This window comes from Phyllobates terribilis, unplaced genomic scaffold, assembly GCF_046119375.1.
Source record: "Phyllobates terribilis strain yellow unplaced genomic scaffold, ASM4611937v1 Scaffold_98__1_contigs__length_5973952, whole genome shotgun sequence".
In the NCBI taxonomy this organism is placed as follows: Eukaryota; Metazoa; Chordata; class Amphibia; order Anura; family Dendrobatidae; genus Phyllobates; species Phyllobates terribilis.
In genome coordinates, this window is record NW_027362858.1 from 476,180 (window position 1) to 620,358 (window position 144,179).

At 45.1% G+C, this 144,179-nt stretch overlaps 4 protein-coding genes, 1 long non-coding RNA gene, 1 other non-coding gene and 1 pseudogene across 6 annotated transcripts; 5 read left to right on the forward strand and 2 right to left on the reverse strand.

Moving 5' to 3' along the window:
* Positions 1 to 5,618: 5,618 nt before the first annotated feature.
* On the reverse strand, positions 5,619 to 7,454 carry LOC141198568 (general transcription factor II-I repeat domain-containing protein 2-like). The gene has a single exon (XM_073662995.1). The coding sequence runs from the start codon at positions 7,452 to 7,454 to the stop codon at positions 5,619 to 5,621; it is 1,836 nt and encodes a 611-aa protein (XP_073519096.1).
* A 304-nt stretch (positions 7,455 to 7,758) lies between these two features.
* LOC141198570 (uncharacterized) lies at positions 7,759 to 43,514 on the forward strand. Its single transcript, XM_073662996.1, has 7 exons — positions 7,759 to 7,797; positions 23,185 to 23,334; positions 23,464 to 23,643; positions 23,726 to 23,849; positions 23,932 to 24,029; positions 24,228 to 24,318; positions 41,699 to 43,514. Exons 1-7 carry the CDS (start codon positions 7,759 to 7,761, stop codon positions 43,369 to 43,371), a joined length of 2,355 nt encoding a protein of 784 aa, XP_073519097.1. The 3' UTR covers positions 43,372 to 43,514.
* A 19,154-nt stretch (positions 43,515 to 62,668) lies between these two features.
* Positions 62,669 to 72,448, forward strand: LOC141198571 (gastrula zinc finger protein XlCGF66.1-like). The gene is made up of 4 exons (XM_073662997.1): positions 62,669 to 63,040; positions 71,767 to 71,916; positions 72,046 to 72,225; positions 72,308 to 72,448. The coding sequence occupies exons 1-4, from the start codon at positions 62,957 to 62,959 to the stop codon at positions 72,446 to 72,448; spliced, it is 555 nt and encodes a 184-aa protein (XP_073519098.1). The 5' UTR covers positions 62,669 to 62,956.
* Positions 72,449 to 72,518: 70 nt separating this feature from the next.
* On the forward strand, positions 72,519 to 117,187 carry LOC141198589 (uncharacterized). The gene is made up of 10 exons (XM_073663012.1): positions 72,519 to 72,614; positions 72,813 to 72,903; positions 86,179 to 86,336; positions 88,113 to 88,262; positions 88,392 to 88,568; positions 88,651 to 88,774; positions 88,858 to 88,955; positions 89,153 to 89,243; positions 92,651 to 94,046; positions 115,729 to 117,187. The coding sequence occupies exons 4-10, from the start codon at positions 88,170 to 88,172 to the stop codon at positions 116,591 to 116,593; spliced, it is 2,844 nt and encodes a 947-aa protein (XP_073519113.1). The 5' UTR covers positions 72,519 to 72,614; positions 72,813 to 72,903; positions 86,179 to 86,336; positions 88,113 to 88,169; the 3' UTR covers positions 116,594 to 117,187.
* Positions 74,980 to 102,916, reverse strand: LOC141198590 (uncharacterized). Its single transcript, XR_012270492.1, has 3 exons — positions 102,797 to 102,916; positions 84,022 to 84,145; positions 74,980 to 76,141 (listed from the first exon to the last, which is right to left on the reverse strand). It is a non-coding gene; the product is annotated as an uncharacterized lncRNA (long non-coding RNA).
* LOC141198667 (U5 spliceosomal RNA) lies at positions 90,218 to 90,335 on the forward strand. Its single transcript, XR_012270519.1, has one exon. It is a non-coding gene; the product is annotated as a U5 spliceosomal RNA (small nuclear RNA).
* LOC141198588 (uncharacterized) lies at positions 103,173 to 115,731 on the forward strand (annotated as a pseudogene).
* Positions 117,188 to 144,179: the final 26,992 nt, after the last annotated feature.

A 144,179-nucleotide genomic window follows, 5' to 3' on the forward strand; every position in this document is an offset into this window, starting at 1 on the left:
CTGTTAGAATTTGTATTATGGCAAGAAAGAAGCAGCTAAGTGTAGAAAAAGGAGTGGCCATCATTACTTTAAGAAATGAAGATCAGTCAGTGCAAAAAATTGGGCAAACTTTGAAAGTGTCCCCAAGTGCAGTTGCAAAAACCATCAAGCGCTACAAAGAAACTGGCTCACATGAGGACCGCCCCAGAAAAGGAAGACTAAGAGTCACCTCTGCTTCTGAGGATAAGTTTATCCGAGTCACCAGCCTCAGAAATCGCAGGTTAAGCGCAGCTCAGATTAGAGACCAGGTCAATGTCACACAGAGTTCTAGCAGCAGACACATCTCTACACCAACTGTTAAGAGGAGACTTTGTGCAGCTGGCCTTCATGGTAATATAGCTGCTAGGAAACCACTGCTAAGGACAGGCAACAAGCAGAAGAGACTTGTTTGGGCTAAAGAGCACAAGGAATGGACAGTAGACCAGTGGAAATCTGTGCTTTGGTACAAATTTGAGATCTTTGGTTCCAACCACCGTGTCTTTGTGCGACGCAGAAAAGGTGAACGGATGGACTCTACATGCCTGGTTCCCACCGTGAAGCATGGAGGAGGAGGTGTGATGGTGTGGGGGTGCTTTGCTGGTGACACTGTTGGGGATTTATTCAAAATTGAAGGCATACTGAACCAGCATGGCTACCACAGCATCTTGCAGTGGCATGCTATTCCATCCGGTTTGCTTTTAGTTGGACCATCATTTATTTTTCAACAGGACAATGACCCCAAACACACCTCCAGGCTGTGTTAGGGCTATTTGACCAAGAAGGAGAGTGATGGGGTGCTACGCCAGATGACCTGGCCTCCACAATCACCAGACCTGAACCCATTCGAGATGGTTTGGGGTGAGCAGAACCGCAGAGTGAAGACAAAAGGACTTACAAGTGCTAAGCATCTCTGGGAACTCCTTCAAGTTTGTTGGAAGACCATTTCTGGTGACTACCTCTTGAAGCTCATCAAGAGAATGCCAAGAGTGTGCAAAGCAGTCATCAAAGCAAAAGGTGGCTACTTTGAAGAACCCAGAATATAAGACTTATTTTCAGTTGTTTCACACTTTTTTGTTAAGTATATGATTCCACATGTGTTAATTCATAGTTTTGATGCCTTCAGTGTGAATGTACAATTTTCATAGTTATGAAAATACAGAAAAATCTTTAAATGAGAAGGTGTGTCCAAACTTTTGGTCTGTACTGTACATATACATGGTGGTAAAAATAGTATTTGATACACTGACGATTTTGCAAGTTTTCCCACCTACATAGAATGGAGAGGTGTGTAATTTTTATCGTATATCCACTTCAACTGTGAGATACAGAATCTAAAAATGAAAACCAGAAAACCACATTGTTTGATTTTCAAATCATTAAATTACATTTTATTGCATGGAATTAGTATTTGATTTCCTACCAACCAGCAAGAATTCTGGCTCTTACAGACCTGTTAGTGTTTCTTTAAGAAGCCCTCCTACTCTGCACTCATTACCTTTTATTAATTGCACCATATAAACCTATATAAAAGACACCTGTCCACATGCTCAATCAATCACACTCCAACCTCTCCACCATGGCCAAGATCAAAGAGCTGTCTAAGGACACCAGGGACAAAATTGTAGACCTGCACAAAGCTGGCATGGGCTACAAGGCAGTAGACAAGGAGCTTGGTGAGAAGTCAACAACTGTTGGCACAATTATTAGAAAATGGAAGAAACACAAGATGACTGTCAATTCTCCTCGGTGTAAGGCTCCATGCAAGATCTCGCCTTGTGGGGTAAGCATGATTCTGAGAAAGGTCAGGAATCAACCCATCACTACACAGGAAGACCTGGTCAATAACCTGAAGAGAGCTGTGACCACAGTCTCAAACAACAGCACATGTTCAGGCCCATTTCAAGTTTGCCAATGACCATCTGGCATGGGAGAAGGTCTTGTGGTCAGATGAGACCAAAATAGAACTTTTTGGTATCAACTCCACTCGCCGTGAGAAAGAAGGAGGATGAGTACAACCCCAAGAACACTGTCCCATCCGTGAAGCATGGTGAGGAAAATGTCATACTTTGGGGGTGCTTTTCTGCAAAGGGGACAGGATGACTGCACCATATTGAAGGGAGGATGAATGGGGTCATGTATCGCGAGATTTTGTCCAACAACTTCTATCCCGCAGTAAGAGCATTGAAGATGGGACGTGCCTGGGTCTTCCACCATGACAATGACCCGAAACACATAGCCAAGGAAACTAAGGAGTGTCTCTGTTAGAAGCATTTCAAGGTCCTGGAGTAGCCTAACCAGTCTCCAGACCTGAACCCAGTAGAAAATCTTTAGAGGGAGCTGAAACTCCAATGTTGCCCAGCGACAGCCCCGAAACCTGAAAGATCTGAAGAAGATCTGTATGGAGGAGTGGGCCAAAGTCCCTGCTGCGGTGTGTGCAAACTTGGTCAAGAACTACAGGAAACTTCTGACCTCTGTAATTGCAAACAAAGGTTTCTGTACCAAATATTACGTTCTGTTTTTCTATTGTATCACATACTTATTTCAATCAATAAAATGCTAATTAATTATGTAAAAATCATACAATGTGATTTTCTGGATTCTTCTTCTGTCTCTCACAGTTGAAGTATACCTACGATAAAAAAAAAAATACAGACCTCTCCATTCTTTGTAGGTGGGAAAACTTGCAAAATCGGCAGTGTATCAAATACTTATTTTCCCCACTGGATATACACAGCGGGTGAAATACTCACACTTCACCAATTTTCTAAGTAACTATGTTACTAAAGGTGCTATAGGCATGAAATTCTCCCCAGATATCAGTAACAGACCATCCAATCCACATAGGCAAAGAAATCAAACAATAGATGTCCATAGATTAAGTTATGTGTAATAATGAGAAATTACACGGGGAAAAAGTATTGACTATGCTTACTGAAATGTATTTAATACTTCGTACACAAGCCTTTGTTGGTGATGACAGCTTCAAGATTCATCCTGTATGGAGAAACTAGTCGCATGCATTGCTCACGTGTGATTTTGTCCCATTCTTCCACACAAACACGCTACAAATCCTGAAGATCCCTTGGGCTCCTTCTATGAACTCTGAGCTTCAGTTCCTTCTATAAATATTCTGTTGGATTCAGGTCAGGTGATTGGGTGGGCCATTTTAGCAGGTTTAATTATCTCTCTCTGAAAACAATTGAGCGTTTCCTTGGCTGTGTGTTTGGGATCATTGTCTTGCTGAAATGTCCACCCTTGTTTCATCATCATCCTGGTAGATTGCAGCCGATTTTTATCAAGAATGTCTCGTACATTTATCCATTCCTTCTTCCTTCATTAATATGAAGATTGCCGTACGCTGAAAAACAGCCCAACACCATGATGTTCCCACCTCCAAACTTCACTGTTAGTATGGTGTTTTGGGGGTGATATGCAGTGTCTTTTGGCCTCCAAACATGGTGTGTATTATGACATCCAAAGAGTTCAATTTTGGTCTCATCTGACCAGACTATATTCTCCCAGTATTTCACAGGCTTGTCTAAATATTGTTGAGCAAATGTTAAACACGCGTCAACATGCTTTTTGTTCAGCAATGGAGTCTTGCGTGCTAAGCGTGCATACAGACCATGGAGGTTGAGTGCATCACTTACAGTTTTCTTTGAAACAATTGCTGATTCCTGGTCTTTCTGTAACTCTCCACAGGTGGTCCTTGGTCATGGACAACTCTTTTGATAATTAATTTCACTCCTCTGTTTGAAATCTTGCGGGGAGCACCTGGTCGTGGCCGGTTTATTATGAAATTATGTTCTTTACATTTCTGGATTATGGCGCCAGCAGTGCTCACTGGAGCCTTCAGTAATTTAGAAATTCTTCTGTAACCAATACCGTCAGTATGTTTTGCAACAATTAGGTTGCGGAGGTCTTGAGACCGCTCACTGGTTTTACCCATCATGAGATGTTTCTTGTGTGGCATCATGCTAACGAGACACCTTTTTATAGGCCATCAGTTGAACCACCTAATATTATTTTTCACTAAGTGGCAGGATGGGTTTCTAATTACTGATAGATTTCAGCTGGTGTCATGACTTTCCATGGCTTTTTGCCTCTCTCTCTCTTCATGTGTTCAGTACCTTTTTCCTGTGTCATTTCTCATTATTACACATAATTCATGGACATCTATGATTTGATTTCTTTGCCTGTGTGGACTGGATGGGTTGTTACCGACATCTGGTGAGAATTTCATGTCAATAGCACCTTATGTCAATATGTCTTATGTCACCTTATGTCACCTTTCATGTCAATAGCACGTAGTAGAGAACATAGAGGCGTCATGGCTTCTCACATTAAAGATCAGAGAACCAGATGGCATGCATGGTGGAACTGATTTAATGGATATTAACTAAATAAATAATTGATTGGAGAAACAAATGTCTATATATTCAGTTCAGAGAACTAATGATCTGTCTACATCATATCCTATACCTTCATTATTTAACCACGACCTAGCGCTGGAGAACTACGCCATACTAGGATTAAGAGCGCAGAGTTTGAAGTGCGTCAGTTTTAAAAACTTTTCAATAAATGGTTGTTTTTACAATGATTTTCTTCCGATCTGGTGCTGGATACAGCCCTCTTGTATTGTATGTCCTCCTGTGTTATCTCAGTATGACTGGCAGTCACTGATGCACCTATAGTGCACCTATACAACGACTGCACGAAGAAGCCTAGGAAAGACAAAGATAGTGACTGACACTGGCTCCATGGCCCAAGGTGGCATTGTAATTGCTCTCTAGATCATATTGTGCATCTGTGCAGAGCCGAGTCCTGTCATGTTTCACTTATGTCTCTAGAAGCCATTCACATCACTGACGATTTGTCTCCTATCTCTCAGTGCTGCCACAGTAGAGAAGCTGCAACAGTCCATATCCCTGCACAGCCAGGACCATGCACCGCTATAGGTATAATAATATACCGCCATGTTGTCTGCATGTACATATACACCATCCATACTATGCACCGCTATAGGTACGATAATATACCGCCATGTTGTCTGCATGTTCATATACACCATCCATACTATGCACCGCTATAGGTGCGATAATATACCGCCATGTTGTCTGCATGTTCATATACACCATCCATACCATGCACCGCTATAGGTACGATAATATACCGCCATGTTGTCTGCATGTTCATATACACCATCCATACTGTGCACAGCTATAGGTACGATAATATACCGCCATGTTGTCTGCATGTTCATATACACCATCCATACTATGCACCGCTATAGCTACGATAATATACCGCCATGTTGTCTGCATGTTCATATACACCATCCATACTATGCACCGCTATAGGTACGATAATATACCGCCATGTTGTCTGCATGTTCATATACACCAGGGGTCTCAAACTCAATTTACCTGGGGGCCGCTGGAGGTAGATTCTGGGTAAGGCTGGGCCGCATCAAGTTTTCCACAAAAAATGCGCTTACAAAATATCATTATTCAGATTCAAATGTCTTTATTAACAGTTCTTTAACATTTAACTTTTAGAACATGAATGGACATAAACTGTTTGAACATGGCTTTATCTGCCTACTTCTTGCTGCTAGAGATCTGACAGCGCTTACTCTTGCATAGCCGAGCCACATTTGGCGTAAGTGAGGAAGCAGTTGAGACCCTCAGCACAGCTTGAAGATGAGCATCAGTAATTCTAGACCTGTACTTTGACTTATTGAAGTTCAAGGTAGAGAAGAGCTTTTCGCACAAGTATGTGCTCCCAAATAGACACATGGTCTGCTTGAACATTCGGGAAAGCTCAGGGAAGCTGGGGGGCAATTCTCTTAAAAATTGCCCAAGTTTGTCTGCTTTTCCACTCACATCCCTAAACTTGGCTTTGAGATCAGAGTTACACTGCAGGTCAATGAGCTCTATTTGAAACACTGGAGGGGCATCTTGCACATCAAAGGAGAAGGGGTCTGCAAAAATTTGAAATGTGGCTCTGTGTCTCTTGAAGTCTGCAAATCTATGATCAAATTCCTCCTGTAGCCTCAAAATGACATCCACATACTCCTCATGACTGAATAGTGTGCCTGAATCAATGAGTGACTTGCATGCTGGGAAATGGCAAAGGTTTGTTTGAGAAAGCTGGTCTTTCCACAATATAAGTTTTGTAGAGAACGCTCTCACGCTGTCATAGGCAGCACTGACAAGTTGCCCCTGGCCTTGTAACCTCTTATTCAGTACATTAAGCTCATGTGCGATATCAACCAAAAAAGCTAAGTCCATGAGCCATTTTGGATCACTTAGCAAAGGAACAGAAGCCCCATCTTTCTCCATAAAAGCTTTCACTTCCGCTCTCAACCCAAAAAATCTCTTCAATACGTTTCCCCTGCTGAGCCAACGCACCTCGGTAAAGTAGAGCACATCCCCATATTCTGACTCTATTTCCTCTAAAAAAGCACGAAACATTCTGTGTTTTAAGCCCCTGGATCTGATTTGGTTGATGCATTTCACAACGAAAGACATCACGTTGTCAAACTTCAGGCATTTGCTGCAAAGGGCCTGCTGATGGATAATGCAGTGCAGAGCAATGACCTCCTCTAAACCTTCCTCTTCCTTTTTTTTATTAACAAGTGCCACCAGTCCTTTTTTCCTCCCGATCATTGATGGCGCTCCATCAGTTGTTATTCCGACAAACTTCCTCCAAGGCAAACCAGCATTCTGAAAAGCATCACACAGCTGGTGAAATATCTCTTGGGCGGTGGTCTGGCCATGCATTGGAACTAGTGAGAGCAACTCCTCTGTGACTTCAAAATTGTCATCAACACCCCGGACATAGATTGCAAGCTGGGCAGTGTCGGTGATGTCTGTGGTCTCATCAAGAGCGACTGAGTATACACTGAAACATTTTATTTTCTCACACAGTTGATCATAAATGTCACTTGAAAGGTCAGAAATGCGCTCTGCCACGGTGTTGGAAGAAAGGCTGACGTTGCTAAACTGACCTTTCTTTTCTGGAGAGATAATACTTGCAGCCTGTAACATGCACTTTTTTATAAATTCCCCTTCTTTAAATGACTTTCCTGCTTTAGCAATCATCATACTAACTACGTAGCTGGCTTCGACTGCTGCATCATTCTCTTTGGTTGCTTTCTTAAAGAAATCTTGTTGCCTCAGCAGACATGTCTTAAGTTTAGCAACCTGGTTGGCTCTCTCATCTTCCTGGTACTTTGCATACTCCTCAGCATGTCTAGTTGTGTAATGACGCTTCAAATTGTATTCTTTGGGCACTGCAACTTTCTCTGTGCAAATAAGACAAGTTGGGATGCCCTTGTGCTCAATAAAGAAATATTGCTTTTCCCACTTTTCCTGAAATTGTCTGTGCTCATCATCAACCTTTCTCTTCACTGCAGGCTTTGAGCAAGACATATTTGGGGCTGCGTAGCAAAAACTTAGGCCTATGGTGCCCTGAGATACCCACTTCAGCACAAGGTGCTCTGGATGAGCGGAAATAGAGTTTCCCAGTCCCCCTAGCTGCCTAGCATGACCTTCGGCAACATTAAAGAGGACCTGATTTTTACTCACAGGAGTAGCCAAATACCTTTAGGGTGGGCACGCACCTGGTCTGGTTTATAAAAATAGCACTCCTCCACTCTGCTGTGCCCCCCTGTATATTTCTTGCCCTGTATGCTAATACTGAGCATCAAGGAGGAAGAGACGCCGGGGTTTCTCAATGGGCGTCTCCTTCTCCATGTGCCTCAATCCAATCACAGTGAGAGTCACAGCCAGGAAGAAAAAAACTCCTTGTCTGTGACACTCTTTGATGTGATTGGATCACAACACAGCCAGGGAGAAGGAGACGCCCATTGAGAAACCCCTGCGTCTCCTCCTCCCATGCAGGGCCTCCAATGGCAGAACGTCCTGTCGCCTGACTGGGAAGAAGAAGAAAAAAAGTGGGGCGTGGAGAGCGTGACTGACAGGCTGGAGAGCCTGTCAGTCACGCTCTCCACGCCCCACTTTTTTTTTCTTCCAAGCCTGCACTAGATTGAAAACAAAAGAAGAAGCTGCTGTCATGGCGTCTCCCAGCGCAAGGGAAGCCCCGAGCTGGGAGACGTGTCTTCTCTATGAACGCGCCCTGTGCACCGAGGGGTCCCAAGCTCCTACCCCCCCCCCCCCCGGTACTTGCCTCTCCGTGTCCCTCCCATCGAAGAAGATGAAGTCGCCGCTCTGAACGCACTTGGTGCAGGTCAGCCTCCGGCGGTGTTACACAGCGGGCAGCGCTCCACCGCCACTTACTCCCCCTGGTGAGACGCCGAGGTACTGTACTTGGCGGTGGAGCGCTGCCCGCTGTGTAACACCGCCGGAGGCTGACCTGCACCAAGTGCGTTCAGAGCGGCGACTTCATCTTCTTCAAGTACCGGAGGGAAGGGGACTAAGGTGGCTAAGTGCTTTTCCAGGCGGGGGGCCGCAAAATATTGTCCCGCGGGCCGCAGTTGGCCCGCGGGCCGCGAGTTTGAGACCCCTGAATTAGAATATAGCAAATAACTTTTATAAACTTTTCTAAACTCTTGTAAGTAAATAGGCAATAAACACTGTTATGCAGTTAATAAGATTAATAAGAAGAAATCTATAAATTTGTCCTCAGAAAAAGTATTACCTCTGTCAGATCCTCCTTCATGGATGCCCTCAAATCTGATCTAATTATTTTGAGAGCAGAGAACAACCTCTCTACACTAACTTGGGTTGGTGGCAAAGCAGTAACCACTCAGGCAACATCTCTGACAATGTCAGGATACAGAGGAATCGCTTGTTGCACTGTTATTTTTGATGAACGGTCAAATTTCTCAATTTCTTTTAGTGCACATGAAAAATTCTGCTGAAATGTACTGGCTGTGTTCTTTGATGGGGATGACTCTTCTTCTATGCGGGAACGCTTTGCACGGTCCTTGTGATCCAAATATTTTTCTAAATTAAATTCTTCATCAGTTGATGATGAGGGTGAAGATGTGGCAGGACGACCAAATTCTTCTTGTTCCTCCTGACTGTTCTGCAACCCTTTCATCCTTACTGCTATTTCAAACAGAGCTTCTTTTCCTTTAGTTAGCTGTTGATCATCTAGAAGAATCTGATGCATTGGGTCTACATAAACAGCTGCCAAAAGAATGTTATTTTGTAAGGCTGTGTGCACACGATGCGTTTTTAATGCGGTTCCGCAGCGTTTTTGCAGCTGCGGAAACGCATTAAAAACACATGATAGAAGGGCAGCTATGGTCCCCAATGATAATCCGCATGTGCTGTGCCCATGCTGCAGATTTTTCCGCAGCATTTATGCTGCGCTCAAAAATCTGCAGCATGTCCATTAATTTTACGGAAAACGCGGTGTTTTCGCCACCATTGACTTGCATTAGACCGCATGGATTACGCATCACTGTATATGTAGATGCGTAATCCATGCGTTCTAATGTGCGGATGGTACCCGGGTGTGGAGGAGAGGAGAGTCTCATCCACACCCAGGTACCATTAAAAAATCTGTAGAAAAAGAATAAAATAAAAAATAAATGTATATTTACCTTCTGTCGGCCCGCGCACCGCTCCTGCTTGGTTCCCGGCACTTTGCAATGAGTTGAAGGACCTGCGCTGACGTCAGAGTCATGTGACGGGTCACGTGACGCTGACGTCGGCAGGTCTTTCAATTCAATGTTGCCGGCGAGGGAGAACGTAGTGAGCGGGACACTGGGGGCCATCGGAGGGTAAGTATACATTATTTTTTATTTTTACCACTCTCGGGTCACACTATATAAATCCATGCTGTTTGCATGGATTTATATAGTGTGACCTAGTTGTCACAAGCACTTTCCAAGTGATGCTAATCGCTTGGAAAGCGCTTGTCAATCCGCATGCGGAAATGTCAGTAGGTAACCGCTCTATTTCCACATGTCCCTGGCAGGAAAACGCATGTACAATCCGCATGCGTTTTTTTCTGCCAGGGAGATGCAGAAACGCTCAGGAAAAAATCCTGAGCATTTCTGCATCGTGTGCACATAGCCTAATAGTAGCTCCTCTCTCCGTTTCATTGATGTAGCAATGCCACTTGCAATTAACCCTCCTCTTTGGGACAGGCGAAACATCAGGTTCTTCCACTCCTTTAAGAAAATACCTGGAGTTAAGTCCTCTGCTTGTAATTTTTTAGTCACCATAAATGGGTGCCCTAGCAATTTTTCCAGCTCAGTCACCTGATTCCACTGACTTTCATTTAGCGTCAGTTGAGGGTTAGCCATGTCTACAAGAAAGGTTTTCAGTTCAACCAAGCGCTGAATCATTAAGTACTGCCCCATCGTGTGGCTTGATCAATAATTGCCCCTTTTCCAGCACGTCTCTTCAAAATTGAGTCAACTTTAGGGGTTCTGGCAACAGTAGCCAATTTTCTCACCTTGCCAATCAGTGCAGCAGCATGTCCTTCTTGCAGACTGTCTCTTATAGCCAGCTGTAGCGTATGCACAACACAGCGCATGTGATGAATGAAAGAACGTATTGACACAGTTTCAACAAGATCATCTAAACTATCATGTTGCTGTTCATCTGAAGCAACTTCAGTTTGCTCCTCAGTTACAATACTGTGTTCCTCTATTTCAAACATTTCTGTGTCTGTGGACCCAGAATGTTCTTCTAGCTGCTGGTCACAATCATTACTCTCATTCTTTAGCTTAATAGTACTTATCATATTTGAAGCATTGTCAGTTACGACAGAAAAAACTTGCTCTTTTTTAAGTTCATAGTCTTGCAGAACCTTTTCCACCAAGACCTGGAGAAACTCACTGGTGTGATGAGCTTTGGTGTCTTTTACTGCCAATGTCTTGGTAACTATTTCATTTTTGTCACAAACAAATCGGACATTGATGGCAAAATAGTTCACTCTGTGACGTGTGCAGGCATCCATTTTAAGAAACAGAAAGCGTCCCTTGAGAGTTTTTTTAAGTTCTTCCTTTTGTTTAAAAGCTTCTTCGATTACTAATTTTCTAATACTCTCTCTCTCCAGAGAAACACCAAGCTTGCGGGCTATTTCCCCATTCAGACACATAACAGCTGTTTGTGAAAATAATGAAATAGGCACACTATCCTTTACAACAAGCTCTATGATCTGTTTTTTAAATGTATCTGCTGTCATTGTAACAGTAACTTTGTCACTGACAAAATATCTTGCAACTGATGGCTCCAAAGTTCTCTGCTTCTTTTGTTTGGCTGGAAGAGCTGGGCACTGGTTCATTGGTTTGGATGCAGTCTTTCTCATCCACTGCTTTCAGTACTTCTGGATGAAAGCGCTGTAAATGTCTCTTTAGATTAGAAGCTCTGGTAGGAGCATTTTTATCTTTGCCTGAATATGCACTGATCTTGACTTCACAGCATTGGTTTTCGTCTGGATCATTTGTCATGCACTGACAGACATAATGTTTTCTATCTTGAGTGATGGTGAAATGTTCAAATACAGCTGATTTAATGTGACGCTTCTTTGACATTCTCAGGTTTTTAATTGTGCATTCACAATCCAAATGACAATTGTTTTTCCTAAAAACAATTGTACAAAATTATTGCCAGGTCGTACAACTGATATAGTGGTCAGTAATACTGTTATTCCTCATGTACTCACAGTTAACTGATGCAAAGTTTGTTGAAAGGATAATACTTCTTACAGTCTTCCTCTTTTGAGTAGCAGCTGTGAGATGCTTGGAAGACGCACACCTAGTAAACATCTAGTCTAGAGGAAGAGGAGCTTTACTACTAAGAATTTGCAACACATTTTCACTTTCAGTTTCATACATTGTAAGTAGGGGGGTTGGGGCAGCATGAGGTTAACCAAGTATAAGATTAGATAAGGGCAGTGGAGAACAGTGACACACAAGAAGTAAGAAATGTCTCTATCTCCAGCAGAACTGCTTATCACTGTTGTTCATAGTTTGATAGAACATATATATTTGAGTAACATTTATAAAATTCATATGAAAGTTCAATTATGAAATATTAATACATTTTTTTTAAAGCTGGAGTCGGAGTCAGTACATTTTTACCGACTCCGACCAAAACTAACTCCGACTCCACGACTCCGACTCCACAGCCCTGCTTCTGATGCAGCAGATCCAACAGCAGCAAAGACAAATGAAAATCTTGGCAGAGCAGATCCGTGGCAGGACGACCGCCACATCCTCAGATCCAGGTGATGCCACATACGTCAGGAAGACGGTAAGAAGAGCTTTACAAAAGATGACCCCGGGTGATGACGTTGAGGCGTTCCTGACTGTCTTTGAGAGGGTGGCAGAGCGGGAAAAATTGTCTCCGGAGCAGTAGGCGGAGGTGCTGGCGCCATATTTGACAGGCGAGCCGCAGAAGGCATATTATGACTTGGCCTTGCAGGATGCGAAAGAGTACGCTAAGTTGAAAACTGAGATTCTGGCATGCTTAGGAGTGACTCTGACTGTCAGGGCGCAACGGGTGCATCACTGGGCCTTTTGCAGTGACAAACCTCCCCAGTCCCAGATGTTCGACCTCCTACACCTGGTCCAAAAGTGGTTGCAACCTGAATCTTCTTCCTCAGCACAGATGGTGGAGAAGGTCATTATAGACAGGTTTATACACTCTCTTCAGAAGTCGGTGAAATCCTGGGTTGCCCAGGGAGATCCCCGTAATGCCGATGACTTGGTGGGGTTGGTAGAAAGATACCAGGTGGTTGAGAGTCCATTGGGAAAACAAGGGGTCGTAGCCTCTCAATACTGGGGTACTCAAAAGGCAGCGGACACCCAAAAGAAGGGAGCTAGCGCCACAACTGGGGGGCGTCATAGAGTTCAGGAGGGGTCTGAGTTGTTGCCCAAGGTCCCACCCGATAATATAGTGTGTTGGAGATGTCATACCCCTGGCCATACTGCCGCCCGGTGTCCCATAAACTCTGAGTCAATGAACTGCAACATGGGCCGATGTTGCTCTTATTTTGCCTACCCCTCCTGCAGCGTGGTTTCTCAACATGGCAAGGGCCCTCAGGCATGCTCAGTGTCAGTAAACGGGGCACAAGTCTCTGGACTATTGGACTCAGGAAGTTTGGTGACCTTGATAAGGGCCACACTCCCTCATTGACTGATTCCTGGGAAGGTGGTGGGTTTCCGGTGTATCCATGGGGACGCTAAGAACTATCCTGTGGCCCCGGTGGATGTAAACACGGACTGTGGCACCACATCTCATGAAGTGGCGGTCGTTAAGGACCTATTTCATCCCATAATAATTGGACGTGACTTTGCATTATTCTAGGAAATGTGGGGGAAAGCGGGGACACACGTGGCTCTGCTCCATACACCTCATACACACACACGGCTTCGCTCTGCACGCCTCGTACACACGCAGTTTCGCTCCGTACGCCTGGTACACGCGCGGCTCCGCTCCGTACGCCTCGTACACGCGCGGCTCCGCTCCGTACGCCTCATACACACACACGGCTCCGCTCTGTACGCCTCGTACACGCGCGATTTCGCTCCGTACACTTCATACACACACATGGCTCCGCTCCGTACGCCTCGTACACACGCAGGTTCGCTCCGTACGCCTCGTACACGCGCGCTCGGCTCCGTACGCCTCGTACACGCGCAGCTCGGCTCCGTACGCCTCTTACACGCGCGGCTCGGCTCCGTACGCCTCTTACACGCGCGGCTCGGCTCCGTACACCTCGTACACGCGCGGCTCTGCTCCGCACGCCTCGTACACGCGCGACTCCGCTCCGCACGTCTAGTACACGCGCGGCTCCGCACGCCTCGTACACGCGCGGCTCGGCTCCGTACGCCTCTTACACGCGCGGCTCGGCTCCGCACGCCTCGTACACGCACGGCTCCGCTCCGCACGTCTCGTACACGCGCGGCTCCGCTCTGCACGCCTCGTACACGCGCAGCTCTGCACGCCTCGTACACGCACGGCTCCGCTCCGTACGCCTCGTACATATGCGGTTCCGCTCCGTACGCCTCGTACACACGCGGCTCCGCTCCGTACACCTCGTACACACGCGGCTGCGCTCCGTACACACGGCTCCGCACCGCACACCTCGTACACACGGCTCCGCTCCGTACACCTCGTACACACGCGGCTCTGCTCCGCACACCTCGTACACACGCGGCTCTGCTCCGCACACCTCGTACACACGCGGCTCTGCTCCGTACACCTCGTACACACGCGGCTCTGCTCCGTACACCTCGTACACACGCGGCTCCGCTCCGTACACCTCGTACACGCGCGGCTTCGCTCCGTACACCTCGTACACACGCGGCTCCGCTCCGTACACCTCGTACACGCGCGGCTCCGCTCCGTACACCTCGTACACGCGTGGCTCCGCTCCGTACACCTCGTACACACGGCTCCGCTCCGTATGCCTCGTACACACACGGCTCTGCTCCGTACACCTCATACACACGCGGCTCTGCTCCGTACACCTCGTACACACGGCTCTGCTCCGTACACCTCGTACACACGGCTCTGCTCCGTACACCTTGTACACACACGGCTCTGCTCCGCACGCCTCGTACACGGGCGGCTCGGCTCCGTACGCCTCGTACACGGGCGGCTCGGCTCCGTACACCTCTTACACGCGCGGCTCGGCTCCGCACGCCTCGTACACGCGCGGCTCCGCTCCGTACACCTCATATACACACACACAGCTCCGCTCTGTACGCCTCGTACACGCGCGGTTTCGCTCCGTACACTTCATACACACACATGGCTCTGCTCCGTACGCCTCGTACACACGCAGGTTCGCTCCGTACGCCTCGTACACGCGCGCTCGGCTCCGTACGCCTTGTACACGCGAGCCTCGGCTCCGTACGCCTCTTACACGCGCGGCTCGGCTCCGTACGCCTCGTACACGCGCGGCTCCGCTCCGCACGTCTCGTACACGCGCGGCTCCGCACGCCTCGTACACGCGCAGCTCTGCACGCCTCGTACACGCGCGGCTCCGCTCCGTACGCCTCGTACATACGCGGCTCCGCTCCGTACGCCTCGTACACACGCGGCTCCGCTCCGTACGCCTCGTACACACGCAGCTCTGCTCCGTACACCTCGTACACACAAGGCTCCGCTCCGTACGCCTCGTACACACACGGCTCTGCTCCGTACACCTCGTACACACACGGCTCTGCCCCGCACGCTTCGTACACGGGCGGCTCGGCTCCGTACGCCTCTTACACGCGCGGCTCGGCTCCGCACGCCTCGTACACGTGCGGCTCCGCTCCGCACGCCTCGTACACGCGCGGCTCCGCTCCGTACGCCTCATACACACACACGGCTCCGCTCTATACGCCTCGTACACGCGCGGTTTCGGTCCGTACACTTCATACACACACATGGCTCTGCTCCGTACGCCTCGTACACACGCAGGTTCGCTTCGTACGCCTCGTACACGCGCGGCTCGGCTCCGTACGCCTCTTACACGCGCGGCTCGGCTCCGTACGCCTCGTACACGCGCGGCTCCGCTCCGCACGTCTCGTACACGCGCGGATCCGCTCCGCACGCCTCGTACACGCGCAGCTCTGCACGCCTCGTACACGCGCGGCTCCGCTCCGTACGCCTCGTACACACGCGGCTCCGCTCCGTACGCCTCGTACACACGCGGCTCCGCTCCGTACACCTCGTACACACGCGGCTCTGCTCCGCACGCCTCGTACACACGCGGCTCTGCTCCGTACACCTCGTACACACACGGCTCCGCTCCGTACGCCTCGTACACACACGGCTCTGCTCCGTACACCTCGTACACACACGGCTCTGCTCCGCACACCTCGTACACGGGCGGCTCGGCTCCGCACGCCTCGTACACGCGCGGCTCCGCTCCGCAAGCCTCGTACACGCGCGGCTCCGCTCCGTACGCCTCATACACACACACGGCTCCGCTCTGTACGCCTCGTACACGCGCGGTTTCGCTCCGTACACTTCATACACACACATGGCTCTGCTCCGTACGCCTCGTACACACGCAGGTTCGCTCCGTACGCCTCGTACACGCGCGGCTCTGCTCCGTACACCTCGTACACACACGGCTCTGCTCCGTACGCCTCGTACATACGCGGCTCTGCTCCGTACACCTCGTACACACGCGGCTCTGCTCCGTACACCTCGTACACACACGGCTCTGCTCCGTACACCTCGTACACACACGGCTCTGCTCCGTACGCCTCGTACACACGTGGCTCTGCTCCGTACACCTCGTACACACGCGGCTCCGCTCCGTACACCTCGTACACACGCGGCTCCGCTCCGTACACCTCGTACACACGCGGCTCTGCTCCGTACACCTCGTACACACGCGGCTCTGCTCCGCACACCTCGTACACGCGCAGCTCTGCTCCGTACACCTCGTACACACGTGGCTCTGCTCCGTACGCCTCGTACACACACGGCTCCGCTCCGTACGCCTCGTACACACGCGGCTCAGCTCCGTACACCTCGTACACCGCTCCGTACACCTCGTACACACGGCTCTGCTCCGTACACCTCGTACACACGCGGCTCCGCTCCGTACACCTCGTACACACGCGGCTCCGCTCCGTACGCCTCGTACACACGCGGCTCCGCTCCGTACGCCTCGTACACGCGCGGCTCCGCTCGCCTCGTACACACGCGGCTCTGCTCCGTACGCCTCGTACACACACGGCTCCGCTCCGTACGCCTCATACATACGCGGCTCTGCTCCGTACACCTCGTACACACGCGGCTCTGCTCCGTACACCTCGTACACACACGGCTCTGCTCCGTACACCTCGTACACACACGGCTCTGCTCCGTACGCCTCATACACGCGCGGCTCTGCTCCGCACACCTCGTACACGCACGGCTCTGCTCCGTACACCTCGTACACGCACGGCTCTGCTCCGTACACCTCGTACACGCACGGCTCTGCTCCGTACACCTCGTACACGCGCGGCTCTGCTCCGTACACCTCGTACACGCGCGGCTCTGCTCCGTACACCTCGTACACACGCGGCTCTGCTCCGTACACCTCGTACACACGCGGCTCCGCTCCGTACACCTCGTACACACGCGGCTCCGCTCCGTACACCTCGTACACACGCGGCTCTGCTCCGTACACCTCGTACACACGCGGCTCTGCTCCGTACACCTCGTACACACACGGCTCTGCTCCGTACGCCTCGTACACACGCGGCTCCGCTCCGTACGCCTCGTACACACGCGGCTCCGCTCCGTACACCTCGTACACACGCGGCTCCGCTCCGTACACCTCGTACACACGCGGCTCCGCTCCGTACACCTCGTACACACGCGGCTCTGCTCCGTACACCTCGTACACACACGCGGCTCCGCTCCGTACACCTCGTACACACGGCTCCGCTCCGTACACCTCGTACACACGCGGCTCCGCTCCGTACACCTCGTACACACGCGGCTCCGCTCCGTACCCCTCGTACACACGCGGCTCCGCTCCGTACGCCTCGTACACACGCGGCTCCGCTCCGTACGCCTCGTACACACACGGCTCTGCTCCGTACACCTCGTACACACGCAGCTCCGCTCCGTACGCCTCGTACACACGCGGCTCCGCTCCGTACGCCTCGTACACACGCGGCTCCGCTCCGTACGCCTCGTACACACGCGGCTCCGCTCCGTACGCCTCGTACACACGCGGCTCCGCTCCGTACGCCTCGTACACACGCGGCTCCGCTCCGTACGCCTCGTACACACGCGGCTCCGCTCGCCTCGTACACACGCGGCTCTGCTCCGTACACCTCGTACACACGCGGCTCCGCTCCGTACGCCTCGTACACACGCGGCTTCGCTCCGTACACCTCGTACACACGCGGCTCCGCTCCGTACGCCTCGTACACACGCGGCTCCGCTCCGTACACCTCGTACACACGCGGCTCTGCTCCGTACACGTGCGGCTCTGCTCCGTACACCTCGTACACGCGCGCGGCTCCGCTCCGTACATCTCGTACACACGGCTCCGCTCCGTACACCTCGTACACACGCGGCTCCGCTCCGTACACCTCGTACACACGCGGCTCCGCTCCGTACGCCTCGTACACACGCGGCTCCGCTCCGTACGCCTCGTACACACGCGGCTCCGCTCCGTATGCCTCGTACACACACGGCTCTGCTCCGTACACCTCGTACACACGCGGCTCCGCTCCGTACGCCTCGTACACACGCGGCTCCGCTCCGTACACCTCGTACACACGCGGCTCTGCTCCGTACACCTCGTACACGCGCGCGGCTCCGCTCCGTACACCTCGTACACACGGCTCCGCTCCGTACACCTCGTACACACGCGGCTCCGCTCCGTACACCTCGTACACACGCGGCTCCGCTCCGTACCCCTCGTACACACGCGGCTCCGCTCCGTACGCCTCGTACACACGCGGCTCCGCTCCGTACGCCTCGTACACACACGGCTCTGCTCCGTACGCCTCGTACACACGCGGCTCCGCTCCGTACGCCTCGTACACACGCGGCTCCGCTCCGTACGCCTCGTACACACGCGGCTCCGCTCCGTACGCCTCGTACACACGTGGCTCCGCTCCGTACGCCTCGTACACACGCGGCTCCGCTCCGTACGCCTCGTACACACGCGGCTCCGCTCGCCTCGTACACACGCGGCTCTGCTCCGTACACCTCGTAGACACACGGCTCCGCTCCGTACGCCTCGTACATACGCGGCTCTGCTCCGTACACCTCGTACACACGCGGCTCTGCTCCGTACACCTCGTACACACACGGCTCTGCTCCGTACGCCTCGTACACACACGGCTCTGCTCCGTACGCCTCGTACACACGCGGCTCTGCTCCGCACACCTCGTACACGCACGGCTCTGCTCCGTACACCTCGTACACGCACGGCTCTGCTCCGTACACCTCGTACACGCGCGGCTCTGCTCCGTACACCTCGTACACGCGCGGCTCTGCTCCGTACACCTCGTACACACGCGGCTCTGCTCCGTACACCTCGTACACACGCGGCTCTGCTCCGTACACCTCGTACACACGCGGCTCTGCTCCGTACACCTCGTACACACGCGGCTCTGCTCCGTACACCTCGTACACGCGCGGCTCTGCTCCGCACACCTCGTACACGCGCAGCTCTGCTCCGTACGCCTCGTACACACGCGGCTCCGCTCCGTACGCCTCGTACACACGCGGCTCCGCTCCGTACGCCTCGTACACACGCGGCTCCGCTCCGTACGCCTCGTACACACGCGGCTCCGCTCGCCTCGTACACACGCGGCTCTGCTCCGTACACCTCGTAGACACACGGCTCCGCTCCGTACGCCTCGTACATACGCGGCTCTGATCCGTACACCTCGTACACACGCGGCTCTGCTCCGTACACCTCGTACACACACGGCTCTGCTCCGTACGCCTCGTACACACACGGCTCTGCTCCGCACGCCTCGTACACGCACGGCTCTGCTCCGTACACCTCGTACACGCACGGCTCTGCTCCGTACACCTCGTACACGCACGGCTCTGCTCCGTACACCTCGTACACGCGCGGCTCTGCTCCGTACACCTCGTACACACGCGGCTCTGCTCCGTACACCTCGTACACACGCGGCTCTGCTCCGTACACCTCGTACACACGCGGCTCCGCTCCGTACACCTCGTACACACGCGGCTCTGCTCCGTACACCTCGTACACACGCGGCTCTGCTCCGTACACCTCGTACACACGCGGCTCTGCTCCGCACACCTCGTACACGCGCAGCTCTGCTCCGTACACCTCGTACACACGCGGCTCCGCTCCGTACGCCTCGTACACACGCGGCTCCGCTCCGTACACCTCGTACACACGCGGCTCCGCTCCGTACGCCTCGTACACACGCGGCTCCGCTCCGTACACATCGTACACACGCGGCTCTGCTCCGTACACGCGCGCGGCTCCGCTCCGTACATCTCGTACACACGGCTCCGCTCCGTACACCTCGTACACACGCGGCTCCGCTCCGTACACCTCGTACACACGCGGCTCCGCTCCGTACGCCTCGTACACACGCGGCTCCGCTCCGTACGCCTCGTACACACGCGGCTCCGCTCCGTACGCCTCGTACACACACGGCTCTGCTCCGTACACCTCGTACACACGCGGCTCCGCTCCGTACGCCTCGTACACACACGGCTCTGCTCCGTACACCTCGTACACACGCGGCTCTGCTCCGTACGCCTCGTACACACACGGCTCCGCTCCGTACACCTCGTACACACGCGGCTCTGCTCCGTACGCCTCGTACACACGCGGCTCTGCTCCGTACACCTCGTACACACACGGCTCTGCTCCGTACACCTCATACACGCGCGGCTCTGCTACATCCACACTGTAAACCCCTCCTGACCCCACACATAAACTTCAGCTCATCCAGCACCATGACAACCAGCACAGCAGAGTCCTGCATCCACTGAGGCCCCTGATCATGTGACGCCTGACTCCTCCCCTCCTGTGACCTCATCACAGCTCCTGTGCGCACAGAGCAGCCATATATGTGGTGGCGGCTCTGCAGGTGGAGGTATGTGGAGATCCCCCATTACTGGAGCATTAATACTAGATAAATATTGCACAGGGGATATCGCAGCCGATTCCCTCTAGAATAATCCTGGAATCGCAGCATTAGATGATTATTTCTCAGCGGTTTCTATGGCAGAGCTCCCAGCGTCCCGTACTCTATGGGACTGTCCCGTCCCGTCTCCGCTGTTCTCCGGCTCATACTCCCCTCTCGGACATCTTCGTAGCTCCTCCCTGTGAAACGCATAAATTACAATTATAATATTCACTTCACTTTACGGGAATCTGTAAATGCCGTGATTGATATTTTTTCTCTATTAAACTTATAAGAAATGTATTAAAAGCGTAACGCTGTGGCCGTGTTCACATGTAGATTAAGTGCGGCATTTTCTTTAATGCTCTTCTCTGCACGTTTTCTGCATGTTTTCTGCAGCACACGACGCAGTAACAATCTTCTCTGATTATTGGTGTTTGCTGCGCTTCTTTTATGCGTTTTCCTGCTTATTTGATGCAATCTCGGTGCAGATGTGAAGACGCGTTTTTAACGCTTTTTTCTTAGTACAGAAAAGCTTTGATTCTGCACTTAAAAATGCAACAGTGTTTTTTTCTTCATTCGTTTTTTTTTTTTTTTTTCAGAAGAAGCCTATAGAGAAAAAATGCACCAAAACTGCATATTTCAGCAGCGTCTTCAGGCCACAGAAGGTGGAGATTTCATGGAATCACATTCCGGAGCTTGTGTCCGTGTGATCCACGTGTAGACATGTCCGTTTTTGGCCATCAGCACGGATCACACAGCTCCATTCAAGTCAAAGGATCCATATAAACACATACCGCACACGAATGCCATCCATGTGACACATACCGGCAGTTGGGAATTAGTGTACAGTTAGCGCTGTTCCCAAGCCCCGGGTGCTGAACGTTGCCCTCATCATTGTTCCCTGCTGGCGCTGCGATCAACACCAGCAGGAACAATGATGAGAGTAGTAGTCTGCTCCCGGTTTCTCCTCCTGTAAAAATAAAATAAAAAAATCCATATTCTCACCTAAGTGTCCCCCGCTGTAATTCATGCGACCGATCACACCGAGGAACTGAAGAGAATGACTGCAGCGAGTGGGCCCCGGAGCTGCGCTGAGCTCATGAGCGGTTTCCTGTCACTTGCTGAGGGCAGCTCTGGGGCCCGCTCGCTGTTGGAGTGATCGGTCCCATGGATTACAGCTACTACTCTCATCATTGTCCCTGCTGGTGCTGATTACAGCGCCAGCAGGAAACAATGACGAGGAATAGCGCTAACTGTACACTGATTCCCAAGCGCCAATATGTGTGCTCCTGATGCGGCACACGGGCAGCACATGGTTGCCACACGTGTGCCACACACGGACGCGGATATCTCCGGTACTGGTTTTTCCTGTACCGGAAATATCCAGACGTGTGAAACCGGCCTAACTGTCCAAGCAAAGTGGATGTGATTTCATGATAATTGTGCCCCCTTGTGATAAATAAGGGGGAAAAGGCCAAAAAAATTAGAGAAGATTGTTATTCTGTAGTTTGGTGCGAATCTTGCAGAAAGCCAAAAACACAGTATTTCTGCACTGTGTGAACACGGCCTTACAGAAAAGCTGGATGTCGTATAGTGAAGCTACAAAAAAATGAGAAAGTTCTGCCGGCTCCGACTGTGAATGAAGGAACAAAAAAATAATCTACAGGTCCCAACTAGAGATGAGCAGGACGCACAGATGACGGTGCACTGCCCTGGGTGATCAAAAGTCGCGCTGGGGACTAATTGGTGGGAAAACTATCACCTTTAATAATCCTCCAACAGTTCTGGCATGAAAAATACAGAAAAGTGCCCCTTTATGGATTTGAAAGAAAGTCTGTTTAGAAACTTTAGCTTAATAGTATCAGCTCTAATCAAATGGTTAGATAGTGATTTACCCTGAAGATTCACAAATTGTGGGGTGTTTTTTGTGCAGGAATCATGTATTGCTCCCATAGTACAGTGCCCCTTTCTTGGTTCCCACACACAGTATAATGTTCCCCCAGTACCTCCATCCCCAATTTTATTTTTTTGGGGTGTTTTTCATGCAATGTAGGGAAACCTGCATGAAAATGTTAAAAAATATCCCATCATATCGAGAGAAAGAAAAATACATATGGAGAATTTGGCATTAAATATCTCTTGTCTCCATGCTTTTTCAAACAAACTTTTATAAAAGCCTCAAGCTTCTGAGTATGAATCAAACATGAGATCTAACGTGATAGAAAATTACAGTCCGGGGAAGACGGGAAACATATAAACGGCCGGTGGTGATGTAGTCAGTGACCGACTCTGGCTAAATATGTTTCTAGAGACATAGTAGAAGATGAAGATGTCGTCCTCATCATAAAGTAATTATTTTTAATTTAGCTTTATGGAAGATGAGTCTATGAGAAACGTATTCAGAAGCAAACTCCAAGGAAGAAACTGCTTGTTGTCTGTGGCCTAAAATATATAGGTTTTATTAGTAGATGTAAAGAAGAAAACTAAATACTGTAAAATAATAAATCTCCTCATATGTTTCCCTTATTATCTCCAGTAATTGTATTATTACACTGGATTTTTATGATGTTACATCGGCTCATCTTCTCATTCAGGTCCCTACAATATTGGATCCTCTCAGTGAAGATCGTCTATATAAGAGAATTTTTCTGATTTACTCATCAAGGATGAATATGGACAGAGACAAGATGGCTGAGAAAATATTACACCTCACCCTAGAGATCCTCTTCCGGCTTACTGGAGAGGTGAGAGATTCTGATGACGTCACATTACATCATTCTTATCAATGGGAATAACAGATGGACAGAACTGGAGAGGTGAGGACTCTGGAAATGTCTGGAGTGAGTTTTATTAATGTCTCTCTCCATAACCAGGATTACACAGTAGTGAAGAAGACCTCTAGAGAGCGCCGTCAGGACCCTGTGTCTGAATTATGGGGAAGACCCCTGAGCCCATTCACAGGGCCTCCACCACAGCCCCTGATACATGAGGACATCAATGACCAGAAGATCCTAGAACTCACCTACAAGATGATTGAGCTGCTGACTGGAGAGGTGACACTGCTAGGAATACTGGGATATTATACAGTAACGCTATGAAGGGATCAGGGGATGACGGTATCATTGTATGTGTCAGGTTCCTATAAGGTGTCAGGATGTCGCTGTCTATTTCTCCATGGAGGAGTGGGAGTATTTAGAAGGACACAAAGATCTGTACAAGGGCGTCATGATGGAGGTTCCCCAGCCCCTCACATCACCAGGTAATAGACAGGACTGAATACACATGGCCTTTGTTATCTGTATGTAAAGAATGAATCCAGTCCCTGTATGTGTTTCCTCCAGATCTATCCAGTAAGAGGACAACACCAGAGAGATGTCCCCGTCCTCTTCTTCCACAGGACTGTAAACAAGAAGATCCCAATGTTCCTCAGGATCATCAGGTAGATGGAGAGAAGGGGTCATGAGATCTCCCCTATGATGTGTAGACGGCTGTGAAGGTCTTGTGCTCAGTCTTGTTTTATCCACCAGTATTATATGGTTTATACTTGTGTAATGAGAACGGTGGAGATGGCAGGATTAGAGCTGATCATAGATGGGACTTCTCCATCTGTCTGTGACTTTTACAATATTTGTTTCAGGGTGAAGATCTGACCCATATTAATACTACAGAGACCTATGTGAGGGGTGATGAGCGGTGTAAAGAGGAGATTCCTACATATGACTACCCAGGTGAGTAGTGACCACTAAATGCAGAGAAGTCACAGGTTCTTCTCTGTCAGCGGCTGTGGCTGCTTTATCGGTGACGTAGTCCGGACGTATCACAATCGTGTCATCACCATTTTACCGCTAGACCACAACATTCTCCTCCACCCAAAACAAAACTGTTCAAATGACTTAGGGCAAGTGTGGGCAATACATTTTCCCGAGGGGCCACATTAGAGATCGTGACTGTTGTGAAGGGCTGAACCAATAGGTTGAAATTAATTCTGCTCAATATTAATATCAATATATTAATGATAATATTAATATAATAATTAATTGCATCAATTAATTGCATTAATATTGAGCAGAATTAAGTATGCTGACCTCTAACTATATACTACTTAAACCTGAATACAGCCCCTTCTATATATCGTATGAGCCCCCACACAGCCTCCCCATATACAGCATGAGCCCCCACACAGCCTGCTCATATGCAGTATGAGCCCCACACAGCCACCCCATATTCAGCATGAGCCCCACACAGCCTGCTCATATTTTGTATGAGCCCCACACAGCCTGCTCATATGCAGCATGAGTTCCACACAGCCTCCCCATATACAGCATAAGCACCCACCCAGCCTCCCCATATACAGCATGAGCCCCACACAGCCTTCTCATATGCAGCATTAGCCCCACACAGCCTCTCCATATGCAGTATGAGCTCCCACACAGCCTCCCCATATACAGCATGAGCCCCCACACAGCCTCCTCATATACAGCATGAGCCCCCACACAGGCTCCCCATATACAGCATGAGCCCCCACACAGCCTCCCCATATACAGCATGAGCACCCACACAGCCTCCCCATATTCAGCATGAGCCCCACACAGCCTGCTCATATGCAGTATCAGCTCCACACAGCCTCTCCATATCATAGAATCATAGAATCATAGAATCATAGAATGGTAGAGTTGGAAGGGACCTCCTGGGTCATCTGGTCCAACCCCCTGCTCAAAGCAGGATTCACTAGATCATCTCAGACAGATGTCTGTCCAGCCTCTGTTTGAAGACGTCCATTGAAGGGGAACTCACCACCTCTCGTGGCAGCCTGTTCCACTCATTAATCACCCTAACTGTCAAAAAGTTTTTTCTAATATCTAATCTGTGTCTCCTCCCATTTAGTTTCATCCCATTGCTTCTAGTCTTTCCTTCTGCAAATGAGAATAAAGATGATCCTTCTACAATGTGACAGCCCTTGACATATTTGTAGACAGCTATTAAGTCTCCTCTCAGTCTTCTTTTTTGCAAGCTAAACATTCCCAAATCCTGCAACCGTTCCTCATAGGACATGGTTTGCAGACCAGTCACCATTCTGGTCGCTCTTCTCTGAACTTGCTCCAGTTTGTCTATGTCTTTTTTAAAATGTGGTGCCCAAAACTGTACACAGTATTCCAGATGAGGTCTGACCAAAGAGGAGTAAAGACCGATAATGACTTCACGTGATCTAGACTGTATGCTTCTGTTAATACATCCCAAAATTGTATTTGCCTTTTTTGCTGCTGCATCACACTGTTGACTCATGTTCAGTCTATGATCTATTAGTATACCTAAGTCTTTTTCACATGTACTGTTGCTTAGCTCTATTCCTCCCATTCTGTATATGCTTTTTTCATTTTTATTGCCCAGATGTAGTACTTTGCATTTTTCCCTGTTAAAAACCATTCTGTTGGTTGCTGCCCACTGCTCCAGTTTATTTAGGTCTTTTTGAATCCTCTCTCTCTCTTCTCTAGTATTAGCTATCCCTCCTAGCTTTGTGTCATCAGCAAATTTAATCAGTTTACCCTCAATTCCTTCATCTAAATCATTGATAAAGATGTTGAACAATACAGGTCCCAGAACGGAGCCCTGTGGTACCCCACTTGAGACATTCATCCAGCTGGATGTGAAGCCATTTACAACCACCCTTTGAGTCCGATCACTAAGCCAGTTATGAATCCACCTAACAGTTGCCTGGTCCATTGCATACTTGGTCATTTTTTCAATAAGGATGATGTGAGATACTTTGTCAAATGCTTTGCTGAAGTCAAGATATACTATATCTACAGCATTTCCCTGATCCACCCAGTCAGTGATTCTGTCATAGAAGGAAATTAAGTTAGTCTGACATGACTTGTTAGTTACAAACCCATGCTGACTCTGGTTAATCACTTCATTCTTATCCATGTACTTACATACATGTTGTTTAATCATTTGTTCAAAGATCTTTCCTGGTATAGAAGTCAGACTCACCGGCCTATAGTTCCCTGGGTCCACCTTCTTCCCCTTTTTGAAGATAGGAACAACATTTGCTCTTCTCCAGTCTTCTGGGACTTCTCCTGTTCTCCAAGAATTTTCAAAGAATATGGAGAGTGGTTCTAAAATTTCTTCTTCAATCTCCTTCAGTACTCTGGGGTGTAATTCATCTGGACCTGGAGACTTGAACTCATTTATGTTAGCTAAATATTCCCTCACAATCTTTCTGTTTACTGATAACTTGGATTCCTCTATTCCTTTAAAAGGACAGTGAAGATCAGTTGATGTTACATTTTCTTTCTGAGAGAAAACAGATGCAAAATAGGAATTAAAAAGTTCGGCCTTCTCAACATCCTCTCTTACCATTTCTCCATTTTCATCCTGTAAAAATCCTATAGCATCTTTGACTTTTCTTTTACTTTTGACATATGCAGCATGAGCCCCACACAGCCTGCCCCATGCACAGCCAGAGAGCCCCATAGCCTGCCCCATGCACAGTCAGAGAGCAGAGAGCCCCATATCCTGCCCCATGGACAGCCAGAGAGCCCCATAGTCTGCCCCATGCACAGCCAGAGAGCAGAGAGCCTCATGGCCTGCCCCATGCTCGGCATGAGAGCCCCATGGCCTGCCCCATGCTCGGCATGAGAGCCCCATGGCCTGCCCCATGCTCGGCATGAGAGCCCCATGGCCTGCCCCATGCTCGGCATGAGAGCCCCATGGCCTGCCCCATGCTCGGCATGAGAGCTCCATGGCCTGCCCCATGCTCAACATGAGAGCCCATGCTCACCTCGCTTCACCCGACGCTCTGCCTCTGTTGCTCTCTCCGCTGCTTCACACGCTGATTTGTGGAGGAAGGGGCCAAAGGCCCCTCCTCCACCAATGTAGTCGGCGCGGATGGAGAGTTTGGAGACAGCAGACGGCCGGCGAGCAGGCGGTGGGGGAGGTTGTGGTGCGTCCGTAGGCCACTGTTTTCCAGCCCCTCGGCCATTTCAGTCCGCGGGCTGGATTCGAACAGCCAGAGGGCGGGATGTGCGTCCACTTTGCCCAGGTTTGGCTTAGGGCAGTGAAAGCCCTTTTCTAGAGAACTTGCAACCTGGGAGGTCCACTGACCCCCTGGGATTAGAAGACGCTGACCATTACCTACTCAGATCTGTAAACTACAAAGCCAAATGACAGCGAATGTAGAATGTGCTGACAAGTGAGAAAATCACTTGAAGAAATATAAACATTTTAGATTCCCAAGAGCCACCGAGCCCCATACTCCAATTACCCCAGAGAGGTTTCACCACTAGTTACTCACTACTTACTGATGGAGACTGTTGAGTTTGATCATTTCAGTAGATGTGTTATTGTCTATACTCACAGTTTTTGACTACAGTAGTTAGTGCCCAAAATACTCTGATTTAACCCCTTCCTGCAGCCAGTTTTCTGATCCTAATCAGGCCTATTTTTCAAATCTGACGTGTGTCACTTTATGTGGTGATATCTTTGGAATTCTTCACAAAGGATAATAGGAAACAAATGGACCTTACAAATTATTTTCCAACTTCTCTTGAATCCAGCAGTACCCTATATATAGTTGTACACTACTGTCTGGGCACATGGCAGGATAAGAAGGGAAGGAGCGCCATTAAGCTGTGTGAATGCAGATCTTGCTGGAATAGTTTGCAAATACAATGTATTGGGGGCACTATTCATGGTCACCTGGCAGCTCAAAAGATGGCTACCATGAACAGGCTTGGCGCTATCTACTCCGTTTTCCAAATCCCAGGGATTGTCTTGCTCATCACCCTTTAACACCTTCATGACCTTGGATGTATGGATACGTCCAGGCGATTTTGTGTGCCCAGGAGCTATGCACACACGATCGCTGCCGTCTGTCAGCTGAACTGATAGCTGACACCCAACACTCAGGGCACCGCTCCCGGCACTTTAACCCCCGAATTATATATATACTTAATTTATGTACCCGTAAATATTGTTATGAAAAAAACAAATTAAACCACATACACTATATATATATATATATATATATATATATATATATATATATATATATATATATATTATAGTACAGACCAAAAGTTTGGATACACCTTCTCATTTAAAGATTTTTCGGTATTTTCATGACTATGAAAATTGTACATTCACACTGAAGGCATCAGAACTATGAATTAACACATGTGGAATTATATACTTAACAAAAAAGGTGTGAAACAACAGAAAATATGTCTTATATTCTAGGTTCTTCAAAGTAGCCACCTTTTGCTTTGATGACTGCTTTGTACACTCTTGGCATTCTCTTGATGAGCTTCAAGAGGTAGTCACTGGAAATGTTTTTCACTTAACATGTGTGCCCTGTCAGGTTTAATAAGTGGTATTTCTTGCCTTATAAATGGGGTTGGGACCATCAGTTGTGTTGTGCAGAAGTCTGGTGGATACACAGCTGATAGTCCTACTGAATAGACTGTTAGAATTTGTATTACGGCAAGAAAAAAGCTGTGAAGTAAAGAAAAACGAGTGGCCATCGTTACTTTAAGAAATGAAGGTCAGTCAGTCTGAAAAATTGGGCAAACTTTGAAAGTGTCCCCAAGTGCAGTTGCAAAACCACCAAGTGCTAAAATAAACTGTCTCACATGAGGACCGCCCCAGGAAAGGAAGACCAAGAGTCAACTCTGCTTCTGAGGATAAGTTTATCCGAGTCACCAGCCTCAGAAATCGCAGGTTAACAGCAGCTCAGAATAGAGACCAGGTCAATGCCACACAGAGTTCTAGCAGCAGACACATCTCTAAAACCACTGTTAAGGGGAGACTTTGTGCAGCAGGCCTTCATGGTAAAATAGTTGCTAGGAAACCACTGCCAAGAACAGGCTACAAGCAGAAGAGACTGCTTGTTTGGGCTAAAGAACACAAGGAATGGACATTAGACCAGTGGAAATCTGTGCTTTGGTCTGATGAGTCCATATTTGAGATCTTTGGTTCCAACCACCGTGTTTTTGTGCGACGCAGAAAAGGTGAACGGATGGACTCTACATGCCTGGTTCCCACCGTGAAGCATGGAGGAGGAGGTGTGATGGTGTGGGGGCACTTTGCTGTTGACACTGTTGGGGATTTATTCAAAATTGAAGGCATACTGAACCAGCATGGCTACCACAGCATCTTGCGGCGGCATGCTATTCCATCCGGTTTGCGTTTAGCTGGACCATCATTTATTTTTCAACAGGACAATGACCCCAAACACATCTCCAGGCCGTGTAAGGGCTATTTGACCAAGAAGGAGAGTGATGGGGTGCTACGCCAGATGACCTGGCCTCCACAGTCACCAGACCTGAGCCCAATCGAGATGGTTTGGGGTGAGCTGGACCGCAGAGTGAAGGCAAAAGGGCCAACAAGTGCTAAGCATCTCTGGGAACTCCTTCAAGATTGTTGGAAGGCCATTTCCGGTGACTACCTCTTGAAGCTCATCAAAAGAATGCCAAGAGTGTGCAAAGCAGTCATCAAAGCAAAAGGTGGCTACTTTGAAGGACCTAGAATATAATCATATTTTCAGTTGTTTCACACTTTTTTGTTAAGTATATAGTTCCACGTATGTTATTTCATAGTTTTGATGCTGTCGGGGTCGTAGCGACATTCCACTCGTCCTCCAGTCACTCCAAATTATGGCTATGAGCATGGGTCAACCATTCAAAGAATGAGTCAGACAACAAGCTGGTTCAAACTCAGAGCATGCTCAGAGGCTACTGGCAAGCCACGATCTCAGCAATGTTCTGCCTTTATTTCCGCATGCACAAACCTAAATACACTACGTAATGGGGAGGGGAAAGGGAGTGTTCGGGGCGGGGTAAGCCATAAATGGAGTGTTCGGGGCGGGGTAAGCCATAAATGTCTAGTATCCGGCCACTCCTGATTGGTCCACGTCTCCTTAACTCAGTCTCTGGGCAGACAACAGTCAGTTGATGTTTTGGTTTCATTTCTCTGAAACAGGTGCTTGGCTGATACCAGCGCCATCTTAGCATAAATTTCGATCTAAGTAACAAGTAGCAAGGAAAGCTTATTGTTATAAGACACAAAATGGTGGTTAGTACATAAGCAAAGCGTATAAAAGTATAAAAGTGGAAAAATATATATTCTTTCTTACCCTGACAATGCCTTCAGTGTAAATGTACAATTTTCATAGTCATAAAAATACAGAAAAATCTTTAAATGAGAAGGTGTGTCCAAAGTTTTGGTCTGTACTGTAGGTATATATGGTTTACGTTGTTTTTTCATAACAATATTTAATGGTACATATATATATATATATGTACCCATAAATATACACCGTGCATTGTGAAAGTATTTGGCCCCCTTGAACTTTTCTACCTTTTGCCACGTTTCTGGCTTCAAACATAAAGATATAAAATTCTATTTTTTTTCGGAAGAATCATCAACAAGTGGGACACAGTCGTGAAGTGGAACAAAATTTATTGGATATTTTAAGCTTTTTTAACAAATTAAAAACTGAAAAGTGGGGAGTGCAATATTATTCGGCCCCCTTGAGTTAATACTTTGTAGCGCCACCTTTTGCTGAGATTACAGCTGCAAGTCGCTTGGGGTATGTCTCTATCAGTTTTACACATCGAGAGGCTGAACTTCTTGCCCATTCTTCCTTGCAAATCAGCTCGAGCTCAGTGAGGTTGGATGGAGAGCGTTTGCGAACAGCAGTTTTCAGCTCTTTCCACAGATTCTCGATTGGATTCAGGTCTGGACTTTGACTTGGCCATGCTAACACCTGTGTACATTTATTTTTGAACCATTCCATTGTAGATTTTGCTTTATGTTTGGGATTATTGTCTTATTGGAAGATAAATCTCCGTCCCAGTCTCAGGTCTTTTGCAGACTCCAACAGGTTTTCTTCCAGAATGGTCCTGTATTTGGCTCCGTCAATCTTCTCATCAATTTTAACCATCTTTCCTGTCCCTGCTGAAGAAAAACAGGCCCAAACCATGATGCTGCCACCACCATGTTTGACAGTGGGGATGGTGTTTTGAGGGTGATGAGCTGTGTTGCTTTTACGCCAAACATATCGTTTTGCATTGTGACCAAAAAGTTCGATTTTGGTTTCATCTGACCAGAGCACCTTATTCCACATGTTTGGTGTGTCTCCCAGGTGGCTTGTGGCAAACTTAAAACGAGAATTTTTATGGATATCTTTGAGAAATGGCTTTCTTCTTGCCACTCTTCCATAAAGGCCATATTTGTGCAGTGTACGACTGATTGTTATCCTATGGACAGACTCCCCCACCTCAGCTATAGATCTCTGCAGTTCATCCAGAGTGATCATGGGCCTTTTGGCTGCATCTCTGATCAGTCTTCTCCTTGTTCGAGATGAAAGTTTAGAGGGACGGCCGGGTCTTGGTAGATTTGCAGTGGTCTGATACTCCTTCCATTTCAATATGATCGCTTGCACAGTGCTCCTTGAGATGTTTAAAACTTGGGAAATCTTTTTGTATCCAAATCCGGCTTTAAACTTCGCCACAACAGTATCTCGGACCTGCCTGGTGTGTTCCTTGGTCTTCGTGATGCTCTCTGCACTTGAAACAGAACCCTGAGACTATCACAGAGCAGGTGCATTGGAGGCAAATAGTGCTCTGTCCCTCCCGAGTCTCGCCGTATGGCTAAGCTGTACTGTACAGCCACATATGGGGTATTTCTACATTAAGCAGAAATTGTGGGATTAATATTGGTGCTATTTTTACCCATTTTCCAGTGTGAAAATGTAATATCAGCTAAAACAAAATTTTGGTGGTAAAAATGTAATTGTTTTCCTTCACTGCCCAACGTAGGCACCCCTATATAGGGGTGCAGTGATCATATTAACAACTGCACCCCTAGATGAATTCATTGAGTGGCGTCATTTGTAACATGGGGTCTCTTATGGGGGGGTTCTGTTGTTCTGGCACCGCAGGGGTTCTGCCAATGTGCCCTCAAACCAGTCCAGCAAAATCTGAACTCCAATATGGCGCTTCTTCCCTTCTGAGCCACGGCCCCATTATCAGAATTCGGTCAGTATTCAGTCAGTATTTTTCTCAGGAGCGGGATCCAAAACCAGGTGAGGAACAATCATAGAAAAGGTATAATAGAAACAAGTCACCAATTCTGCATTTATCACCCACTCCTGGTTTGGCTCTCACTCTTGAGAAAAAATACTGGCCGAATACTGACCAAATACTGATAGTGGGGCCATGGCCTTACACTGTGTCTCAAAAGTAGTTTTCGACCACATATGGGGTATAATCGTACTCAGAATAAATTGCACAACAATTTTCTCCTGTTACCCTTTTTGAAAATAAAAATTGGGGTCTAAAATTTAAAATAATGCAACGTTATAAACTTATGTGAAGCACCTGGGGGTTCAAGGTGCTCCCCACATATTTAGATACATTTCTTGAGGGGTCTAGTTTCCAAAATGGGGTCACTTGTGGGGGTTTCCACTGTTTAGGCACATCAGGTGCTCTCCAAACGCGACATAGCGTCCACTAATCCTGCAAATTTTGCATTCAAAAAGTCAAATGGCACTCCTTCCCTTCCAAGCCCTGCCGTGCGCCCAAACGGGAGTTTTCGTCCACATATTGGGCATCGGTTTACTCAGAAGAAATTGTACAACAAATTGCATGCCTAAAAAAAACATTTTTGGGGGAAAAATTGGATTTTTTTTTATTTTTACCGCTCAAGATTATAAACTTCTCTGTGAAGCACCTGTGGGTTGAAGGTGCTCACCACACATCTGATAAATTCCTTGAGGGGGTCTAGTTTCCAACATGGGGTCACTTGTGGTGGTTTTCCTCCATTTAGGCACATCAGGGGCTCTCCAAACGCAATATTACACCCGAGGATCATTCCCATCAAAGTCTGCGTTCCAAAAGTCACTCTTCCTTTCTAAGCCCTGCCGTGTGCCCAAACGGTAGTTTTCATTCACACATGGGGTGTCTGCATACTCAGAAGAAATTGCACAACAAATTGTATGGTTAAATTTGTACTCTTACCCTTGTGAAAATGCAAAATTTGGGGCTAAAAAACATTTTTGTGGGGAAAAATTTGATTTTTCTGTGAAGTCCTTGGGGATCCAAGGTTCTTACCATACTTCTAGATAAATTCCCCTGAGGGTCTAGGTTCCAGAATGGTGTCACTTGAGGGGGTTTCCACTGTTTAGGCACTTTAGGGGCTCTCCAAACACAACATGGCATCCGCTAATTATTCCAACAAATTTTACATTCAAAAAGTCAAATAGCGCTCCTTCCCTTCCAAGCCCAAACAGTGATTCTCCCCCACAAATGGGGTATGGGCAGTGTGAGGAGACAGCTTCTAATCTTAATTAGCAAGACGACTATGTTTGTTAGGCCAGAAGAACTACACTATTGTATGTGTGTTGACTTTTGAAGAAATGTGTTTTTCTTTCTTCGGGTGCCACAAGAAACATAGACTTTTGTCATAAGTCTGAATGTTGACTTCTCTTGATCTGTGAACAATGAATATTTGCTAAATATGTTGATTAACCTTTGTGTGGACCCTGTGGCTTGTTGACTTACAGAGCAGAAAAGTATAAGATATGGAAATTGATTAAATGCTCAAACAATGAGACATGAGCCCTGCACCTTCCCCCCTGACCTGTGAATGATGACCTGAGCCACAGATGTATAAATAAAAAGGGATTTCTATGGTACTGCAGGAAGTATCAGAGAGACACTTCAGGGCAGCAGCTTGGTAGCATGGCTCCATCCAGAGGGACACAGATTTATATTCTTCAGGAATCCAGCCTAAGGGAACACTGCCCTGGCTGTAAGGATACAGATCTGCTCCATTGACCATCACTGACCCTATGGAGATGTTTGAGGTAACCAGGTTTGTGACCATCCGGTCACCTGGTCCCGTGGATATGTTCTGAGACGCCAGGTTGGGACCATCCGATCACCTGGTCCCATGGAGACATTTGGGGAAGGCCAGGATTGTGACCCTCCGGTCACCTGGTCCAATGGATATGTTTGGGTTAGCCAGGTTGGGACCATCTGGTCACCTGGAACCCATGGATACACCCGGATAAACCCAGATTGGGACCATCCGATCACCTGGATCCATGTATATGTTTAGAGAAAGCCAGGGTGGGATCTTCAGGTCTCCTTGCAACGTACCTCAATGGACTGTCAGCTTCCTAAACTTGCTGCTACCTCCTCTCTGTGGGTGCCCGCCAAAATCGGGGGCCACTGGTTGAGGTAGTTGTCTCTGGAAGTCCCAAAGTGGCAGTTGCTCTATTCCCAGTGAGCCAGCGAAAGGGTGAGACTGCGTAATTTTGCACCATCTTGTGTGTTTGCTGGGACTGTTCAATAAAGTATTGCCACACAGTTTAACCTTCACCCTGTGTGGTTTGAGTAGTATTATGCCCACGGAAGACCCAGTGTCTCCACAGGCGTGCTCAGGAGGAAATGCACAACAAATTTTGGGGTCCATTTTCTCCTGATATCTTTGTGAAAATAAAAATAATGGGTCTAAATTTTAATTTTTGTGGAAAAAAAGGTAAATGTTCATTTTTTCTTTCCACATTCCTTTAATTCCTGTGAAGCACCTGAAGGTTTACTAAACTTCTTGAATGTGGTTTTGAGCACCTTGAGGGGTGCAGTTTTTAGAATGGTGTCACTATTAGGTATTTTCTGTCATATAGACCCCCAAAGTCACTTCAAATGTGATGTGGTCACTAAAAAAAATGGTTTTGTAAACTTTGTTGGAAAAATGAGAAATCGCTGGTCAACTTTTAATCCTTATAACTTCCTAACAAAAAAAAATTCAAAAATTGTGCTGATGTAATGTAGACATACGGAAAATTTTGTTTACAACTGTGATTTAAGGGCATAAAAATTAAGTTTGAAAATTGCTAAATTTTCAAAATTTACACCAAATTTTCATTTTTTTTTAACAAATAAACGCAAGTCATATTGAAGAAATTTTACCACTATCATGAAGTATAATATGTTACGGAAAAAAATCTCAGAATCAGTGGGATCCATTGAAGCGTTCCAGAGATATTTACCAATGGAAAAAAGGGGTAAACAAGAGAGACACCCGCGCTAAATAGTGTGTCATTGTATCAAGTATGTCAGCAGCTAGTGACAACCAACATCCCTGGATTGATGAATACTTGAATTGCCAAACAAAAACTGGAAAATGCCAAAAAAATACCCACTTCAGTGTACCATAAATGATGACCAATTAGAAACAAACCTAAAGTGTCCACAACTAATATTTTACTAACAAAAAGTGATCCAGATACAGTATATGTTGTGGAGGATCCTGCAGTCTGATCCGTATTGGTCAATCTAGACTGTATAAATTACATCAATGCAGTTTAATAGCCATATAATAGCAATCTGTATATCAAAAAACAATACCTCACAGGTTGTGTTATATAATATATAATCAATCCAGTGACCGCACAAATGAACTAAAATTTATATACACATATACACCATACACACCATGTGTTTAGAGCTTGTATGCAAGTTAGAAGTTAATTACCGTCCATTAACATTCCTGAATGACAGTCCAGGAGAGACGAGCAGCAGGACCTATGTAAGAAGGTCCGCAATAACTCACTGTGTCAGCTTTTTATTGCCCGATGCTTGTATGCAAGTTAGAGGTTAATTACTGTCCATTAACATTTCTGACTGACAGTCCATGAGAGACGAGCAGCGGAACCTATGTAAGAAGGTCCGCAATAACTCACTGTGTCGGCGTTTTATTGCCCGATGCTTGTATGAAAGTTAGAAGTTAATTACTGTCCATTAACATTTCTGACTGACAGTCCATGAGAGACGAGCAGCGGGACCTATATGAGAAGGTCCACAATAACTCACTGTGTCGGCGTTTTATTGCCCGATGCTTGTATGAAAGTTAGAAGTTAATTACTGTCCATTAACAATTCTGACTGACAGTCCACGAGAGACGAGCAGCGGAACCTATGTAAGAAGGTCCGCAATAACTCACTGTGTCGGCGTTTTATTGCCCGATGCTTGTATGCAAGTTAGAAGTTAATTACTGTCCATTAACATTTCTGACTGACAGTCCACGAGAGACGAGCAGCGGGACCTATGTAAGAAGGTCCGTAATAACTCACTGTGTCGGCGTTTTATTGCCCGATGCTTGTATGCAAGTTAGAAGTTAATTACCGTCCATTAACATTTCTGACTGACAGTCCACGAGAGACGAGCAGCGGGACCTATGTAAGAAGGTCCGTAATAACTCACTGTGTCGGCGTTTTATTGCCCGATGCTTGTATGCAAGTTAGAAGTTAATTACCGTCCATTAACATTCCTGACTGACAGTCCACGAGAGACGAGCAGCGGGACCTATGTAAGAAGGTCCGTAATAACTCACTGGGTCGGCGTTTTATTGCCCGATGCTTGTATGCAAGTTAGAAGTTAATTACCGTCCATTAACATTTCTGACTGACAGTCCACGAGAGACGAGCAGCGGGACCTATGTAAGAAGGTCCGTAATAACTCACTGTGTCGGCGTTTTATTGCCCGATGCTTGTATGCAAGTTAGAAGTTAATTACCGTCCATTAACATTCCTGACTGACAGTCCACGAGAGACGAGCAGCGGGACCTATGTAAGAAGGTCCGCAATAACTCACTGTGTCAGCGTTTTATTGCACGATGCTTGTATGCAAGTTAGAAGTTAATTACCGTCCATTAACATTCCTGACTGACAGTCCACGAGAGACGAGCAGCGGGACCTATGTAAGAAGGTCCGCAATAACTCACTGTGTCGGCGTTTTATTGCCCGATGCTTGTATGCAAGTTAGAAGTTAATTACCGTCCATTAACATTCCTGACTGACAGTCCATGAGAGACGAGCAGCGGGACCTATATGAGAAGGTCCGCAATAACTCACTGTGTCAGCGTTTTATTGCCCGATGTTTGTATGCAAGTTAGAAGTTAATTACCGTCCATTAACATTCCTGACTGATAGTCCACGAGAGACGAGCAGCGGGACCTATGTAAGAAGGTCCGCAATAACTCACTGTGTCAGCGTTTTATTGCACGATGCTTGTATGCAAGTTAGAAGTTAATTACCGTCCATTAACATTCCTGACTGACAGTCCACGAGAGACGAGCAGCGGGACCTATGTAAGAAGGTCCGCAATAACTCACTGTGTCGGCGTTTTATTGCCCGATGCTTGTATGCAAGTTAGAAGTTAATTACCGTCCATTAACATTCCTGACTGACAGTCCATGAGAGACGAGCAGCGGGACCTATATGAGAAGGTCCGCAATAACTCACTGTGTCAGCGTTTTATTGCCCGATGTTTGTATGCAAGTTAGAAGTTAATTACCGTCCATTAACATTCCTGACTGATAGTCCACGAGAGACGAGCAGCGGGACCTATGTAAGAAGGTCCGCAATAACTCACTGTGTCAGCGTTTTATTGCCCGATGCTTGTATGCAACTTAGAAGTTAATTACTGTTCATTAACATTTCTGACTGACAGTCAACGAGAGACGAGCAGCGGAACCTATGTAAGAAGGTCCGCAATAACTCACTGTGTCGGCGTTTTATTGCCCGATGCTTGTATGCAAGTTAGAAGTTAATTACTGTCCATTAACATTTCTGACTGACAGTCAACGAGAGACGAGCAGCGGAACCTATGTAAGAAGGTCCGCAATAACTCACTGTGTCGGCGTTTTATGGCCCGATGCTTGTATGCAAGTTAGAGGTTAATTACCGTCCATTAACATTTCTGACTGACAGTCAACGAGAGACGAGCAGCGGAACCTATGTAAGAAGGTCCGCAATAACTCACTGTGTCAGCGTTTTATTGCCCGATGCTTGTATGCAAGTTAGAAGTTAATTACTGTCCATTAACATTTCTGACTGACAGTCAACGAGAGACGAGCAGCAGAACCTATGTAAGAAGGTCCGCAATAACTCACTGTGTCGGCGTTTTATGGCCCGATGCTTGTATGCAAGTTAGAGGTTAATTACCGTCCATTAACATTTCTGACTGACAGTCAACGAGAGACGAGCAGCGGAACCTATGTAAGAAGGTCCGCAATAACTCACTGTGTCAGCGTTTTATGGCCCGATGCTTGTATGCAAGTTAGAGGTTAATTACCGTCCATTAACATTTCTGACTGACAGTCAACGAGAGACGAGCAGCGGAACCTATGTAAGAAGGTCCGCAATAACTCACTGTGTCGGCGTTTTATGGCCCGATGCTTGTATGCAAGTTAGAGGTTAATTACCGTCCATTAACATTTCTGACTGACAGTCAACGAGAGACGAGCAGCGGAACCTATGTAAGAAGGTCCGCAATAACTCACTGTGTCAGCGTTTTATTGCCCGATGCTTGTATGCAAGTTAGAAGTTAATTACCGTCCATTAACATTTCTGACTGACAGTCAACGAGAGACGAGCAGCGGAACCTATGTAAGAAGGTCCGCAATAACTCACTGTGTCGGCGTTTTATGGCCCGATGCTTGTATGCAAGTTAGAGGTTAATTACCGTCCATTAACATTTCTGACTGACAGTCAACGAGAGACGAGCAGCGGAACCTATGTAAGAAGGTCCGCAATAACTCACTGTGTCAGCGTTTTATTGCCCGATGCTTGTATGCAAGTTAGAAGTTAATTACTGTCCATTAACATTTCTGACTGACAGTCAACGAGAGACGAGCAGCAGAACCTATGTAAGAAGGTCCGCAATAACTCACTGTGTCGGCGTTTTATTGCCTGATGCTTGTATGCAAGTTAGAAGTTAATTACTGTCCATTAACATTTCTGACTGACAGTCAACGAGAGACGAGCAGCGGAACCTATGTAAGAAGGTCCGCAATAACTCACTGTGTCGGCGTTTTATGGCCCGATGCTTGTATGCAAGTTAGAGGTTAATTACCGTCCATTAACATTCCTGACTGACAGTCCATGAGAGATGAGCAGTGGGACCTATATGAGAAGGTCCGCAGTAACTCACTGTGTCAGCGTTTTATTGTCCGATGCTTGTATGCAAGTTAGAGGTTAATTACCGTCCATTAACATTTCTGACTGACAGTCCACGAGAGACGAGCTGCGGGACCTATGTAAGAAGGTCCGCAGTAACTCACTGTGTCGGCGTTTTATTGTCCGATGCTTGTATGCAAGTTAGAGGTTTTAATTACTGTCCATTAACATTCCTGACTGACAGTCCACGAGAGACGAGCAGCGGAACCTATGTAAGAAGGTCCGCAATAACTCACTGTGTCGTCGTTTTATTGTCCGATGCTTGTATGCAAGTTAGAGGTTAATTACTGTCCATTAACATTCCTGACTGACAGTCCACGAGAGACTGTTTTGATGTCCGATGCTTGAAGCTGTCAGTGCTGATTACTTGGATGTGGAGGTGGCGGCATGAGCACGCAAGGACCGGTGGCTTGCCTGCGGCTGAACTTGCCGTGTATGAAGGAGCAGTGGCATTTTCCAGTTTTTATTTGCCAGTTCCACAGTTATTACCTCATAAAGTGATACTTGTCAGAATTGTAAAATTTGGACTAGTCATGAAGGTGAAAACAGGCTTTGGGGGGGTAAAGGGATTAACACATACACATGTATCTGGACTTACTCAGAGACCTCTAGGCTTGGGCCATGGTGTAAGGCCACGGCCCCACTATCAGTATTTGGTCAGTATTTTCTCAGGGGTGGGAGCCAAAACCAGGAGTGGGTGATAAATGCAGAATTGGTGACTTGTTTCTATTATACCTTTTCTCTGATTGTTCCTCACCTGGTTTTGGCTCCCACTCCTGAGAAAAAATACTGACTGAATACTTAACAAATACTGATAGTGGGGCTGTGGCCTTACCTGCAGTTCTGTAGAGTGAGACTGCAAGAAGAATAGTCAGGTAGCCGGGTCAGAACCAGCAGGGCCGAGAAAATACAAAATCAGAAGACACCAGTAGTCCGTAAACGGTCCGGGGTCACAACAGGAAACCAATACACAAGCCGGGAGCTGAGCACAGAGGACTGAACCAGAGGAGAACAAGGCTGTATCTGGCAGCTTCCGGCAATATGCTTCCAGCTTTAGTAAGGTGCGGTGCTTTCCAAATGGCTGAAGCAGGGAGCAGATGACTCCAGCTGGACAGCACACACACCCATACTGGCAGATGGTACTACTGGTCCCAGGCACCCTAATCTTAGTGGCTGGACAGGGCCTGGGCCACCCAGAAATTCTGGTTCCGACGTCTCCTCCATCACCAGCGCCGCCTGAAGAATGAATAAGGCGGCTTCTGGTGAGAGAAGCAGACGTCGCAGGAGCAGATCCCAGAGGAGATGGGACCCACCATTTGCAGAAGCCCTAATATAACAAAATGGCAGAAAACCAGAGCAGTAAAAATACCCATAAAGTGACTCAATTTTGAAAATTATAACCCCTAATGAATTAATCTATAGGAGTAGGGACTATTTTGACTTCACAGCCACTTTACAGAAATTAGCACGCAGTGGATGTTAGAGAGTGAAAATTGCACATTTGCCATTTCATTTCCTAACACATAGTGCCCAGATTGTGCTCCGGGAGACACACACCATAAATTAAGTGGGTTCTTCTCACTATAGTAATGCCAAATACATGGATGCTAAATGTGGTTTGGGCACACTGCAAGGCTCAGAAGCGAGGGGGAGATCTGACTTTGGTAGAGCGGATATTGCTGGATTGGTTTATGAAAGCCATGTTGCTTTTCAAGAGCCTTTAAGCCACTAATAATGTGGAAACCTTTGTTTTTCCATAGACAGATGATGGATCTGAGTGGGGACTTGTTTTTTGCGGGATGAATAGAAGTTTTTATTGGTATTATTTTTGCCTGCATAACATTGTTTGGTGGCTTTTTATTCCATATTTGGGAGGCAGAATGAACAATCAGTTGAACACCACGGTCTACTGCTTCATGCTATGAGGTTTTGTATTAGACTGTGAACTCTCAGCGTCTTGGTGAATAATTCAATTTTTTTTACATAACTTACCATTTTTATGGACAGTTTAAGTAGAAATGTTCAAAAATATAAAATTCAAGGATACTTTATTAAAAAATAATAATTAGCTTTCTTCTTGGCAGATGACTGTACCAGGAGATCAGAGGGACAGCTGACATCTTCAATTTTCAAATCAGATGATTTTGAGATCCCACAGGATACAGTTGAAGTGAATGCCATTACTCCAGATATACCATCATCCCTTCACAGCAAAGATCTGTCATCTAATCCTTTGAAACAGGTCCTGTCTTCTGATTCATTACCGACTACTAAGGAAAATCAAAGTCACAAAATATGCATTAAAAAACTAATTGCTTCTAAAGCAAAAAAGCCATTTTCACATTCAGAATATGGAAATCGTTTTCCCGTCGAAAAGTCTTTTCTTAAACATCAAAAAATTCACACAGCAAAGAATAGATTTTCTTGTTCCAAGTGTGGGAGATGTTTTAACCAGAAATCAGATCTTGTTAGACACCTGAGAACTCACACAGGGGAGAAGCCATTTTCATGTTCAGAATGTGGGAAATGTTTTGTGAAGAATATATCTCTTCTCAATCACCAGAGAGTCCACACAGGGGAGAAGCCTTTTTCATGTTCAGAATGTGGGAAATGTTTTAACCAGAAAGCACATCTTGATAGCCACCAGAGAACCCACACAGGGGAGAAGCCTTTTTCATGTTCAGAATGTGGGAAATGTTTTAAATGGAAAACAAATCTTGATAGCCACCAGAGAATCCACAGAAGCGAGAAGCCATTTTCATGTTCAGAATGTGAGAAATCTTTTACAGAGAAAACTCATCTCATCACACATCAGAGAACTCACACCGGGGAGAAGCCATTTTCATGTTCAGAATGTGGGAAATGTTTTGCAAAGAAATCAACTCTTAATACACATCAGAGAACTCACACAGGGGAGAAGCCATTTTCATGTTCAGAATGTGGAAAATGTTTTACAGAGAAATCAAAGCTTATCAGACATCAGATAACTCACACAGGGAAGATGCCTTTTCCATGTTCAGAATGTAGAAAATGTTTTCTAGATAAATCAACTCTTTTTACACATCAAAGAACTCACACAGGGGAGAAGCCTTTTTCATGTTCAGAATGTGGGAAATGTTTTAACCAGAAATCAGATTTTGTTAAGCACCAGAGAATCCACACAGGGGAGAAGCCTTTTTCATGTTCAGAATGTGGGAAATGTTTTAGCCAGAAATCAGATTTTGTGAAGCACCAGAGAACCCACACAGGGGAGAAGCCTTTTTCATGTTCAGATTGTGGGAAAAGTTTTGTACAGAAATCACATCTTAATATACATCAGAGAACTCACACAGGGAAGAAGCCTTTTTCATGTTCAGAATGTGGGATATATTTTACACAGAAATCAACTCTTAAAACTCATCAGAAAAGTCACACAGGGGTGAAGCGTTTTTCATGTTCAGAATGTGAGAAATATTTTACACGGAAATCATCTCTTAAGAAACATCAGAGAAGTCACACAGGGGAGAAGCCTTTTTCATGTTCAAAATGTGGGAAATGTTTTGCAGATAAATCAACTCTTGTTATACATCAGAGATGTCACACAGGGGAAAAGCCTTTTTCATGTTCAGAATGTGGGAAATATTTTACACGGAAATCATCTCTTAAGAAACATCAGATAAGTCACACAGGGGAGAAGCCTTTTTCATGTTCAGAATGTGGGAAATGTTTTGTAGATAAATCATCTCTTATTAGTCACCAGAGAAGTCACACAGGGTAAAAGCCTTTTTTATTTCCTTAAATTATATTCTTATTGTTCAGAATGTAGGAAATATTTCATACAAAAATCAAATTTTGTTCAGCACCAGACTGAGCAGTCACACAGGTGAGAAGCTTTTTTCCTGTTCTTAATGTGGTAAATGTTTTACTTGGAAATCAAGTCTTAATAAACTTCAAAGAAATCACACAGAGGAGAAGCCTTTTTCATGTTCAGAATGTTGAAAACGTTTTAACCGAAAACTGGATCTTCTTAAAGGGGTTGTTCACTACTAGGACAACCCTTTATTCATGTTTGGCCTTGATAAAATAAAAAAACTCATACTCAGGTCCCGTGCTGGTGCTGTTCCAGCAGTGTTGTGACTCACGTCATTTTACACGGAAATCAACTCTTAATACACATCAGAAAAGTCACACAGTGGTGAAACTTTTTCATGTTCAGAGTGTGGGAAATATATTACATTTAAATCATCTCTTAAGAAACATCAGCGAAGTCACACAGGGGAGAAGCCTTTTTCATGTTCAAAATGTGGGAAATGTTTTAACTAGAAAGTGCATCTTGATAGCCACGGGAGAACCCACACAGAGGAGAATGCAGCGACTACACCCTACTGGTCTCTGTACAGACTACAAAGGCCATAGCTGCACAACTAAAAACACAAAACTAGGACCTAACCCTTAAATAGGCATTTGAGGAGTTTCTTGTACCAGAGAGGAGGCTGCAACACACTGTCAATAAAGGGAAAGAAAAGTGTGAAGTAAGATATGAAAAACCCTTAGTGAGAAACACATTCATATAGGGTAAAGAAGGCAAGCTAATGAGAACCAAAAATAAAAGGAATAAGTAGAACTTCCCAGAAACCTAACAGTGGTAGAAAGAAAAGGTACTGGGAGGGAAAGCAAACAGACAAGGAGGATTGTTTCACCTTTGTTGTGAAACTTACAAAATTCATCCTCACCCACAATTATTTGAATTTGATAACAACATATATCTACAGGAGACTGGTACTGCAATGAGAAGTAAAATGGCTCCACAGTATGCAAATCTTTTCATGGCCAAGCTTGAAAGTGACTTCTTGTCCTCATGTCCCCTCTTGCCTACTACCATTACATTGACGATATTTTAATCATCTGGATGGAATCTGAGCAACAGCTTAAGATATTCCATGAATACTGTAAGGTTGCAGCCGAACAGGTCTTGGACGGGAGGTATGTGTCCCAGAGGTGCCAAGCCTTGGTGATGTAGGACTTGGAAAAGCAGGCTCCAGCACACATAGTGCTGAAAGGTATTTAATGTACTCAGATTAGAGGGCTGGGTTTTACGAGCAGCTGAAAGAGCTAGGTGGAAACAGCTGCTCACTTACCTTCAGTTTAGGTCTTGGAAGGCCTGATTTAAGACAGCTGCACCTGTCTCAATCTGTCTGTGTGTGTTGTGCAAGGTGAGCAGGCTTGCATGTGCTGCTCAGATCTTGCTGAAGGCAGAGAAAGGCATCTGCATTTAAACGATTGAGGGCGTGCTGTATGGACTGGTTATTTTATGTTTTGTTCTGTTTGGAACCTGAAAGAGGCTGAGATATTTTTGTTTCCTACCTGGTTTATAGACATTTAATAAACCACCAGTTTGTTTGAACCTGCGGACTGCATCCCTGTGTGAACCAGCGCCTACCACAGAGTTGACCCCTCACAAATTGGTGCTAGAAGTGTGGGCATGAATCCCAAGGGGGCCAGTGTGACTGCTATAGGAAACTGTATACAGTACAAACCAAAAGTTTGGACACACCTTCTCATTTAAAGATTTTTCTGTATTTTCATGACTATGAAAATTATACATTCACATTGAAGGCATCAAAACTATGAATTAACACATGTGGAATTATATACTTAACAAAAAAAGTGGGAAACAACTGAAAATATGTCTTATATTCTAGGTTCTTCAAAGTAGCCACCTTTTGCTTTGATGACTGCTTTGCACACTCTTGGCATTCTCTTGATGAGCTTCAAGAGGTAGTAACTGGAAATGGTCTTCCAACAATCTTGAAGGAGTTCCCAGAGATGCTTAGCACTTGTTGGTCCTTTTGCCTTCACTCTGCGGTCCAGCTCACCCCAAACCATCTCGATTGGGTTCAGGTCATGTGACTGTGGAGGCCAGGTCATCTGGCGTAGCACCCCATCACTCTCTTTCTTGGTAAAATAGCCCTTCCACAGCCTGGAGGTGTGTTTGGGGTCATTGTCCTGTTGACAAATAAATGATGGTCCAACTAAACGCAAACCGGATGGAATAGCATGCCGCTGCAAGATGCTATGGTAGCCATGCTGGTTCAATATGCCTTCAATTTTGAATAAATCCCCAACAGTGTCACCAGCAAAGCACCCCCACACCATCACACCTCCTCCTCCATGCTTCATGGTGGGAACCAGGCATGCAGAGTCCATCCGTTCACCTTTTCTGCGTTGCACAAAGACACAGTGGTTGGAACCAAAGATCTCAAATTTGGACTCATCAGACTTCCACTGGTCTAATGTCCATTTCTTGTGTTCTTCAGCCCAAACAAGTCTCTTCTGCTTGTTGCCTGTCCTTAGCAGTGGTTTCCTAGCAGCTATTTTACCATGAAGGCCTGCTGCACAAAGTCTCCTCTTAACAGTTGTTGAAGAGATGTGTCTGCTGCTAGAACTCTGTGTGGCATTGACCTGGTCTCTAATCTGAGCTGCTGTTATCCTGCGATTTCTGAGGCTGGTGACTCGGATAAACTTATCCTCAGAAGCAGAGGTGACTCTTGGTCTTCCTTTCCTGGGGCGGTCCTCATGTGAGCCAGTTTCTTTGTAGCGCTTGATGGTTTTTGCAACTGCACTTGGGGACACTTTCAAAGTTTTCCCTATTTTTCGGACTGACTGACCTTCATTTCTTAAAGTAATGATGGCCACTCGTTTTTCTTTACTTAGCTGCTTTTTTCTTGCCATAATACAAATTCTAACAGTCTATTCAGTAGGACTATCAGCTGTGTATCAACCAGACTTCTGCACAACACAACTGATGGTCCCAACCCCATTTATAAGGCAAGAAATCCCACTTATTAAACCTGACAGGGCACACCTGTGAAGTGAAAACCATTTCCGGTGACTACCTCTTGAAGCTCATCAAGAGAATGCCAAGAGTGTGCAAAGCAGTCATCAAAGCAAAAGGTGGCTACTTTGAAGAACCTAGAATATAAGACATATTTTCAGTTGTTTTACACTTTTTTGTTAAGTATATAATTCCACATGTGTTAATTCATAGTTTTGATGCCTTCAGTGTAAATGTACAATTCTCATAGTCATAAAAATACAGAAAAATCTTTAAATGAGAAGGTGTGTCCAAACTTTTGGTCTGTACTGTATGTCCTGGGTGAAGGCTGCCAGCCAGCAAGCATGGAAGAGCTGATTAAGCAACTGGTGCAGGCAAATATGCATCAGCGGCAAGCTCAGCAGGAGACCAACAAATTGTTGATACAGCAATTTTAGGTTCAACAGCAACAGATTCAGCAGCGACAGCAGCAGGAACTGATGACGCTCCTGGCGGAGGCCGTCCGTATCAGAGAAGCCGCACGACCTCGAGGCCAAAGCGACAAGACCCAGGTAAGGAAAACCGTGAGACGGGTGTTGCAAAAGATGACTCAAGGGGATGACGTTGAGGCGTTCCTGGTCGTATATGAGAGGGTGGCGGACCGTGAGCGACTACTACCGGAGCAGTGGGCGGAGGTTCTAGCTCCATATCTGACCGATGAAACCACAGAAGGAGTATAGCAAGCTTAAGGCTGAGAGCCTGGCGCGACTGGGAGTTACCCTCGCAGTCAGGGCACAACAAGTTCACCTCTGGAACTTCCACAGGGACTAACCTCCTCGGTCACAAATGTTTGATCTTTTGCACCTGGTACAGAAGTGGCTGCAGCCAGAGACTTGTTCCCCAGCCCAGATGGTCGAGAGAGTGGTCATGGATCGGTTTATCCACTCACTGCCTAAGCTGATTTAGTCCTGGGCTGCCCAGAGAGATCTCCAAAATGCAGACTACCCGGTGGGCCTAGTAGAGAGGTACCAGGCGGTAAAGGGTTCCCTGGGTCGTTAAGCAGTGGTTATGTCACCTTTCTAGGGCTCCCAGAAGAAGAGGACTGAATCGCAGCTGGGTAATCAGTCCCATTCTATCCTTTGCTGGAGGTGTCATGCCCCTGGCCATATAGCCACTCGGTGTCCCATGTACTCTGAGCAAATGGACTGCAACGTGGGCCGGCTTTGCTCTTATTTTGCCTACCCCCGCCTGCAGCGCGGTTCCTCAACATGGCGAGGGCGCTCAGGCATGCTCATTGTCCATAAACGGGGTGCAAGTGTCTGGACTGTTGGACTCAGGAAGTTTGGTAACCCTGATAAACGCCAAACTCCTTCATCAGCTGGTTTCTGGGAAGGTGGTAGGTGTCCGGTGTATCCATGGGGACGCTAAAAACTATCCTGTGGCCTGGGTGGATGTAAACATGGACTGTGGCACCTCATCTCAGGAAGTGGGGGTCGTTAAAGACTTGATGCACCCGATAATAGTCGGACGGGACTTTGCTTTATTCTGGGATATGTGGGGGAAAGCGGGGACACCTGGTTGCTCGGACGTCAGCCAGATCATCCCTGAAGACACCTCGCCGCAGGCTGTAATGGACGAGTTTCCCATGTGTGTGTTTGTGGGGCGATGAGGATGAGGTAGCATCCCCTGAGGCCAATATCCCTGAGCAGGGGGTGTCCGAGGGAAAATTTGGAATTGCCCAACTCATGGATTTAACTTTGAAATTGGCGTTCGAAAATGTTACCGTGTTAAATGGAGTGCCTCAGGAGCCGGGGGGCCGACAGTGGGTTCCCTCATTTTTCTGTGAATGGGGAATTGCTGTACATAGTAACCAAGTCAAGGGGTGAGGTAATAGAGCAGTTGCTAGTGCCAGGGCCCTTTAGACGCAGGGTACTTGACATGGCTCATTCCCATGTGTTGGGTGGTCACCTGGCGCAGATAAGGCTTAGGGACGGATCCTCCAGAGGTTCTGCTGGCCTGGGTGCTACAGAGAAATAATGAGATACTTGCAATGACTATAGGAAGCTGAACAAGGTCTCGAAGTTCGACACCTACCCAATGCCTAGGGTACATGAGCTTATCGAAAGGCTAGGACCCACTCGGTACATCACCACCCTGGACCTCACCAAAGGATACTGGCAAATTCCCCGGTCCAAAGAGGCCAAGGAGATTACAGCCTTCTCGACGCCAGACGGATGTTATCAATATGTCAGGATGCCGTTTGGGTTTCAGGGAGATCCAGCCACTTTCCAGAGAGCCATGGACCGGATCTTAGCACCCCATAATAAGTACGCAGTGGCCTTCCTAGTTGACATCGTCATATTCAGCCAGGACTAGGAAAGTCATCTTGGCAAAGTTCAAGCAATACTTGACGCCCTAAGGAAGGTGGGCTTTACCATCAACCTGAAGAAATGTGCTATGGGGATGGAGGAAGCCAAGTATCTGGACTACATGGTTGATAGAGGGGAAATAAAACCACAAATAAATAAGGTTGAGGCGATTCTGAACTGGCCACAACCCCTCAAGAAGAAGCAGGTCAGGGCATTGTGGCGACTATCGAAGGTTTGTCTATATCTTTACCCTGATAGCAGCCCCGCTGATGGATCTTCTGAAAGGGACAAAGCCGGCTATGGCTAAGTGGCCTGGAAGCTGAAGCAGCCTTCCAGGATTTAAAACTGGCCCTCTGTAAACAGCCAGTCTTGGTGGCGCAAAACTTCTCCAAAGAGTCTGTGGTCCAGACGGACGCATTGGATGTCAGACTGGAAGCAGTCTTGTCCCAGGATATTAAAGGAGAGGAACACCCAATAATGTACCTCAGTCGGAAACTGTCCATGTGTGAGAAGAACTACTCCATAGTAGAAAAAGAATGGTAGAAGGTTCAGGTTAGTGTCCGACCATCCCCACTAAGGTGGATGCGAGAAAAGAAGGGAAACAATGCCCGAGTAACTAGGTGGTTTCTAGCCCTACAAGATTTTAGTTTCCAGGTAGCCAGAAAGGATAGGAGTGGTACCAATTAAATCCGCACTCCTCCACACATGGATAAGGAATCAAAGGTTCAATTAAAGTCCATCTTTTATTTAAGGCTTTATTTATTTTGGACTTTAATTGAACCTTTGATTCCTTATCCATGTGTGGAGGAGCGCAGATTTATTTGGCACCATTACTATTCTTTCTGGCTTTCTGCTGTTTATCCCTCTGTGGATTCAGTGCTGCCTGCAGCCCTCCATTATACATACCACATGTGTTATGCATTTAACAACCCAAAAAGGTGAGATTTTTCTGTTTTCTCACGACTTAATCTGGTAACAGCACTATTTGCGCTCCCCTTTTTATTTATTTTTAGTTTCCAGGTGGAGCATAGGCCTGGGAAAAAACATGGGAATGATGATGCCTTATCAAGGGTCTTTGTATGGTGGCAGAAGGTGCCAAGCCCACCGGCTTTGGGCAGAGGGGAGGTATGTAAGGTTGCAGCTGGACATGTCGTGGACAGGAGGTATGAGTACTCAAGGTGCCAAGCTTTGGTGATGTACGGAAGAATAATTTTCCTCTTTACTCTCCAAATCACACACCACCACCTGTGAACTTGACCTAATCCAGTCCCATCTCATCCCCAACCTTAACACAGTCTTCATCCCAACCCTTACCCACCTTTTCAACCTGTCACTAACAACTGGTGTCTTCCCCTCATGCTTCAAACATGCCTCGATCACACCCATCCTCAAAAAGCCCTCCCTTGACCCATCCTTTCTGACTAGTTATTGCCCCCTATCACTTCTCCCTTACGTCTCAAAACTACTGGAACAACACATCCATTCTGAACTGTCTTCCCACCTTTCCTCCTGCTCTCTCTTTGACCACCTCCAATCTGGCTTCCGACTGCACCATTCTACTGAGACTGCTCTGACTAAAGTCATCAACGACCAACTAACCACCAAATCCAAGCGACACTACTCTGTCCTCCTCCTCCTAGACCTGTCATCTGCCTTCGACACAGTGGACCATTCCCTCTTACTACAGATTCTCTCATCTGTTGGCATCAAAGACTTGGCTGTATCTTGGATCTCCTCATACTTAACAGTCAGAACATTCAGTGTCTCCCACTCACACATCACCTCCTCATCTCACCCCCTATCTGTCGATGTCCCCAAAGGTGCAGTCCTAAGACCCCTGCTCTTCTCCATCTACACCTTTGGCCTGGGACAATTCATAGAGTCTCATGGCTTTCAGTACCACCTGTAGCATCGGCGTCTATGCCTTCTTCCAGGCAGAGACGCCATCCCTCTCACCTCCTCTCTCCCCGCGCTCCCCCCTCCCCTTCCCAGCCTGCTGTCAGCGCGCGCAGTCCTTTAGCATCGGCGTCTCTGCCTCCTGCCAGGCAGAGACGCCGTCCCTCTCACCTCCTCTCTCTCCGTGCTCCCCGCTCCCCTTCTCAGCCTGCTGTCGGCGCGCGCAGTCCCCCGGGCTCTGTGCTTAGGGCGCACGCGCGCGGGCTCCCCCCCTCTTAAAGGGGCCGTGCGTGCCGTCCTAAGGAGTCCCCGGCCAATAGCCGAGGGTCCTCCCATATATAGGGCACCTCCAAAATGGAGGTGCCCGAGCAAAGTTGTTGCACAGTTTCTTATCTCGGCTTCAGCCCTCAGGGCCCGTTGCTAGCCTGACTCCTCGTCCTGCCTGCCAGCCTGTTATCTGCCCGTTATCTGCCGAGCCTGCCAGCCTGCTCACCTGGAGCGCTCACCTGTTACCTGCCCTGTCTGTCAACCCACTCACCTGGGAGCACCCGTCTGTTACCTGCTATGTCTGTCAGCCCGCTCACCTGGGAGACCCGCCTGTTACCTGCTGTGTCCGTCAGCCCGCTCACCTCGGAGCACCCGCCTGTTACCTGCTGTGTCCGTCAGCCCGCTCACCTGGGAGCACCCGCCTGTTACCTGCTGTGTCCGTCAGCCCGCTCACCTAGGAGCACTCGCCTGTTACCTGCTGTGTCCGTCAGCCTGCTCACCTGGGAGCGCCCACCTGTTACCTGCCTTGTCTGCCTGCCCGCTCACCTGGGAGCACCCGCCTGTTTCCTGCTAGCCTACCTGGAGGCCCTGCCGTCACTTGCTGTGACCACCTGCCTGGTAAATCTAGAGACTACTACTTGCTCTGCTGTCACGTACCGTGACCACCTGTCAGTTAACCAGAGACTTCTGCCTGCTTGCTGTGTCCATCCGTTATACCGGTCAGTTCCAGCCATCTGACCCGTGGGAGCCACCTGCTCTCTTACAAGGTCGTCCCCAGAGTAGCACCTGGTCCCTCTGCCCGGATCCTCCCTGGTCACGGAGTCGTTAGCCGCCGTCCGACCAGGGTCGGTTCGGGTTGATACTTAGTTACGCTCCTCTGGGTCCCTCCTTGCACCGCGGCACAGAGGTTCCACCACCCGGACCCGTAACTCCACCTCTATGCTGACGACACACAGATCCACCTCTCTGGACCCGATATCTCCTCCCTACTAACCAAAATCCCACAATGTCTGTCCAGTATCTCATCCTTCTCTGACAGATTTCTAAAACTTAACATGGATAAAACAGAATTCATTGTCTTTCCGCCATCTCATTCATCCCCCACGTGACCTATCTATCAACGTCAATGGCTGCCCACTCTCCCCAGTCCCTGCTCGCTGCCTGACTAATCCACCTGTCCCCACGCTATTCCCCAGCCTCTCCCCTCTGTCAATCCCTTCACTGGTTCCCCATTGCCCTTAGAATCCAGTTCAAAACCCTAACCCTGGCATACAAAGCCATCCACAACCTGTCTCCTTATATCTTTGACCTAGTCTCCTGGTACATACCTGCACGCAACCTCCGATCCTCACAAGATCTCCTTCTCTACTCCCCTCTTATCTCCTCTTCCCACAATCGCATACAAGATTTCTCCAGTGCATCCCCCCTACTCTGGAATTCTCTACCCCAACATATCAGACTCTCACCTACCATGGAAACCTTCAAAAGGAACCTGAAGACTCACCTCTTCCGACAAGCCTACAACCTGCAGTAACCATTGCTCCGCCATACTGGTGCACGACCAGCTCTACCCTCACTTACTGTATGCTCAACTATCCCTTGTAGATTGTGAGCCCTCGCGGGCTGGGTCCTCGTTCCTCCTGTACCAGTTGTTGTCACGTTTTGTTAAAGATCTTTGTAATAGTTCATGTATGTATACCCCTTTTTCACATGTAAAGTGGCATGGAATAAATGGTGCTATAATAATAATAATGTAAGACTCGGAAAAGTAGGCTGCAGCACACATAGTGCTGAGAGGTACGGTATTTAATGGGCCCAGATTAAAGGGCCTGGTTTTACGAGCAGCTGACAGAGCTGGCGTGATCAGCTGCTCACTTACCTCCAGTTCAGGTCTTGGAAGGCCTGATTTAAGACAGCTGTGCTTGTCTCAGTGTGCTATGTGTTGTGCAAGGTGAGCAGACCTTGCATGTGCTGCTCAGAGTCTGCTGAAGGCAGAGAAAGGCATCTGCATTTAAACGACTGAGGCAGCGCTGTATGGACTGGTGATTTTGTGTTTTGTTCTGTTATACCTTTTTGGAACCTGAAAGAGGCTGTTATGTTTTGTTTCCTGCCTGGTTTATGGACATTTAATAAACCACCAGTTTGTTTGAACCTGCGCACTGCATCCCTGTGTGAACCAGCGCCTACCACAGAGCAGACCCCTCACAACACTTTAATAAATTTCATCCCACCATCAACTCATCACGCAACTATTCACTCCTGTACTGAAATTAACTTTTTAGACACCTTCAAGCTATTGAACAATGAAATAGAGATGTCCCTGACCCTCTACATGGGTCAGTTTCCATCCAAAACACATAATAAAACTCTATTGTCTACAACCAACCCATTAGATATGTGATGGTGTGATATGATATGTGGGTATCTTTTTGTGTATAGTTATATTTTACTGATTTTCATAGTGTTCTCTTGTTGCTCTGTGTCCCTCTAATGTTGACTTCTCTTGTAGGATGAGTTGATATTTGTTAATTGATGAATAGCTGGTATTTATCATCTGATATGAGCTCCCACAGTTTATTGTACTGTTATCTTTGCCCAGGGTCAGTGAATAATGCTGTTTGCTCATATGCTAATGACATATTGAAGCAGGCTAGCTTGTTGATTTTGCAATGCAATGGAAGGACCAACAATGGGACCCCCCCCCTGACCTGTGAATGAGGAGAATGGACTTTTAAATATCACAGCCAGGAGAGACACTGGTGAGATTCTGTATGGGACGAGGATGTGAGGACAGCATGCCAGAGAGAATGGGAGAAGCCTGGATGACTTTGGAAATATTTCTTGAAGGAATATACAGTACAGACCAAAAGTTTGGACACACCTTCTCATTTAAAGATTTTTCTGTATTTTCCTGACTATGAAAATTGTACATTCACACTGAAGGCATCAAAACTATGAATTAACACATGTGGAATTATATACTTACCAAAAAAGTGTGAAACAACTGAAAATATGTCTTATATTCTAGGTTCTTCAAAGTAGCCACCTTTTGCTTTGATGACTGCTTTGCACACTCTTGGCATTCTCTTGATGAGCTTCAAGAGGTAGTCACTGGAAATGGTCTTCACTTCACAGGTGTGCCCTGTCAGGTTTAATAAGTGGGATTTCTTGCCTTATAAATGGGGTTGGGATCATCAGTTGTGTTGTGCAGAAGTCTGGTGGATACACAGCTGATAGTCCTACTGAATAGACTGTTAGAATTTGTATTATGGCAAGAAAAAAGCAGCTAAGTAAAGAAAAACGAGTGGCCATCATTACTTTAAGAAATAAAGGTCAGTCAGTGCGAAAAATTGGGAAAACTTTGAAAGTGTCCCCAAGTGCAGTTCCAAACACCATCAAGCGCTACAAAGAAACTGGCTCACATGAGGACCGCCCCAGGAAAGGAAGACCAAGAGTCACCTCTGCTTCTGAGGATAAGTTTATCCGAGTCACCAGCCTCAGAAATCGCAGGTTAACAGCAGCTCAGATTAGAGACCAGGTCAATGCCACACAGAGTTCTAGCAGCAGACACATCTCTACAGCAACTGTTAAGAGGAGACTTTGTGCAGCAGGCCTTCATGGTAAAATAGCTGTTAGGAAACCACTGCTAAGGAAAGGCAACAAGCAGAAGAGACTTGTTTGGGCTAATGAACACAAGGAATGGACATTAGACCAGTGGAAATCTGTGCTTTGGTCTGATGAGTCCAAATTTGAGATCTTTGGTTCCAACCACCGTGTCTTTGTGCGACGCAGAAAAGGTAAACGGATGGACTCTACATGCCTGGTTCCCACCGTGAAGCATGGAGGAGAAGGTGTGATGGAGTGGGGGTGCTTTGCTGGTGACACTGTTGGGGATTTATTCAAAATTGAAGTCATACTGAACCAGCATGGCTACCATAGCATCTTGCAGTGACATGCTATTCCATCCGGTTTGCGTTTAGTTGGACCATCATTTATTTTTCAACAGGACAATGACCCAAACACACCTCCAGGCTGTGTAAGGGCTATTTGACCAAGAAGGAGAGTGATGGGGTGCTACGCCAGATGACCTGGCCTCCACAGTCACCAGACCTGAACCCAATCGAGATGGTTTGAGGTGAGCTGGACCGCAGAGTGAAGGCAAAAGGGCCAACAAGTGTTAAACATCTCTGGGAACTCCTTCAAGATGGTTGGAAGACCATTTCCGGTGACTACCTCTTGGAGCTCATCAAGAGAATGCCAAGAGTGTGCAAAGCAGTCATCAAAGAAAAAGGTGGCTACTTTGAAGAACCTAGAATATAAGACATATTTTCAGTTGTTTCACACTTTTTTGTAAAGTATATAATTCCACATGTGTTAATTCATAGTTTTGATGCCTTCAGTGTGAATGTACAATTTTCATAGTTATGAAAATACAGAAAAATCTTTAAATGAGAAGGTGTGTCCAAACTTTTGGTCTGTACTGTATATGGATAAATATATGGTCTATTTTATCCTCTGTCTGCTGGATTGTTGGACTCTCATCTCCCAGGGCGTTAGTACCATTACCGGACTGCATTCATGTTTTTGGACTATTTTTCTCCTCTGTGTGGTGGATTATATACGGACCTTTCAGTATTGCCTATCATAAAGGTCTTGGAATTGTTCAATCTTCTCTTGCTCTGTTGATTGTGTGATGTTGGAGAAGGACCCCGTGACAAGATACAATCGGATATGTTCCAACCCTATGGACAGAGACAACACCTTGGTGGCCTCAGAAGGACTTTTATGAACGAGGGATGCCATACAAGAAGAATTGAAAACCAAATTGCAAGAGCCACCAGAATATCAAGGAATCATCTCCTACATTACAAAACTAAACAATTAATCTGGTGCCTCTAATAGTCCCCTATAATCCAAATCTGGAGGTGCTAAGTAGAGCTGCATGGAAATTACAACCATTATTACAAAAAGATGCCCGCTTACAATCTATATTTCCAGATCCCCCACTTCTGTGTTTTAGGCAGCCCCCAAAACTAAAAAGCATCATTGTCAGAAGCTCCATGTCCTCGCTACAGGAACCTTTCCCTGCAACCAGAAAAAAATGTAAAATCTGTCCATTTATAATGAACACAGACAAGATAAAGATACCCAACTCAAATCAGGACCACAAGATCCCAGGTACTTTCAGCTGCATCACATCTAATGTAGTGTACTTTAATTATATGTAATAAATGTCCAGCTTGGGGGTCTGTATGTAGGGGAGACAGGGCAAAAACTTAGAACAAGGATGAATTGTTATCGCCACACAATAAAAGAAAAAAGATTAGATCTACCTGTGGCCTTACATTTTTTATCCCTGATCACAGCATCATGGACATGAAATTACTTGTATTCAAATCTCAGACAGAAAAATGTGGAATTACAAACTTATGACAATCTTTGACACACTCACAGAGCAGGAATTAATGTGTCGCATGGATTTATGTCTTTCTACATCAACTAAGGAATGTGCTCCTCAGACCCTTTGGGGGCATCACAATCATGGACCAGACCTCAATCACAGGACAATAAAACTTCCATACTCCTGATCAATGAACTGTTCCAATATTCACAGCCACAACTGCTTCTCCCTCTCCCATACTAATAGTTCTGCTTCACATCACTTGTCTTATCTATTGCATTATTCCTGTGCCCTGTTGTGTATAAATATGTGACTCTTCAGATTTTGTGTTATACTATGTCTACTGAAGAGATCTGAGTAGTCTCGAAAGCTTGTAATTTGTTACCATCTTTTCAGTTAACCCAAGGTATCAACCACTGAAGACTCTCAAATTTTAATATTTTTTTCCAAACAGCAATTTTAAGATCTATACACAGGTGTTCAATGGGATTTAGATCCGGACTCATTGCTGTTCACTTCACATCTCTACAGCACTTTGTTTCCATCCATTTCTGGGTGCTTCTTGATGTATGTTTGGGGTCATTGTCATTCTGGAAGACCCATTACATAGAACACAAACCCAGCTTTTTGACACTAGGCACTACATTGCCACACAAAATCCTTTCTTATTCTTCAGATTTCAGGATGCCTTCCACACAGTCAAGGCACCCGGTGCCAGAGGCAGCAAAAGAACTCAAAGACATCTTTGAACCTCCACCATATTTGACTATAGTTACTGTGTTCTGTTCTTTTCTTTGTAGGCTTCATTTTGTTTAAACAGTAGAATGATGTGCTTTACCAAAAACCCTATATTGGTCTCATCTGTCCACAAGATGCTTCCCCAGAAGGATTTTGGCTTATTCATGTACATTTTGGCAAACTGCAGTGTAGCTTCTTTATGCCTCTGTGTCAGCAGTGGGGTCCTCCTGGGTCTCCTGCCATAGCGTTTCATTTAATTCAAATGTTGACTTATAGTTCACACTGGCACTGATGCACCCTGAGCGTGCAAGACGGCTTGAATCTCTTTGGAACTTTAGTGGGGCTGCTTATTCACCATCTGGACTATCCTGCGTTGCAACCTTTCGTCAGTTTCTCTCTTCTGTCCACATTCAGAGAGATTAGCTACAGTTCCATGGGTTGTAAATGTGTTGGTTATGTTGCGCACCATGGACAAAGGAACATCCAGATCTCTGGAGATGGACTTGAAAAATATCAACAATTTCAAGGTTACAACAATTTTGGTTCTCAAGTCCTCAAACAGTTCTCTTCCTCTCTTTCGTTCTCCATACTTAGTGTGGCACACACATGCACACAATGCAAAGATTGAATCAACTTTTCCCTTTTTTATCTGGTTTCAGGTGTGATTTTCATGTTACCACAATTGAGTTTGAACGAGCTTCACATGCTTGAAATAAAGTTGTTTACCCACACCCCACAATTTTGACAAGGTGCCAACAATTTTGTCCGGCGCATTTTTGTGGTTTTGTGTGAATTATGTTCAATTTGCCTTTTTTTCTCTTTTTTTTATTGTGTTGTTCCAATAAACACAAAAGAAATAAATGTGTATAACAAAACATGTATAATTGTAATAATTTTCTGGAACAATTTCAAGGGAGCCAACACTATGGCCATGACTTGTTTTTGTTGCCTTTTAAATTTGTTGCAGCATTTCATCCTCTTCATGTTCAGCTATATTAGGGAGCTTGTAGCAATCGCAAATTAGCAGCTTTCCATTATTGCCATTTCCATGTACATTTACCCATACTGGCTCTACATTGTCGTCATTGAGCACAGGTTATAAATTGGATTTAACGAAAATACCCATCCCTCTATCTTTTGTTTCTTTCCTAACTTTTTAAGTGTAGTGTAACCCTCTGTTTGTCACCCAGTCCTGGCTTTCTAGCCAGGTTTCCCTAATGCCCACCACATTGTAATCTGTGGCTGACACAAGAGCCTCTAATTCATTCATTTTGTTTGCAAGTTTTATTGCATTTTGCCAGAAGACATTTATTACTCCTACTCACCTACTTAATTTCCTGGAATGTCCTAGCCCCCATAAATCCTCATTGACCCCTACTGTCTCTCTGTCTACTGTATCCCCTTATTTGTACAAGTACCCTCCCTCTGTGACGCCTCGCAAGCCCTACCCTGGGAAGATGGGGGTACTCGAAGCCGGGTCAGATGTTGAAGGGATGCAGTCGTGGCCTTGACCCGTTCCGTGCCCAGGGCCGTCACATTAAAAAGGATGTTAGGGCTATCCGGGTTGAGTGGTAATTGTCGACTACGCCACCTGTGGTGTCTGGTGATGCGCCACCAGCGCCGCTAGCAGTCTGCTGAGGCCCGATGTCATGGCGGCTAAAGTTCTCGCTGCTCCCCACAGGCAGAGCACGGCCTCAGGGCAGGCAAGGCGGGATGAAGGGGAGTAGTGTGGGAGAAGGAACCCGGCGTCGCTAGGCATGGCGCGTAATGAACAGTCCGGAGGCCATAGGGATGAGTTTCCAAGGCTTTACTCACAGTTCTCATAAGCAGCGCAAGCCTTCTCCCTGCTCCTCGCGGAGTCCTGCGGCCACCAGGGATGGGGGTTCGACTACCTCCGAGGAAGTCCAGTGTTTGGCAGCGTCCCTACACCAGAGTGTTCCTGCACTATAGACTTTACCCTTTCCCGTCTGTGCGTGTGTAGATAGGCCGGGTCTCCCTCTGAGCTCCTCTCAGTTGTGGGGCTCGGGTGGCAATTCCTCTCCATCCGAGGCCCGGCGGGATCCTCAGGGCCTAACCGGGCTTTCCCGTCCTGGACATAGAGTACGAGGTCGGGTGTCGGGGGCCGGTACCCCTCTTGCAGCCGTAATCCCTCTGAATAGATCAGGTAGAAGAGGACAGGTGGCGTACTCCGCTCCGTCTGCATCCTCCCCGGGACCCATTTGCTAGGGAGCCACACTCTAAAGCTCCCGGGCCTTCTTGATCCTGGTCCTTGGCTGGGTTGAGACATTCCTTGTCTGCAACCTACCTCTCGTCCCATAGATCGGGGTACGAGGGCTGTGTCCCATACCGGTGCAGGCCCACACAGGATCTACGCTCCCGGAGGGAAGTCACATCACACACAGTTCATGACAGCACAGTACGACCACTTGACAGACACACTGTCAGAGACCACACAGGTCTGCGGGGCTGGACAGGTCCACACAGGACCAGAGACGAACCAAGATCGGAGGACCAGCGAATCAGGACCAAGATCAAAGATGGCATTCTAATATATATGAAATTAGAAGTGTCACTAACTAACTGTTCCTCCACCCACACCCACTAACTGGTTCCTACCACTTTGTGTTCCCCAGACTCCGTGTAACCAGGGGAGCAGCACCTAGTGCATACTAGCTCCCTCTGGTGGAAATGTGTGGTGTTGGATGCAAAAACTAGGTAACTACCATCACACCGGACTTACCTCAGAGGAGGAACACCACACTCCATTAAAGAAGTGCAACATTCCTGTGGCGGCCGAACCCTCAGGGGTGCCACACCTCCCCCCAGATCCTAGTTTAAAAGCTCCTTCATCCATCTGACCATTTTTTCCCGCAGCACTGCTGCACCCTCCCCGTTAAGGTGCAGCCTGTCCCTATCGTAGCGCCTGTAGCTGACAGAGAAGCTGGCCCAGTTCTCCATGAATCCAAACCCTTTCTTCCTGCCACTTATTTAACTCTTTAAGATCCAGTTAACTTTCTAGTGATGATAGTGGAATCTGCAGTATTTCTGAAGACACTTCCTTGGATGCCCTGTACTTCAGCTTCTCTCCTAATTCCCTGTAATCATTTTCAAAGACCCTCCACCTCCCTCTAACTTTGTCATTGGTACCTATGTGTACCATGACTGCTGGATTATCTGATCACATGAAGATCCCCAAATTAACTTAGGAGCTATCTTAAGGACCATAATCTTTCCACTTAACGAGACAATGCAGACGGCACCTGACCCACCTGGAACAAAGCACTCGCCCTACCTCATACTACTGATACCCTTCCAAATCCACCTCAATTATGTCTTGAGGCCCCATCAATTTTTTTTAAAAAGAGAATAGAAAGAATTATGATTTTCCAGGCAATAGGAAGTGGCAACTTAACCTACAGGATTTAAAATTTTTATAATTTTATAAGGACCTACAAATTTAGGCACAAACTTTCTAGATGTGATCTTTAAGTGCAGATATTTTGAAGACAACCACACAAAATCTCCCTCCCTAAAGATAGAAGCCTTCCTACCTCTGTGGTTAGCACCACTTTTGGCCTAGTCACTAGCTACCAAAAGATCCTTTTTGACCTCCCTCCAGACCTTAATTAATTGGGGACAAAATCTCTCCTCCTCTGACATGGAGGATTGTAATCCTGAAAAATTCCCAAACACTACAAACTACAGCAGCTAAAAAAAAAAAAAAGGTCCCGGCAGTCTTGGAGGAATGGTTATTTAGAGCACACTTGGTATGGGACAGAAATTCCACCCAGTCTTTCTGATTAGAGGAGACAAAACATCCCTAATACTGCTCTATTTCCTGGTTCATCCTTTTCTGTTTGACTGTTAGTCTCGGGATGATACACTAAGAGAAAAAACAGATTGATACCAAATCTGGAGCAAAAACGAAGCCAAAAACTAGCCAGAAATTGAACTCCTCAATCGAAAATTATGTTTTTGGGAACACCATGAAATTTAACGATTTGAGAAATTAACAAAGTTGCTAAGATCCTAGCAGTTGACATGTTTTGAAGTGGGACCAAAAGAACGATTTTGCTAAAACGGTCCACCACCACCCACATGACAGTAATACCACCAGTTAAGCAAATCAGTGACAAAGTCCATAGACAAGTGGGTTCAGGTTTGTAATGGAACATCGTTAGGGAAGATATAGCTAGAGGCTTTAGCCCTGGCACAGACTTTCAGACTTTGCATTTTCAGACATACTCTTCAATATCCTTAAGAGCATTCTGCCACTAAAAAGACCCAGAAAGTGATCTTGAAGAGGCAGAAGAACCCACATGGCCAGCGAAAAAGGAGAGCCAGGGAGATAAGTAATGGCAAAATCAAACCGGGCAAAAAATACAAGGCCCACCAAGCCTGTCTGGTGTTTAAGCACTTAGCACCGTCAACATACAACAGGTTCTTATGATCGGTCAAGACAGTCACCTTATCTGCTGGACCTCAAATTTACATTTCTCCAGTTTAGCAAATAAATGGTTGTCACGTAGAGCCTGAAGAAACTCTCTGACATGCTCATGATGCTCCTCCAGAGTATGTGAATAAATCAATATGTCATACAGGTAAATCACCACAAGTCTACCCACTAGTGAGCAAAAAATATTATGATATTTTAAAAGACTGGCAGTGCATTGGTTAACCCAAATGGCATCACCAAATTTTCAAAATGACACTGAGGCATAATGAATGCGGTCTTCCATTCATCACCCTGATGTATGTGTATAAGGTTATATGCCCCTCTCAAGTCAAGTTTGGAAAACCATTTAGATCTAGATAATTGCTTAAACAGGTCCGGTATAAGGGACAAAGGACAGGGATTGTGAACCGTGATTATATTAGTCTCTCCAAAATCCAAGTACGTATGCAACTCTCCATCCTTTTTTTAACAAGAAAAAACTCCCACTGCAACTGGAGAGATGGATGGCCGTATATGACCCTTAGGGCAGAGACACACTGCCGTATAACTCGTGCGAGGATCGCATCGCACTGAATTGACTGGCCCGCACCTCTCCTGACCTGAACATGACAGCGTGATGTATTTCTATGTAGCTGTCAAGCTCAGATCAGGAGAGGTGTCGGCCAGTACGAGGTTTATGATGTGATCCTCGCAGGAAAAGTACGGCCGTCTGTCTCTGCCCTCAGCTGGACTCTTCTGAGTATAGTCTATCAAGGCCGCCCTCCCTGGAAGGGGTTAAACAAACGAGATTTCGGCCTTTTAGCTCCTGGTATGAAGTGGATAGCACAATCATATGCCGCCATATAGTAGACGTCCGGTAACTGGTAATAATCACCTCATGTGTCGTCTATTTGTCTCCAAGCAGGAAAATCCCACGTTACATTCCACACATAAAACTGTAGAAAAGGCGGCGCGGGGTAATTGTGCCAGTAGTGAGGGGCAAATAATGCCGGAAATGTCACTGACTGTGGAGACGTCTCCATGTAGCGTCTTCACTCCGGATATCACTGTACAGGAGCCGCACAGTTCACACTGTGCATTCACTGAGGCCCCTGATCATGTGACCCCTGACTCCTCCCCTCCTGTGACCTCATCACAGGTCCTGTGCGCACAGCCATATATGTGGTGGCGGCTCTGCAGGTGGAGGTATGTGGAGATTCCCCATTACTGGGCGCAGGGGGCATTAACCCCTTCAGCACGGAGACTCTTTTGGGGTCTCTGTGTGGTGTGAACAGTGAGGTAACAGCTGTGGACAGAATGCGGCTTAGCTGGTTCCCGTCCACATTAGATCCATTCAGACGACTGCAGGATGAAGGACAGAAGCCCAGAGAAGTCCTCACACAACGCCATTATTCCTCTCCTAGTTCCAGCACAGTAATGTAGATGCTAGTGATGACATTCGGGGGATTTGCAGCAATATGTGGCAGATACTTGCTGGATCTTCTGCTTTCTGGACCGGTTCCACTTGTAAGTCTTATTAACCCTTTCACCCCAGAGTCTGTTTCACCTTCCTTACAGGTCACTTTTTTCAATTCTGACCAGTGTGTGAAGAATTAAAGCAATGGCAAAGGGAAAAAAATAAAATGTTACTTTTTCCCACAAAAATGTTACTTTACCCCCAAATTTTGTATTTTCCAAAGGGTAACAGGAGAAAGTGCATCATACAATTTGTTGTGCAATTTTTCCTGAGTTAGCCGATATCCCATATGTGGTAGGAAAATGACTGTTTGGGTGTACGGCAGGGCTCGGAAGGGAAGGAGTCCACTTGACTTTTTGTATGCAAAAATGGCTGAAATCGAGAGCGTACCCCATGTCGGGTTTCCAGAGCCCCTGATGTGCCTAATCAGTGGCAGCCCCCCACAAGGGACACCATTTTTGAAGATAGACCCCTCAAGGAATTTATCTAGTTTTGTGGTGAGCACCTGGAACACACAGGTGCTTCACATAATGTTATAATAAGCCGAAGACGAACAACTCCCATACAACAAACTATAATAATTATGTTATTGAACATATATTAAAAAGACAACAATTAAAAACAAAACCAGAATTAAAAAAGGGAAATCTACTGCAAATGAACAAGTAACAGGTAAAAAAGTTTTACTTATAGTTTATGCCAGATGTGAAAATACATATATAGATCCATATGGAGAAATATCTAATAAACACTAACTATATGATTACTTCATACATAGAAATATAAAGTGCATAGTGCGTGTATGAGCACCACATATCTGTTAGTAGGGTCAGTTCATTTTTTAATGTCTCCCCCGAGTGGGACCATATGGAATCTTATGAAGACTCCAGAAATAAAGATATTTGGTCTCATTCAAAATCCACTACGGCTAGTTGCTAAGGTTATGCTACACAAATACAAAATTATTATTATTATTATTTATATAGCTCCATTGATTCCATGGTGCTGTACATAAGGAGGGGTTACATACAAAATACAGATATCACTTACAGTAAACAAACTAACAATGATAGACTGGCACAGAGGGAAGAAGACCCTGCCCTTGTGGGCTTACATTTTACTGGATGATGGGGAAGGAGACAGTAGGTTGGGGGGATTGCAGTAGCTCCGGTGTTGTTGAGGTGGCAGCAAGCAAGGTCATGGCAGGCTGTAAGCTTGTTTAAAGAGATGTATTTTCAGGTTCCATCTGAAGGATAAAAGTGTGGTGGATAATCGGACGTGTTGAGGCACAGAATTTCATAGGATGAGGGATATTCGGAAGAAATCTTGGAGGCGATTAACCTCCACCTGTAGAGCCGCCACCACATATATGGTTGGTAGAGACTAAATCCAAGTTGACAAAATATAACTAGTGCTGTGATAGGGTAACAAGAGGTACACAGTGTATTCAGGTATATTAATAACCCCTACAGAGCCATCTTTAATTGTTTAGCACAGGCTTTTGCAGAGCCTTTGTACTACCAGTAACGTGGAAGCCCCCTATATTTCCATTGACAGAAGACGCACCTGAGCGGGGACTTGCATTTTTTGTAGATTGAATTGAAGCATTTTTTGAAAACATTTTACATAACATTTTCTATCACATTTATCCTGCGCTCTACGCTGAGCACTTACATTGGGGTTTCCATCTACAGTGGGAGAAATAATTATTTGATCCCTTGCTGTTTTTGCAAGTTTGCCCACTGACAAAGACATGAACAGTCTATAATTTTAAGGGTAGGTTAATTTTAACATTGAGAAATGGAATATCCAAAAAAATCAAGAAAATCACATTGTATAAATTAGATATTTGTTTGCATTTGGCAGTAAGAAATAAGTATTTGATCCCTCTGGCAAACAACACTTAATACTTGGTGGCAAAACCCTTGTTGGCAAGCACAGCAGTCAGACTTTGTTTGTAGTTGATGATGAGGTTTGCGCACATGTCAGGAGGAATTTTGGTCCACTCTTTGCAGGTCATCTCTAAATCATTTTGAGGCTGTCGCTTGGCAACTCAGAGCTTCAACTCCCTCCATAAGTTTTCTATGGGACATGACCCCATCCATCTTCCTTTCAGCAAGGTGAAGTCATCTTGTCCCCTTTGATGTTCTTAGGGTTGTACTCATTCTTCTTCTTCCTCCAAACATGGCGAGTTGAGTTAATGCCAAAGAGCTCAATTTTTGTCTCATCTGACCATAGCACCTTATCCCAATAACTCACAGAATCATCCAGGTATTCATTGACAAAATTCAGACAAGCCTGCACATGTGCCTTCCTGAGCAGGGGGACCTTGAGGGCACTGCAGGATTTTAAACCTTTAAGGTGTAATCTGTTACCAATGGTTTTCTTGGTGACTGTAGTCCCAGGTGCCTTGAGATCATTAACAAGTTCCAGTCCGTGTAGTTATAGCCTGATCTCTCACCTTCCTCATGATCAAGGATACCCCACGAGGTGAGATTTTGCATGGTGCCCCAGATCGATGTAGATTGACAGTCATTTTGTATTTCTTCCATTGTCTTACTATTGCACCAACAGTTGTCTCGTTCTCACCCAGCATCTTACTTATGGTTTTGTAGCCCATTCCAGCTTTGTGCAGGTCTATAATCTTGTCCCTGACATCCTTAGAAAGCTCTTTGGTCTTGCCCATTTTGTAGAGGTTAGAGTCTGACTGATTAGTTAAATCTGTGGATAGTAGTCTTTTTCAGGTGATTATATAAGACAGCTGTCTTTAATGCAGGTAATGAGTTGATTAGGAGCGTCTAACTGGTCTGTAGGAGTCAGAACTCATAATGGTTTGTAGGGGATCAAATACTTTTTTTCTCACTGCAAAATGCAAAAAAAATTATCTAATGTATACAATGAGATTTTCTTGATTTTATTTTTTGGATATTCTATCTCTCAATGTTAAAATTAACCTACCCTTAAAATTATAGACTGTTCATGTCTTTGTCAGTGGGCAAACTTACAAAAACAGCAAGGGATCAAATAATTATTTCCCCCCACTGTAAATCTCTGAGTGACATGATTCAGATAAAACCCATTCACTATAACGAGGCAGCAGAGTTACTGTGGACTCCATCTCGTCTCTGTTTAGCGTTGTCTTTTTTGGTCTATTGCGCTTTTATGCACGCTTAAAAATATGGACACTGCCAAATCATAGGACAGACTTGAGTCCACAATGTCTTAATCTGCCTTATTATAGGGAATCTTCCATTGGGTTTTCCGTCTGAATCACATATTTCAGAGATCTACACGGAAACCCTGATGTAAGCGTAGAGCGCAGGATAAATGTGCGCCAAGCCTTATTGCGATCTTTGGGAGGAAGAATGAACAAATCAACAGCAGGTGAAGAATTGTTTTTATTTATTTTTTATGCCGTTCCTCATGTGGTATAAATGATTAGACGACTTTATTCTATGGGTCAGTGCGATTACAGCGATACCAGATTTATATTGTTTTTTATGTTTGGCTGCTGTCACACACTAAAAGATCCTTTTTTTTTTTAGAGCTATAATTTTTCATTATCTCTGCCGACAGAGTCATTTAAGGGTTTGCTTTTTGCGGGACAAGTTGATGTTTTTATTGGTACCATTTTCGGGCATATAACATTTTTTGATCACTTTCTATTCCGATTTTTGGGAGGCAGAATGAACAAAAACAAGCAATTGTTTGGATTTTTTTATCTCGTTCCGCGTGTGCTAAAAGGCAGCTTTATTCTTCTGTTCAGTATGATTACTGCGATACTACGATTATATCATTTTTATGTTTTGGCGCTTTTACACAATAATAACAATTTTATAGAAAATTAATTGTTTTTGCATCGCTATATTTTGACAGCTATATTTTTTTTCTTCTCTGCTGACGGAGCTGTATTACAGCTTGCTTTTTGCGTGACAAGATGATGTTTTTTGTGATACAATTTTAATTTAAATTCGACTTTTTGATGGTGTTTTATTTCACTTTTTTGGCAGCTTCATGAAAAACCATAGTTTTTGCCACCTTTTTTATTTTCTACACTGTTCACTGAAGGGGTTAACTAGTGTGACAGTTTTATAGATCAGATCGTTCTGGACACGGTATTTGAGTACCAGGGGGTGACAGTACGAGAGACATAACCAGTCCGTGATGAAAGCACTGGAATTCTGCCTGACCAAAAATGTATTTTTATTCAATAAGGAGTACTTCCACCAGCTCAGGGGCACCGCGATAGGCAGCCCGTGTGCACCATCGTATGCCAACCTGCTCCTGGGCTAGTGGGAGGAAACTATTGTTTTTGGTGACACTTCGCAGTGCCCTGAGGAGAGTATTATCATGTGGCTCCGCTACATTGATGATATCTTTGTCATCTGGAAGGGCACTGCGGAGACGTTCAAGGATTTTGTCAAGAAACTCAATGTTAACAATATTGGGTTACATTTTATGTATGAGTTGAATTCATCTAGCCTGGCCTTTTTGTACATTAAAATTGAGATCAATTCCAAGGGTGAAATTATCACTAAGGCACATAGGAAAGAAACGGCCACAAATTCCCTCCTGAGGTGGGAGAGCAACCATCCGGCGCCCCTCAGGAGGGAAATCCCCAAGAGACAATATTTAAGAATGCACCAGAATTGCTCTACCTTGCGGTCCTTCGAGAAGCAGGCAGATGACCTCAAGATAAGGTTTAAAGACAGAGGTTATCCCGAAAGAGCCTTGAGGGAGGCAAACAACGAGGCCTTAAAAAACCTGATCAAAGTGAAACTACACGATTCGTCATGAGATATTGCAATAGAGAGGAGGAGATTAGATCAATCCTCCAAAGGAGTATTAAAGATGGACACAGACATGGAAAACGAGATCACACCTTACCCACAAATCACATACCAAAAAGATAAATCTTTGAGGGATAGGCTAGTGCATAGCCAGTATCAGCTGAGAACCACCCCAACTTGGTTGGATAGAGGAATCAAAGGGTGTTTCACATGTGGGGTAAGATGTAAGATGTGTGAATCGATCCAGTCAATCAATGTTCAGAAGCAATGTTACTGGTATCAGGTACTCCATTCGGCACTTCATAAATTGTCGCACTAAGGGCATCATCTATAAGGGCACATGTGAGTGTGTGGTGGAGTACGTTAAAAAAACAAGAAGAGAATTTCGTAGGCGGGTGGGGAAACATATACGAGATATATGGAATAAAAGAGACACACTGGTCGCTAATCACATAAACCTACTGCATCACGGGGATGTAAGGAAGATCCTATTTATGGGGGTCGAGAAAATTACATCTCCGGTGAAAGGAGGTAACTGGGATAGGTCGATTTTACAGAGGGAGACCCGTTGGATTTTCAACCTCAGAACGGTACACCCGAATGGCCTGAATAAGCAAATGTCCTTAACTCCTTTCTTTGAAATAGAGGTGTAATAGGGACATATAGTCAGGGACAGCCGCCGACGAGTGGGGGCGCCATTGCGCAGGACAGGATGCCAACCTCCGCGTTAGGTAGGTGTGCAGATAGAGAGGGAAACGCTAGGGCATTTATAGATCTTTTCCACCCATTCTTTGGCAGTTTGGTTTGGTAGGGCAGTTCTGTATTGACTAGACACACCTGCCCACACTGTAACAAAACCCTCACTGGCGACAACAGTCGCTGATACATAGCACTCTCTTTGATGTCTCCAACATCGTTGACAGCCATCATTTCTGCTCAGCGTGAATCGATTTTAACCAATGAACAGCACTGAAGTCCACTGTTCCCTTGTCCAGCGTAGATGCTACCTGGCCCATGCAAGTCGATGACGCCTGTGCCTGGTGGTGTGGTCAGGAACCCTAGCAGACCACACTGATGTAAACTGTTTCGAATGGTCTGACATGACACTTGGGTGCCTCTCACCTCCCTTAAATGTGCCTGCAGTTGTGTGGCATTATCCAGTTCCGAAAGGCATTGTTCACAATGAAGCAGTCATCAGTGTGGGGTGTGGCCAAAGGATGTCCACTTCTCTGCCTTTCTGTGACTTTTCCACTCTCTCTGTATCTCTATTGCAACCTGCTGATGATGACACTCTGTGACACTCAAAGCTCAGTGACCACTTTCATCTGAAAACATCCTGCTTCAATTCTAACGCCTACATTTTTTGGGCGATTCATGGATCAAACACTTGTGAATTTTGCCATTAGGCTCCTTGTTAGAGAACAGCAAGTTGTGCAAAAAGTTCTGTAGGGTTTCTAGTCACTCAGCTGTGGTTGAGGAAGGCACCGGTTTCAATAAAATGTCCAGGCTAGTTTATTAGAACTTCATAAACCACTCAGCATAAGTTAACAAAAAGACGCCCTTTTCCGGCACAGTGAAAAACAGAAAGTAAATAGTTCAGACAGTGCTGTGGGTTCGCCTACTCAGGTCAGTGTCCTTTAGCAGACAGCCTGGAGGTCTCCACAGTTCCAGTCACAGACACTGAATGAGACACTTGGCCTTCATTTTATCTGCCATACCACACTCCCGGCTGGGACTATGTGAGCCCCACTCTTTGACTGCTCTTAAACTCGGCCCTGATACGCCCTATTAACCCTCAGCACTATCTGTCCTTGAGTCTGCTTTCCAAGGCTTACATCACCGAAGCTACCAACCTCGATGATATATATCTCCCATCAAGCACCTGTGTTACATGCAAGCCGCCTAAGCTCAGATAGGGGCGAGACCGATTACATGAATTCATTGGAATTCTGGGGGAACCGTTAATCCGGGCGACCATAGGCAGCAGCTTCTCTGAGGCACAGGACAGATTCAATTGCTGACCAGACACATTTGAAAGAGTCCTCATAAACGGTAGAACAGTAACATTTAATGAGGCATGGCCAATGCAATGTACATGTCTCTTTGAGCAACAGGCTCCAGTAATAACAGTACAATCTTCTTTGCAGCACAGCAGTACACAGTCTATTATCCTGTAGCATAGTACAGTACAGTTTAGATGCATACACAACCACAGGCTTTTCCTTCACAAGGTCTCAATTGTACACAGCATTCTTTATCCTGCATGGAGATGGGGGGGGTTTGATGAGGGAGACGATCCCTATGACAGGATTCCTTCCAGTCCTTATCTTCCTGGTTGACAGTACTCCACACTGTTAGCTCAGGGAGTCTATCTGACCTGTGCTTAGCTTCCCTCCTGACCTGAATTCTGTTTTCTTGCCTTCTGTGAGATACAGATCATAAGCCACCTTTCTCTTCCGCTCTGGACAGACAGTAAACAACTTCCCCACAATCCCCCTGGGGCTCTGCTAAAACACTCCCCTTCTCCTGTGACTGTGTTAACCCCTCTAGTTGCTGGATGCTTCTGGAGCACACTTCCTGTCTCCTGTGCTTGTGTTACTTCTAATAGTTGCTGAATGCTTTTAAAGCAACAGCACTACTTCTGCACGTCACACATGTCCGGCGGCCATCTTACAGTACTGAAACATTGAACAGTTGGACATGTGTATCAAAACATTAAGAGATGGTCACATTAAAGAGGTTATCCACTGCAATGTGTAGTTGGCAGATGGATTTAAACCTAGGAAATAAGGCTTTCTTCAAATACCTTGTGTTTCCAAATGTGCCTGTGAGCGGCGCTATCGTTGTCCTCTTAGCACCATCATGTGACCCCCGGCTGCAGTTGCCTCTGATGTCTGGTGACTTCACGTCAAGTTCCGGAATTGATTGACTGGGCTGTGGGCGGCGTTTCACCACATGTCACAGCCCAGCATCGTGTGCGCTCTCTCTTCACTGCTTTCATTAACAGAGTGGCGCAAGCCCGCGAGATGCTGGGCTATGAAGTGATGAAACTTCACAGCCCAGTCAATCATTGAGACTGGGACATCGGTGATGTTGGGTCAACTTCCAGTTCTGGGAGTTGCCATTTTTGCCCAGTCTCTTTCTTATGGTGGAGTCATGAACATTGACCTTAACTGAGGCAAGTGAGGTCTGCAGTTCTTTGGATGTTGTTGTGGGGTCTTTTGTGAGCTCTTGGATGAGTCATCGCTGCACTCTTGGGGTAATTTTGATCGGCCGGCCACTACTGGGAACATTCACCACTGTTCCATGTTTTTTGCTATTTGTGAATAATGGCTCTCACTGTGGTTTGCTGGCGTGTCAAAGATTTAGAAATGGCTTTATAACCTTTTGCAGACTGATAGATCTCAATTACTTTGTTTCTCATTTGTTCCTGAATTTCTTTGGATCTCAGCATGATGGCTAGTTTTTGAGGATCTTTTAGTCTACTTCACTTTTTCAGGCAGGTTCTATTTAAGTGATGCCTTGATTGAGAACAGGTGTGGCAGTAATCAGGCCTCTATATGGCGAAATTGAACTCCGCTTCCCAAAGATGTGATAAACCACAGTTAATTTATGTTTTAATGGGGAGTTGGGGGGGGGGCAATCACTTTTTCACACAGGGCTCTGTAGGTTTGGATTTCTTTTTCCCTTAATAATAAAGACCTTCATTTAAAAACTGCATTTTGTGTTTACTTGTGTTATCCTTGTCTAATATTTAAATTTCTTTTGTGATCTGAAACATTTAAGTGTGAAAGACATGTGAAAGAATAAGAAATCAGGAAAGGGGCGAACACTTTTTCACACCACTGTTGGTTTTATTAGTAGATGTAAAGGAATCTAAATACTGTACAATAATCTCCTCATATGTTCCCCTTATTATCTCCAGTAATTGTATTATTACACTGGATTTTTATGATGTTACATCGGCTCATCATCTTCTCATTCAGGTCTCTACAATATCGGATCCTCTTAGTGAATATCTTCTATATAAAAGAATTTTCCTGAATTACGCATCAAAGATGGATATGGACAGAGACAAGATGGCGCAGAGGATATTACACCTCACCCTAGACATCCTCTTCCATTTTACTGGAGAGGTGAGAGATTCTGATGATGTCACATTACACCATTCTTATCTATGGGAATAACAGATGGACAGAACTGGAGAGGTGAGGACTCTGGAAATGTCTGGAGTGAGATTTATTAATGTGTCTCTCCATAACCAGGATTGCACAGTAGTGAAGAAGACCTCTAGTGAGCGCTTTCAGGACCCTGTGTCTGAGGGATGGGGAAGACCCCTGAGCCCAATCACGAGGCCTTCACCTCACCACCTAATACATGAGGACATCAATGACCAGAAGATCCTAGAACTCACCTACAAGATGATTGAGCTGCTGACTGGAGAGGTGACACTGCTGAGAATGCTGGGACATTATACAGTAATGCTATGAAGGGATCAGGGGATGACGGTATCATTGCATGTGCCAGGTTCCTATAAGGTGTCAGAATGTCGCCGTCTATTTCTCCATGGAGGAGTGGGAGTATTTAGAAGGACACAAAGATCTGTACAAGGACGTCATGATGGAGGTTCCCCAGCCCCTCACATCACCAGGTAATAGACAGGGCTAAATACACACACGGCCTATAGTTATCTGTATGTAAAGAATGAATTCAGTCCCTGTATGTGTTTCCTCCAGATCTATCCAGTAAGAGGACAACACCAGAGAGATGTCCCCGTCCTCTTCTTCCACAGGACTGTAAACAAGAAGATCCCAATGTTCCTCAGGCTCATCAGGTAGATGGAGAGAAGGTGTCATGAGATCTCCCCTATGATGTGTAGACGGCTGTGAAGATCTTGTGCTCAGTCTTGTTTTATCCACCAGTATTATATGTTTTATACTTGTGTAATGAGAATGGTGGAGATGGCAGGATTAGAGCTGATCATAGATGTGACTTCTCCATCTGTCTGTGACTTTTATAATATTTGTTTCAGGGTGAAGATCTGATCCATATTAATACTACAGAGACATATGTAAGGGGTGATGAGCGGTGTAAAGATGAGATTTCCACATATGACTACCCAGGTGAGTAGTAATCACTAAATGCAGAGAAGTCACAGATTCTTCTCAGTCACCAGCTGTGGCTGCTTTATTGGTTGTGTAGTCCGGCTGTATCACAATTGTGTGATCACCATTTTGCCTCTAGACCACAACATTCTCTTCCACCCAAAACTGTTTGAATGGCTTTGAACATTGAAAGACCTTTTCCATAGAACTTATAACCTGGAGGATCCACCTACCCCCAGGGATTAGATGATGCTGACCGTTACCTGCCCAGATCTGTAAACTACAAAGTAAAATGACAGCGTATGTAGAATGTGCTGACAAGTGAGAAAATCTCTTGTAGAAAAATATTATGATGGGCCTCTTAGAGAAAGCGGAGGGTAATGATGCTGTTGGCTTCCTAGTTCCCTGATATCTTATTGGATGAATCTACCTTCTCTCCCTTCTGTGCTGTTGAATGTCCTCATATGGTCCCTACAAGACCAGGTCCAGTCTCCCTGACCTAATTTAACTTTTATGATTGAAAATATTAAATGTGCAGTGAGGGCCACGTGTGAATTTCTGTACAATAACAGCAGATTTACCCTTTATCCTGACTTTTCAATTTCTTTTTAAACCGACTAACTTCAAAACAGATTGTGATAAACTATAAAGAAAACATTACACCTGTGCCACGATATATCTCTAAGCTGTGCGTGGCTGATGGCTGTAATATACATTTATTCACGTCTGCAGGAAATGTGTGGCCATGGCTCGAGTCCTGGTTTCATGGATTTGTTGAGGGAGGGCAATAACCCTTCACGGTTGACCAAGTGAGTGTCAAATTATTATATTGATTGCAATCCACAGAAAACCAAACGGAAACAATGTTCTGTATTGGGAGGATTCAAAGAATCTCTGATCCCGTTTATTTTGCTTAGCATTTTATATTGTTTTGAGCATATCAATAGCCAATCAACTCTGCAGCCATACTACAGTACTACAGGCTGACCGATGTTAGTACAATTATTACGGAAACACATATATGGTCATATTAGTTCGAAGCACGATGGAATTTTACAAGGTCAATCCTGGCCTAAACTAGTTAGATAACAGGAGCAGAGTGTCTGACAAAATACAAAATGTTCTTGTGAGAAAAGTTAGTGTGGGAAAGATGAAGCGAGAGAAAAGATGGAAAGAATGTATGTTATGCAAGGAGTGATAATAACATGATTTTGAAACAAGCAGACAAAATGGAGCTGCTATAGCATGAATATCAATATGTCCTTTACATTTTCCCCCCTAAAAATTATGTTATTATCAACATTAGAGGTGCTATCCCAGGGTCATGCTTTGAGCCTGAGGGACATTGGTCTTCGCTCAATTAGTGCCCTTGTTACCAATCGAGGCTGTCGCGGCATGTCCATCCCCCCTTGTTGGTTGATATAATCATAAAGCTCTGATCTTCAGACGTAAGGTTTGTCAGGGCGTGCGGGTAAAGGTCATCATTCCCTTGCCATCCAGGTCCTCAATGCTGGTTACATCTGGGAGGTCCGTGTACAGTAGCACTGTATGTCGGTTAACAGCGTCCTCCTTGCTCTCTGCTGACTGGCAAGTTTTCCTCATGCAAAATGGGATACAATAAAAGACTAGTTTTAGTAAGACATATATTACCAAGATGCAAGCAGCAATATGCAACACTCCTTGTAATATTCCAGCAATCCACCCACCAATCCCTTTAAACCAATTAGCAGGATTCAAAAAGGAAAATGTATCAGACCACCAATTGTCTTTGGTCAATTCTTTATGTTTGTTATACTCTTCCCTGAGTTTCCTAATGTCCTCCATTTTAGTCTTTAACCGTATGGTAGAGTCGGGATCAATATAGTGACAACAGGCTGGGCTTATAACCTGACACATCCCTCCTTGAGTTGCTGTCAAATAGTCCAGCACTAAAGTATGTTGATTAGCCACTATGATAAGTTGATTCTGCACTGCAACAGTAGTATTAATTACTTTCAAAATATTCCAAATCTGGTCATCTAAGTAATCAGTGACCTCCAATAATTTATCCCACATTTGTGTTACCATAGGGTAGAGGAACACAGTACTGGCTATCTTATTGGGTATACTAATTTGTACTAAATGAGGTCTTCCTGATGGGCGTGGGGTGTTGTTCTTGGCACGTTTATAGATGGTATGAAGAGGGATGGCTCTCATATCTACTTTACTATAGGGAATAAGATAAGTGGCTGGAGTTAGCCGGGCCAACGTACAAGTCCCCCCTACTCCGACTGGGAGCCATTTATATGCATTATTCCCACAGACCCAATATGTGGCTGATGGCAGATCCCATAAAGCAGACTGCTGTAATACTAACTTATGTACCAAATCAATAAAAACGGTGTTATTTGATAACATACACCATGAAGGCATTTGTCCCAGGGGGCTACAATATCCATCATTCGGATTGCCAAATGTTGGATCACTAGGCTTATATTCAGAGGATTCATTACAAGGGATATTACCAGATATTTTATAACATGTGTCATTGGTACCTTTTATAAACAGATTTGCATGTACCCATGAGTGATTATGAATGTATCTTTCCAACAATGACGGTTTAAAAGCATCTGCCGTACTAGGAGTAGCATTAAAACTGATTTGTAGACCTTCAGTTGGTATGAAGCCTAAATTAGTCAAGGAAGACTTGTTTCTGGGCACCCATTTGTTTCCTTTAAGGGCAGGAAATTTTAGGTGTCTACTGGTGGCAGTAAGATTTCCTTGCCACCAGGGGAGATACAGTGGTGTTCCATAATCTACTAAACTTAGTAGCGTTATTAGCAAGGGCGTCGCTACAATTGGGCCAGTTTAGTATTTCTTCCAGAGTGACTGGGACCGCCAGAAAAGGCATACTAGTGGCTGAAACTGGTGAGTGAGTACATATCCAACAGTCACTGATCGGGTTGTTCTCTAATTGACTCAATTCCTGTACCAAAATCTGGTGGTGAGTAATGAACTTGTTATTAAAAGGGTCAGTATTCTGTTGTAGGCTATTCCTGGTATTGATTAATCTAACCATACATATTATCATAAAACATCTCAGGATGGTTGACGTTTGCAATGTGAAGCATGGATCCATGTTGAACTCCCTTCAAGTTTTACTGCACTTGGTATGGTCCGTCATACAATGGTACTAGTCCGTGTTTCCAAACATGCCTCTTCACATACACATAAACTCCGGGCTTGAGGGTATGATAACCTTCTGCATCAGCTGGATCTGGAATAGAAGATGATACTAACGCATGGGTGTTAGTTAAGGCTTTGGCAAGCTGAATCACATATTGCACAACATGATCTGTTTCTTCTGATAATTGTTGTGGGGTAAATCGAGCTATAGCTGGTTATTACCCAAATAGTATCTCATAGGGTGACAGTTTGTTTCCCTATGGGGGTGGTGCGTATGTGGTATAGTGCAATGGGAAGGAGTTCAGGCCACTGGGCCGTAGTCTCCTGCATCATTTTGGTCAATTGCCTTTTCAGTGTGCCATTCAATCTCTCCACCTTGCCGCTTGACTGAGGATGGTAAGGAGTATGCAGCTCCACTGTTGATCCGATCATGGTAAGTATTTCTTGATATGCGCATGAGGAAAAGGCTGGTCCCTGATCACTTTCGATAACTTCTGGGACTCCATACCGGAAAACTTCTTCGGAGACCAGCTTCTTGGCAGTCATGTTTGGAACGGCGAATGCTTCTGGCCAGCTGGAAAACATATCCACTACCACTAAGCAGTATTCATATCGTCCTGCTTTAAGGAGAGTGATATGATCAACTTGCAATTGTTGGAACGGATACTCTGGTTTAGCAAGGTGTTTTGTCGGTACATTCTGTAATCTGCCTGGGTTGCAGGTTTGGCATATTGTGCAACCTTGTTTTGTGCGCTCAACACGGTGGAAATTCCTGGGGCCCAATAGAGTTTCTGTACCAGTAGCAAAGCTTGATTCTTCCCTCAATGCACCGGTCCACGGGCCCAGGCTGCAACGGCCTGATATAGGAGTCGAGGCAAACAATACAGTTGTCCCTTTTTCCATAGCCCATCTATCAATTTAGCACCCGCCTCCTTCCATGACTGGTGTTCTTCTTTAGAGACTTTTTGCTATGTGCAGCGTAGCTTTGTGATTGGAGGGACCGGTTGATGATTTTCAGCAGGTTGATCCTGGGTTGGCACGGAATTTAGCTGTTTGGTCTGCTGCCGCGTAACAGCCATGGACATGGATGTTGGAAGAAGAGCTGCTTGCTTAGCATGGAGATCAGCAAGTGCATTACCTCTTGCTTCAGGGGCATCTGGTCAGGTATGAGCTTTTACCTTTACAACAGCCAACTGTCTTGGTAGTTGTACTGCTTCCATCAATTGTCTGACTCTTTCAGCATTTTTCACAGGAGAACCTGCAGTGGTGACAAAACCTCTCCTTGCCCAGATCTCCCCAAAGTCATGTGCAATCCCGAAGGCGTATCTCGAGTCAGTAAATATACACTGTGTTCCAAATTATTATGCAAATAATATTTTCTCAGATTTTCCCAAATTACCTATATGAATTGCAGTCATTTTAATTTTCCAGTCAAATAACTATTAGAGTACAATTGAAAGGTTTTTGTACAAACTGCCTATGATAACAGTATATTTAAAAAAAAAAAAACCTCAAACTGCACTCAAAATGCATGTTCCAAATTATTATGCACAGCAGAGTTTTCAACCTTTTAATTTTAATAAAGAACAAAAAAATGGTCATTTTTGAAATTATAAGCATTAGCAGGTTATTACAAACTGAAATCAAACAGTTTTCAACTCAAAACTTTATTCTAGGTGATGTTACATTTGCACATAGGACCCCTTGTCCGGAAGGAGCTTCTGAACTCTCTCGTCCATTGAATTTATCAGGTTTTGGATGGTTTCTGCTTTAATTGTTTTGCATGAGGACAGAATACCCTCCCAGAGCTGTTGCTTAGATGTGAACTGCCTCCCGCCATCTAGACACTCCTTTTGATGATGCTCCAGAGGTTCTCAATGGGGTTGAGGTCAGGGGAGCATGGGTGCCACACCATAAGTTTGTCCCCTTTTATGCCCATAGCAGCCAGAGATGCAGATGTGTTATGTGCAGCATGAGACGGGGCATTATCATGCATGAAAATGATCTTGCTGCGGAATGCACGGTTCTTCTTCTTGAACCATGGAAGGAAGTGCTGTTTGAGAAACTCAACATACATTATGGAGTTCATCTTTACCCCTTCAGGGATCCTAAAAGGGCCGACAATCTCTCTCCCCATGATTCCAGCCCAAAACATTACTCCACCTCCTCCCGTAGCCGTGTTTGCATGGGGTGTCCATCAACCAGCCATCCTCCACTCCATCCATCTGGACCATTGAGATCATTTCATGCATGATAATGCCCCGTCTCATGCTGCACATAACACATCTGCATCTCTGGCTGCTATGGGCATCAAAGGGGACAAACTTATGGTGTGGCACCCATGCTCCCCTGACCTCAACCCCATTGAGAACCTCTGGAGCATCATCAAAAGGAGTGTCTATGATGGCGGGAGGCAGTTCACATCTAAGCAACAGCTCTGGGAGGGTATTCTGTCCTCATGCAAAACAATTGGAAGCAGAAACCATCCAAAACCTGACAAATTCAATGGACGAGAGAGTTCAGAAGCTCCTTTCGAACAAGGGGTCCTATGTGCAAATGTAACATCACCTAGAATAAAGTTTTGAGTTGAAAACTGTTTGATTTCAGTTTGTAATAACCTGATAATGCTTATAATTTCAAAAATTACCATTTTTTTGTTCTTTATTAAAATGAAAAGGTTGAAAACTCTGCTGTGCATAATAATTTGGAACATGCATTTTGAGTGCAGTTTGAGTTTTTTATTTTTTTAAAAATATACTGTTATCCTAGGCAATTTGTACAAAAACCTTTCAATTGTACTCTAATAGTTATTTGACTGGAAAATTACAATGACTGCAATTCATATAGGTATTTTGGGAAAATCTGAGAAAATATTATTTGCATAATAATTTGGAACACAGTGTATTCACACGTTTTCCTTCGGCCTGTTGACAAGCAGCAATCAGAGCTTTGAGCTCTGCTTCATGTGCTGACATACTGGGAGGTAAGGCTGCAGCCTCTACCAATGTATCTTCAGTTGTGACAGCATATCCAGTATGAAACTTGCCAGAGGTGACAGCATATCTTGATCCATCAGTATATAAGGTAAGTTCTGGGTCATCCAAGGGTACTTCCCCCCACTAAAACAAGTGGAGTTGACTCCGCAGTCATTAGTTCCAGACAATCATGTGGTGGAGCATCTTTCCCCTCTCCTTCAGGTGCTGGTAGCAGGGTGGCCGGGTTGATGGTGGTGCACCGGTGTAATTTCACATTTTCTGGCAAAATCAACGTACACTGCAGCTGCAGGTGTCTCTGTGTGGACAGATGTTTAGGTTGCTGTAAAGCCAAAACAGCTGCAATATCGTGTGGAGCATAAAGGTGAGTCTCATGTCCAAGGATGATGTCCACCGTTTTTTCAAGTAACTGCTGTGTGGCGTGAACCGCTCGTAGACAGCTGGGGGAGGCCCTGGCTACCGGGTCCAGACGCGCTGAGCAATAACCGACCGGGCGCTGCTTTGTACAGTTTCTCTGCGTGAGTACCCTGGCGGCATGCCCTCCTGTCTCAGAGACATACAAATGGAAAGGTTGAGCATAATCTGGGTTTCCAAGGGCAGGGGCTGTCATTATCCTTGATTTTAGTTGCTCAAAGGCTTGTTGCAGCAGTTCTTGGTGGTCCTTGTTGTTTACACCAGCCAGAGTGTCTTCTTTTAATGCATCATATAGGGGTTGCATCAGACGTGAAGCGCCTGGGATCCATTGTCTGCAACATGTACATAGTCCGAGGAACCGTTGCAGCTCTATGGGATCTTTTGGGAATGGTAGTAGGTAGATGGTCTTTCTTTCTTCTGTGAGATGTCTGGTACCCTGAGTAAGGCAGTGGCCTAAGAAAACCACTTGACCAAGGCAAAACTGAAGTTTCGAGGCTGAGACTCGACAATTCAGTTTTGCTAGATGCTTGAGGAGGCTAACACTGGCCCTGATGGACACTTGCTCCATGGGGGCACACAAAAGAAGATCATCAACGTATTGTAATAGTACGACCTCAGAGTTGTCCAGCTGCCACGGCAGCAGACAGCTAGACATGTTCTTTGCAAACTGATTAGGGCTATTCTGCGCTCCCTGCGGCATCACCGTCCAAGTCAATTGCCTGCCCTGATATGTAAATGCAAACAGAAACTGACAGTCTTTATGTAGTGGAATGCTGAAAAAGGTGTTTGCTAAATCAATTACTGTAAACCAGGCTGCGGTAGATGGTATTTGTGAGAGAAGTGTATGTGGGTTAGGCACCACAGTAGTTTCCAAGACTGTCGCTACATTTACTGCCCTCAAATCCTGCACCAATCAATAAGCGGGCGGCTGCCCCGGTTGGGATTTTTTCCTTACGGGGAACAACGGCGTATTGCACGGGGAGACGCAGGGGATTAGTGCCCCTTTCTCTAACAAGGTGTGAATTTGCTGGTGTAGACCTTGTTCTTGTGCATGTGTGAGCGGGTACTGGCGAACCTTGGGAAAGGGCGCTCCGGGCTTGAGGTACACCTGTATTGGTTCTACCGGCAATCACCCAATGTGGTCTGGGCCTTGTGACCACAGAAGGGATTTCCTCTGTGTATGGAGCTAACCTGGGATCTTTTGGGAGATTTCCAATCGTATCTGATATGTTAATCATAACCGTGGGTAGCGCCCGTAAGATGCAGACCTCCTCTATGTGTGCATCAGAGTTTGGATCCTTTAAACCATTGACCATTGTCCTGGTATTGAATTCGGGATCGGAATTTAGACAAGAGGTCTGCTCCTAAAAGATTTACCCGGCAGGTCGGGGATATGACAAATTGTGCCATTACTTCCGGAAATGGGCCAATCGGAATAGGTTTAGTGAGAGTGTGTTTGTTAGGTCTGCCATCTACACCGATCAATATTAGATTGTCGTTAGAAAATTGGACTGGGAGACCCTGGGGCAGTTCAGTGGATTTTAAAATGGAGTTGACTGCCCCAGTGTCTACCATGAACTTCACCGGATTCCCTCCTACTGGGATAACTACAGATGAACAGAGCCCGGGCGTGGTTACGGGCATCACGATGGCAGACTCTGGTTGGCCTCCATTTCAGAATGGATGGTCTTGGGGGACATTTTCTCGTGAGTCTCGTGGGCCGGGCGTCCTATTTCTAGATAGGGGGGCTTGGGCAGTGCACTGGCTAGCAGGGGTGTGACAGTCCCTTTGGAAATGTCCCGTCCGGCCACACCTCCAACAATGAAGATGGGAATTCACTACTGGTCTTTTCCCGGGATACATTACTCGCTGATCAGGTACCGCCATGGGGTAATAGTGAGGCTGTAAGGGAGGATACTGTGTTGCGGGTACTGCAGGTGCTGCAACTGCCACTGCAGCGGGTTTAGATTTGGGCTTAACCGCAGAAGCGGTCCGGCCGACACTTTTCTGGAAGCTTTTTGCTACCTTTAGGGCATCTCCTGGGGTGGCTGACTCAACATCTGGTCATACAGCTAATATCGCGTCCTTGATTTCAGTCCGTAACCCCTGGATAAAGGCGGATACTAACAGCTGGCAATGAGTTTTAGTATGTAAGGAGAACCCAAGGTCCTTATAGACCTGCATAAGGCGCCCATTAAACTTCTCAGCTGACTCTCCCTTCTCTTGAGTGACATCTGTGAGGGTAGTGGATTGATCAGCCAACTTATCCTGAGCCCATATTTTAAGGGCTTGACAGAAGTCAACCCAACTCTCATACGTATTGGTGTCTAATGCTCTATTATATGGGACAGCTGCCTCTACCATGGGATAATATCCTTCACCGGCTTTTACATGGAGCAGGTGTAAAAGATCTTTCCTTGTTGTTGAATATATCTCTCTATCTGCGGCCATGCCCCTGTAAAAAGCCATGGGGGAATGTTCGGGATCCGGGAGACAGTTACACAGAATATCCGTCTGTACTGGGGTAAATGGGGTATATTTGGGTGGGCTGGTATTGTGGTCCGCTTCCTCCATTTCCTCCATCTTTGTGAGAGGGGGTGGAGGTGGAGGGAAATCAGCATGAGTACTGATTGTTGGGAGATCTTGGAGGCAGGGGAACACTGTGGGAGACCAGATATCGGGTTTGATTAGTTGAGTGGCATAATCAACGAGATCCCTGTCGATGGCCAAGAGTCTTATCTCTCTCAATTTAGTTGGATGCGTGGCGATGTATTGCTTTATAGCCCCGACTATTATTTTGGCCGCGTCTTGTTTTGGATATCCAAAAATACCGGTGGAAATAAATGGCAGGGCTAGGGTTGGGACCGCATGAAGCTGTGATGCGTATGCTATGGTGTTTTGAATTGTTTCTGTAAGCAGGTGTTGTGACCTGGGTACATCCAGGGGATCATATTTTGGTCCCACCGCATGTATAACATACTGACATGATAGCTGTCTCGCTCTTGTAGCCATCACTTCTCCTTCTCTTAACGGACCGTGGACACGGATGTAATCGTTGGATGTAATTTGTATTGTAGGTCCCCCAATACAACATATTTCTGCAGCTAGCCCCCCCCCCCCATGCTGTAGTTTTGCATTTGCTGCGCTTACAATGATCCCAACTTGCTGTTGCGGTATACTCCCCATGCCTATTCTCAGTATAGTGGAAAATTCCGAAGGACCATTCAGCAAAACAGACGCCACCTCCTGGTACTCGTGTCCATGTTCTATTTCCCCAGTTCGGGAGAGGGTGAATAGGGTAGAGTTCGCAGGTCCCTGGGTCTCCCCGAATGGAGTGTGGACCATGGCGGGAGCAGGTGGGGCAATGGTTTATAATACCCGCCATCAGCGTTAAGTAATGGGAAGGTTGGTGCTACAACACTGGGTCTGCGTGTTCCACAATTATAATACGTCTCGCACCATCCCGGATTGGTGACCCAACACACTTTACAAAGCCTGCCTTCTGGGTTATATGGTGGTGGCTGGCCACCAGTGGGAAGTGCAGGGTATTTAATCTCCTTAGGTATAAATTGCTCAGTTTCCGGATTCAGAATCTGGGGTACAGCTACATTTGTGGGGGTAGGGGATGCTTCTTTAGGGGCTTCAGATTCAGTTTGTGGACACATAAGTTGGGAAGGGGAATCTACTTCCTCCTCTACCTTTTCCCCATCAGCTTCATTTTGTAGCACAAAACAGCCAGTCTTTGTTACAGTGCTAGATAATTTTACTTTCTTGACATAAAGATAATTGAAATAACCTGGCTCCTCCTCTATTTAAACATATCCATCACCACAAATCTCATGTGCAACTTTCTTAAACTTTTCAGCATCTTCCAACAATCCACAGTCAACTAGTCTTCCCCTTTTCTGCCGGATTCCTTCGTCCCACAATGTAGGCTGAAGTCTCCCCTCCACGGGATAGTTTAACAACTTAAACACTTTTGGTGCATTCTTAAATGATCTTTTCCCCTCTCGACCGACCATGATAGTCATCACATCCTCTCCCTCCTGAGGGGGAGACACTTTCTTTCTGCTCCACGTAAACATTGATTAATCACTGCACTGCTGTCTTTCGACTGACAAAGATCCTTGATTTGTGCACAGTATGAGTCTGGCCGGCCTCAACTGTTCCACTGACTCGCCCCTCCCTTCGGGGAAGTCACATACGGTACTAGGTGAATGGAGGAGAGCTTGCGTCTGCAGCCCTCCGGACACTCGATATACTTATATCTGTGTGCGTGTCCTACCCAATATTCGATCACCTGCCGCGACTGATACTAATAGTGTTCAGTCTCCTAAGAATCTTTGTCAGAAGTTAAGGAAGATTCATACAATATTCACTTGTCAATCCGAGGTGGTACTGCTTTAAAAGTTATCAATATCAGACCCCTAATGGGACTACACCCCTATAGTCTCAACTTTGACTATATCCAACCAAGACATCCGGAGATACTGCAAACAACCACGCACCACGTGGAAACCACGCCAAACGGTCAGTATCACTAGTAAAGAACTCGGGCACTTACCGTGGCTTTTGTGGGGGATGATCAGTCCCAATTCCAGTGGGGGAGGCCGAAAGCAAGTCTCTCTTTGTGGATGTCCAGAGGTGGTGGGGCGTCCCTGGTTAGGGATCCGAGTCACGGCACCAAGCTGTTGAGGGAGGGCAGCAATGACCCTTCATGGTTGACCAAGTGAGTGTCAAATTATTATGTTACAAGGTTGATGTAAAGGACATATCGATATTCATGCTATAGTTACTTCATTTTGTGCTTGCTTCTAAAATGATGTTATTATTACACCTTGCATAGCATACATTATTTCATTCTTTTCTCCTGCTTCACATGCAATTTTCTCACAAGAATCTTTTCTCTCAAGAACATTCTATGAAACACCCTGCTCCTGTTATCTAACTAGTCTGAGCCGGGATGTATAACCTTGTAACTTTCCATCATGTGCCGAACTAACGATAATATGACCATATGTGTGTTTCTGTAATAATCGTACTAACATTGGTTTAAGCCTGTAGTACGGCTGTAGGTGATTGGCTATTGATATACTCAAAACAATATATAATGCTAAGTAAAATAAATGGGATTAGAGATTCTCCGAACAGGAAACAAATACACAAGCCGGGAGCTGAGCACAGAGGACTGAACCAGAGGAGAACAAGGCTGTATCTGGCAGCTTCCGGCAATATGCTTCCAGCTTTAGTAGGGTGTGGTGCTTTCCAGTTGGCTGAAGCAGGGAGCAGATTACTCCAGCTGGACAGCACACACACCCATACTGCCAGACTGGATGGTACTACTGGTCCCAGGCACCCTAATCTTAGTAGCTGGACAGAGCCTGCGCCGCCCAGAGCTTCTGGTTCTGACGTCTCCTCCATCACCAGCGCCGCCTGCAGGATGAATAAGGCGGCTTCTGGTGAGAGAAGCAGACATCGCAGGAGCAGATCCCAGAGGAGATGGGACCCACCATTTGCAGAAGCCCTAATGTGACCAAATTGCAGAAAACAAGAGCAGTAGAAATCCTCATAAAGGGACACCATTTTGGAAATTATAACCCTCAGTGAAATAATCTATAGGAGTTGTGACTATTTTGACTCCACAGGCACTTTCCGGAAATTAGCACGCAGTGGATGTTGGAGAGTGAAAATTACAAATATATAATTTCATTACCCAACACATAGTGCCCAGATTGTGCTCCAGGAGACACACACCATCAATTAAGTGGGTTCTTCTCACTATAGTAATGTCAAGTAAATGGATGCTAAATGTGTTTTGGGCACACTGCAAGGCTTTGAAGTGAGGGTGAGATTTGACTTTGGGAGAGTGGATATTGCTGGATTGGTTTATGGAAGCCATGTTGCTTTTCAAAAGCCTTTGAGCCACTAATAATGTGGAAACCTCTGGTTTTCTATTGACAGATGATGGACCTGAGTGGGGACTTGTTTTTTGTGAGATGAGTAGAAGTTTTTATTGGTATTATTTTTGCCTACATAACATTGCTTGGTGGCTTTTTATTCCATATTTGGGAGGCAGAATTAACAAACAGTTGAACACTACGATCCACTGGTTCATCCTATGAGGTTTTCTATTACACTGTGAACTGTTATTGTCTTGGTGAATAATGACGGCTAACATAGGACAAAAAAAAAATCACAGAAAAAGATACAGCCTTACTAACTCCAAATCATATAACAAATGCACTAGCAGGATGCCACAGACCCCCATGATAAAGGGTGGGGGGGCAGCGCAGGTGAAAAATACTGATGAAGCAACCACTCACAAACCTACCAATTCATGGGGGGGTGGTTGCCTAGTATTAAAGATGCACACAGATGAAGCTTGCATAGGACGCCAGTCACACAGGTAGGTGTGATGCAGTGTCTGGCTTAGGATAGTGATGATGCCCATACTATTAGATCAGGAGGGCTGCCCAGCACTATATAAGTGCACCCCACATGGACAGACACCCCATTACACCCAACCAACACTAAATTGCTAATGCATTTGTTATCTGATTTGGTGTTGGTAAGGCTGATTTTTTTCTGTGATGTTTTCTTGGTAGATAATGATACTTTTACATAAAGTACATTTTTATGGAGAGTTTAATTAGAAATATTCAACATTATAAATTTTAAGGATATGTTATTCATAAATAATAATTGGTTTTATTCTTGGCAGATGACTGTACCAGGAGATCAGAGGGACAGCTGACATCTTCAATTTTTAAATCAAATGATCTTGAGATCCCCCAAGATGCAATTGAAGTGAATGCCATTACTCCAGATATCCCATCATCCATTCACAGCAAAGATCTGTCATCTCATCATTTGAAACAGGTCCTGTCTTCTAATTCATTACCGACTACTAAGGAAAATCAAAGTCACAAAATAAGCATTAAAAAAGAAATTGCTCCTAAAACAAAGAAGCAATTTTCATGTTCAGAATATGGAAAAAGTTTTTCCCTCGAAAAGTCTTTTCTTGGGCTGTGTGCCCACTTTGCGTTTTCCAAGTGATTATGCTGCGAAATTTCCTCAGCATAAACGCTTGGGAAACCCTTGGTAATCCGCCCCCCAGACTCCCCAATGACAAGCCGCAATGTCAATGCCCATGCTGCGGATTTTTCCGCAGTGTTTATGCTGCGCTCAAAAATCCGCAGCATGTCCATTAATTTTGCGGAAACGCGGCGTAATCGCTGCCATTGACTTGCATTGAAACGCATAATATCCGTGTCAGTACATTTGTACACACGGATATTATGCGTTTCTATGTGCGGATGGTACCCAAGTCTGGAGGAGAGGAGACTCTCATCCAGACCTGGGTACCATAGAAACTGTAAAAAAAAGAATTTAAAACAAAAAATAAAGTTCATACTCACCTTCCGATGTCCTCCCGGTGTTTTGTCTGCTCCGTCCGGTCTCTTGCAATGCTCGCGCTGTTGTGAAGAACCTGCCATGACGTCAGAGTCATGTGACCCATCACATGGCTCAATGACATCACCGCAGGTCCTTCACAACAGCGTGAGCCGCCCAACACACCGGACGCAGCGGAGATAACACCGGGAGGACATCGGAAGGTGAGTATAAACTTAATTTTTTTATTTTTTAACATTCTTATTCTTTTTTTTAACTAACTTGGTCACACTACTATAAATCCATGCCGGTTGCATGGATTTATATAGTGTGAACAAGTTGTCAAGCACTTTTCCAAGTGATGCTAAAATCGCTCGGAAAAGCTCTTGATAACCCGCATGCAGAAATGCATGCAAAGACGCTTAACAAACGCTTCTACCCGGCGGGATAAACGCATGTAAAAAACGCATGCGTTTTTCCTGCCAGGGAGAAGCGTAAAAAATATGCAGCATTTCTGCATCGTGGGCACATAGCCTTAAACATAAAATCATTTACACAGCAGAAAATAGATTTTTTTGTTTCAAGTGTGGGAAATTTTTTAACCAGAAATCAAATCTTGTTAATCACCAGAGAAGTCACACAGAGGAGAAGCCATTTTCTTGTTCAGAATGTGGAAAATGTTTTACAGAGAAATCAAGTTTAATCAAACATCAGAGAAATCACACAGGGGAGATGCCTTTTTCCTGTTCAGAATGTGGAAAATGTTTTAGCCGGAAATCAGGTTTGGTTAAGCACAAGAGATCTAATGTGATAGAAGATTACAGTCCGGGGAAGACGGGAAACATTCATATAGACGACCGGTGGAGATGTAGTCAGTGAAGAACTCTGGCTAAATATGTTTGTAGAGCCATAGTAGAAGATGAAGATGTTGTCCTCCTCATGAAGTAGTTATTTCTCATGTCACATGTAATGAATATCTCCTGCAGTATTGCTAATGCTGATTGCAGTGTCGGTAAATGAGACGAGAATTAGCTTTATGGAAGATGAGTCTTTGAGAAATGTGTTCAGCTACAGACTCCGAGGAAGAAACTGCTTGTTGTCTGTGGCCTAAAATATATAGGTTTTATTAGTAGATGTAAAGAAGAAAACTAAATACTGTAAAATAATATATCTCCTCATATGTTTCCCCTTATTATCTCCAGTAATTGTATTATGACACAGGATTTTTATGATGTTACATAGGCTCATCATCTTCTCATTCAGGTCCCTACAATATTAGATCCTCTCAGTGAAGATCTTCTATTTAAGAGAATTTTCCTAATGGACCCATCAAAGATGGATTTGGATAGAGACAAGATGGCGGAGAGGATATTACAACTCACCCTAGAGATCCTCTTCCATCTTACTGGAGAGGTGAGAGATTCTGATGACGTCACATTACACCATTCTTATCTATGGGAGTAACAGATGGACAGAACTGGAGAGGTGAGGACTCTGGAAATGTCTGGAGGGAGATTTATTTATATGTCTTTCCATAACCAGGATTACATATTAGTGAAGACCTCTAGTGAGCGCTGTCAGGTCCATGTGTCTGAGGGATGGGGAAGACCCCTGAGCCCAATCACAGGGCCTCCATCTCACCCCTTCATACATGAGGACATCAATGACCGGAAGATCGTAGAACTCACCTACAAGATGATTGAGCTGCTGACTGGAGAGGTGACAGTGCTGGGAATACTGGGATATTATACAGTAACCCAATGAAGGATCGGGGGGATGACTATATCATTGTATGTGTCAGGTTCCTATAAGATGTGAGGATGTCACTGTCTATTTCTCCATGGAGGAGTGGGAGTATTTAGAAGGACATAAAGATTTGTACAAAGACGTCATGATGGAGGTTCCCCAGCCCCTCACATCACCAGGTAATAGACAGGACTAAATACACACAGCCTATAATTATCTGTATGTAAAGAATAAATTCAGTCCCTGTATGTGTTTCTTCCAGATCTATCCAGTAAGAGGACAACACCAGAGAGATGTCCCCGTCCTCTTCTTCCACAGGACTGTAAACAAGAAGATCCCAGTGTTCCTCATGATCATCAGGTAGATGGAGAGAAGGTGTCATGAGATCTCCCCTATGATGTGTAGACGGCTGTGAAGGTCTTGTGCTCAGTCTTGTTTTATCCACCAGTATTATGTGTTTTCCTTTTGTGTAATGAGAACGGTGGAGGTGGCAGGATTAGAGCTGATCATAGATGGGACTTCTCATCTGTCTGTGACTTTTACAATATTTGTTTCAGGGTGAAAATCTGACCCATATTAATACTACAGAGACATATGTGAGGGGTGATGAGCGGTGTAAAGAGGAGATTCCTACATATGACTACCCAGGTGAGTAGTAACCACTAAATGCAGAGAAGTCACAGATTCTTCTCTGTCACCGGCTGTGGCTGCTTTATCGGTGGTGTAGTCCGGCCATATCACAATCGTGTGATCACCATTTTGCCTCTAGACCACAACATTCTCCTTCACCAAAAACTGTTCAAATGATTTTGGGCATTGAAACCCTTTTCCATAGAACTTACAACCTGGAGGATCCACCTCCCCCCTGTGATTAGGAGACGTTACCTGCCCAGATCTGTAAATCACAAAGCCAGAAAATCACTTGAAGAAAAATATAATGATGGGTCTGTAAGAGAAAGCGGAGGGTAATGATGCTGTTGGTTTCCTAGGACCCTGATATCTTATTGGATGACTCTACCTTCTCTCCCTTCTGTGCTGCTGAATGTCCTCATATGGTCCCTACAAGACCAGGTCCAGTCTTTCTGGCCAAACTTCACTTTTATGATCGACAACATTAAATGTGCAGTGAGACCAAGTGTGAATTTTGTACAATAACAACAGAGTTTCCCTTTATCCTGACTTTTCAGTTTCTTTTAAAACCGACTAACTTCAAACCAGATTGTGATAAACTAAACAAAAAAAACAAACATTACACCTGTGCCATGATATATCTCTAAGCTAAATTTAAGACTCCTCATCTCTGCACTATTATAAAAAGTTCTCTTTGAATGTCTAATATTTCTTCTTGAAACTCATCTGACAGAAAATATTGTCCCTTACGATAGTTTAGATTGCCAAGAGCCACCGAGCTCCATACTCTAATTACCACAGAGAGGTTTCACCACTAGTTACTCACTACTTACTGATGGAGACTGTTGAGTTTGATAATTTCAGTAGATGTGTTATTGTCTATACTCACAGTTTTGCCTATAGTAGTTAGTGCCCAAAATACTCTGATTTAACCCCTTCCTGCAGCCAGTTTTGTGTTCCTATCTGGGCCCATTTTTCAAATCTATGGAAAAATACTCTGGCTTCTCTTCAGAACGTAAAAATCTTTTGCCTTTTACTAAAGATTTCCATGGAGAGGAGCAAAACTAAGTTTTGTGAAGATATTTTTTCTATTTTTTTTTTTTAAACACAAATTGAGAGATTGCGGGAAATTTTACTTTGATTTTACAGAATGTCTGCAAAACTGCTGAATGGTTTGTGGTATCGGGGTATTTATTTTCTGGGCTTTGACTGAATGCTTCATCTGCTCCCCCAAACCCGCTATGTGATTAAACCACTAAACCTGTTAAAGAGGTTATGTACGGTTGTCCTGAGGAAGGAGTCGGTGGTCTCTGAAACGCGTAGACAATAAACCTACATTTTTATCCATACTAATGGTTTGTCGTGACTCCAGAGGACGCAGAAACAACGTCCTTTCCCAGCACCTATCTCTGACATTTTTCAAATCTGACGTGTGTCACTTTATGTGGTGAAAAGTGTTGGAATTCTTCACAAAGGATAATAGGAAACAAATGGACCTTACAAATAATTTTCCATCTTCTCTTGAATCTGACAATACCCTATATATGGTTGTACACTACTGTCTGGGCACATGGCAGGTTAAGAAGGGAAGGAGCGCCATTTAGCTATTTGAATGCAGATTTTGCTGGGATAGTTTGCAGACACAATGTATTGGGGAAACTGTTCATGGTCACCTGGCAGCTCAAAAGTTGGCTACCACAAACAGGCTTGGCACTATCTACTCCATTTTCCAGATCCCAGGGTTTGCCTTGCTCATCATCTTTTAACCCCTCTACATGGATTTGGACTTAGACAGAGACCCCCTAAGCTTGGGCCACAGTGTTACCTAATGTTCTGTGGTGTGAGATGGCAAGAAGAATAGTCAGATAGCCGGGTCAGAACATGGAGGTCAGAGAAAATACAAAATCACACAAGAGTAGTCAGTAAACGGGCCGAGGTCACAACAGGACACAAATACACAAACCGGGAGCTGAGCACAGAGGACTGAACCAGAGGAGAACAAGGCTGTATCTGGCAGCTTCCGGCAATATGCTTCCAGCTTTAGTAGGGTGCGGCGCTTTCCAAATGGCTGAAGCAGGGAGCAGATTACTCCAGCTGGACAGCACACACACTCATACTGCTAGACAGGATGGTACTACAGGTCCCAGGCACCCTAATCTTAGTGGCTGCGCAGAGCCTGTGCCGCCCAGAGCTTCTGGTTCTGACGTCTCCTCCATCACCAGCGCCGCCTGCAGGATGAATAAGGTGGCTCCTGGTGAGAGAATCAGACGTTGCAGGAGCAGATCCCAGAGGAGATGGAACACACCATTTACAGAAGCCCTAATATGACAAAATGGCAGAAAACCAGAGCAGTAGAAATCCCCATAAAGTGGCTCCATTTTGGAAATTATAACCCTCAGTGAAATAATCTATAGGAGTAGTGACTATTTTGACTCCACAGGCACTTTCTGGAAATTAGCACACAGTGGATGTTGGAGAGTGAAAAGTACAAATATATAATTTCATTACCCAACACACAGTGTCCAGATTGTGCTCCAGGAGACACACACCGTAAATTAAGTGGGTTCTTCTCACTATAGTAATGTCAAATACATGGATGCTAAATGTGGTTTGGGCGCACTGCAAGCCTCAGAAGCGAGGGGGAGATTTGACTTTGGGAGAGTGGATATTGCTGGATTGGTTTATGGAAGCCATGTTGCTTTTCAAAAGCCTTTGAGCCACTAATAATGTGGAAACCTCTGGTTTTCCATTGACAGATGATGGACCTGAGTGGGGACTTGTTTTTTGTGAGATGAGTAGAAGTTTCTATTGACATTATTTTTGCCTACATAACATTGTTTGGTGGCTTTTTATTCCATATTTTGGAGGCAGACTGAACAAACAGTTGAACATTACGACCCACTGGTTCATCCTATGAGGTTTTCTATTAGACTGTGAACTGTTATTGTCTTGGTGAATAATGACGGCTAACATAGGGCAAAATAAAAAAAAAAATCACAGAAAAAGATACAGCCTTACTAATACCAATAATCGTACCAATTCATGGAGGGGGTGGTTGCCTAGTATTAAAGATGCACACAGATGAAGCTTGCATAGGACTCCAGTCACACAGGTAGGTTTGATGCACCGTGTCTGGCTTAGGATACTGATGATGTCCATACTGGGTAGGAAGGCTGCCCAGCACTATATAAGTGCACCCCACATGGACAGACACCCCAGTACACCCAACCAACACTAAAATGCTAATGCATTTGTTATCTGATTTGGTGTTGGTAAGGCTGATTTTTTTCTGTGATGTTTTCTTGGTAGATAATGATACTTTTACATAAAGTACATTTTTACAGAGAGTTTAAGTAAAAATATTCAACAATATAAATTTTAAGGATATGTTATTCATAAATAATAATTGGTTTTATCCTTGGCAGATGACTGTACCAGGAGATCAGAGGGACAGCTGACATCTTCAATTTTTAAACCAGATGATCTTGAGATCACACAAGATACAACTGAAAAGAATGCTATTACTCCAGATATCCCATCATCCCTTCACAGCAAAGATGTGTCATCTGATCCTTTGAAACTGGTCCTGTCTTCTGATTCATTACCAACTACTAAGGAAAATCAAAGTCACAAAATAAGCAATAAAAAAGAAATTGCTCCTAAAACAAAGAAGCCATTTTCATGTTCAGAAAGTGGAAAATGTTTTACAGAGAAATCAAGTTTAATCAGACATCAGATAACTCACACAGTGGAGAAGCCTTTTTCCTGTTCAGAATGTGGAAAATGTTTTAGCCGGCAATCAATTTTGGTTGCGCACAAGAGAATTCACACTGGGGAAAAGCCTTTTTCCTGTTCAGAATGTGGGAAATGTTTTTTCCAGAAAGCGCATCTTGATAGACATCAGAGAACCCACACAGGGGAGAAGCCTTTTTCCTGTTCAGAATGTGGGAAATGTTTTAACCAGAAATCAGATTTGGTTGCGCACCAGAGAACTCACACAGGGGAGAAGCCGTTTTGCTGTTCAGAATGTGGAAAATGTTTTAGCCGGAAATCAGTTTTGGTTGAGCACAAGAGAACTCACACAGCGGAGAAGCCTTTTTCCTGTTCAGAATGTGAGAAATGTTTTAACCAGAAATCAGATTTGGTTGAACACCAGAGAACTCACACAGGGGAGAAGCCTTTTTGCTGTTCAGAATGTGGAAAATGTTTTAGCTGGAAATCAGGTTTGGTTATACACAAGAGAACTCACACAGGGGAGAAGCCTTTTTCCTGTTCAGAATGTGGAAAATGTTTTAGCCGGAAATCAGGTTTGGTTAAGCACAAGAGAACTCACACAGGGGAGAAGCCTTTTTCCTGTTCAGAATGTGGAAAATGTTTTAGCTGGAAATCAGATTTGGTTATACACCAGAGAACTCACACAGGGGAGAAGCCTGTTTCCTGTTCAGAATGTGAGAAATGTTTTAACCAGAAATCAGAGTTGGTTAAGCACCAGAGAATTCACACAGGGGAGAAACCTTTTTGCTGTTCAGAATGTGGAAAATGTTTTAGCTGGAAATCAGATTTGGTTATACACCAGAGAACTCACACAGGGGAGAAGCCTTTTTTCTGTTCAGAATGTGGAAAATATTTTTGCTGGAAATCAGGTTTTGTTACGCACAAAAGAATTCACACAGGGGAGAAGCCTTTTTCCTGTACAGAATGTGGGAAATGTTTTAACCAGAAATCAGATTTGGTTAAGCACCAGAGAACTCATACAGGGGAGAAGCCTTTTTCCTGTTCAGAATGTGGAAAATGTTTTAGCCAGAAATCAGTTTTGGTTGAGCACAAGAGAATTCACACAGGGGAGAAGCCTTTTTGCTGATCAGAATGTGGGAAATGTTTTAGCCGGAAATCAGATTTGGTTATACACCAGAGAAATCACACAGGGGAGAAGCATTTTTCATGTTTGGAATGTGGGAAATGTTTTAACCAAAGATCAGCTTTAGTAATACACCAGAGAAATCATACAGGGGAGAAGCCTTTTTCATTTTTAACCAAAAATGTTATCTTCATAAAGGGGTTGTCTACTACTAGGACAACTCCTTCTCATTCCTCATGTTTAGCCTTGTTAAAATAAAAACACTGATACGCACTTCCTGTTCTGGCGCCGTTCCATTGGTGTCACAACTTGCTTTTCCGTAAGGATCACACAAGATTGTTGCATCACACAATCCTGCTGCCAATCAACTCCACCTTCAGACGTATTGTACATCAACAGGAAGGACATGGCATGGACATAGCACCAAGAGAACGCACACACTGAAAGAACTCTCTTCAGACCGTGTTCTTGGGGGAATTATAAGCAATTTACAGCCTCAAACATGACTTTCGATATGGGAAAGAAAGAAGAGATCAGAGGTTAATCTGAGGTCCTCCACCTCTGTCAGCATGTCTGGTATGCAGCGTGTCTTATGGAAGGTCTTATCTTCCTGCTCCGGAGCTATTACTGCCTCACCTCAGCGTGGTAAAAGAAGCAGTCTTAACCCTCATGATGCCAGACAGCTCCGGACTGTAAGTCCTGCTCCAACTTCTCTCTTAATGTAGGCCTCACAAGAAAACAGCTCCACAAGTCTCCCTGTACTCTCACCAAAGCCCACATACTGAGCAGTGCTTGCTTCACAGGGACATTTACCCCCCAGCCACAGGTTATTCTGATATGGGGAACAACATAACTTATTTGTATATCAGATTGTGTCTATCCCTACTAAAGAAGATATGGAGCAATATATTCAGAGGCTGGAGACCACATACAATACTGAAATACGTCCCCTCACTACTATCCTGTCACAGCTTACTGACAAGGTACAGAGATTAGAGGATAATGTCGTCCAAGTTAGAGGCCATCATAATGCTCAGAAACTAACACTGGATCGTCACAGCCAGTAAATAAATCACGTGTTTAATATGGTTGATGATCAAGAAAATCGCAATAATATCTGGATAAGGGGTATACCTGAAAGCATCAATGCACAAGTGATTATGCCAACACTGCGATCATTATTCATAATATCCCTGGTGACCCTATTGATAAGAAGCTGGAGATTTATAAGGCGCACCGTACAATAGGCAATCATGGCCCAGATCTTGAGCATCCAAGGGACATTATCTGTCGCATACATTTTTTCAATGTAAAAGAGGCCATTGTGAGGAAAGCAGAGGAGTTGGGTCCTGGTGATTTCAATGGAAAACGCATATAATTGCTCACAGATCTATCCTGAATGACACTTGCTAAAAGAAGGGTATTGAAACCACTACTTGATGCCATCCGGGAAAATGGCCTGATGTACTCTTGGGGGTATCCATTCCAGCTGTATATTTTCAAAGATCCAAGCAACATGAGACCTATTTGTGATGCCCTGGACATTCCATATATCTGACTGGCCACCTGCTCCACCATTGCCACAGAGAGTTCCAGCACGTCACAGAAGGTGTTCAATGGATCAGGAACTTGATGGTGATGCTGCCAGATGGGAAAGGAACCTGCCAATCATATGAGCTCCTGAAATGAATCTAGTCTTCCCTGATGAGAGACAGTTTGCCGATGCTTACTTATTTCTTTAAGCATATAATTAGATACATCTACATAGAGCATTAGGTGCCACTCTTCCACTATATAGAATGTCTAAGTTCATATAAGATCTTAGACCGGCATATAAGTTGAGTTCACATGATACTACTGTAATATCAGGCTGTATTACATTACTTGTTTTATATTCCATGGTTCCACCTAATAGGAATCCTAGAACCGAAAGTTTAACTTACGCCTGTAAAGACAACCTCCAGTTAGGGACTTGCATTGGGATCTGCTTGTTTCGCAATTTCCTACTGTTTTGATATATTCATAATCTATACTTCTTAGACACTGAGAGGTAGACGTTACTATCTACCGTCTATACTTCCTCTTTTCTCTTAATCTTTCTCTCTTCCATTCCCCCTTTTTTTCATATAATATGGCACAACTCAAAACTTGTTCATTAAATGTCAGAGGACTTAATGTTCCAGAGAAAGGAGCTCAAGTGTTTTATCGTAGGCATAAACAGCACGTACATTTTCTCTTTTTCAGGATTCACACTTTAGAGGCGATCATATACTGTACCTCAGATTACTAATAGATAGCATTTCTCTGGGGCGCCAAGATGATTAATGTTTTGAAGTCTAAGGTGCTGAGTATAGGCCGCCACAGATCACTGCTGCATACTATTGTAGAAACACTGACACGGAGAGGAGGTATGCGTTAAGATCTCCGTCTACTCCAAAATTTTGACTTTGGAAAACTGCTATCTCCCTAATTGTGACCAAATTAAGACATGCCGTCATTACTTAAACAAACTAAAATATTTTGTGGAGGACCTTATCATCATTGGAGGTGACTTTAATTTTGTCTTGGATCCTTCTTTAGACGCGTCCCTGGGCTGGAGTCACCAATCTAAAACACAATCAAAAGCTTTGCTAAACGTGCTCCGGTCTCAACCGGGCGATGTATGGAGGATACTACATTCAGACGTAAAGGATTATACCTATTATTCTCCTTTACACAATATGCATAGCCATATAGTCCTTTTCTTAATTAGCCGTCACTTGCCTTCATGGCAACCTACATCTCAGGTAGGAATTACTGTATGGTCAGATCATGCTCCTGTATATTGTAATCTGACTATACCTGACTCCACCAAGGCTTCAGATGTTGGAACCTAAATGATAATCTGCTGAAAGACTCACTCTGTGCTCAGACCTTCTTGAGACTATAGACTCCTTCAAATATATGAGCATGATGAAACTGCCTTACCATTTAAATGGGAAGCACTCACATGCGTCCTCAGAGGGATAATAATAAAACATAGATTAAGGCTAAAAAAAAAAGGAGAGAACAGCTAAAGTCTCCCATTTGCTTGAGCGGATTGATCTCCTTGACAAACAACATAAATGATCTGCTTCCCTCCAGGTATATGTAGACCTGCTTTACACTAGAAGGGAGCTAAAGTAGTTTTATGGATGGGGTACTCGCAAATATTGTGTAATTTCAGGGCACCTACTTATGGAAGGAACCAAGTGGAAGCTTCCATTCTCAGTACTAGATATGGGGCCTCCTTGAGAAAATGACTTAAAATGTCGTACACTAAAGTTAATATATAAGGCGCAGGATAGGGGTAAAAATATTTTGGGAATTGGAAAGTACACAAATTATACTCCTTTATGGCACAACTATAACTTACCAGAGCTACATAAACTAAAAAATGTTAGTGAGTGGGAGGATAGGGGTATATGTTTGGTGTCACAACTCTTGAGGGATGGATTATTCAAGAGGTTAGAACAAATAAAAGCAGATTTTAACCTTCTGCATAGGGTGTTTTATCAATATCTGCAAATACATCTTGCATATAGTACACAACTAAAATAAATGCCATGCTGATTGACATCAACCAATAGACACCATTACTACATCGTTGGATACCAAAGGTGTAATATCCCTTATTTATAGGCAGTTACTGGCCCTACATTTGGATAAATATCCTTTGATAGTTGTAACGGATCCAGAGGTGGAACCTCTGAGCTGCAATACAAAGGGGAAGTCCTTGTAAGGAAGCGGGTGACTGCCAGGGAAGGCAGGCAGGAAGTCACAGCAAGTGACGGGGACAGTCTCTGGGTAAGCAGGCAGGTTGTCACGGCAAGTGACGGGGACAGTCTCTGGGTAAGCAGGCAGGTGGTCACGGCAAGTGACGGGGACAGTCTCTGGGTAGATGGCAGGAGGTCACGGCAAGTGACGGGGACAGTCTCTGGGTAGACGGCAGGTACCTTCAACCCAGCGGGCAGATAGACACGGCAGGTACTGGCAGGTGCTTTTGGGTAAGCAGGTGGATAGCCGCGGCAGGTGCTTCCGGATAAGCAGGTGGATAGCCGCGGCAGGTGCTGGCAAGTGCTTCCGGATAAGCAGGTAGATAAACTCAGCGGGTGCTGGCAGGTGCTTCCAGGTAAGCAGGTAGAGAGATACAGCAGATGCCGGCAGGTAGTAGACAGGTGACAGGCAGGAATCAGGCTGGACTAGACAGGCTAGCGGAGGGACCTGAGGGCTGAAGCAGAGGTGAAGACACAGTGTGACAACTGTTGCTCGGGCACCTCCATTTTGGAGGAGGTGCCTTAAATGTGGGAAGTCCTCTGGCCATTGGCCGGGGACTTTTTAGGAAGACGCGCGCCGTCCTTTTAAGAGGGGGGGAGTGCGCGCGCGCGCGCCCTAAGCACTCTGCTGGAGGAGGAACGCGCGCCGGCCACAGCAGGGAACGGAGCGCAGGGAGAAGCCGCGCCAGGAGCCGGGGGGCGAGAGAGACGGTGTCCCTATCTGACATGGGGCAGAGACGCCGCTGCGACGACAGAGACAGGAGCGCTGGAGGGAACCACGTGAGGAGTGCGGAGGTGAGAGGGACGGCGTCCCTGCCTAGCAGAGGGCAGGGACGCCGATGCTACAATAGTTAAGACATGGGAGGGGGATGAGGGTCCCTTATCTGAGGAGCAATGGGGGAAATACTGGATTTGACACCGAAACTTTCATTGTGAGTCACAAAGATTGTCCCGAATTCTTCTCATTCAGAGAGCATATAGATCCCCAAGTATTTTATTTAAAATTGAAATACAAATGGATGACACATGTCCTAGATGTGGTTAAAATGACGCCCACTTGATGCATATGACGTGGGAATGTGTAAATATTGGCGACTACTGGAAGGGGGTGATCGCTCTTGTACTATCTGTATTTGGGATACAACTTCAGTTGGAACCTAAAATCTGTATCCTAGAACTCCTGGGAGAGGACGTAGATCCAGACTCCCATATGGCAGTAGGTAGCTCAAGAATATTATTCCAAGCCAGATAGTTGTTGGCACTACATTGGATAGACAATTCTCCCCCAACGATAACAGAACTAAAATCCAGGATAAATAACACTCTATGCTTGGAAAGGGGATCTTATATTAAAAGGAACTCTCTTAAGAAATCCATACACATATGGGAGCAATGGTTAATTATCCCAGGTATTACTTCAGAAATACTATACTGGACCATTTGTACATATCCCTGCAGAAAACCAGGAATTTATATCCTTATACCTAAGGTGTCAGCAAATAATAATAATTGTCTCAGTCCACACAATTGTCCCTTTTTAGATACAGTGCTGGCCAAAAGTATTGGCACCCCTGCAATTCCGTCAGATAATACTCAGTTTCTTCCTGAAAATGATTGCAATCACAAATTCTTTGGTATTATTCTCTTCATTTAATTTGTCTTCAATGAAAAAAAACACAAAAAGAATTGTCCTAAAGCCAAATTGGATATAATTCCACACCAAACCTAAAAAAGGGGGTGGACAAAAGTATTGGCACTGTTTGAAAAATCATGTGATGCTTGTCTAATTCGTGTAATTAACAGGACCTGTAACTTACCTGTGGCACCTAACAGGTGTTGGCAATAACTAAATCACACTTGCAGCCAGTTAACATGGATTAAAGTTGACTCAACCTCTGTCCTGTGTCCTTGTGTGTACCACATTGAGCATGGAGAAAAGAAAGAAGACCAAAGAACTGTCTGAGGACTTGAGAAACCAAATTGTGAGGAAGCATGAGCAATCTCAAGGCTACAAGTCCATCTCCAAAGACCTGAATGTGCCCATGGCACTGTGGCTAACCTCCCTCTTTTTCTATTGATGTCCCAATAGGGGAAAAAAAGCAGTGAGATATTTATGTGCAAATGTAAAATTACTGTTCCAAAACCTTGTACTATAGAGCGATATTGGGTTTTATATCATTGTAAACCGGTTCTTGTATTGTTTACTGTTTTTTCTTTCTTTTCCTTTTTTTTTTTGTCACAAAGTTTGTATAAGAAAAACAAAACGTTGGTCTTTCTTTCTTTTGTTAAATAAAAATGATCTGATTGAAAAAAAGAAAGGAGCGAAGGTCTTTACTAGATCAAACGTATAAAAAATGCCAAGATCACATGTGAACGTACTCGTACGAATTCACAGATAAATGTTGTCTCTCATTGACAAGGAAGTTACATCCACGGATACAAAGGACATACGGCTCCGGCAAAGATTAAGAGACCACTGAACAGTTTTCTATTGGAAAGCATGGAAAGACTGGTGGAAAGCATGGCAAGACGAATGAAAGCTGTGATTAAAAATCATGGTTAGTCCACCAAATATTGATTTCACATTTAAAACATGAGTAATTTGAGGTCTGAAAGCACTGTTTCCTTTTTAGTACTTTGACATTTTACTTTGACACTTTATCATTTGCTGCAAATAAATTCAAAATTTTTAGTTTTGAATTTCGGAGACCTGTTGTCAGTAGTTTATAGACTAAAACAACAATGTACATTTTACTCTATAATATACCTATAAAGAGAAAAATCAGAGAAACTGAAAATTCTGCAGTGGTCTCTTAATTTTTGCCAGAGCTGTATGTATCCAAAACAAAAGGAGCCCCACTGATATAAATTCATAACCCCACTGACATAGCCGACGCATTTCATTGCTGTTATAGCTCACTATATAATATTCATGGAAAATATATACATTTTCTTGAAACAAAAATTGACAAATATATTATGGACACTACCTTTCCTTCCTTACAGACCCCTGAGCAGGAGGTACTAGACAAAGCTTTCACTGAACAACAGATAGGACAGGCCAATAAATCATTCCCTATCGGGAAGACCCCTGGGCCAGATGGATTCAATAATAGATTTTATAACATGTTTGCACCTCTGTTATTACCATTAGTGTTCAATAATATCTCAGAAGACTCCCCCTTTGCCCCCCAATCACTTGAGGCTCACATAACAGTTTTATCAAAGCCTGGAAAAGAACTAAATGCCTGCCCTAATCTTCATCCAATATCATTAATATACGTTAAAATATTCTCTAATATAATTGCATCATGGCTCTCCCACTACCTACCCTCAATTGTTAGTAGCGATCAGGTTGGCTTTGTTAAGGATAGAGAAGTGCGTGATAATACAAATAAAACGTTGTTAGTTTCACATGCAAAAAAACAGGGGATCCCAATGTGCCTTGTTTCTATGGACGCTGAAAAAGTGTTTGACAGAATGCACTGGACTTTCTTGAAGAGCACCTTACGAAAAATTGGGTTAGGCTCTTTCTTGTTATCTAAAATTCTATCCTTCTACACTGACCCTAAAGCGATAGGGTAAACGGCCTTCTATCTGACACATTTTCTATTAAAAATTAGATAAAGCAAGGGTGTCCCTTATCACTTTTCCTATACACATTGGTGATGGAACATTTCGTGGTAGCATTACATAAAAATCCAGATATTAGTGGAGTTACTATAGACTCACATCACTATAAACTAGCTCTATACGCAGATGACTTGTTGCTCTATTTTGAAACCCAATTATCTAATTTCCTTCTATACTAAATGAATCATTTCCTTCTATACTAAAGGAATTTGAAGAATTTGGCCAAGTAAGCGATTTTAAAGTAAACTACTCTAAATCAGAAGCAATAACATAAGACAACAGCTAATTTTTAACTTTCCCTTTTAAGTGGCAGAAAGACACATCTAAGTACCTCGGTACACAAATTCCAGGGAACATGGATGATCTGTATAGCTTAAATTATATCACTGTCCTTGAATAAACTCTTCAAAATTTAATGAATTATAAATTCAATCCCTTGTCCTGGTTTGGTTGTATTTATGTGATAAAATGGACATTTTGCCAAAACTTCTTTATATATTCCAGACCGTTCCTATCTGCTTTCCTCAGACCTTTTTCTCCCATCTCGACAACGCTCTTAGGTAGTATGGGGAACGCCGAGGTCTAGGATACGTTTTAAAATATTGTGATGTTCCAAAAATAAAGGGGTGTACTAGTATGCCTGATCTAAAAAAATTACCATCAATCTTTGATTCTTATGAGAGCAGTGGACTGGTTCACGTCTGTGGTACATAAGCAATGGGTGAAACTGGAAGGGAACCTCTATCCCTGGATACTCACATCTCTACCTTGGATTGACTAAATACATGTACAAACTAAACAATTACCAATACCCACTCAACACTTTTTGAAAACATGGGATCAAGTCTTAATCTCTTCATCTATACCACGTAGGTTGGGTCCATTAACGCCCTTGTTTGGCAACCCAGATTTTCCCTCTGCTTCAGGTACGAACTCATTTCTATTCTGGGACTGATCTGATGACCTTAGATTGAGACACGTTCTCATGGGATCAGGCTCTTTTCTTTCCTTTATAGAACTTCGTGGCTCCTTTCCAATTAGGAGTCTATCCTGCCTGGCTTATTTCCAGCTCAGGTCATTTATAAATTCTCACATGTTACTAGTATAAAAGATGAACTCACTCTGTTTGAACCCTTAATCACGCAAGTAGGTCCTTGTACTAAACTTCTATCTTGCATACACAAAGCAACACAAATGGACACCAGCGATGACCCTCTACCCTTTACTGGGGTTGGGAGAAGGAATTGGGTAGTCAAATTTCAGAGAAGGATAGGCAAAAAACATACATAATGCCAGAAATGTCACTGACTGCGGAGACGTCTCCATGTAGCGTCTTCACTCCGGATATCACTGTACAGGAGCCGCACAGTTCACACTGTGCATCCACTGAGGCCCCTGATCATGTGACCCCTGACTCCTCCCCTCCTGTGACCTCATCACAGCTCCTGTGCGCACAGAACAGCCATATATGTGGTGGCGGCTCTGCAGGTGGAGGTATGTGGAGATCCCATTACTGGGCGCAGGGGGCATTAACCCCTTCAGCACGGAGACTCTTTTGGGGTCTCTGTGTGGTGTGAACAGTGAGGTAACAGCTGTGGGCATTAGATCCATTCAGACGACTGCAGGATGAAGGACTGAAGCTCAGAGAAGTCCTCACACAACGCCATTATTCATCTCCTAGTTCCAGCACAGTAATGTAGATACTACTGATAACCGTCCACATATTCTCTTTATACCCTCCGGTACGATGGATTTACCCTCAGTGTCCAGGAAGCTTCACAGTTCAGCAATGCTTCTCTGCCATCTTCCCTCCACCTGAACGATTTACCCTTTCAATGCCACAAAACCGAAAGTTCTTTCAGTCACCATTGTGCTCTCTTAGGAAATGTGTGGAAACGTTGGAGGGGTTAATGGCCGCGGGATTAGTGGGGTCTCCTATGTGCTCATTAATTCTCTGCCTTATTTACGGGAGGAGCAGCCGACATATCTGACCTTACATCCCAGACACTGAATACAATATACCATAAATTCTCTGCTGCAGGTGATACATTGTGTAATGAAATGTTTTATTTAATGTGATTAAATCTATTTCTTGTGTTCGACATATTTACATGGTGGACATTTATCAATGCCGCATCTGTGACAACCCAGAGGTGTAAGCCAGGTTCTCGTTATGTGTTTCTCTTACGATTAATTTAGGAGACAGGAGTTGTGAAAGGGTCGGGCCGAGAACAAACATCCATCTCATAAAACCATCAGACCACCATCTTGTGAGAAACGGAGTCAGCTGCAGATTCCGAGGAAGAAACTGCTTGTTTTCTGTGGCCTAAAATATATAGGTTTTATTACTAGATGTAAAGAAGAAAACTAGATACTGTAAAATAATAAATCTTCTCATATGTTTCCGCTTATTATCTCCAGTAATTGTATTATTACACAGGATTTTTATGATGTTACATCGGCTCATCTTCTTCTCATTCAGGTCCCTACAATATCGGATCCTCTCAGTGAAGATCTTCTATATAAGAGAATTTTCTTGATTTACCCATCAAAGATGGATATGGACAGAGACAAGATGGCTGAGAGGATATTACACCTCACCCTAGAGATCCTCTTCCGGCTTACTGGAGAGGTGAGAGATTCTGATGCCGTCACATTACATCATTCTTATCTATGGGAATAACAGATGGACAGAACTGGAGAGGTGAGGACTCTGGAAATGTCTGGAGTGAGATTTATTAACCCCTTAACAACATTTGACGTACTAATGCGCATCTGTGCCCTGGGACTTAAGAGCCAGACCCGTATTAGTACGTCATGGCGATCGTGCGAGCACACAGGCTGTGCGGGCGCGATCGCCGCCGGGTGTCAACTGATTATCACAGCTGACACCCGGTACTATGTGCAGGGAGCGGTCACGCACCACTCCCAGCACATTAACCCCCGCGATGCTGCGATCGAAGTCGATCGCAGCATTGCGGTGGCAAGGGGAGGTGATCGCAGATACCTCCTCTTCCTGCTTCCAGCGCTGTCTGCCGTGGCTTCCAGGATGTTGCCATGACGACCCGATGTCATCATGACAACATACAAGTCACCAGACAGCAGGAAGATTTTTTGGACATGCGCAGTGCATCTCCAAACAATCTTCTCCCTGTCCAGCGCTGACAGCCTGCATGGCACAGGGATGGTGCTGCATTCCTATGCCATGCAGGCGATCAGAGAAAAAAAAGTGAAAGTCCCATAGTGGGACAAAGTAATAAAGTGTAAAAACTATCAGAAAGTGAAAAAAAAAAAATTGCAAAAATATAAAAAATAAAAATAAAAAAAATAATCCACCAAAAATAAAAATATAATGTACCCATCAATAAATATTATTATAAAAAAAAAACAATAAAAGTACACATATTTGGTATCGCCGCGTCCGGAACAACCTGACCTATAAAACTGTAAAACTGTCCCACTGGTTAACCCCTTCAGTGAACATGGTAAAAAAAAAAAAAACCGAAGCAAAAAACAATGCTTTATCACCATACCGCCAAACAAAAAATGGATTAACACGCGATCAAAAAGACAAATATAAATAAAAATGGTACTGCTGAAAACATCATCTCGTCCCGCAAAAAACAAGCTGCCATACAGCTCCATCAGCCAAAAAATAAAAAAGTTATAGCTCTCAGAATAAAGCTATGCTAAAAAATAATTTTTTCTATAAAATTGCTTTTATTATGTAAAAGTGCAAAACATAGAAAAACGATATAAATGTGGTACCGCTGTAAACGTACTGACCCAAAGAATAAAGCTGCCTTATCAATTTTACCACACGCGGAACAGAATAAAAAAAAACAAAAAAAACAATTCCTGAATTGTTGGTTTTTGTTTATTCTGCCTCCCAAAAATCGGAATAGAAAGCGATCAAAAAATGTCACGTGCCTGAAAATGGCACCAATAACAACGTCAACTCATCCCGCAAAAAACGAGCCGTCACATGACTGTCTGCCAAAATCTGGAAAAATTATAGCTCTCAAAATATGGCGATGCAAAAACTAGATTTTACGAAAAATGCGTCTTCTAGTGTGTGACATCTGTCAGTCATAAAACCCCCATATGATTCTGGTATTGCTGTAATCACACCGACCCGAAGAATAAAGTCGTCTAATCACTTATACCGCACGAGGAACGGCGTAAAAAATAAACTCTCGGGTTAAGGTAGGGTTAGGGCTGGGTTTGGGGTTAGGGTTGTGATAGGGTTGGGATTTTTTTCAAAAGTAAGAAAAAAAGATGACGATATGGTGACTAGTGTTGAGCGCAAGTGCTCGGTACTTGAGTTTGCATCGGGTGCTCTGGTATGCATTGAGTATCGTGGGTATTTGAGTGACATGCTCGAGTCTCCGCCCCATATGCTTCGCGGCCAAAAAAACTTTGCGGGGATTGACTGCCATGCACGCGCGATCCCCGCATGTTTTTTTTTGGGTGTCTAATAACCGTGAAACATGCGGAGCAGGGACTCGAGCATGTCACTCGAGCACACGCTGTACATGGTGCATACCTGAGTACCCGATGCAAACTCAAGTAGCGAGCATTTGCGCTCAAGACTAATGACAACTTATTCAATATCATGACCTAATGTTATCAAATTCTGTGTCGTACCTCTGGGTTCAAAATGTTCACTATACACCTTAATAAAATCCTTGAGGGGTATAGTTTCTAAAATGGGGTCACTTGTGGGGGAGCTCCACTGTTTAGGCACATCAGGGGCTCTCCAAACGCGACATGGTGTCCGCTAACAAATTGAATGGAAAATCGGCTCAAATTGTTAGCGGACACCATGTTGCATTTGGAGAGCCCCTGCGTGCCTAAACATTGGAGCTCCCCCACAAGTGACCCCATTTTGGAAACTTGACCCCCCAAGGCACCTATCTAGATGCATTGTGAGCACTTGGAACCCCCAGGTGCTTCACAAATTGATTCGTAAAAATGAAAAAGTGAAAAAAAAAACACTTTTTCATTTTTATGAATCAATTTGTGAAGCACCTGGGGGTTCCAAGTGCTCACTTTGCATCTAGATAGGTGCCTTGGGGGGTCTAGTTTCCAAAATGGGGTCACTTGTAGGGGAGCTCCAATGTTTGGGCACACAGGGGCTCTCCAAACGCAACATGGTGTCCGCTAACAATTTGAGCCGACAATTTGTTAGCGGATACCATGTTGCATTTGAAGAGTCCCTGTGTGCCCAAACATTGGAGCTCCCCCACAAGTGACCCCATTTTGGAAACTAGACCCCCCAAGGCACCTATCTAGATGCATAGTGAGCACTTGGAACCCCCAGGTGCTTCACAAATTGATTCATAAAAATGAAAAAGTGTTTTTTTCACTTTTTAATTTTTACGAATCAATTTGTGAAGCACCTGGGGGTTCCAAGTGCTCACTATGCATCTAGATAGGTGCCTTGGGGGGTCTAGTTTCCAAAATGGGGTCACTTGTGGGGGAGCTCCAATGTTTGGGCACACAGGGGCTCTCCAAACACAACATGGCGTCAGCTAATTATTCAAGCAAATTTTACAATCAAAAAGTCAAATGGCGCTCCTTCCCTTCCGAGCCCTGCCGTGCGCCCAAACAGTGTTTTTTCCCCACATATGGGGTATCTGCGTGCCCAGGGGAAATTGCACAACAAATTTTGGGGTCCATTTTTTCTTGTTACCCCTGTGAAAATAAAAAAAATTGGGTCTAAAGTAACATTTTTGTGAAAAAAGTTAAATGTTCATTTTTTTCTTCCACATTCCAAAAATTCCTGTGAAGCACCTGAAGGGTTAATAAAGTTCTTGAATGTGGTTTTGAGCACCTTGACGGGTGCAGTTTTTAGGATGATGTCACTTTGGGGTATTTTCTGTCATAAAGACCTCTCAAAGTGACTTCAAATGTGTTGTGGTCCCTAAAAAAATGGTTTTGTAAATTTTGTTGGAAAAATGAGAAATCGCTGGTCAACTTTTAACCCTTATAGCTCCCTAACAAAAAAAAAATTTGGTTCCAAAATTGTGCTTATGTAAAGTAGACATGTGGAAAATGTCATTTATTAAGTCTTTTATGTGACATATCTCTCTGATTTAAGGGCATAAAAATTCAAATTTAGAAAATTGGAAAATTTTCAACATTTTCGCCAAATTTCCGTTTTTTTCACAAATAAAAGCAAGTGATATCGAAGAAATTTTACCACAATCGTGAAGTACAATATGTCACGAAAAAACAATCTCAGAATCAGGGGGATCCGTTGAAGCGTTCCAGAGTAATTACCTCATAAAGTGACAGTGGTCAGAATTGTAAAAATTGGCCTGGTCATTAACGTGCAAACCACCCTCGGGGGTTAAGGGGTTAGTGTCTCTCTCCTTAACCAGGATTACACAGTAGTGAAGAAGACCTCTAGAGAGCGCTGTGAGGACCCTGTGTCTGAGGGATGAGCCCAATCAGGGGGCCTCCACCTCATCCTCTGATATATGAAGACATCAATGACCAGAAGATCCTAGAACTCACCTACAAGATGATTGAGCTGCTGACTGGAGAGGTGACACTGCTGGGAATGCTGTGACTTTGTACAGTAATGCTATGAAAGGATCGGGGTGATGACTGTATCATTGTATGTGTCAGGTTCCTATAAGATGTCAGGATGTCGCTGTCTATTTCTCCATGGAGGAGTGGGAGTATTTAGAAGAACACAAAGATCTGTACAAGGATGTCATGATGGAGGTTCCCCAGCCCCTCACATCACCAGGTAATAGACAGGACTAAATACACACGGCCTATAATTATGTGTATGTAAAGAATGAATTCAGTCCCTGTATGTGTTTCCTCCAGATCTATCCAGTAAAAGGACAACACCAGAGAGATGTCCCCGTCCTCTTCTTCCACATGACTGTAAACAAGAAGATCCCAATGTTCCTCAGGATCATCAGGTAGATGGAGAGAAGGTGTCATGAGATCTCCCCTATGATGTGTAGACGGCTGTGAAGGTCTTGTGTTCCATCTTGTTTTATCCACCAGTATTATATGTTTTATACTTGTGTAATGAGAACAGTGGAGATGACAGGATTAGAGCTGATCATAGATGTGACTTCTCCATCAGTCTGTGACTTTTACAATATTTGTTTCAGGGTGAATATCTGACCCATATTAATACTACAGAGACATATGTGAGGGGTGATGAGCGGTGTAAAGAGGAGATTCCTACATATGACTACCCAGGTGAGTAGTAACCACTAAATGTAGAGAAGTTACCAATTAATCTCAGTCACCGGCTGTGGCTGCTTTATCGGTGGTGTAGTCCGGCCGTATCACAATCATGCGATCACCATTTTACTTCTAGACCACAACATTCTCCTCCATCCAAAACTGTTTAAATGACTTTGGGCATTGAAAGCCCTTTTCTATAGAACTTACAACCGAAAGGATCCACCTACCCTTTGAGATTAGGAGATGCTGACTCTTACCTGCCCAGATCTTTAAACTACAAAGCCAAATGACGGCGTACATAGAATTTGCTGACAAGTTAGAAAATCACATGAAGAATAATATTATGATGGGCCTGTAAGAGAAAGCGAAGGGTAATGATGCTGTTGGCTTCCTAGAACCCTGATATCTTATTGGATGAATCTACCTTCTCTCCCTTCTGTGCTGCTGAATGTGCTCATATGGTCCCTACAAGACCAGGTCCAGTCTTTCTGGCCAAACTTCACTTTTATGATCGACAACATTAAATGTGCAGTGAGGGCCGAGTGTGAATTTCTGTACAATAACAACAGAGTTTCCCTTTATCCTGACTTTTAAATTTCTTTTAAAACTGACTAACTTCAAGGAGGATTATAATAAACTACATAAAAAAGCATTACCCCTGTGCCATGATATATCTCTGTGATGCTGAGTCACTTTTCATGGCCAAGCCTTGAGACAGGATAGTCAAGGAGTCCTGTAACATCCCTGGTGGCATGCTTACATGGTTTACCACCTCCCACCATGCAAGACCGCAATCTTACCTATCAGTCCAGGCTGCACACTTTGCTCCAGTGCCTTCTGTTTGCATGTCTCTTGTCTGATTGCTTAGGGCGGCGGCACTTTTGCTTTCTGATTCTTATAGTTGCAGTGTGTGCACTCCTAATGCGTCCCCAACCTATTGCTGTGAGTGACTGGATACTTAAACCCCCTCCACCCAGTAGGAGGTGCCTGAGCAACACTTTCATTCAGTGTGTTCTGTGCAACTGAGTTGCCAGGTCTTGTCCTGTATCTTGCCTGTTTCTGCCACCCTGGGGGCTGTATACCCAGGCCTGTTACCTGTGACTTCTAGTCAGTTTCCGCCATCCTGGGGGCTGAGTTCCCAGGCTCGTTCCTGTATCTTGTTCCTGGTTCAGATCCTGTCTGAACAGTGTCCTAGCCCTTTACCTATTTGTCTCTATGTCTGTACCTTCCCTTTTCCTGCAGTGTCTGAACCTGCACCTAACTCCAACTCGTCTCTGTACTTCTGTTTGTGAGTTTTGTGTCCACTCGCTACTTCATTGGAAGTACCTTGTGTGTATCTGGTTCTGCTCGTTCTGTTTCCCTGTCTCCGTATCTACTCCTGTGTTCCAGCTATCTTCTTGTGTTTTCCAGTCTGTTCCATGTGAACAGAACCCTGTCCTGTCTACCGCATCTGCGGGTTTTGCTCTGCTCTGCTTGTCTACCGCATCTTTGGGTTTTGCTCTGCTCTGCTTGTCCATCGCACCTGCGGTTTTGCTCTGCTCTGCTTGTCCACCGCACCTGCGGCTTTGCTCTGCTCTGCTTGTCCACTGCACCTGCGGTTTTGCTCTGCTCTGCTTGTCCACCGCACCTGCGGTTTTGCTTTGCTCTGCTTGTCTACCACACCTGCGGGTTTTGCTCTGCTCTGCTTGTCTACCGCATCTGCGGGCTTTGCTCTGCTCTGCTTGTCTACCGCACCTGCGGGTTTTGCTCTGCTCTGCTTGTCTACCGCACCTGCGGGTTTTACTCTGCTCTGCTTGTCTACCGCATCTGCGGCTCTGTTCCTGTATCATAGTCTGTACTGGTTCCTATTTTGCCTGCGTTCCTACCTGCCAGTACCCACCTGTCTGCATATCAGCTGTGCCTGCCAGTACCCACCTGTCTGCATATCAGCTGTGCCTGCTAGTACCCACCTGTCTGTATGCCAACCTAACCTGCCTGTTCCTGCATTCCCCGGTGTGGGTCAACAGCTTTGACCGGGGTCTGACCTGGAGTAGCACCTGGTCCCTCTGCTCGGTTCCTCCCTGGTTTACAGAGTCGATTGAGCCGCCGTGCGACCTTGGTCGAACCGGGTTGATACTTAGTCACGCCCCTCCAGGCACTCCTCGGTTCATGATCCAGTGGGATCACTAATCACGCTCACGCCAGTCAGCCCGGGCGTGAGCGTAACAAGTCCGAAGTCAAAAGCCAGGAGGGTACATCATAAACAAAAGAAAGAAATAAGTAGACAGGTAACGTTCCGTTCATCAGAATACCAGGAGGATAGCGAATCAGAGCATAAGGGGTTAAACATACGGATCGTCAGAACAAGGTCAGGCAACTGAAGATCAATTCACAGAATATAAGGCACAGAGACAAACCTCACACAAGCTGAATGTACATCTGGCAGAAACAGCCCAGTTAAGTAGCCTGGCAATCACCTGGGATAATGAACACTTCGAGATAGCCAGTTCCTTTTAGTCTCAGATTGGACGGCTGAGCTGTCAATCAACACACTGACAGCTCAGCACAACCCTGCACCAGACTGGATGACCGAGTTGTCAGTAACTGCATCCCAGACACACTGAGTGGTAGAACCATGACAGTACCCCCTCTTCTAACGGAGGCCACCGGACCCCCAAGCTTCCCAGGAAATTTTAGATGAAAGGTCCTGACTAACCAATCTGCCTTCACATCTCATGCTATGACCCACGTTCTCTCCTCTGGTCCGTATTCCTTCCAATGGATGAGGTATTGGAGGGAATTTCGGACCCTATGAGAATCCATAACCCACTGAAACTCATACTCCAAGCCACCGTCGACTGAAACCAGAGGAGGCGGGGAAGAGGGAGACAATGCCGAAGTGACAAACTCCTTTAATAGGGATTTATGAAAGACTTTAGTGATGCGAAGAGATGGAGGAAGCTTTAATCTGAATGCCACTGGATTGACCACCTCTAGGATCTCATATTGACCAATAAAATTTGGACCCAACTTTGTCGACAGCACTTTAAGTTTAATGTTCCTATGACAATCAAACCTTATCCCCGATCTTAAAAACAGGACTCACTGAACGTCTTCTATTGGCCTTCTGTTTTTTGGCGAATCTGAGCAGTCCCAATATTCTTTTGAACATCCTTTCAGACATTCCCAAATCTTAGTATTGTGACCTCCACCCCAAGACATTCAGAAATAATCCTAGAAAATTCACCAAAATACTGATGAAAACCATAATTACAGAACAATGGTGAGGTTCCAGTAGACTGATTCACTCAGCTGTTAAATGGAAACTCAGCAAGTGTAAAAACGAGGACCTCCTGCTGAGCCGCCACAAAGCATCTTAAAACTTATTCCAAAGATTGATTTGTCCTGTCAGTCTGACCATTGGTTTTAGGGTGGTAAACAGATGAAAATGATAAGTCAATCCTGAGTTTACTACAAAAAGCTCTCCATAATTTAGAGACAAATTGTACTCCCCTATCAGACACAATGTTAAGAGTGATCCCATGTAACCTTACAATATGAGAAAAACAACCTGGAGAGTGTCTCAGCATTAGGTAATCCTGACAAAGGAACAAAATTAGCTTGCTTACTGAATTGGTCAACTACCGCTCTGATAGCAGTTTTCCCACGAGACAGAGGAAAATCCGTGATGAAATCCATGGACAGATGAGTCCACTGGCTTTCTGGAATTGTCAATGGATTCAATTCCCCAGCCGGCCGGCTATGACTGACTTTATCATGGGCGCAAATTTCACAAACAGATGCAAAAATCTTTGATATTATTATGCATGCACGGCCACCAAAAAATCTAGCAATTGCTTTCTGTGCAGCAATAACCCCAGGATGACCACTCAAGATGGAATCCTGAAATTTTTGTAACACACGCAATCTTGGGTACACAGGCACAAATAATTTAGATCCTGGAGTAGCGAAAGGAGCCAACGACTGGACTTTATGGATCTCCTCCTCCAATTTCAAGGTTACCATAGAATCCACAATACCGTGAGGAATAATGAAGGATGCAGGTTCTGGAGGAGAAACTGAATCGAGACTACATGATAATGTGTCAGCTTTCACATTCTTAGACCTTGGCCAGACATAATGTGACGCTGAGTCACCTTTCATGGCCAAGTCGTGAAGCAGGATAGTGAGGGAGTCTGAAGTCAGAAGCCAGGAGGATACATCCTAAACAGAAGGAAGAGACAATGGCGTGGTCAGGTAACGTTCCATTGGTCAGAATACCAGGAGTATAGCGGATCAGAGCACAACTAGGTCCAAGGTCAGGCAACAGAGGATAAATTCACAGAACACAAGGGGCAGAGACAAACCTCACCCAAGCTGAATGTACGTCTGGCAGAGGTCTAGGAGAAACAGCCCAGTTAAGTATACTGGCAATCACCTGGGATAATGAACGCTTCGAGATAGCCAGTGCCTCCCAGTCTCAGATTGGACGGCCGAGCTGTCAATCAAAGTAGTGACAGCTTCAGCACGCCCCGTTACCAGATTTAATGCTTGAGTTGGCAGCAACTGCATCCCAGTCACACTGAGGGGTGGAACTGTGACAATCTCTAAGCCTTCACTGACTTGCCTCTTATTTTACATAATGCATTTAGTAGTGCAGGGTTAGGTAAAATAGGAGGCAGGTCAGTGAGCTGTCATAAGAGCATACAGATGAATATGTAAGCAGAGCACCAGATAGCGTACCCCCCACAGGCCGCCCCGGAGCAAATGTATATGATTATCTCCAAACTGAAAGTAAAGATAACACAGCAACCACAGGACGGATTTCATCAACCAAGGTATCATATTAATCAGTGTAATGGTGCCCACCAGACAGTGTATGTAGTTTACTGAGCACAATCCCGATATGTATGAGATATAGATTTTCAGCGTCATAACGAAGGGTGGATGTAATGCATTAACTCACATAGGTGGGGCACTAGAATCCCTCCAATTGAATAACGGTCTGATAGATGGTGTGAACCAGGTCATATTTGATCTTTATGTACAGGTAAAATTATGATAAAAAATATGACATCAATATCTAGTGCCTGTGATCTTCAGAGGTGAAGATATCTTAAGTTGTTGCTCTCCTAAAATCCATAAAGGCTGAGAACATCTCACAAACAGCCACACATGAGTTCATAAAGGAGAAGTGTGTGGGCGTAACTTAGGAGCTAATAAAAAGCAAATCCTGGGTCTGGATCATTGTCAGCACCTAGGAAGACATACAGTAGTTCGCTGTGGAAGTTCTGTCCAATTCCAAATCGAAATGCTTCCCTTCTCTAAACCCTGAGCCAGTTCTGTGACCAAGTTTAGCAAGTTTCTTGTGTTTATACCTTTTATGTATTTGTATATATTCTGCTGTTTTGTTCCCATTTTGTGTTATCTTGTATATTTTTTAAACACTGCCTATATTTTGGATTAAATATATAGTTTAATAGTTCTATTCCTTTTGCCGTGTAAATCTCACCCAAAGCCATATGCTACCTGTAATGGGTGTCCAGTTGGCCTGTATAATTGATTGGTGCTGTTAGTTTCCTAATAACCGGCCTAGTAGTGGAAGCAGCCGCAGTCTCGTCCATCAATCATTGATCAATTGTGTATTGTCCTTACGATTTGGAGGCAGCGGAGTTGCGCTCCCTTGACAAAGTGATAACAGTGGGTGGATCTGCGTGACCCCTCTGGCTATGTATCTTTGACACCGTGCCTAATGACAGAATCAGACTTCGCAGGAGCAGATCCCGGAGGAGATGGGACACACCATTTACAGAAGCCCTAATTTGACAAAATGGCAGAAAACCAGAGCAGCAGAAATCCCCATAAAGTGACTCCATTTTGGAAATTATAACCCTCAGTGAATTAATCTATAGAAGTAGTGAGTATTTTGACTCCACAGGCACTTTCCAGAAATTAGCACGCAGTGGATGTTGGAGAGTAAAAATTGCACATTTGCCATTTTACTGGTTCCTAGATTGTGCACAGGAGACACACACCATAAATGAAGTGGGTTCTTTTCACTATATTAATGCTAAATACATGGAGGCTAAATGTGGTTTGGGCGCACTGCAAGGCTCAGAAGTGAGGGGAAGATTTGACTTTAAGAGAGCGAATATTGCTGGATTCGTTTATGGAAGCCATGTTGCTTTTCAAAAGCATTTGAGCCACTAATAATGTGGAAACCTCTGTTTTTCCATTGACAGATGATGGACCTGAGTGGGGGCATGTTTTTTGCGGGATGAGTAGAAGTTTTTATTGATGATATTTTCGACTACAGAACATTGTTTGGTGGCTTTTTATTAAATATTTGGGAGGCAGAATGAACAAATAGTTGAACGCCACGCTCCACTGGTTCATCTTATGAGGATTTGCATTAGACTGTGAACTGTCATTAATTTGTGAATAATTCAATTTTTGAACATAACTTTTTATATACAATTTAAGTACAAATGTTCAAAAATATAAAAATTAGGCATATATTACTCAAAAATAATAATGGTTTCTTTTTATTCTTTGCAGATGACTGTACCAGGAGATCAGAGGGACAACTGACATCTTCAATTTTTAAATCAGAAGATCTTGAGACCCCACAGGATACAATTGAAGTGAATGCCATTATTCCAGATATACCATCATACCTTCACAGCAAAGATCTGTCACCTGATCCTTTGAAACAGGTCCTGTCTTCTGGTCCATTACCGACTACTATGGAAAATCCAAGTCGAATTAAAAAACGAACTGCTCCTAGAGCAAAGAAGTCATTTTCACATTCAGAATGTGGAAATAATTTTCCTCTCAAAAAGTGTTTTCTTAAACATAAAAAAAATCACACATCAGAGAGCTGATTTTCTTGTTCCAAGTGCGGGAAATGTTTTAACTACAAATCACAGCTTGTTAGTCACCAGAGACGTCACACAGGGGAGAAGCCATTTTCTTGTTCCGAATGTGAGAAATGTTTTACAAAGAAATCAAGTCTTATCAGACATCAAAGATCTCGCACAGGGGAAAAGCCTTTTTCATGTTCAGAATGTGGGAAATGTTTTGTAGATAAATCAACTCTTGTTAGTCACCAGAGAACTCACACTGGGGAGAAACCATTTTCATGTTCAGAATGTGGAAAATGTTTTGTGAAGAAATCATCTCTTCTTAGTCACCAGCACTGTCACACAGGGGAGAAGCCCTTTTCTTGTTTAGAATGTGGGAAATGTTTTAGACAGAAATGTAATCTTGTTATACACCAACTAACTCACACAGGAGAGAAACCTTTTTCATGTTCAGAATGTGGAAAATGTTTTAACCGGAAAGCTAATCTTGATAGCCACCAGAGAATCCACAGAGGGGAGAAACCTTTTTCATGTTCAGAATGTGGGAAATATTTTAACTGGAAATCAGATGTTATTATACATCAAAGAACCCACACAGGGGAGAAGCCTTTTTCATGTTTAGAATGTAGGAAATGTTTTAAACGGAAAGTGCTTCTTGATAGCCACCAGAGACCCCACACAGGGGAGAAGCCTTTTTCATGTTCAGAATGTGGGAAATGTTTTAGCCGGAAATCGCTTCTTGATAGCCACCAGAGAACTCACAAAGGGGAGAAGCCATTTTCATGTTCAGAATGTGGGAAATGTTTTAACCGGAAAGTGCATCTTGATAGCCACCAGAGAACCCACACAGGGGAGAAGCCTTTTTCATGTTCAGAATGTGGGAAATGTTTTAACCAGAAAGCGCATCTTGATAGCCACCAGAGAACACACACAGGGGAGAAGCCTTTTTCGTGTTCAGAATGTGGGAAATGTTTTAACCGGAAAGCACATCTTGATAGACACCAGAGAACCCACACAGGGTAGAAGCCTTTTTCATATTTTAAATGTAGGAAATGTTTTAAACGGAAGGTGCTTCTTGATAGCCACCAGAGACCCCACACATGGGTGAATCCTTTTTCATGTTCAGAATGTGGGAAATGCTTTAACCGGAAAGCGCATCTTGATAAACACCAGAGAACCCACAGAGGCTAAAAGCCTTTTTTATGTTCAGAATGTGGGGAATGTTTTGTGAAGAAATCATCTCTTCTTAGTCACCAGAGCAGTCACACAGGGGAGAAGCCTTTTTCATGTTCTTAATGTGGGAAATGTTTTACACTGAAATCAACTGTTAAAGGGAACCAGCCACCAGAAAAAATGCTATTAACCTGCAGAAATGGGATTAATTTGCAGGTTAATAGCGTTATTAATAGTGTTGAGCCACCCCCGTAGTGTTCGAGTTCGGTTCGGTTCGTCGAACACCCGTATGTTCGCCGAACTGTTTGTCGAACTGTTAGTCGAACACCTTCAAACACCGTTAAAACCAATGGCAGGCAAACAAAAACACATAGAAACACATAGAAAACACCTTCAAATGTGTCCAAAAGCTGACAAACTGCTCAGAAGACACAACTAACACATGGAAAAGTGACAAGTACATATAGTCATGCGAAAAGAAAAGAGGTGGAGGAGTAAAAGGAGGGGGAGACACAGATATAGGCATGTCATGCCCTTCTAAAACCAAAAAAGTGCGAAGCCGACACGGCCAGTCCGTTCCTGCCCGTGCGACCTCCGTGTCGCAGGGTTTGTGCCAGAGCTGCGGTGGACCCTGACGGCCAGCCCCCCTCTCCCAATACTGGTGCCTGTCCCCTGGTGGGTCCAGCGAGCCCCCCTGCGGTGGAGGCTGGTCTAATCTTTTTAATTTAAATTGTCTCTCTAATTTGAATGAGTACTCTTTAAATCCTTTTACAAGGATCTATTGAAGGGCAAGTCTCATGCCAGCAGCCGCGGTAATTCCAGCTCCAGTAGCGTCCACTAAAGCTGCTGCAGTTAAAAAGCTTTTATAAGGATCGAGCTTGGCGGTCCACCGCAAGGCTCCTACCCCCAGTCCCAGCCCCTATGCCTTGGGGTGCCTCCCCGATGCTCTTCACTGAGTGTCCCGGGGGCCAGAACCAATTCCTTTGAAAAAATTAAGTGTCCAAACTACAGGTGGTGTAGCGTGCTTAACAGCTGGGATAATCCGCTGACTAGCAGACACTGCTACTAGGCACAAAGTATTTCCTGGGCTAGATGCAGTTAAAAATTTGTAATTAGATACTCTCGTTGGATGCTGAGAAAGCATTCCATAGAGTCTCCTGGCACACCATATATTATTCTCTTAAAAAGCTTGGGGTAGGGGTCTAGGGGACCCTTTTATAGCCAAAATCACGGCCCTGTATCGCAATACGTCACCTAGGCTGAAGATAAATGGAACATTTTCATCACCTTTCATAATCACCAATGGGACAAGGCAGGGATGTCTTCTGTCCCCTCTCTTATACATCCTGGTGACGGAGCACCTGCTGTCATCAATTCGCCATAACCCCAATATTAGGTGGATTGAGGTGGGAGGCACCGAGTACAAGTGCTCTGCATTTGCTGATGATGTCCTAGTATATATAACTCAATCACATATATCCATCCCTGCTGTTATGGCTGAAATAGATCACTTTGTTACATGGTCAAATTTTAAAATCAATGCAGCGAAGTCTGAGGCCCTCGATGTCTCCCTCCCCAAATCCATACAGGATTCCATCCAGTCCAACTTTCCCTTTGCCTGGCCCTCACAGGGTATCAAATACTTAGGAATTCGTATTCATAGAGACCTCTCCCGTCTATGTTATCTTAATTTTGGGCCCTTTATTGAACAACTCAATACAGACCACGGTTGGCAAGTTAGAACTGTAAGATTCACTACGTGAACCACTGGTGTTTTGTGGAAAAGCACATGTACACTGTGTTCCAAATTATTATGCAAAAAGTGTTTAGGAGTGATAAGGTAAGAATTTTTTTGTTTGTCAGTTAAACTCATTGATGGTGATGTGTGTCAGGGCTCTTTATATCACTGTAAGCAATTGCAGACACCTGTGCTAATTAGTTTGGCAGGTGTGTCCAATAAAAGGCAAGACTACTTAAGAAGGCTGTCTCACATTATTAAGCAGCCTATATTTTCTGCCAAAATGGGAAAGAAAAAGGATGTGTCGGCTGCTGAGAAGCAACAAATTGTGGAGTGTTTAGGTCAAGGCATGACTACAATCAACATTGCCAAGACACTTCATCCTGATGATCGCACAATCAAGAAGTATGTAGCTGATTCACAGTACACACGTGTGCGTGCTGATAAGGGAAAATTGAGGACTCTTTCCTACAGGCAATTACGTCAGGTTAAAAAAGTAGCGGCAAAAAAGCCTTGTCATAGCAGCAGACAAGTTTTTGAAGCTGCTGGTGCCTCCAACGTCCCCCGAACAACAAGATGCAGGGTCCTTCAGAGGTTTGCAGCTGTGCGTAAGCCATCCTGTCGACCTCCTCTATCCACTGTACACAAGCAGAAACGGCTCCAGTGGGCCAAACAATACATGAAGACTGACTTCAAAACTGTTTTGTTCACCGATGAGTGCAACGCTCGATGGTTCAGATGAATGGAGTGGAGGATGGCTGGTTGATGGACACCCCACGCAAACACGGCTACGGCGCCAACAAGGAGGAGGTGGAGTAATGTTTTGGGCTGGAATCATGGGGAGAGAGATTGTCGGCCCCTTTAGGATCCCTGAAGGGGTAAAGATGAACTCCCTAATGTATGTGGAGTTTCTCAAATAGCACTTCCTGCCATAGTTCAAGAAGAAGAACCGTGTATTCCGCAGCAAGATCATTTTCATGCATGATAATGCACCGTCTCATGCTGCACATAACACATCTGCATCTCTGGCTGATAAGGGCATAAAAGGGGACAAATTTATGGTGTGACCCCCATGCTCTCCTGACCACAACCCCATTGAGAACCTCTGGAGCATCATCAAAAGGAGTGTCTATGATGGCGGGAGGCAGTTCACATCTAAGCAACAGCTCTGGGAGAGTATTCTGTCCTCATGCAAAACAATTGAAGCAGAACCCATCCAAAACCTGACAAATTCAATGGACGAGAGAGTTCAGAAGCTCCTTTCGAACAAGGGGTCCTATGTGCAAATGTAACATCACCTAGAATAAAGTTTTGAGTTGAAAACTGTTTGATTTCAGTTTCCAATAACCTGCTAATGCTTATAATTTCAAAAATGACCATTTTTTTGTTCTTTATTAAAATGAAAAGGTTGATCGAAGAGTGTGGGGGATCTTAGAGTGTGGCAACCCAGTAGTCAGGATTATTTCGAATTCTGTCAATCTGAGGGTCATGTTGCAGGTAGTGCAGCAAGAAGGCACTCATGTGTCTTGCGCATCTAGGAGCCGCAAAATTATTTTCCGGGCTAGATGCAGCTAAAAATTATTATTAATTTGAAAACTGGTGGAGCTTAGTATAGATGGCCTAATAGAATCAGTACTGCAAACTGCTACAAAGCCCAAATTATTTTCCAGCCAAGATACAGATAAACATGATTAGTAATTTTAAATCTGGTGGAGTTTAGTATAGATGGCCTAATAGAATCAGTACTGCACATTGCTACAAGGCCCAAATTATTTTCCAGCCAAGATACAGATAAACATGATTAGTAATTTTAAATCTGGTGGAGTTTAGCATAGATGGCCTAATAGAATCAGTACTGCACACTGCTACAAGGCCCAAATTATTTTCCAGCCAAGATACAGATAAACATGATTAGTAATTTGAAAGCTTAAAACGGTTGGTGAGGTGATTTTAACAAATCATCAAGCTTTTACTCTCCCCAGGATGACACAGGGGTAGACATGTCATTTCGGATCCATGATTTGTTCATCTTTATGAACGTGAGTCTGTCTACATTATCAGTAAAGAGCCGCGTGCGCTTATCTGTCAGCACACCACCAGCAGCGCTGAACACACGTTCAGACAGAACGCTGGCTGCGGGGCATGACAAGATCTCCAAGGCGTAAGTGGCGAGCTCCGGCCATTTATCCAGATTGGAAGCCCAAAAAGAGCAAGGGTCCAGTGACACAGTCATGGCTTCAATGTTTACTTGGAGATACTCCTGTACCATCGTCTCTAGGCGTTGACTATGTGTCAGACTTCTTGTCTCCTGTGGCCTTGCAAAGGATGGGCTAAAAAAGTGGTGAAATGATTCCGCAAAATTGATGTTACCAGCAGATACTGTGTTTCTGTTATGTTTTGAGTGCTGAACACTCGACGGTTCCACGGTTGGCAAGTTGGAACTGTGAGATTCACTACGTGCACCACTAGTGTTTTGGGGAAAAGCACATGTAAGATTCTGCAACAGTCTCTGCTGATACTCCTGCATGCGTGCATCTCTTTCTATGGCAGGAATAATTTCTGCAAATTTACTTTTGTACCGGGGATCTAACAGTGTGGTAACCCAGTAGTCAGGATTATTTCTAATTCTCCCAATTCGAGGGTCATGTTGCAGGTAGTGCAGCAAGAAGGCACTCATGTGTCTTGCGCATCCAGGAGCACCAAGTCCCTGTTGTGTTGGTGGCGAGGTAACAATCATGCTTCCTTCCTCTGCCCTCTCCCCCCAACCTCGCACAACAGAAATGTGATCAAGGTCTCCCTCATCTGATGAGTCTTCCATCAGTTCGTCCTCCACTTCTTCCTGGGCTCCTGCACCTTCCTCACTAGTTTGGCTGCTACCATGCGCCCTGGTAAAACCATCTCCCCCACCCTCACATGCCTGCTGCCTTGGTGCTGCCGACTTTCTGGACCTTGCAGATGTTAGCCCTTCCGCATACAACTCCTCCTCTACTTCCTCCACCTCCTCTTGTGCCACCACCTGACTCCGAATTCTGTTTAACATGTGCTCCAGCATGTAAATCACCGGAATAGTCATGCTGATAATGGCATCGTCAGCACTAAACATCTTCGTCGCCATTTCAAAACTGTGCAGAAGGGTGCTCTGAGACCACTCCTCCAGCATGATTTGCCCCACCTCTGGATCTCGTTGGCCCAAGCTATACGTCACAACGTATTGCACCAGGGCTTGTCGGTGCTGCCACAGTCGCTGCAACATGTGCAGAGTTGAATTCCACCGGGTAGGCACATCGCATTTTAGCCGGTAAAGTGGCAGGCCCAACGACTTCTGTAGAGATGTAAGTCGCTGAGCTGCGGGATGCGAACGGCGGAAGTGAGCACACAGCGACCGTGCCCTCTGCAGAAGGCCATCTAGCCCGGGATAGTGGGCTAAAAATTGCTGGACAACCAGGTTCAACACGTGAGCCATACAAAGCACGTGTGTGACATTTCCCCGGCGAAGGGCCGCACCCAGGTTTGCAGCATTGTCGCACACGGCCTTCCCTGGTTTCAGGTCCAGTGGAGACAACCATTCATGAAACTGGTTCTCCAGAGCTGACCACAACTCCTCAGCTGTGTGACTCACATTTCCCAGACATTTCAAAGTAAAAACCGCCTGATGTTGAGCCCTGCTGTCAGCATAGTAAGGAGGTGTGCAGGATCCCTTCTGCGCAGTTAGAAAGCTTGTGGCATGACCAGACAGGCTTTGGGTGCAGGTGGAGGACCGAGAGGAGGTTGAGGAGGCAGAAGCAGTGGAGGAACTTCGAGATAAAGAGGATTGACGCACAACTCGTGGGGACGGCAAGACTTGGACAGCAGCCCCTTGTCCTGCTGTCACCATAGTTACCCAGTGCCCAGTCAGCGACATGTAACGCCCCTGTCCATGCTACTCGTCCAAGTGTCTGTGGTGAAATGCACCCTGTCACACACAGACTTTCTCAAAGAAGCGGTGATGTTGTGTGCGACATGCTGGTGGAGCGCAGGCACACCTTTCTTTGAGAAGTAGTGCCGACTGGGCATCTGGTACTGGGGCACATAAGGTCTCAATAATCCTCTGTGTCCACCAGGCGGAAAGGCAGCATTTCTGTAGCCAAGAGCTTGCAGATGGTGAAATTCAACCTCTTAGCTTTCTCATGGCTAGGAGGAAATGGTCTTTTACTTTTCCACATCTGAGGGACCGAGGGCTGGCTGTTGTGCTTAGACGGGGTTGAGAAGGGTGTCCCCGGCAAACTGCCGGTCTGTGAGGAAGATGCAGGCGGACATGTTAGGTTGCCTTGATCCAAAGGTGGTGCTATCGATGTCGGACAGCACTGAACACCAGCTGGTGTTTTCACCTCCAAAGAAAATGATGACCTACCAATCACGCTGGCTGTTGCGGGTAAAGAGGTGGCAGGTCTGCGTCCCAAAACAGGTGTGACTGCTGTCCCCCCAGTCACAGAGGATGAAGAGGCCGCAGATGCACAAGATGTGGCAGACGGTGGTTGGCCCGGCCGGCTAGGCCGCATTGTAGCACAGTGAGCTTCCCACTGCAACTTATGCTTCATATCCATGTGCCGGTTCATGCATGAAGTACTCAAACTATGTATTTTTTGGCCTCTACTTAGCTTTTGCAGACAAATGTTACAGATAACACGAGTTGGGTCATCTTTATCGATCTGAAAAAATGCCCAGGCTATGCAAGGCTTAGCAACCATGCGACCTGAAGAGACACCAACACTTGTGGTCAGAGGCAGAGTTGTGTTTGAGGATGCAGTTGTTGACGTGCTTCCAGTACTACGTCTCTGTCCAGGAAGGCGCAACCTGACCTCGTCGTCACTAGCATCCCCCTCCACCTCCTCTGCTGACCTCATCGACTGGCTGACTGTGGGTTGACAGTAAGTGGGATCTCCAACCTCGTCATCATCACCCTGGGTGTTATCACACCCGTCATCCTCAGAGCCAACCTCTTCCTGCCCTGACAAAAAACTAAAGTTGTCGCTCCAATCAGGTATTTGAGTCTCATCATCGTCTTCCTCATTGTCTCCACCAACAGGAGTTACAGTTTGGGAACGAGGGTCTACATTATGGTCAGAACCTTCTGCGTCTGGTCCTGGATCCGACTCATAAAGATTCTGGGCATCAGTGCGGATCATTTCCTCATCTGGATTCACAGAAGCTCTGGAGCCGACCTCTGATTCCCAGGCTATAGTATGAGTAAACAGCTCTGTAGACTCAACCATCTGTTCTACCCCATACTCAGACGGGCAGCTGGAGACTTGGGAGCTGTGAGGAAGCAAGTGCGATTGGGGTGACACCTCTGAGGACTGGAGTATTTGTGATGTTGAAGTTGAGGTGGAGGAGAGCCCACTTAAAGGAGCACTTGATATCCGTTGAAGCACCTGCTGTTTTTGTGCCTCATCTGGAATTTGTAGCGATTGGCGTGGCTGTAAGAAAGGGATCTTATCACATTGTCCGCTAAAAGAAGTAGACATCTTAGTTTGGCTGGAAGATGGTCTTTCTTCTGCAGATGTTACTGTTGCTTTAACACCTACCCCACGGACACAACCTTTTTTTCCCTTCCCAACACGCCTATTCCCCTTTCCACCAGCAGCAGGCCTTTTTCCACTCATTTTGGTGGTTAACTAATTGACAACTCTGGAGTTGTTTGCACAAAAAACAATGGATGGGAACCGAGCAGAGCTGAGTGGCCAAACTGTGGTATTAGCCCAAAAGTATTGGCTGGGTTAGATGCAGAAAAAAATTATATTGAATTTGCAACCTGGTGGAGGTTAGTATAGATGGACTATTAGAATGATGCTATGCCCAAAAGGTTTTACTTCACTAGGTGCAGTAAAAAAATGTGTATTCTATACACAGGTGGTGTAGCTTGCAACACAGATAGGCTACTCCACTGACTAACACACACTGCAAGAGGCCAAAAAGGATTTCCTTTGCTAGATTTAGCCAAATGCTGTGAAACAAACTTGCACAGCACTGGCACAGACCTGCCTGATAAAAGTGATAGGAACTGATGTAACCTAGCCCGGAAAAGGACTGCAATTACAATTAGTCTTTACTCCCAACTAGTGTTGAGCGATACCTTCCGATATCAGGAAATAGCGGATCGGATTGGATCGGGCTGATACCCAAAAAGTATCGGATATCGCCGATTCCGATACCGGAAACCAATGCAAGTCAATGGGACACAAATATCGGAATGAAAATAAACCCTTTCTTTCCTTGTAGGTTAATTTTACATGAAGGAAAACAACTAACAATAATGTAGAATGTATTGGGGGAGGTGGTTGCCCAAATCGATGGGAACAGTGCTCACAGTGAAACATGAAAAGCCGGCAATTCAGCAGTGGCATACACCGGTACCCGACAATTTAGAACAGAAAGAATAGAGCTTCACACATAGATTAGATAGATAGAAACATGTCAGTCACATATATATGAAGTACAGTGACAGTGTTGATTACTGTACTTGTCATTTAGTGTAAAGGATTTATTTAAAAAAATATTAGTGTTTTCATGCACAGTCTCTTTAAAAAAGCCGGCCGGCAATTCAGCAGCGGTACCCGACAATTTAGAATAGAAGGAATAGAGAATCACACATAGATTAGATAGATAGAAACATGTCAGTCACATATATAAGAAGTACAGTGATAGTGTTGGTTACTGTACTTGTCATTTAGTGTTAAAATAAAGGATTTATTAAAAAAAAAATTGGCGTGGGGTTCCCCTTAATTTTAGTCTCTAGCGGAGGTTAAGCAGACAGCTGGGGCAGATGTTTGAAGCCTGGGAAGAGGGTAATACCCACGGAGCTTCCCAGGCTACTAATATCAGCCCCCAGCTGAATACCTAGCCTTTACTAGCTATTAAAATAGGGGACCCCCAAAAAAAATGACGTGGGGTCCCCCCTATTTTCATAGCTAGCAAAGACTAGGCAGACAGCTGGGGGCTGATATTAATAGCCCAGGAAGGGTGCCATGAATATTGGCCCCCTCCCAGGCTAGAAACACCAGCCGTCAGCCGCCCCAGAAATGGCGCATCCATAGGATGGGGTGCAGATTGTACTTTAATGAGAAAAAAAATGAACTTTTAAGAATTTATCAAATGGCTGCAATGAAACAAAGAGTGAAAAATTTAAAGGAGTCTGAATACTTTCCGTACTCACTGTATGTATCTATATACACTGCTTCAAAAATAAAGGGAACACTTAAAACAACAGAATATAACTCCAAGTAAATCAAACTTCTGTGAAATCAAACTGTCCACTTAGGAAGCAACACTGATTGACAATCAATTTCACATGCTGATGTGCAAATGGAATAGACGATAGATGGAAATTATTGCCAATTATCAAGACACCCTCAATAAAGGAGTGGTTCTGCAGGTGGGGACCACAGACCACATCTCAGTACCAATGCTTTCTGGCTGATGTTTTGGTCACTTTTGAATGTTGGTTGTGCTTTCACACTCGTGGTAGCATGAGACAGACTCTACAACCCACAGAAGTTGCTCAGATAGTGCAGCTCATCCAGGATGGCACATCAATGCGAGCTGTGGCAAGAAGGTTGGCTGTGTCCAGAGGCTGGAGGCGCTACCAGGAGACAGGCCAGTACACCAGGAGATGTGGAGGGGGCCGTAGGAGGGCAACAATCCAGCAGCAGGACCGCTGCCTCCACCTTTGTGCAAGGAGGAACAGGAGGAGCACTGCCAGAGCCCTGCAAAATGACCTCCAGCAGGCCACAAATGTGCATGTGTCTGCACAAACGGTTAGATACCAACTCCATGAGGGTGGTATGAGGGCCCGACGTCCACAGATAGGGGTTGTGCTCACAGCCCAACACCATGCAGGACGCTTGGCATTTGCCACAGAACACCAGGATTGGCAAAGTCGCCACTCGTGCCCTGTGCTCTTCACAGATGAAAGCAGGTTCACACTGAGCACATGTGACAGACGTGAAAGAGTCTGGAGACGCCGTGGAGAGCGACATCCTTCAGCATGACTGGTTTGGCAGTGGGTGAGTAATGGTGTGGGGTGGCATTTCTTTGGAGGGCCGCACAGCCCTCCATGTGCTCGCCAGAGGTAGCCTGACTTCCATTAGGTACCGAGATGAGATCCTCAGACCCCTTGTGAGACCATATGCTGGTGCGGTTGTCCCTGGGTTCCTCTTAATGCAGGACAATGCCAGACCTCATGTGGTTGGAGTGTGTCAGCAGTTCCTGCAAGATGAAGGCATTGAAGCTATGGACTGGCCCGCCCGTTCCCCAGACCTGAATCCGATTGAGCACATCTGGGACATCATGTCTCGCTCCATCCGCCAACGTCACGTTGCACCACAGACTGTCCAGGAGTTGGCGGATGCTTTAGTCCAGGTCTGGGAGGAGATCCCACAGGAGACCATCCGTAACCTCATCAGGAGCATGCCCAGTTGTTGTAGGGAGGTCATACAGGCACGTGGATATATATATATATATATGCCTTTTTGTCATTCTAGTAGTAGGGCCATAATTAAGACATGATTTGTTGAAACGCGTAGGTCTGTAAGCTATGATAGTTGCACATTTGCTGTATTCTTTGTGGAGCAGTGTTTTATATGGCTAATAAAAGCTAAGTTTTAATATTTTTTCTACTAAACAAACCTTTACGCTGGATCATTTGCACTTTTCCCTTGTCTGACTACACTTACGTTTCGCCCTGGTACCACTTATCTGCATCTCCAGAAGTTTCCCATTTCTCTATTATACTCTTCAAATTACATTTTGAGACTTTCTCCTCCTATTGTTGCACATATTTTTTTTCCCTTCATCTGCACAGGTATCATTAATCTATCAACTATAATGGCCGTACCAGGTCCTGCAGGTCCTGTATCCCGTACACACGACGTGGGCAGTGCACGGCATGCCGCTAGTTTTTATTCTGAGTGCTCTTATATATGGTGGTAGTTTTACACAATGTTGAGCCTGTGATCTGCAGAGTGAAATGTCTGACTGCTAGAACAGAAGTATACGGCAGATTCTGCAGCATGGATACTTAAAGGACGTCCTGGGGGAATATACCTCCCTCCAACACTCGTCCAGTCCCTGCCTCACACTAGAGACATTTATAATAACTCCAGGACTATGGAGCTGGTCATTTTCTCAAAATCTGTGGCCATTATTAGTGATCTCGCATTGTACGGTAATATCACCCTGGAGGTTGTGATGTATTTAGTGTAATAGCGCCATCTAGAATATACAGTATATATCAGGCGATACCATGCTTTCTATAGTTAGTCTTCTTATGTGCCCTCTATAGCTATCTATTATACTTTATATTTCTTTATAATAATTTATAATAAATTATTCGATAGTTTTACAGCTTTATGATGTTTATTAATCTGCTGTAATTATAAAAGAAAGTCCAACCTTACAGTGGACACAGGTGGAAGTGTCCTCCATGATGGTGTAGGCTGAGGTGGAGCAAGTATATAGTCAGTTGGGGATCAAGATGACCAGTATTCCCCAGGGTTCCTTGTTATCAGGGAGGGACCCGGTGTATGCAATCAAAAGATCTTATCCTCTGACCGGCTGTGTGCCATCAACAGGTAATGATCCTCTGTCCGGCTGTGTGCCATCAACAGGTAATGACCATCCGGCAGTGTGACATCAACTGGTCATCACCCTCCAGCTGTGTGCCATCAACAGGTAATGACCATCCGGCAGTGCGCCATCAACAGGTAATGACCTTTTGGCTATGGCCATCAATAGGTCATCACCCTCCGGCTGTGTGCCATCAACAGGTAATGACCATCCGGCAGTGCGCCATCAACAGGTAATGACCATCCGGCTGTGTGCCATCAACAGGTAATGATCCTCTGTCCGGCTGTGTGCCATCAACAGGTAATGACCCTCTGGCTATGGCCATCAATAGGTCATCACCCTCCGGCTGTGTGCCATCAAATGTTTTTATCTTCTGTCCAGTTTTGTGCCATCAAGAGGTAATGACCCTCCAGCTGTGGGCCATCAACAGGTCATCACCCTTCGGCATTTAGGTTTCTTGTCTTCTGTAAGATGCGATTCTTGAGTCTCCTGATGTTAAAAAATATTTAAAAAATCACTGATTAAACTAATAATCTATCTAGTACATAAGCATCACAATTTATAATCTATCTAGTGCATAAGTATGACAATTTAGCTCACAGAACATACACTATGCTAAAACATTAGACCCTACAAGCAGAAATTTGCTAAACTAACATAAATATAACTGACAAATCAGTAGAAAAATCGCTACCAATGGCACAGCTCTCTTCACATCAACCTGTAACCATAGTAGATAAGAAATAGAGGACAATGCTCATAGTCAGTTATCAACAATTCGGCATGGGGCATCCCACCAGAGACATTATAATATCTAGTAGATTATAGATGGCAATAGAATTTACCAACAAGCACATAGTACGCCAAACTCAAGTACATAGTATGCCAAACCTCAACACGTTTTCCTAAAATAGGTTCATCAGAAGCACATACTAGACAGTGATACTTAGCAAAGCGCTCATAGATATATGCGCCATATGATAAGGTGCTAAAGTGCAAGTGTGTGACAAAATATCCATTCGATTTCAGGTGCAATGCTGCACTGTATGTAGTAAGATGGTGCCCATCAGACAGCATGTATAGGACTAACCTGTGATGAAAACACGAGCAATGGGAAAGTTCAAGCAGTTGCCTTCTCAATCTTCCTCGCCTCTAAGACATCTAAGGAAACATCTTCTCCTCTTGATTTTGGGTGGAGGTGTTGTAGGCATTTCAGGCTCTGGCATTCTAGGTTCTCACATACTAGGTTCTGACATGGTAGGTTCTGGTGTTCTAGGTTCTGGTGCTCTTGGCTCTGGAATTCTGGGTTGTTGGCTTCTCTGAAAAATCAGTAATCTTTCTTTATGCTCCGTGGAACTTCCTATTTTGTTGTGAGGGATCGTTCTGACCCAGACAATATCACTGAACGCCACTTTATAGTTGCAACTAGGAACCTTTTTCGCATCCTGCGGTGCAGGCGCCATGGATGGAGTAGAACATTTGCCATTGGGCAGGACAGGTGTTCTCCTGGAGTCTTGCTCCTGAATCTGAGGAATGCAAATCGGCTCCTTACAAGCACTTTGTTCCTTCAGAATGGTTTTGTTCTCAGGAGTTTTCTGATTGTTTCACCAGGTTCAGACATTGCCCACTTGCTCAGGACAAGACTTAAGGCCAAATACTCTAGTATTGTCAGTAGTGTCATCACCGCAACAAAAACTGCGTCACGGAAGAGCCAAAGAGGAAGATTGATGGAAGCTTGATAGGTGCTTCTCCTGAGATCCACGGGTAGTGGGTCATCCTATAATAAAGAAAAAAAACATAATAAAGTCCTGTATATTTATACCCAATCCAGTCAAACAGAGAGCCCTTGTTATTATACAGTGATGGATACATTATCAAGCAACTTTCAGAAATATCCCATTGAGAAGATCAGGAAGAAGTTTGGGATTCACCTCCAGGGTCCATGGAATATTATTTACAGTTGGACTTTCATATGACGGACGGTCACGTGTCCAGTATGAGAAGTCCTGCAAGAGGCGATATTCTCATTAGCTGATCCTTGTGACCTCCATATTGATGAGAACATACTCGCCCTCAGTGTACTGTAATGTGGGGGGTAGAGCAACGTAAAGCACAGAAATGATAGGATGATACTCATCATCTCCAGAGGTCTCTCAGCACCAAGGTATGGTCAATGAGATACAAGCTGCAGATGGGCCGAGGCTTCTAATATACCCAGGGGTGACATCACAAAGCCCTCTGTGACATCATTGCACAGTTCTATCCATCATGTCACTGATACTTTGGACCTAACTAAATGTCTAAAAGAGAACCCTTCCACGTGATTTCCAATCACGGAGCAGCTTCAGTTTTTCAAGAAAAGTTTAAAAAATATAATCTGTGCTGTGATTGGTCACAATGGCACATGAAGCAGAACGTCTTTAGATCTTTTAAAGGGAAAGTGTCAGCAATTTTTTTACAATTGTAAAATTGTAAAGTATTTATATTTATATATAAATACACCTATATATTTAAAAAGGTTTTAATGGTATAAAATCTGAAAAAAATATTTTAACTGTTTTGATGTTTTCATCTTGTAAACACTAGGGGGAGCAGCTGCTGACATTTCCATGAAAACAGAATACAGCTAGCTCGCATTACGACTGCAGTAAAAGTGGGCGGGATCTGCTCACATGGGTGTGATGTCACTCCTCCCCTTCTGGGCGTTTGCAAAAAGGTAAATGAGACTGTAGTTTAGGATCACAGTGCGGAGCGATCACTGGTGACTGCAAAGTGATATATAAGGGACAACACCAAAGTCATTAATCACTACAAGGACAAGGCAGGAATGTGGGAGTCAGAGGGGTCACCCCACACTTATATCCCCTCTGACTGTCACTTCCTAAGCTCCTTTCCCTGCCATAACCTCTTATTCCCGCAGGTAAATTCTTACAGGACCCCCCTCCCCATCCCCTTCCCCTGCCGCAGCTGATTCTAAACGTCCTCCATATGTAATAATAGACAGGTACTCACCGGCAGCCTATGGTAATTCACAGGGTAGAACAGGGTACAGCACAGAAACAATATGGCGATCCTCATTGTCTCCAGGGGGTATCTCAGCACCAAGATATGGCCAATGAGAAATGAGCTCCAGGTGGATGGAGCCCCCTTATATACCCCAAGGGTGACATCACAACGCCCTCTGTGACATCATCACCCACAACATTCCGTCACATGACATCACCCAGCACCAGCATCATGTGACCCAGCCTAAATAGAAACGGTCCCTGTTGCCTATAGCAACTGTTCAAAACTAAGTTTAAACTTTTCCAACAGCTAAAGGCGGCTCTGTGATGGCAGTTTCTTCTTGTGGACGGTTGTGATAAATCTGCAGAACATCTACATAACGCGACATGTAGAAAATCCTGTCTTTTCCCCTCTGTTCTTCCTCTGGTGCTACAGAGACGGATAGAAGGAGCTTTTCCAGACCTTACAGTGCACAATATGGGACCTAATCACTGATATCCCAGATCTCCTCAGTACAAGCATACCGCCAACCTATGAGGACTAGAAAGAGGGCGAAACCATGCGGCACGCGTAGTCTGACCACGCCCCTATCCACACCCCAAGCCACGCCCTTTTTATGCCTTGGCAGGAAGAGATGTCTGTACAAAGCGCAAGTTATCAAAAGGCTGAAGGAACACTTTATCAACATGAATGAAGGTTTTGAAGGGCATCCACTGTCCCGGCACTACCGGAAGTTCCACAACCAATCTTATAAGGACACTAAGTTTTGTGGGATCCGATTAGTCCCCAGAAAATGGAGGGGAGGTGATTACCTGAGATTAATGTCGCGGATGGAATCCAAATGGTTCTTCACATTAAATAGCTTGGCTCTGAAGGGCCTTAATCACGAGAGTCAGCTGTATGCCTTCAACTCGCAGCGATATATACTGTATGTATTTTTTATCCCAGTACCAATTGAACATTTACATTGCACTTTAATGAACCTCCTTATATTTTATCAATATAATATGTCTTTTGGATATATTCCTTTGAATCCACCTATTTTATATATGTATTTGTTTCTATACATTGATACCCCTATTGGAGATACAATATAATGTTTTTATTTTTCTCCTTCATTTTTTCCTTTTTATCTCTGGATGGTACTAAGTGCCGAATTTATACTATCCTGGTAATATACACTGATTAACAGACTGTTTTTATAGCCATCAGAAATATAAGTATATGACTCGCCCCCTGGGCCGTGGGGCACGCGGAACCGGGCGATAGGGAGACTTTGGGGGTAGTAGTGGTGGCGGCCCGGTCCCGCGGCTCAGGGTGGTCAGGCCAATGGTAGTCTACTACGTGCTTTAGATAATGTCCGACTACGCCACCCGTGGATTGCGGTTATTAGGAACCGCCGCTGCAAGGCAGTCCGCTGGGGCTGATGATGGGTGCAGCTGAGGTGATGTGACTCCCCACGGGAAGAGTGCAGCCCCAGGGCAGTGTAGTGGATGCTGGGAGTGATGGTAGTGAGAGTCCCAGTGCCGGTAGTGCCGGAGGAGCGAAAAAGCACACAGACAACGTACTGCAGTCCAGCGTCTTTACTCACGGTTAATATCCAAGTCACTTCAGCTGGCAATGACTGCCCGAGCCGTGCTGCGTCCACCAGGTGTGGGGCTCGGTCAACTCCCAGGCAGTTCAGGAGCATGGCACAGGACCCCCTTTAATCCTTTCTCTGGCCTGCCTCACCAATGACCCACTTTTGTCCAGCTGCCGCGGACCTGTGCGGTTAAACGTGGGCCCCGTCCTCCGCTGTCCTATATGGTGCCTTCCTAGCAGGTTTGATGAGGTGTCGCACCAATATATGATCACGACGACCGGTCTTTGGCTGAGGGTTGTTTCTCCTCCACCAACTTGGGATCCGGTACCCTTAATCTGCCTGACCCTGCACCCTGGATTCTCGTGGGTTCTTAGGATCCCTTCCACCTTCTTGTTCCTGAGCCCTTCTGTTTCTCTGTCTCTCCTTCTTTGCAGTTCCTTTCTGCTCCTGTTCCTTTCTCTTGGAGCTAAGATGAGCTAGAATCTCAGCTCCCCTTCACCTCCTCCTCGGCCTCTTCTCCAGGCCCACTTCTCCTTCTCCTCTCAGGCCCCGGCCTCTTCCCTAGGCCTGCCTCTGGAGCAGCACTCAGCCCGAGCTGCTGCTCCTTGTCAGCTCTCCTCTCCTCACAGACTGAACCTAGATCTAAGATGGCTCCTCCCTTTTATACTTCCCTCTAGCTATGAGCCCAGGTGACCAGCAACCAATGGGCTCCTACCTAGGCTCAGGAACCAACCCCTATCTGCCCCTACAGCACTGGGTGTTCCACCCCTCCCTCCCCACTCCAGGCAGGGACATGGTCGGTCGTGCCTGCACTTCTGTCTAGTGGGAGCACCGTTGAGCTGTCCCTGAGAAATGGGGTGTGTGTGCTGCATGCAGCTAACTGAGCCCTGGTCCATACTCCATCCTTACCCGGGAGTGGAATATCACACCTCTGGTCTGAGGTGCAATACCCCTGTAGCGGCCGAGCCCTCGGGGCGCTACATATATAATTTTTATTCATTTTTAACTAATTGTGAAAGTTTGAACAAAGTCTTTTTTATTATTATTTTTTTCACACACAGTCTATTCTTATTGGAATTCTATCTTAGTTCTATTGCACCTCCATATGTCCTTTTGCATCGTCTTGATAGTATTGGATCTTCCTCCATTTCTTTGGTTGTATTATCTTTGTGAGGCGCGTTTGGACTTTATTAGGTTACCAGTTTGACTACCAGTGAGAAGCTAACGAAGAGGAACTGTTAGTCCTCGAAACGCGTAGTTTTTTTTGGCCTATACAGGACATCGAAGGAGAAGGAGAGAGTCAATGCACAGGGATAAGCCCTCCTGATATCCAGAAGATATGTATAACCATATCATATTATTGATACAAAATATAAATGCACAGAGTCAATAAAATCACTTAAAAACACCAAACCCCATCCTTACTTTGCAAGATACCTATTCCAAAGGTGTATCTAGGTTTTCTGGCACCCGGTGCAGCAGGGGCTGGCTGGCACATTTTAGCCTGGGGGGCAAGCACACAGCAGTGGCCCATGAGTAGCGGCCCATCCTTAACATGTTTATTACCAGATGCATCATAAGCCTATATTCACACGACCGTATTGTCTAAGTGTTGCCCGTGAAAAAAGCTGACAGCACTTGGACCAGTTCAGATGAGTGTTTGTAGTGGTCAGACATAGTACATATTATTCTTATGTATTACTATTTTTAAAGCAGATATACCTTTTTAGAGATGTAGTACCAGGGGCGGACCTACCGCCCGTGCAGCCGGTTCATTGAACGGGGACCCCCGAGGGAGAGGGGGCCCCTCCAGCCTCCAGCAGGACCCCATCATGGCATGACTGCCCTGACTCCAGCATGGGGCCCGGCTGGTTGGGGCCCCCTCGGAGCCCCCCTCTTGTGCGTCTCCTCATGGGGCCCCCCCCTGCAGGACCCCCCCGCCATCACATGACCGGAGATGTGCCTGCGCTCAGCATGGGCCCCATGCTGAGCGCAGGGACATCTCCGGTCATGTGACGGCGACGGCACAATACTTACCCCTCCCCGTGCCTCCGCAGCGTCTGCCGCGTCCTCTGACTGTGATGTCTCAGGTCAGAGGGCACGGTGACGTCTTTACACCGCGCGCTCTCTCCTGAGCTGTCACATCACAGAGCGGGAAGACGCGCGCAACGCTGGATTCCGGATCAGCAGCAGGTAAGAAGTGAGGTGAGTATTTGATTTTTTTTTTTTTTATGTATGGGGGCATGGGGTATTTAATGGTGGGGGGAGAGTGGGTGTGACATCCTGCATGGGACATTATATGGGGGAGGTGGTGTGACATCCTGCATGGGGCATTATATAGGGGGGGGGATTGGCATCCTGAATGGGGCATTATATGGGGGAGGGGGGAATTGACATCCTGCATGGGGGCATTATATGGGGGTAGGGGGGGGATGTGACATCCTGCATGGGGAATTATAAGAGGGGAAGGGGGAAGTGACATCCTGCATGGGGCATTATAAGAGGGGAAGGTGGGAAGTGACATCCTGCATGGGGCATTATAAGAGGGGAAGGGGGGAAGTGACATCCTGCATGGGGCATTATAAGAGGGGAAGGGGGGAAGTGACATCCTGCATGGGGCATTATAAGAGGGGAAGAGGGGAAGTGACATCCTGCATGGGGCATTATAAGTGAGGGGGGGCGTGACATTCTGCATGGGGCATTATAAGGGAGGCGGTGTGACATCCTGCATGGGGCATTATAAGAGGGGAAGGGGGGAAATGAGATCCTGCATGGGGCATTATATAGAAGGTGGGTGTCTTCCTGCATGGGGCATTATAAGGGAGGGGGTGGTCTGACATGCTGCATGGGGCATTGAAAAGGGGGGAAGTGACATCCTGCAAGCGGCATTAAATGGGGGGAAGAGGTGACATCCTGCATGGGGCATTTTATGGGGGGTAGATGTGACATCCTGCATAGAGCATTAAAAGACGGGTGTCATCCTGCATGGGGCATTATATGGGGGGAACAGCCTGCATGGAGCGTTACATGGGGGCCAATATTCTGTATGGAGAGTTATATCGGGACCAGTATCCTGTATGGATGCTGTATGGAGCATTATATGGGGACCAGTATCCTGTATGAAGCATTATAAGGGGGTCAGTATCCTGTATGGAGCATTATATGCTGCCCATATTACTGTATGGAGGACTATACTGTCCGGTCTGCACTGTGCGCTGTGAGGATTCGCCGGTTTCTGAGCTATTGTAGAATTTACAATAGATATCGCTTGTGTAATGGGGCATTATAAGGGGGGAACAGCCTGCATGGAGCGTTATATGCGGGCCAATATTCTGTATGGAGAGTTATATGGGGACCAGTATCCTGTATGGAGCATTATATGGGGACCAGTATCCTGTATGGAACATTATAAGGGGGTCAGTATCCTGTATGGAGCATTATATGGTGCCCATATTACTGTATGGAGGACTATACTGTCCGGTCTGCACTGTGTGCTGTGAGGATTCGCCCGTTTCTGAGCTATTGTAGAATTTACAATAGATATCGCTTGTGTAATGGGGCATTATAAGGGGGGAACAGCCTGCATGGAGCGTTATATGGGGGCCAATATTCTGTATGGAGCGTTATATGGGGGTCAGTATTCTGTATGGAGCGATATATGGGGGCCAGTATTCTGTATGCAGTGTTATATGGGGACCAGTATCCTCTATGGAGCGTTATATGGGGACCAGTATCCTGTATGGAGCATTATATGGGGACCAGTATCCTGTATGGAGCATTATAAGGGGGTCAGTATCCTGTATGGAGCATGATATGGTGCCCATAATACTGTATGGAGGACTATACTGTCCGGTCTGCACTGTGCGTTGTGAGGATTCGCCGGTTTCTGAGCTATTGTAGAATTTACAATAGATATCGCTCATGTAATGTAGTAAGTGAAATCCTTGGCCTTGTACTATATATATATATTTCTCTGTGGTATCTGTGCATCATGAATCATGGTATGTGTTAAAGGGGCCCACTGAAACTCTGTCGCCCAGGGCCCACAAAAACCTGGAGCTGGCTCTGGGGGTAAGTATAACAAGTTGTATTTTTTTTACATACAATTAATTAACTTGGAGTGGGGGGAATCAGAGATGCACGGGGGGATGAGAGATGCACGGGGGGGGGCCCTTCATGCCCCCTATGAAGGGCAGGGGGGGCCCCAAAAAAATTCTTGCACAGGGGCCCACTACAGTCTGTGTCCGCCCCTGTGTAGTACGCTGTGTTTTTCTACACTCCTAAAATAACATATCAGCAGAGTAAAGGTGGTCACACATAAGCCCAGGTCTGCTAGATAGATACCTATGAATTATTATTTTGTATATGTTTTCAAACATACTTGATCAATGAAATCATCATTGTAAACTTCAACTCCACATAATAGTATATGATGTAGCAGTCACTAATTATCTTGAGTGCTTCATCTGATGTCCGTGCACATAGTATACATAGTATACCACATACAGTACAATATATATAGGAGAATATACAGTATGACTGGTATATAGAGACGAGCAATTTGTAGAACCGTGGTCCAGTGGTCAGATGAATATTCTGTGGCTGCTGAACAGGAGCCACCACATAGTCTCCTTTTTACAGCCCCACATAGCCTTCCATATACTGTACAGTGTGAGCCCCACATAGCCTCCTCTATACAATGTGAGCCCTCACACAACCTCCTATATGAGTATGAGCCCCACATAGCCTCCTATATACAATGTGAGCCCTCACACAACCTCCTATATGAGTATGAGCCCTCACACAGCCTCCTATATACAGTATCAGTCCCCACACAGCCTCCTGCATATAGTGTGAGGACCCACACCGCCTCCTGCTTACAGTGTGAGGACCCACTGTGTGAGTACAGTGTGAGGACTGGTCGTCGGATATGTTGCACGCTTATTGAGATGTGTTATTGACAGCTCTATCATTTTTCTTGCCACTTTCTTGTTAAATATACAGGTTGCATACATTTGGTGTTCATGCCATATAAATTCCTGTTTATAACGAGTACATATTTATGATAGGTAGCTTTGTTTTACTACCATTGGCAGGCATTAACTGGATTTTAGGTCCTAGTGACGTTTTATATCTTTTTTACCTACGTATTCATTAAAGGTTATGTTTTAACCTCTTTCACTACTTTAATTGCTTCATATTACCTTTATTGAGTGGTGACCTGTATGATAGTGTGTGAGCACCAGCTCCAGGCGTCCCTGAAAAGGGGCAGGGAAAAAGTAAAGGGGGCAGTGGGAAGGGGGTTTATCCAAGGAGGGGTGAGGTCAGCAGAGTATGAGAGACAGACTCATCCTAAACCAGGGGTCTCAAACACGCGGGTCGCATGTGGCCCTTCAGACTGGTTCATGCGGCCTGTGTGCACCATAGACCCCGATCCAGGAGCTGCCGACAGCTGCACTTTAGTTCAGTGTATTGCTGCGCAGAGACCGGCTCTCTGCATGATACAATACCAATGCCAGCCACCGGCCTATCAGAGGCCAGCAGCGGACATCCGCGTCCCAGCGCAGCGGTGCATGACATCACTAACATGGGTAGATGTCAGCTGCTGGCCTCTGATAGGTCGGTGGCAGGCATTTCTCTCTGCGCAGCAATACACTGAACTAAAGCGCAGCTGCCGGAAGCTCCTGGACCAGGCCGCGATCGTCAAGGGGTCTATGGTGCCTGCGCCCACATATGCAGAAAGGACACCGAGGGAACGGAGGACAGGTGAGAAGAGACTTTTTTTTTTCTTATATATGTATGTGAAGAATGGAACAGCGGACATTCCTACAATATAGGGACCTGAATGGGGACATTCCTACAATATAGGGACCTGAATGGGGACATTCCTACAATATGGGAACCTGGATAGGAACATTCCTACAATGTGGGACCTGGATGGGAACATTCCTACAATGTGGGACCTGAATGGGGACATTCCTGCAATATGGGGACCTGGATGGGGACATATCTACAATGTGGGGACCTGGATAGGGACATTCCTACAATGTGGGGACCTGGATGGGGACATATCTACAATGTGGGGACCTGGATAGGAACATTCCTACAATGTGGGGACCTGGATAGGAACATTTCTACAATGTGGGGACCTGGATAGGAACATTTCTACAATGTGAGGACCTGGATGGGGGACATTCCTACAAGATGGGGACATTATAACAAGATGGGGACCTAGATAGGGGACATTACGACAAGATGGGGACATGGATGGGGGACATTACGACAAGTTGGGGACCTGAATGGGGGACATTACGACAAGATGGGGACCTGTATGGGGCATTACTACAAGATGAGGACCAGGATGGTGCATTACTACAAGTTGAGGACCAGGATGGGGCATTACTACAAGATGAGGACCAGGATGAGGCATTAGATGAGGCATTACTACAAGATGAGGACCAGGATGAGTCATTAACCCCTTTACAACCCACGGTGGTTTGCACATTAATGACCAGGCCAATTTTTACAATTCTGACCACTGTCATTTTATGAGGTAATTACTCTGGAACGCTTCAACGGATCTCCCTGATTCTGAGATTGTTTTTTCGTGACATATTGTACTTCATGATTGTGGTAAAATTTCTTCGATATCACTTGCGTTTATTTGTGAAAAAAATGGAAATTTGGCAAAATTTTGAAAATTTTGCAATTTTCAAAATTTGAATTTTTATGCCCTTAAATCAGAGAGATGTGTCACACAAAATAGTTAATAAATAACATTTCCCACATGTCTACTTTACATCAGCACAATTTTGGAACCAACATTTTTTTTTATTGGGGAGCTATAAGGGTTAAAAGTTGACCAGCGATTTCTCATTTTTCCAACAAAATTTAGAAAACCATTTTTTTAGGGACCACATCATATTTAAAGTCACTTTGAGGGGTCTTTATGACAGAAAATACCCAAAAGTGACACCATTCTAAAAACTGCACCCCTCAAGGTGCTGAAAACCACATTCAAGAACTTTATTAACCCTTCAGGTGCTTCACAGGAATTTTTGGAATGTGGAAGAAAAAAATTAACATTTAACTTTTTTCACAAAAATGTTAATTTAGACCCAATTTTTTCTATTTTCGCAGGGGTAACAGGAAAAAATAGACCCCAAAATTTGTTGATCAATTTCTCCTGAGTAAGCAGATACCCCATATGTGGGGGAAAACCACTGTTTGGGCGCACAGCAGGGTTTGGAAGGGAAGGAGCGCCATTTGACTTTTTAAATGTAAAATTTGCTTGAATAATTAGCGGACGCCATATTGCATTTGGGGAGCCCCTGATGTGCCTAAACAGTGGAAACCCCCCACATGTGACCCCATTTTGGAAACTATACCCCTCAGGGAACTTATCTAGATGTGTGGTGAGCACCTTGAACCCCCAGGTGCTTCACAGAAGTTTATAACATTGAGCCGTAAAAATAAAATTTTCACATTTTTCCCACAAAAATGTTTTTCAGCCCCCAATTTTTTATTTTCATAAGGGTAGCAGAAGAAATTGCACTATGCAGTTTGTTGTTCAATTTCTCCTGAGTTAGCAGATACCCCATATGTGGGGGCAAACCACTGTTTGGGCGCGCGGCAGGGTTCGGAAGGGAAGGAGCACCATTTGACTTTTTGATTGTAAAATTTGCTTGAATAATTAGCGGATGTGCCCCTGATGTGCCTAAACAGTAGAAACCCACCACAATTGACACCATTTTGGAAACTAGACCCCTCAGGGAACTTATCTAGATGTGTGGTGAGCACCTTGAACCCCCAAGTCCTTTACAGAAGTTTATAACATGGAGCCGTGAATATAAAAAAATCTAACTTTTTCCACAACAATGATGTTTTAGCCCCAATTTTTTTATTTTCACAAGGGTAAGAGGAGAAAATGGACCCCAAAAACTTTTGTGCAATTTCTCCTGAGTACGCCAATACCCCATATGTCGGGAAAATACAGTGTTTGGGAGCACGGCAGAGTTCAGAAGGGAAGGAGCACTGTGTGACTTTTTGAGCGCAAAATTGGCTGGAATCGATAGCGGACGCCATGTCGCGTTTGAAGAGCCCTTGATGTGCCTAAATAGTTGAAACCCCCCTCATGTGACCCCATTTTGGAAACTACACCCCTCAAGGATTTTATCAAGGGGTATAGTGAACATTTTGAACCCAGAGGTACGACACAAAATTTGATGACATGAGGTCATCATATTAAATAAGTTGTCATTAGTCTTGAGCGCAAGTGCTCGCTACTTGAGTTTGCATCGGGTACTCAGGTATGCACCATGTATCACAGGTGCTCAAGTGAAATGCTCAAGTCCCCTCCCGCATGTTTCACGATTATTAGACACCACCAAAAAAACATGCGGGGATCGCTCGAGCATGGCAGGCAATCCCCGCGAGGTTATTTTGGCCGCGAAGCATATGGGGCGGAGACTCGAGCTCCCGTGATACTCAATGCATACCCGAGTACCCGATGCAAACTCAAGTAGAGAGCACTTGTGTTCAACACTAGTTGCCATATCGTCATTTTTTTTTTTTATAAAAAAAAAGCAACCCTTACCCCCAACCCTAACCCTACCCTAGCCCAACCCTGACCCGAACCCTAACATTAGCACAACCCTAACCCCAACCCCAGCCCTAGTGTTTATTTTTTACGCCATTCCTCGTGCGGTATAAGTGATTAGACGACCTTATTCTTCGGGTCGGTGCGACTACAGAGATACCAGAATGATATCGGGTTTTTATGATTGACAGCTGTCACACACTAGAAGACACATATTTTGTAAAATCTATTTTTTGCATCGCCATATTTTGAGAGCTATAATTTTTCCATATTTTGGCCGACAGATTCATGTGATGGATTTTTTTTTGCGGGACAAGTTGACGTTTTTATTGGTGCCATTTTCAGGCACGTGACATATTTTGATCGCTTTCTATTCCAGCTTTTGGGAGGCATAATAAACAAAAACCTAAAATTCAGGAATTGCTTTTTTTTTTTTTTTTTTTCTACTCCGCATGTGGTAAAATTAATAAGGTAGCTTTATTCTTCGGGTCAGTACGTTTACAGCGGTACCACATTTATATTGTTTTTCTATGTTTTGGCGCTTTTACACAATAAAAGACATTTTATAGAAAAAAATATTTTTTTGCATTGCTTTATTCTGAGAGCTATAACTTTTGGAATTTTCGGATTATGGAGCTGTATGGCGGCTTATTTTTTGCGGGACAAGATTACATTTTCAGCGGTACCATTTTTATTTATATGCATCTTTTTGATCGCGTGTTATTCCATTTTTTGTTTGGCGGTATGATGATAAAGCATTGTTTTTAGCTTCGTTTTTTTTTTTTTTTTTTTACCGTGTTCAATGAAGGGGTTAACTAGTGGGACAGTTTTATAGGTCAGGTCGTTCCGGACGCGGTGATACCAAATATGTGTATTTTTATTGTTTTTTTGTTTTTTTCATAATAATATTTATTGATGGGTACATTATATTTTTATTTTTGGTGGATTATTTTTTTTTTTTTTTTTTTTTAATATTTTTACAATTTTTTATTTAATTTTTTTCACTTTCTGAGAGGTTTTACACTTTTTTACTTTGTCCCACTCTGGGACTTTCACTTTTTTTATTCTGAGCACCATCCCTGAGCCATGCAGGCAGTCAGCGCTGCACAGTGAGAAGATTGTTCGGTCATGCACTGCGCATGACCAAACAATCTTCCTGCTGTCTGGTGACCCGGATGTTGTCATGACGACATCGGGTCAACATGGCAATGTAGCACCCTGAGGATTCGGCTGCTACAGGGGTATTGCACCTCAACCCAGAGGTGTGATATTCCACTCCCGGGTAAGGATGGAGTGTGGAACTGAGCTCGGTAGGCTGCATGCACTACATACATCCCATTTCCGAGGAACAGGCCGACGGTACTCCCACTTAGAAATGTGCAGGTACGACCGAGTCTGTTCCTGGCTGGAGTGGGAGGGGGGTGGTACATCCCAAGTAGTGTAGGGGCAGATAGGGGGAGCAGCCTGGGTAAAGATAGGAGCTCATTGGGTGCTGGTCACCTGAGCTCACACATAGAGGGTGTATATAAGGTGGGCACCATCAAAGAACAGGGTCAGTCTGTCAGCCTTTGCAGAGAAGTCAGAGGAAGAGGAGCAGAGCAGCCCCAGAGAGAGAGAGAGAGGAGAAAGCAAGAGAGACCCAGAGGGGGAAACAGAAAAGGAACTCTGAGAACCCAAAATCCATCAGCGGGTGAAGAGTTGGCATCAGGGTACCGGAACCCAAGCTGGTGGGGGCAAAAACACACCCCAGCCAGAGACCGGAGGCCGTGGGCAGCGTCTGCCACGGCCACCCACCACATCCACCACGAAGGCATACCACGTGGAGGGTCAGGGAACCCAAGGCCAAGGGTCTCCCAACAGAAGGCCCGAGGGAGCTGGACCTGGGTGGATCACTAGTGGGGACGGCCAGAGAAAGGACAGAAGGAGAGCTCAGGGTCACGCTCCGGACTCGCTTGGGGGTTGGCTGGATCCAGGACCTGGTGGATGCAGCACGGCTCGGGAGGTCACTTGAAGCTGGAGTGACCGGAACATCAGCAGTGAGTAAATACCCTAAACTGCATAACCCGACTCTGTCTTCATTTAACACCTATGCGCACCACCACAACCCCCATCCTCTGCACCTGACCCCCTGAGGCTATACCCCACCCGTTGGGGGTTATACCATCAATAGCTGCACCAACACCATCAGCCTCAGCGGACCCTGCTGCAGCGTCGGCCATAGTGACCGCAATACAACGGGTGGCGTAGTCGACATTAAGAACTTATTAACATCTGTAGGACTGCCACATACAACTGAGTTTGACACCCTGGGCACGGACCGGGTCACAGCCACTACAACTCCCATCGGATCCGGCTCCGGATATTCCCCCTAAAGAATATGGCCCAGGGGGCGCGTCAGCAACACCCGGGAAGCCACGGCAGACAGCGCTGGAGGCCGGAAGAGGAGGTGAGTATTGCGATCACCTCCCCTTGCCACCGCAATGCTGCGATCGACTTCGATCGCAGCATTGCGGGGGTTAATGTGTCAGGAGCGGTGCGGGACCGCTCCCTGCACATAGTACCAGGTGTCAGCTGTGACAATCAGCTGACACCCGGCAGCGATCCCGCCAAAACAGCCTGTGTGCGCGCACGATCGCCATGACGTACTAATGCGGGTCAGGCTCTTAAAGCCCAGGGCACAGACGCGTATTAGTACGTCATGGGCTGTAAAGGGGTTAATACAAGATGAGGACAAATTCAAAAGGTGTATAGAAAAAAAATGATATCACTAAAAATGTCATTTTGTCATGCAAAGAATGCGGACCATCTACCCAGCCGAGTTTGAGACCCTTGCTTTATAAAGTATCTTTGCTTAACAAACAGTTGTTTCTGAGAAGCTAATGATAGCAAATGATCAGGCAATATTTTC

Excerpts from the sequence above, each read along its gene's own strand:
- LOC141198589 (XM_073663012.1), top strand. The coding sequence starts at position 88,170 with ATGGACCCATCAAAGATGGATTTGGATAGAGACAAGATGGCGGAGAGG. Across the intron at positions 89,244-92,650 it reads TCCTACATATGACTACCCAG|ATGACTGTACCAGGAGATCA; the intron begins GTGAGTAGTAAC and ends TATCCTTGGCAG. Across the intron at positions 94,047-115,728 it reads CAGAAATCAGTTTTGGTTGA|ACATCAAAGATCTCGCACAG; the intron begins GCACAAGAGAAT and ends AAGTCTTATCAG.
- LOC141198570 (XM_073662996.1), top strand. The coding sequence starts at position 7,759 with ATGGGCGTCTCCTTCTCCATGTGCCTCAATCCAATCACA. Across the intron at positions 7,798-23,184 it reads TGTGCCTCAATCCAATCACA|GTCCCTACAATATTGGATCC; the intron begins GTGAGAGTCACA and ends CTTCTCATTCAG. Across the intron at positions 24,319-41,698 it reads TCCTACATATGACTACCCAG|ATGACTGTACCAGGAGATCA; the intron begins GTGAGTAGTGAC and ends TCTTCTTGGCAG.
- LOC141198568 (XM_073662995.1), bottom strand. The coding sequence starts at position 7,454 with ATGTCTTGCTCAAAGCCTGCAGTGAAGAGAAAGGTTGATGATGAGCAC.
- LOC141198571 (XM_073662997.1), top strand. The coding sequence starts at position 62,957 with ATGCTAGTGATGACATTCGGGGGATTTGCAGCAATATGTGGCAGATAC. Across the intron at positions 63,041-71,766 it reads TTTCTGGACCGGTTCCACTT|GTCTCTACAATATCGGATCC; the intron begins GTAAGTCTTATT and ends CTTCTCATTCAG. Across the intron at positions 72,226-72,307 it reads TTGAGCTGCTGACTGGAGAG|GTTCCTATAAGGTGTCAGAA; the intron begins GTGACACTGCTG and ends TGCATGTGCCAG.